General features: G+C 25.8%; 1 protein-coding gene across 1 annotated transcript; it reads left to right on the top strand.

The window, feature by feature from the left end:
• Positions 1–43,761: 43,761 nt before the first annotated feature.
• LOC129611955 (peripheral plasma membrane protein CASK-like) lies at positions 43,762–117,845 on the top strand. The gene is made up of 11 exons (XM_055525384.1): positions 43,762–43,876; positions 45,007–45,112; positions 58,651–58,728; positions 60,238–60,419; positions 66,139–66,207; positions 80,780–80,955; positions 81,171–81,293; positions 81,365–81,512; positions 85,037–85,215; positions 86,340–86,507; positions 117,642–117,845. Exons 2-11 carry the CDS (start codon positions 45,036–45,038, stop codon positions 117,666–117,668), a joined length of 1,227 nt encoding a protein of 408 aa, XP_055381359.1. The 5' UTR covers positions 43,762–43,876; positions 45,007–45,035; the 3' UTR covers positions 117,669–117,845.
• Positions 117,846–144,179: the final 26,334 nt, after the last annotated feature.

Genomic DNA, 144,179 nt, shown 5'->3' with positions numbered 1-144,179 from the left:
AGACATGGTATGAAATAAAATTTAAAAAAAACGTTTTATAATATTGTAAGAAATTAAAAAAAAATTTGTTCTTTCCATAATAATTAATCTCAGATTGCATCTCAAATTTCCAAGAGGAAAATGTAGTAGTATAAAATTTTTACAGTGGTAGTATAACACTTACGCAAAATAAGTATAACAGTTAACAGTATAACAGTTGATAAGTAAATGAGTTCTGAAAATTGACATTATAATTACTTACAAATTTTTGATATGTTGCAGAAAAATAAAATTTTGGATTAGAAACAGTAGCTTATAGATGGCAGATTGTAGAATCTTTTTTAAGAAAATTGTCTTGTCGGGTTATTGTAGACTTAGGGGGCACCTCTGCAGGCTAGGCCTGGAAAGTGAAGATACTTGCAGGATCTGTGAGGAAAATAGAGAGACTTCAGTACACCTTCTAAGAGAGTGAGTTGCACTCGTTCGCGCGAGAAGGGAAATAACGGGGAAATTTACTTTAACGATGGCGGGGAGGGCGGTGAATTTTGAGCAGATACTGTAAGGCCACGCCTTGCTGGTTTACAATCTACAATTGGAAGGATTACTAAATTAAATTAATAAATTGGCAATTAAAATGGAATATAGGATTTCCATTCGAATCTTAATTTCATTTCAGAATTCAATTTTTAGAGAATTTATAATTAAAAATTTTAAAATATTTATTTAAAAATGAATTGTGGGAGTAAAATGATTTATTTTTATATTATTTTAATCTATTATTCAAATATTCTTTCTCTTATATTCTAACTTTAGTATTAATTATATACACTATTCCAGAATGGAAAGAGATTTGTCTTTTGTTCAATTCAATATTGTTATTTTTAATTTTATTATAAAAATAATCTTAATATACAAATCCATGACAGTAACTTTAATGAAGAATCCATTTTGTTCTTATTTTTTAATTTTTATTCTGGAATGTTTTGTTTTTTTTGCATTATCTTTAGATTCACATATCCGGTTGAATTTTATATTTATTATTATAAAAAAATAAAAGATATTCTTTACTAAATTTATTATTTATGTTTTCCTTTAATTTTTATTTTAATTTTTGGTTTTTTTTACGACAAGGACAATTTTATTGTTTTAGTTTAATGAAAGTAATAAAATCAAATATTACAACTGTACATAAATATTTTGTTTTTCAATAATATACCAGAATAATAAATAAAATGTACAAATAAGATATAAATAGATGCATTTAAATTAAGGAAATTAAAAAAAATTTTAAAGAAATATTAAACTAGAGTAAATGCAGAAAAAAGGTAATTAATAATAAAAACAAAAAAATAAGTAAATAAATTATTACTTTGAATATTAAAATGCACTTATTTTACGCAAAAAAAAAAATATCTTTTCGGCTCATTAAAGCCAATGTCAATTGTAAAATTTTATTAAATGGCGAAATAAAAATCAAAATGAAAATTTAAATGAGATTTTAATGGCAAGAAATATTTATAAGTGAAATTCATTACCAAAATATAATAAAATTTCTAGGTTCTGAGTAAGCTTTAATAAAAAAATAATTGGAAACGAGAAAAAAATAGAGTTGACCTTGTCAACTCTGTGATACCCGTACGAATTTGTTATCCTATGCGCGATGCCATAACTGACTATGGAGTTGCCGTATATTGATTTATGAAAAATTTCAGTACAATGTGTTTTTCAAAACACTGTGTGTTCCAAAATACTGTTGAAGTTGTATGGCAGCTACCAGAAAGAGCCAAGAAATTTTAACGAATTTTATCAAGCACATCGGCCATACTAATATATTTGTTTGTGTGAAATTTCAATACCATAACTTTTATAGTTTCTGAGACATAGCCAAATAAATTTTGAAGTTGTATGGCAGCTACCCGAACCGGTACCCCGATCTTGTCCAATTTAAATAGGGTTCTGGCACTTAGTACAATAAATGATTTGTGAAAATTTGGTGAACTTAGCTCAATTAGTTTTTGAGTTATTGTTCGGACGGACGGACGGACAGACAATGCTAAATCAACCCAAAACTTGACGCTGATCAAAAACATACACTTGAGTCTATATCTAAGACCGTTATTTCTTAGCGTTACAAACGGTAAGGCAAATTTAGTATACCCTTCGAACATACGTTCGTACGGGTAAAAAATAGCAAAACAAATCCAAATCAGAATTAAGAAATTTCTAAATAGAAGAAGAGCACCACGTGCGAAACAAATACGTTTATAAAATTCAAAATTTCAATTAATGTTCAAAACGGTGTGGTCAAACGTAAGATACTTTGAAAATTTTGTCATTATCAATGGATCACATTATTTGGTTCGGTTGGAACCAAACAATTTTGGTAAACAATCTATAAGTGTTATATTTAAATGCTAGAAGTTTTTGGTAAATGACTATAATTTTTAAAAATAATTGCAAATTTAAAGTAAATGAAAAACAAATTGTATTGTAATTAAAATTTAATTTATTGAAAAAAAAAACATTTTATCGTAAATTTGCTTGTTATGCAAAATATAGTTTGATAGCAAAGAATTTCTCATTACATAAATCGTGATTTAAAAAACTAATCTATAAAATTAATGGTAAAAAAACCCTAATTTTGTAGTTGTTTACCGACAATGTCCTATTACACAGTCATTATGTCATTTAAAAATACTTAATTAAATATTTAATTAAACAATATCATGGTTGATTTTCAGCAGCAACAATTAAGTTTGGAACTTTTTGAATAAGGTTGATATAATTAATATACTTATAGGGCACAATATGAGCATACAAAAAAAATGTTTACTGCCATACATTCTGACTTTCATGAAAGTTCGTTAAAGCTTATACTGTTAAAGAAATGCAGGATCAAAAGATTCAGGATATTCTGCAAAGTTTAAAGAATAATTACTTAAGGTAATTCAGAAGAGGTGCGGGACAAAAAATATTTTAGTTCCAATAAGTTATAATCACCCATATTCGAAAATTGTTATGAATGCCACGTAGAATGTAGATGATTGTAAATGTTAAAGAGAATTTCATTTTATAGGTAATAGTTAATTTGTAGGGATTCATTCAATTTCACAACATTAATTTGCATATGATTTTGTGAGAATTTTTCATTGTCTTGCGTTGGCCGAATTGGTATGGATGTCGAAAACATACATTTATTAACTTTAGATAGCTTTAGAGGAGGGATACAAAAAAGATTATTCTACAACAATAACTTTTCTTGTTGAAGATGTATTTGCCGCAAAATTTTGGACTTTCTGCATCGTTGAAACAATTTGAAGTACACACTGCCCAAAATTAAGCATGTGCCAAATATTTTGTATGAAACTGTTTTTCTATACAAAATTTTATTGATTACAATATACTAAAATATTTTATTTTTAATTACAAAAAATTTGTATTTAGTAAAAAATTATGCTGCAATTTTTTTGAGCATAAATAAAATTGCTGACAGAACAGAATCCTTTTTTATAATTTTCATATAAATTTAAAATACCTTCATTAAATTTTCAATTGAATTACTTATTAATTGTAAATTTTTTTTTGTTAGTTTCAGGTATGTATTTGTCCCAGAGGAATTTTTTACAAAAAAAAAAAATATTATTTAAAATAATATTTAATACATGTTCCAGAAATTTAATCATACATATGTAGATATGTGTAAAAGAAAATTCAATTAATATTTTACGATATTGTTATTCATCATTACAAAAATTTACAAGCTTCTGATGAATAATATTTTTTTTTACAAAAATAATTTGTACCTTACATTTTGGTTTCCTTTTATGAATATCGAGAAAAAAAAATAATGTTTTTTTACCTCATTAACAATTAACAAAGTCCGACCCGAATTCGGAGTAACTGCAAAAACAAAAACGAAAATAAATTATTTATAAAAATTCAACGTTAGTTTTGATAAAAATTCATAAAGCGGAAATTGTAAATTGTAAAAATAATTGTCCGATAACAAACGCACAAAAAGAAGGAATGTCATTAACCCCATTGATATTAATTTTTTTATAGATTTTTACATAAGTACACTTGTATTTGAACGTATAATATAAATTTGAATGTAAAGGCGCATAAATTTGAATTATTGCATTCTTTCTCCTATAAAATCAACACAAATAACATGAGAATTACAAAATTTTAATAAGGTTTCTCGATTTAAAATACTTAACAGTTCAACAATTAAAAATTTTTCAAAAATAAATGTACCTACCATTGAGTAGGAGTTTTTGTTTTGTGCTTGTTTTATTTCTAGAATAATAATTATTGTTCCATTTGTTTTTTTGTTCGTTTTTTTTCATTGTATTAACAGTGCTGCCAAATAGATTAGCCCAAATATCATCATTATTCCTTAAATAAAATCTTCGTTATGAAGATTGGATAACAAGGAAATTTTCACGTAAATCTCGACGATACTTAATTGGAGTTCAACTAAAGCAATAGTAAGCAAAAATATCACTATTGCAATTTGAACCAAATCAGACACCTTGAGGAAAAACCAATGACATGCACATTTAGACAATGCCAATTAATATAGAATTTATTGCAGCGGAGTATATCAAAAAGTTTCTGTCATTGAATTAGCACTGCTATGCGTTGCCTATTAAATTGACTTTTTGGTTAAAATATTTTTTATGAAATTGAAGAATATGGAAAAATGTGTAAAAATTTCTAATTCTGAAAAGCTTCAGTAACATTAAAAAATCTTAATTTTGAAGATAAATGCTCACTTTTGGTAGCGCTGCGTATGAATATGAACACTATAAAAATTCAATAAACTTTACCGCCCAATATAATATTATGCATATCCTTAGGTAATGTTGTAATTTGAATGGGAAAAATACAAAATTTTTTTGAATATTCCACAAAGGTTTAAAGGATTTCCAGATTTAAAATGAGTTTTTATAAAATTTTTCTCCTTTATTTTTACCGACCGTATTGTGTAGACAATAGGTAGGTCATGTAATGGCAACAAATTTTGCATATCGAGTTTTCGGTGAGAACGTACTTCTCCATAGTAGGGAAGTGTAAATAAACTATTTTTAGCAACCTGTCGGTCGGTCGGTCTGTGTGTGCACGCGTGTACCTCAAGTTCGGCTGAACCGATTTTGATGAAATTTTATATGCAAGTTTATTTCCACCATGGCACGGATTGATCAACTTTTGGTATATATCAGGCCTCGGGAACTGCACTTTTTAGCGGGCCTGTTTTACATTTTTGAAAATTTTGAAGAAAATATTCAGCAGATTTACTTCAAATTTTATATAGAAGCTCAGCTCGACCGTCCGCGAAAATTCCTAGCTTTTGGAAGAAATCAGGCATCAGCAACTGGACGTTTACTACGGGCCAAATATACATTTTTGTGTATATAAAGAGATAATCAACGGACTTCATTGAAATTTAATATTTAAACTCCTCGTATTAAAACAATGAACATGTAAATTTTTTGGAAAGATCAGGGCTCGAAAACTGATCTGCGGGCCGATTTTACATTTTTCACCATATCTACGGAACGAATTGATGGAATTTCTTGAAATTTGATATTTGTGTTCTGGTTGTTACCGAAACTAACTGGCGAGCATTTCGGGTAGCACAAATCGAAACTCTACTAAGAGCCAAATTTACATTTTTCTAGGTATGTTAACTATAAGCTTACTAATGTCCTAAAAATTGTAAAGAAGTATTTAAAAGACATTTTTATAATAATCTGTAACACTTTCATTTAACTAGACAATACACAATGCGGTCGGTTATGTGCTGGCCACATCAGATTTTTTTTGTTCATATTTATCAAATCAAATAGAAATTATATTGACTTTTTGTAAAGTCTAGAAGTGGAAAGAAAAATATTATTTCTGATTCACCTGTATGAAAAGGAATAAAATTTTTATATTATAGTTCCAGAACGTATGTACGTTAATATATTAAAACACAACTTTATACTCACATAATGGTGTTAATTGCTATTTTGCTGCTATGAGTTTTGTAATAAATTGCGAAAGGATATTTAAATAATTGCATTTTACTAAAATGGCAAAATAACATCATTTTATAAAAAGTTTATACCGTAAAAATCCTAAAATACTGAAAATAGTAAATAAATATGGGTTGTTGTAGAAAATTATGATATATAGGTTAGCGTTTGTTACCCGTTTAACTTAATATATTATATGAGGCGCTCAGCATATTAGTGGCGTACCTGCAAAAATGAAATTTCGAGTAAATTGCAATTGAAATATTTAATTTTTAAGAAAATTCTTTAAAGGCAAATACGAACTTATCAAAAGTTCGTACATTTTTCTTTTGAATTCTAGTGAAGTTATTTTGTCAATATTATTTTGTCAATATAAAGTATTGACAAAAATTAATTATGTGGCCATAAACACAAACAGGCTTACTAAGACAAAAATTAATATGTGTGGTATTATACTCTCTATATATCACCTTCCATATTCCAACAAAATTTGATAATTCTACGATTGGTATATAGCCGAAGCTATTGCCAAATTTACAAATTGTCCAAGTTGAAATTGTTGCAATGTGCACTTGCATCAATAGCCTAAACCTAAGTAGAGTACAATCCCTTAGTATTTCCCTTCTCGCGCGAGCGAGAGAAACACACTTCCCCAGTAGGTCTACAGTGACAAGAGTCACTGTCTATGTCTAAGTCTACAGTGACAAGACCACGGTGAGAATTGTCGAATAACTTAAAAGTTGGTAAAAAATTTTGTGATTTCTTGATTTTATTGATTACGTAATTTTAAAAATGAAATAATCCGTTTATATTTTGCAATCATATACTTACGAGTAATACAACAATATTGAAAATTCATACATATATAACATGTAGAAAAATATTTAGAAAATTCAATTGGTTTATTTATTTTTTAATCTTTGATAAGATTAAATTACAAATAATTTATTCTTCTTAATAATATTCAATGTTTATTTTTGAAAATGAAAAATAAATTTAAAATCCATTAAGGACAAAAAAAAAATAATATGTACGTATGTATGTATGTATGTATGTATTTACAAATATTTGAATTTAACAAGAAAATATTATCGATTGATATTGTAATTTTTAACTTAATTTTTATTCAAATAAAATTTTTTTTATTATCATTTCATTTGTAATCAAATAATAATGTACTCCCTATAATATGAGTTCAACATTTTAAATGAATTTTTTTATTTGTTTTATTTAGTAGCTATATGTATAAATATTTAATATGATTGTATTTCAAAAGTATAATATAAATATTTTGAAGTAAAATAAAAATTATAATTGTTAAGTAATTGAAATTCTGTATATAATGGAGTGCACAATAACATAACAATAAAGATAAGATATTGTATAAGAGTTTGAAATTATTAAAAATTATTTTATAAATTATTATCTGATTAGTATGTAAGTATTATGTATATGGCAGGTGCAATAATAAATTTTCCAACATTTTATAAGCAAAGTACGTATATGGCAATAAACCTTTAAAATGCTTAAGTAGCTAATATTAACTGTAATTATACGAGTTTGCAATCATAGTTCTGTATAATAAAATACTTAGGAACCCATAAATCATATCATTTTTTTTTATTAGAGGGTTTATTTTTTATATTCATAAAAATTCAGATTTATTTATTAATTTATATTCCTAATTTTATGCTAGTGGTCAAATATTTCATCGGCTCTTCTGACCAATAAAATTTCAATAATTATATAACAATAAATTGCAAATACAAGAAATCACATCGATCGGCTGGTATAAAGAGTTTCACACAAAAGAATTTTACAAATTTTCCATTTCTGTATAAATTAATTTTTATCTGATGATCTTTTATAATTATTCCTTATTGTAGCCACAAAACCCCTTCATAAAGGAAGTCTCGCAGCTTGAGATGACTGGCATACTGCAATTTGTTAGGAGTATAAAGCTAATGTAAGGGGGGATGGTAATTACAAAGATCCTATGCGTCGATGTAAAAAGGGCCTCGGTTCACTAACGGCGAAAAATTGCTTCAAATTAATTTCAAATTCAAGGTTTTATTATTTTCTGCATACGAATTGGAGAAGAGTTCTTCTTTTATGCTATTTTTTATAAGTTGTGGATAAAATACGGATGTGTTTGATTCTGATAACAAATTTTTATTTTTTTTTTCATTTAAGGCATTACATTAATTTAATTGTCAAGATTCAATTTAATTACTTCAAAATACTTTATATAGCATTAAATGGAAATTAAATTTTATTTAGGTAAATGTAGAGACTATAATGATATTGTTTGAGGATTTTTAAAATAATTAAATCTTACTTTGTTTGCTACTAAATGAATTTTTGTTTTTATATTATCAAATTATCCAGATAAATCGGATATGCATTCATAAAATATAAACGTAATAAAATTATTTAATATTGCACTTAATATAAAAATATTTAAATTAAATATTTAAGTAAATTTAAAATATTTTTATACAATCATCCGTACATCTATAACAATATTATAGTTGAATTAGTTCTGATACATTAATATGATTCCAAAAAAAAAAATCGATATTCTTCGCAATATTAAAATTTTCAATTTATATAGATTCATATATATGTTGATACATAATGCATGAAATTCTGCAAAATCAAAATTTAATATTGTTAAAAAGAAGCATTCATACATACATTTATATCATTATATATTGCGGAATGAACCTACATATTATAATCATCATAGCTTCTATAACAATATCCCATATAAATTAATAACATTAGCATTATATTAATTCAAAAAGGAAGCTACAATATGGCGATGAAAATTCAATAAGTTTGATATCAATCAAATTAACACTATATTAAACGTATTTGCTACAATTTTTTTCGGTATATAGAGGAAAAAAAAATCATTTGTGATTTGAAATAATATCATTATTAAAACTAATTTGTATAAAAGCATTTTCTTGTGTTAAATAGAATTTATAATAATAATATACAAGGTGATTCATTAAAGTTCTTTGTTGCGTGAAAAATTTTTTAGAGTACCGAAAATTTATAAAAATTTAATGAAGAATTTTAAATACCTAAATGGTTTCCATAAGAAACAGAGTTTGTTTTTATAACATTGCAAGAAAAATGTTAGCTATTTACTTGCTGAAAAATGTGCAACTAACACTATATAAGCCTGTTATACCGAAATCAGGTGAAAATTTACATTTTGAACCCTCTGCTTTAATGAATTATTTTACTTGGAGTTTCTAAATAAAAATTTTTTCTCATTTTCAATATTCAAAAGATGATCACATGCACTTTTTAAATTAATCACAATAATACATACATATTGTATTCATAAGTTTACAGAGTTAAATACTTTTTTACGGAGTTTACAGACTTCGATAAAAAATCTTATTATAAGTCCCATTTTATAAATTAGAACAACATGTTTCATTAAAGATTATCAATAATAATTTAACATCGTTCTCTGTAAGCGAGCTTCATCCCAGATCTGGAGCTGGATAGAAATCAATATTCAGGTGATGTTTTTTTATCCAGTAAAATATAACTTGAGCAAGTTAGCAAAATCAGATTTTGTTGGAAAAGTCCCATTCGGTATTCCGGAGTAATTTCTGAGCGGAACTTAATACGTACGCTCACAATTACATTTGTTTTTACTATAATGAAATACCTTGTATTTACTCATACAAACGGAACAAATCAATGAGGAACTAAATTTAATTTCAGATATTGTTCAATATTAACAATTACAAAGAATAGGAAAAATGGTTCATAAAATAGTATTTTGGTCCTTTTTTCCCATCTTGATCATATTATATAATAACTGTAAATGATAATATTGAAGAAAAAAATAGAATAAGAAGCGTAAAACTTTACAAAAGTATTGAATAAATCCTAAAGAGAATTGAAAAACTTCTTTAAAAAGGGAAATAGAATTGAAGAAAAAAAATAATAAAATAGGGAAAAATATACGGGATCTAAAAACAATGTTAAAAATACTGTTATAATATTATAATAATTTCCAATTTATTATACCAGTTATTCTTGTTATACTCGTTATACTTATATAACAGAAATTGACATTGCGCAACATTAATTCTGAATTTATGTGTTGCTAGACAGTAAGCAAATAAAATAAAAAACAGATAGAAAAACGTAGAAGAAAATTGAATCGTTCAATTAAATCAAAAAGTTTTTGAACGCTTTTGATTTAATCAAGCATATAGAACAAGTTTAAGGCTTCTTTTAAGTTAAGTTTTTCAGTTCCTCAATGTGCAACTTTTTGGCTATTGAGGGACTCAATTTTGGCCTTTTGTCAAAAGCAGAAAGAAAGCATGATACGGCATCATATAGCATCAACGTTATTAAGATAGATTTTGATTAACCTGTTTCATTAGCAACTTAAGAATGGACAGTTAAATAAAATCTCTTTATTTTTACCATTTTTAGTTGTCATTCTAAGACAGATCTAAAACTGATTGTCCTATGCTTAAAAATTATAAAAATATTAAATGCGAGGAACCAATTTTAATTTTGCTGTTTTCGTGACTAATATAGCCCAAGTACTCGTATACATGCTAGATGCTACAGAATTTCAAACTGCAAGAATCAAGTTGTAAGTTATTTGAAGGTTCTAGTCCGGATGATATAAATTCAAATGTTAGTTCATGCTAGAATAACGAAGTTGGAGCTGATACGGTCAATTCTGCCTGTTCCCGATTTTGTCTTAAAATTTTGTTTTGAACATGACAAGTTCAAAATATTACATATTAGGGACCCATGTCCAAGACAATTGCGGCGCCGAAGAGCCAGTGCTGGACAGTCGCAGAAAATGTGCACGGCGGTCTTATCGCCACCCCCACAAAATCTGCACAGAGGGGAGCCCGACTTCCCCAGCCTGGGCAGTGCCCCGTGAAATAATTCACAATAGTGTGAACCCGGCTCCTGCTCATCACCAGCAACTCTGCGGTGAATCCGCCGGAGCACGCTGAAAGAAACACTTTCGCATGACGGCACCCTTCCGTGTCCCGCGAGCGACGGCCGCATTCCGCCGCTCTCAGAAACAGTGCTCTCAAATTTTCCCCATATGACGAAGATCACATCGTCGGCGTATTCCCAGACACATGCCCCGGAGCCCCTGAAAGCAGCGATTAGATCATCCACTACAATGGACCACAGGAGAGGCGAAAGAACCCTGTCCTGCGGACACCCTTTTGCAGCGGAGATGCAGAGTATATCGTCAGCTATGTTGTACTTAATAATCCTATCCTGTAGCATCCGATTAACCCATCTGCTAGTCGTCGCATCAATCCCTCGTTTGTGCAACGACTCACAGATGACATGATATGGGGTGTTGTCAAAAGCTCCCTCTATATCAAGGAAGCAGCCAACTGCCACCTCCCCAACCTCCAGTGAGTTTTCAAGGACCCCCACCAGACTCTGCAGAGCGAGTACAGTAAACCTTCCCGACTAATAGGCGTACTGAGATTCATGCAAGGGATTGCTTCCCAGTGCATCGTCCCGTATGAATCTATCAATCACTTTTTCCATTGCTTTCAATAGAAAAGAAGTAAGGCTGATTGGACGGAAAGACCTTGGGTGGTTGCTTGGTCGCTTACGCTCCTGGGCCAGGATGCCCTCGGTTCAATGATCGCATTTGAGTGATTCCGAAGAGTCTCCGAGTCAGGAAAGTGCGTTGACGCCATAAGCTCCAACGTCTGCTTTTCGTTCTCAGTCATGGAGCCATCAGGCCGTTCCATTAGGCCCAACCCCCTAGCATACGTTTTGGAAAGCACCCTCTGAATACGCGCACTACTGGAGAGTTCATCAATGCCCTTGCAGAACGCCCTCCACAAAATTCTCTTCGTTTTCCTAATTTCTTTATTGTATTTCTTGAGTGAGTTTTTATACTCTTCCCACGAACCCGACGCCTTGACTTTATTGAAAAGCTTTCTGGTCTTTAGTCTAAGCCTTGAAAGCTCTTCATTCCACCACGGGCACTTCTGCCTATGATCGGACATGGATGTCTCATTTGAGACATGCCATTCCCTATCCCTACTGCCGATAAACTCAGTGCAAGGGGTGATGTCAAGGACCTCTTCCGTAATTGCATTTATGAATGTCGGCCTATTGCCCTCATTCAAAACCATTAATTTATTGCTATATAATATATGTATATAAATTCAAGTAGGCACTCACTTCTTTTGTTTATATTACTGCTTCCGGTAGGCATTGGCATCACTTCCTATTATTAGTTGGAAGTTCCTCCTTCCACAAAAGTCCACTATATCTTTCAGTAGTTCGTCTGGGTGGGCACAGTCTCCCACGAGGTAGAATGAGCACACAATGAACTCTGCCCAACCCCCGGAAGACTTCACCTTCACCAACGCAGCTACCTGATCCTTAGAACAGTAATCTAGAATGGTAAAATACGTTAGCCTTTTACTAAACAAAATGCAAGCCCTAGGCCTGCCCCCAATTGTATTATCATACAATAGCTCACCTGTTAGGCCCTTAACCTGATCCTTCACTATGTAAGGCTCTTGGATAAGGGCGATATCGAGGTGATCCTTCATAAATCTATGAGTAGAACATCAGTAGATGTCCTAGCATGCTGTAGTTTATTTGGATACACCTGACATCCATATTATTTCCTCCAGCTCTTGTCTATATGCTTTGGCCCTTTAGACAAAGGCCTTACATGAGCATTGCTTCCCATTGCCGCATGCATTGGTCTTACTGAAAAGTAAAAGATTAATGGTCATACCGATAACCTTATAAATAAATTAATTAATTTTAGTCAATTTTTTGCATACCTACATATTTCAAATAGATAAATACTTATACGTAAGTAATAAGAGGCACAGTTTATTTATAGTATACTCTAAATGAAGTTCACGCAACTAGCATTGCAAATTTACTAAGACTGTGAAATCGTATGAGTTTAATAAATCTAACTTTATACAGTTGAAGATATGTTATGTCAAAATATTGCCATTTTGAAATTAAATATTGATTAAATTGTTGAAAAATTTAAAGAAGATCGTATTTTCCTGATATTGTTTATTAAACTACTGTTTAATTAAAAATAATAATGCATAAGTATGATATGTAATTGGAAATCGATATGTAACACTGAAATTTTATGTATGCAAATGTGAAATCATTGTTGACGTTCTTTGTCTCTTTAAAATTTCATAAAGCGATTAGATCGAAAATCAATTTCATTAAGAAAAACAAAGAAAGAGGATAAAATCCAAAGAAATTATAAACTTGAAAAAAAAAGGATTTGAAGAGTGTTCTTCTTTTTCATCACCTGCTTTACATTTAAAATTTTTAGAGCCCGCAAGCTATTAAGATAATAACAAAAACCAATAATTTTTTTTTTATAGGAAGTGATTATCTACATCACTTTTGTGATAAACTTTTGTAATTTTAAAAAAAAAAAACTTGTAAAAAAATTGAACTATATAGGGCGATTAAATATTTTAATGCACAACACACGTCGTTCAAATTGATAACGATTAAAATTGTTTTTCAACTGGCGGCAATGAATTTACATTTGAATAATTTGGCACGGGAATAAGCGGAAATTCTCAAAGTTTTGCATTGACCCTAAAAGTAATAATTTTTTAATACCCCTATATAGCTCATAATTGCCAAAGAAGTGGTAATTTTAAGGAAAACGACTTAAAAGAGATAATTTATCTTAAACAATTGAATGCAAATCAACGTGTGTAAAATGAAAAACTTGCAAAATTATTGATGTCAGAAGTATGCCTCTCTGAAAAACCTCAAGGAAAATGCTAAAAACCTTCTTTAGTGCGTTTATTTAAGCATATTTAGTACATTAAAAGAATCTCGTCGGCTACGGTAAATTTTACTCTAAATGCCCGTAATTAAAATGATGATTCAAAAAATTACGGTTGCGCAAGATCGTTAGCATTGCCGACTGCAGTTGCTGAAATGACTTCGCTTATGGTTTACGAATGAAAACTTAAAGCTAAAACAAAGACTAAAAAAAAAATTATCGGCATTTTCATTATTTTTAAGAGACCAGCTAAAAACAATCACTAAATTTAAGTTATAAGTTCTGCAAAACTTGCGGGATTATTTTAATATTTTATTCAATTATGAAATTATTAATAATATTCACAATATTGTCTCATAAAATTATGTTGGCAGATAAAATTTTTTTAATAATAAAGTTGGGTCAAACCAATGGTTTGTATTGTTGCACTTTTCCCTTCAACAAGTGAAAATTCTGCTTTTAAATACAGTCTATGTATACCTATCACACTATAAAAATTATTTTCATTCATATACGAAACTATTTTTAGGATTGCATATATTTAGGATGCATGATTTATGTAGTCTTTGAAATAAAGCAAAAATTAATAAAAAGTGGGTTTAACATAATGCTCGATTTTAAGGGTTAATTGTGTGAGTTAAGAAAAATAATTATATTTTTTAATGTCATGGAATTTACCGTTAGCTTTTTGCGTTTATAGAAATTTGAAAAAGCTTCCGGTTTCGGAAATATAAGGTGTCAAAAATTCAAATTTTACAAATTTCAAGAGGCGATAACTTGAGAGGGGGTGAAGATGGAAAAAAATTTTCTTCTAACGAAATGAACTACTTGTTATTGTCTAAAAGCCCTTAAATTTCAAGCTTTTACAGGCTGGGGTCTAGAAGAAAAACGACATCAAAAATTTGGGAAAAAAGGACTGTAGATAACGGTAAATTTGAACGGCCATTTTGTTTTTCTAAAGTTTAGCTATAGTATACCGCGCTAGAGGAAGGAAGCCACTGCCTTTCTGCGTTTGCAAAATTTCAAAAATGCTTATGGTTTCATTGCAACAAATATTGAAAAAAGGCCATTTTTAGGGTTTTGGGGGGGTATAACTTCTATAGGGGGGGAGATAGGTAAAAATTTTGTTCTACGAAAATAAGTTTCTAGTAAAGATCTATGTACGTATTAAATTTCAACTCTCTATCTTGAATAATGTAGAAGTTTTGTAAACAGACACACGGACAGACGGACGGACGGACGGACAGAGTGAAACTAATAAGCACTTTTTTTCAAAAATTTTTTTGGAAAAGTGCTAAAAAATAATATACGATGAAAAAACTGTATTTGGAAATAAAGTCAATATTGAATGTCTAGTCTATTATTTTATTTAAATAGATAAAGGTTAAACAACACACTTAACATCCTTGAAAATTTAAGAATAAATCCAATAAGGATTAGAAAAATTTTAAAGACTTCAATATAAGAAATATATTATAATCAAATATCAAGAAGATAAAGAACATTATTTTATACGTTCAACAATCAACACTTAATAAAAATCAATCATTTATAACTTTTAATATAGCTTTTGTTATATTCATTGAACAAAATCTAGAAGTTTCTAATAAATCAAAGTTAAAATTAAAGCATGAAAATAATAAATTATCGGTGTTTTAGTTTTCTTTTTTTTAGAAAAATTTTCGAGAAGAAATCGTAAGTGGGTCTATTTAGATATTCTTGAATGTGACTGAAGGTTCTATGAGTTAGTTGAATGAACAAAGTGCCCACATTCAAAATGAATAAAAGAAATAAAATTTTTGTTTATTCTCTCATTTTTTCTTTTACTTGCAAGCTAATGTCCTGTAAATTATTTTTTTTTTCCTTTGTATTTGTTTTTTCTTTCTTCAATGGCCTTTATTTATAAATTTGTTTTCTTTTTATTCAAAATGAAAACGAGGACGATGCCAAAGTGTATATATGTAATAAATAATTGGACGTCAGTGTGTAATGAATGATTTGAACTTTAAAAGCTAAAGAAGAAAATTTAAAGAAGGAGGAGGATAAAGAAAAGCAAAAGCTAAATGAAAGAAAAATCTGATGCGATCAGCACGTATCCGACCGCAAAGTGTGTTGTTTAGTTTAGCAAAAGTGTTTCATAAGATTATGAAAGTGACTTTTCAAATCTCCTTTCAAATTTTAAAGATGCTGGTAAACTTTTAGCTAAGGATTTTAGCTAAAGAAAAAATTGTTAATTAGAAAAGTGTAAATTTGACCATCTGAATTCATTTTGTGCCATCCTAATCCTCTGTAAGGTCAGCAAGTTAGTTTTGATAACAGTTAGAATTCAAACATTAAACTACAATAAATTCTGTCAATAAAGCTTGTGGTATTCTAAAAGAATTTTAAATTCCATTATTTTAACACCCTGAATTTATGTAATAAATTGCAAGAAAATTGAAATTGAATATTTCTTTTTATATGCGAAAAATGATATTTTCGGCTCCCTATTTCCTTACATCAGCTTTCCTCCAAAAGTTGGGTTGTTTCTCTTAGACATCTCGCTAGAAAATAGTTGTTTACGCTTCCCTACCATACAGGAAAGTATTTTCATCTAAAGCTCGTTATGTAAAATTTGATTCTATCACGCTACCTCCTTTATTGTATGTGTGCAATGCTGTCGAGAATTCTGAAATATTTTGAGAAAAAATTTTCAAAAAAAAAAATATTCTTACCAATTTGATTTTGTCTGACTTTTCGAATGCAATACTCCTGTTTACAATATTCTTTCATTTTTAAAAATGTTAAATGAAACGTGAATAAGTCCACAACTTGAAAAAGATCTCATTAGCTATAGAATTATATTTTATAGTTTCAATTTAAAAATTTGTGTATATGTATATTTTTTATTTGTGTGTAAAAATGTGTATGCATATTTTAAGTTTTGATTGAAATTGTTTCTATTAATCTGCAAATGTGCTTCTTTCAAACTTTCCATTTGTTCTCAATTTATTTAAGTTTTTATTCATGAAAACCTATATCGTTCCTATTAACTTCAACTACGTATGCTGCACGTACGTTTTTATAAATGCTTTAAAATAGAAATTCTATTCTGATTTCAATATTATTTTTAACATTCTTACACTATTTAAGAGCCTTAAATGTAATTTTTCAATATAATTTTATTATAAACTAGTATAATATAATATAGACTTACTAGTAGTTGCATTTATTACAGAATATGTCAAATATATAACAAGAAAAGTTTCATTCATTCAAATTTTTACAAATGAAAAGCAGAATTTGCTCGCAGAAGACAAATAAAAATCGTATTTTAAGTTTTTTATAACAGAGCTAGACCGTCGGATTGTTTCATATTCTACTGAATATTGTATAATTTTTATCCACAATAACAGTTCATATCTCATACAGGTGCTGTTGAGAATCATAAAAAATTTAATTTATTAGCTCTGTTTTTTTCATTTTCATATATTGGGAGAAAATAATATTCGCACTTCCCATATTTTCCCTATATATAGGATAAAAATTGTATAATTTATTTAAGGGTTTTATTATTTTAAATAAAGTGTCTTTTCCTTTCTACTAGAATAACATTCTCCATTTTTTAAGCTTCATTCTTATTCAATTATTATGTAAGTTTTATTTTATATAGTTTCTTTATACATACATGTGCATCCCTTCTACGCTCTAGCCATACTCTTTTAAAAACTTTCAATGTATTTTCAGTAGTATAGAACATTACTCGAGGCGTTTGTTTTCTTCAACATTATGGGAGCTATGAATTTTTCAGTAAGGGAATTAAATCGACATATTGTTATATTAGAATTTTTATTGTTAAATCGGGAGTTATTGAAAAAAGATGCTGTTCCGCTTTTTTTTTTTGAGCGAGTGTATGGAAACAGAATGTGATATTTTAAACTCTTATTATAATATTTTATGTTGGAGCCCTTTGACTTATTGTTTTTATAGAAAACAAAAGAAGAATGGGTAGAATTGAAGGTGTCACTTTGGTTTTACATTTTTGAAGAGGTATTACAGCTACATCATAAACTCATATAATTTCAATGAATTTCAGCGAAAATAATGGTTAACATATTCGCCTATGCTCATTTACTAAATCGTGGTGTGTGAAATTTTCAGTTTTTATGTAAAGCTTTTTGGTTTTATGTGGTGTGTTGGTTATAATATGTTTTTGTGCGAAATTTTCAATTATTTCTAAGATACGAAGTTTCCTGAAGAAATGTCTCGATTACATCCATTTAAAGTAAAATTTTCAATATTTACAACATACAATTTTTGAAAAATTTGTGACCTTAACTCAATTAGTTACGTTCATAAAAATGGGTAAACAGACAAGGCTAAACTCAGAGTCTAACGTTATGTCTTGGACCGTTATTTCACACGGAGTAATTAATTTATAATACCCTTCGAATATTCGTTCGTACGGTCTTTCCGCCTAAAGTCTAGATTTTTGTCAAGTAACTAGTTTTTCGCTTCTGATAAAGAAAATCTTATTCAAGAAAATTTTTTTCAAAATTTATTAAAAGAAAAAGCAAAAAGGTTTCCCATTCCTGACGATAAGGTTAATTCGTAAAGTACAAAAAAAAAGGAAGAAAATTGCGTATAAAGGAATTAAAAAAATAATGAAAAAAATCTCATATAAAATATTGGTTTTTTTTTTTGTTCCAGTAAAGTTCAAACTTAAAAAATCCTATTAAAGGATATTTTTATGTTGTTCTTCCTTTTTTTGACAAGATAAGGATTTTAATGGTTATAAAATTGGAAAATAACGGTATTTCGTATTTTTTATGGTTCAATTTGCACATATTTTTTTTTTTGTTCTATCCGATAATTTTTTGTTTTATGCTTTTCTTTTGTTGTGCCTATGTACGAAACATGATTTTTACTTGTGTTAACGCTCTAATTTTTTTACCTACGCCTCTTATTGCTTTTCTTTTTTTGTTTGTAGATGGAGCAAGTGGGAGCTTTGTATGTGTTTTTTGTTTTGTTATACTGCTTACCTTTTTTTTATGGATTTTAAGGGATAAATTTTCAAACTTTTTACGACAATTTTCCTACCGTTTTTTTTTTATTATTTTTATTTTGTTTTTTTTTTTTTTATTGTGAGCCTCAGTATCCACAATAAAAAAAAGGAAATTGCTAAAATACGGTTGATTTAGATTTTCAATTTCGGATTTTTGTTTTTGTTTTCTTCTATTTATGCGTTGGTTTGAACTTTTCAGTTCCGTTTTTGGAAATAATTTTTAATGTATGACTTTCTCGCTTTTATGATAAAGAAATTTCTATTCTTGTTTCTATTTGATGCATGGTTAGAATTCCTAATGATTCGAATATTTGTAAAGTTTTATGTTTAGCAAGGAAAAAATTTGAAGTAGATTATATAGTAGATTATAGTGGCCTGAACAATGTTTTTTGTGTATAAGTTTATTAAGAATAAGTATTTTGTCGTCAGTACCTTATATAATGTAGACTTTAAATTGTTAAGTGTAGTGAAAACTAACACAATTTTGGATATTATACTTGATATTTATAATGTATACAAAAATTCTTTGAAATGTGTGGGTATATGGTCAGTGTAATTGCTAAAAAATAAAATTTCTTAATTAAAAATATTTAAATTTTGTGACGTTCTCGTTGTAAATTATTAGATTTTTTATAATTTGCAAAAATGCAATTGTTTCTTAAATAAAATTTTCAAACTTAAGATTTTCTAATTAGCAATATAGTTGCTTATAATTCTTAATATACAAGTATTACTCATTGTTTAGTATTACTTATTCGTACGGGTATCACAGAATTAACACGATCAACTCTATTTTTTCTCGTATTTACTTCTTGTTCTTGTATTATGGCAATATAAATTACAAATTTAGGTTGCATATGTTTGGTGTAGAGTTTGTATAACACCAATTTTACAAAATCTTTGCACATTTTGATGTCTTGATTTTGGATGTCATGCAACATTTTAAATTATTTTCCTATACGCTTGACGGATCATGATAAGATACAATTTTTTCTTCCTTACTCCTACTTGGGAGCATTGGGACTTTAGAGTCAAGTATCAGTTTTATAGATCATTGAAATTAACTAGGCTAGGTGACCTAGCCTACCGTAGTTTTTTCTTTATACTACATAAATATTGAAGGTTATTGATATTATTTACTTATTGCTTATTTTTTTGATGGTGTATAATATCGAATATTATTAAATATTATATGGGCAATTAATTTTATATTAATATTTATAATACTAACTATAATTATTATAGCGAACAGAGGCCCTTCGATTAGAGGACTGATACCATAACGACTGCACCAATGGTCAGATTTATAAAGCACTATATTAACTATAAAATGAAATTCATTGCATTTTATTAAAAAACTTGGATGGTTACAGTAACTTATCGTAACCACTGTAAAGTTAAAGACTAATTTTATGTCCCAAAAACATAGAAATATAAAACTGTAAGAACAAATACAAAGTTCATTGTCTTAAACGATAAACTAAATTTCTGATCAATATTATTTTCATCCAAAAACATTTTAAAAATTTCCCAAACTTTTTATCATGAATCTATAATAAAAAAAAATGAAAAAACAAAAATATATTTTGTATTTACATAAAATTTTTTTTGTTTTAAAGTTCTGGTGTCTACGAATAAGCCTCGTCTATTTCTATTTTTATACAGGCACACATACATGTGTACATTGAATAACTTAAATACTGTTCATATTTTTTTTTGTTTCGCGACACCACCCTAATTTTATGCTTTTCTTAAGAAATTTTCTCATCTGTGATAATGATATTTATCGCTACAGTGTTAAAAAGAAAACAAGTTTAAAAAAAAAAATTAATTTAATTTTTAGACTCCAACTGAAATGAATACAAAAACAGAACAAAAAATTCAAATAATTTTTTTTTTATATTGAAGAAATGGGAACGAAAAACGCTAAAATCAGTAGCAACTCATACGAAAACTAAATTTTGAAAAATTTAAAGTTTTTATTTCTGGTATACCACTTTAATCATTTTAAATATCCTTTTTTTTTTTTGCTATAGAAAACTTTTTTTTTTTATTTTCCGTTCCTTGTCTTTCATCTTAGAGAAGCGAAATTTGTCTTGCGACAAATGCGTAAAGTGTTCATAAACATTTTATCTTTGAAATTTCAACTCAATGCTGCTGTATAGTGTCGCAAAAAGAATGAAAAAAAAGAGCAAAAGTTATGAAAACTCAATGAAATAAAAGTAGAATTGAAAGAAACAAAAAAGAAAAAAGAGATGAAAAAGGATAACTTTAAAAAATTGCGAACCTTTATTTTAAAATAATATTTTGTTGCTTAATTTTACTTTTCTTATATACACGCACATACATATGTGTTATATAAGTATTCGGTAAGTGTTTTTTATTGTAGTTTTGTTGGGTTGTAGAGGAAATTTTGATAAATTCAAAGTTTTTATGCTGACAAGTTAAAAAAAAATTTTTTTTTCTTAATTTTTAATAATTATTCAAGAAAATATTTAAGGTTCTTTTTTAAGGCTTTTTATGTTGAGGACAGTGAATTTAGTGTTATTGTTCAAAAATTTTGAATATCCTTCAGATTTAAATGAATTTGCACGAACCATCCGATTATTTTTACTTTAATAATTAAAAAAAGCGATTTTCTTAAATTTCTTTATATTAAAATTGAACTTTATCACATAGAAGATCATTAATAACGAGAGAAGTAGAAATGAGTATTAAGTAGAGTTGAGTAAAACAAAAAGTAATTACGATCACTTCAAATAAATTTCACAGAATCATGAAAAATAAAAAGGTACTTAACATGTATTTAAGTATGAAAAACCATAATAGCACAAAATTACGAGGCATTTACATATTTGCAAAAAGCATGTAGACCTAAAGTAAGATTCATGCTTATTTGAGCATGGTTTAATAACAATTTCTTCTTTATTTAATAAAAATTTCTATGATTTCATAAAAAAACTCAAAATTTAAATATTTTAATCTATAATGATCAAATAATTTATTAAGAAATAAAAGAAAAATTATAATATTCTTTTTCTGAAAATAAAATTCATTTGTAAATCAAAACTCTTTTTAATTTTATAAATTGCTCAAATAAAAAACAAAAAAAAAAAATCTGATGTGGTCAGCACATAACCGACCGCAATGTGTATTGTCTAGTTAAGTGAAAGTGTTACAGAATATTATAAAAATGTCTGTTAAATACTTCTTTCCAATTTTTAGGACATTAGTAAGCTTATAGTTAACATACCTAGAAAAATGTAAATTTGGCTCTTAGTAGAGTTTCGCTTTGTGCTACTCGAATTCCCTGAAATGCTCGCCAGTTAGTTTCGGTAACAACCAGAACTCAAATATCAAATTTCAAGAAACTCCATCAATTCGTTCCGTAGATATGGTGAAAAATGTAAAATCGGCCCGCAAATCAGTTTTCGAGCCCTGATCTTTCCAAAAAATTTATATGTTCATAGTTTTCATACGAGGAATTTATATATTAAATTTCAATGAAATCGGTTGATTATTTCTCTTTATATACACAAAAATGTATATTTGGCCCGTAGTAAACGTCCAGTTGCTGACGCCTGATTTCTTCCAAAAGTTAGGAGGTTTCATCGCCGGTAGAGCAAAACTTATATATGAAATTTCAAGTAAATCGGTTGAATATGTTCTTTAATATGCTCAAAAATGTAAAACAGGCCCGCTAAAAAGTGGAGTTCTCGAGGCCTGATATATACCAAAAGTTGATCGATCCGTGCCATGGTGGAAATAAACTTACATATAAAATTTCATCAAAATCGGTTCAGCCGAACTTGAGATACACGCGTGCACACACAGACCGACAGACGGACAGACCGACAGACCGACAGACCGACAGACCGACAGACCGACAGACCGACAGACCGACAGGTTGCTAAAAATAGTTTATTTACACTTCCCAACTATGGAGAAGTACGTTCCCACCGAAAACTCGATATGCAAAATTTGTTGCCATCACATAACCTACCTATTGTTTACACAATACGGTCGGTAAAAAACAAGAAGAAAAAATCTGAATAAATGTGTAAAATTAAAATATCTCAAATTTTTTTTATTTTCAATTCCTAAATTTATGTTAAAATAACTTGGATATTGTTTCTTACAACGAATAATATAAGAGAATACATAAAATATTTTATATATGTATATACATATAGTGTCTTATGGTATGTATGCATTTAAATATAATATAAATATTAAAATTAGAATAATTCTTCAGCAATTTCTACGTAGCAAGAAGAAGTGCAAAAGAGAATGAAAAATTTACACCATACTAACGATATAATACAAAAGTACTTCATCCTTCAGGGATGATCTATATAAGTGAAGGGAGTCCTTAATAAAAAAACAAAAAATAAAGAATCAAATACACAGCTGAACCAAAAAAAAATAACTCAAAATTTAAATTAATAAAATGCGGTAGCAAGAACGTTATGAAAAATGAACAAATAATAATAGCAAGGATATGTAATTTCGGTGTATGGAATGAAGTTATACGTATAATATGGCTGCATAATAAGGCTAGAGCTTATAAGTACTCATAATGTGAGAAAAATATGATAGAAATTATATAAAATTTGTTTTGGAATTAATCTTTCTCCATCATAATTATATTCTGTATATGGATTTGAATAAAAATATTGTGCTAGCTTTAAAATTCATTATTTTTGCCGTGTTAAGATTATATGAATTTTCTTTTAATTTCAACATTAGCAGCTGATTAATATTATTAAGGAATGAAAATTTGAAAATAAATTTTATAATTTTAATAAGAAATCAAAAAATTTCTTTTAAGTTTTCAGTCATTAATTTTGATTTTTAAAATATTTAGTTGCCTTAGCATATTTGCCATACTTGTATATTTATTTTAAATTATTGTATTCAAAATACCCCATATTAATTAAAACAATTAATCAATTTTGGAATATTTTTAAACTCTTAAGCTTTATTGTTGAAAATGTAGATTAACAATAATCATATAACACTGAAACGACATCTACCATCAAAATATTTAATGTCTTTATAAAACATGTGTTATTGTAAAACAATTTTTATACCCGTACGAACGTATGTTCGAAGGGAAATAATGGTCTAAGATGTACACTCAAGTGTATGTTTTTGATTAGCGTCGAATTTTAAGACGATTTAGCTTTGTCTGTCTTTGTCCGTACCAACGATAACTCTAAAACTGAAACACCAAATTTTCGCAAATGATTAATTGTAGTAAGTACCAGAACCCTATTTAAACTATGATCGGGGTACCGGTTCTGGTAGCTGCCATACAACTTCAATAGTAGTTTGGCACACACGATATTTTGAAAAACACAGTACTGAAATTTTGTATAAATTAATATGGTAATATACGGCAACTTAAAGTCATAGTCTGTCCCTTAGTCAGTTATGGCATATTTATTCGTGCCGGTATCACAGAGGTCAATATTTAACTAGTGTATTTGGTCTTACTATATCACATGTTTGTTTTTTGTGAATATTAGAATGGACAATATAAATATTATGTACTTAGTGTGACATAATTTAGAAAAAATTAACTAATTTAGTATACTATTTTCAAAATAAATCTATATTCGATGGTGCAGTGGTTAAGGTATTGACCCTTTAATGAAAGTGTCCCTGGTTCAAACCCTGGGTAGGTAATACAAATATAACCAATAATTTATAAATTAGTATCCAATATTAAAATATAAAACAATCTATACCCAGTGAAAATACAAAATGATTCAAGAAACTGAAACAGAGTCTCGGATATCGAGTGATCGACCATTGGAATGGAACACTCATGAGGACTAGAACACTATAACATTTGAGAAGTAGAGAGAAAAAAATTTCAAAATAGTATTTTTTATGATTAAATGACAAATTAAACGTCATTCAAGAGTTCAATAAGATATTTCTATAATGAACAGTCTATGCTGTATACAGAAAAGAGAGTTTTTCAATAAACTTAACTTCGATTAGGGATAAAATAACGTGTTTTACATATATACAGGGCGATTCAGAAAGTTATACAAAAACATATACCATTGTTTGAAGGGTTTTAAATGGGTAAAACTTACTTTCGACTATGTGCTAAAAACTTAAAAAAATAAAAAAAGAAATATTTGATTTTTCCTAAAGTTCGGTTGCTTAGTATTCCGAAAGTACATGAAATATAAAATTAAGTAACATGTTAATTTTAATCTTTTTACTAGACCTTTCAAAAACTCTTTCGGAACGGCAGTTATAAGAAAAAAAAAAACTTGTACAAGCAGAAATTTCATGAAAATTTGTTAAAATCACTGTAACACCGAAACCTTTGAGACTTAGCACCTAGTCCTGATTGCAATAGTCATACTTATATAAAAATTGTATGAAATTTTATTAATATTCGTAAATAAAAAAGTTAAAGTTCCCGTTCTAATGATATATAGTTTTCGTTAAATTCACACAATATTACAGAAATCGCTAACATATAATGAATATTTGCCTATAATATTATTTGTGTGTAATAACTATGTATGTATGTGTTAAAAAATAATTAAATTGACTTGTTATTATTGTACTATAAAAAATTAAATTGGAAAAAGAATTTCCGTGTTAACAAGAACTTTAAAATTTTTTTTATGAGAAATAGAGAATCCTCTACATAAATATAACTAACTGACTATTTATCCAAATTTTATGTCCTTTTTTAAGAACCTTTTTGTATATTTTTTTTTCAATAAAAAAAAAAATGAAAATATTTAAAATTCATTTTATAACATTTTAACAAAAATTTTTCTCTCTTTTTATTTTTGTTTTTACTAAAAAGAAAAACTTTTCTGTTTTATTCATTCATTTTAATAATAATCCTAAATATTTCGAATCCTTTTTGAATATTTTTTAACTGTCAAAGAAAAAAAAAGAGAATAAAATCATCCAAATCCTTAATTTTTTTTAACTGCTAAAAAAGTAATGAAGACAAAAGTATGGATGTAAAGCGATGAATAATTTTTAGATGATTTTCTTTCTATCTTCCCTTCTATATTTTACAGTCATGTATTTTATGAGAACAATGATCATTTTTTATGCTATCATAAAACAAGTAACAACAAACTTTTCTCAAGGTCCCAAAGTTAATTAAAAATGCTAATTAGAAAATGTTATTCTCTTCATCTCTTATTTTTGTCTTGCTCTTCTTCTGTGTTATTTTTTTGTTTTTCTGTTTTTTTTTTTTTTTTGGGAATAATTTTCTCTTTTGTTGTTTCAAAGACATTATTATTACTGTTATGATAATATTGTGATGAAACTATTCATCAGAATTCTCTCCGTACATAAATAATAAAATATACCTTGTGTATAAAGGTAACAGGGAAATTACAAAGTTATAGTTTTGTTTTTTTCGTTTTTTTGTTTCTTGTTTTCTTCTGTTAGGCATGATATTTAACATATCCAATGTTATTCTTTATAGTTAAAAACTCTTGATCTATTGTTTGTTTTTTTTTTTCTTAAATGTATTTTATTTATGAAAAATTAAAAACGGAAACTACATATTATGAGGCACATACACTGTAAAAAATTTATTTTAAATTTTTAATCAAAAAGTTTTTATAATTTGGCTAAACCAAAAATATTTGAATACCAACCAGAAAAGTTAAAAAATTTTTGGTTAAAGGAGTCTTTAATCTAAAAAGTTTACATTTTGAAATTTTGTAGTTTAAAATTTAAACTTTGGAAATTAGAAAACCATTTTTGCTCTATAGGCGAAACAATTTCAGTTTAAAATATTAATCGAGACTTAAACATAGAAGTTTAAAATTTGATTTGAGTATGATAGCAACTAATGGAAATTCCTCTATACAACTGCAGAACGAAATTTATCTCCTCGAACTTGACCCGAATTATCAGGAAATTGTTCTTCACATTGCTTTACGGTAATCTTCACGATTACCAAGTATTTTTGCATTTGCTTATATAATACCTATTTATATGTTCTTGTGATTGTGTGTTTCAAATAGAATAACAGTCGGCAAACTTACGTGGGTTATGGGCAAACATATACTATGTAAAGTATGAGTATGGGCTACTCGAGATTCTTACATTTCCTACTTACAATAAGAAATGACATTTTCAACTGACTTATCGATTGTTTTGTTTTGGAAAATAAACTTGCTTGTGACTTTAGGTACCTATTTTATCTACATATTTTCTATATTAATTTTCTTAAAATTTTTTATTTTAAATAAATTTTTCAAATTTTAATAATCGCAATCGAATATTTTTCTTTCTTGCAAGCAGAATGATTAGCCACATTTTGAAACTGAGCGAGCTGCGTTCTGCCCAAGGGCTTCGCTTTGCCAACGGTTGGAATAGATTTTTGCAATCTCATAGAAACAAAACATTAGGTTATTCTTCTTTTAAACAAAAAAATTTTGAAATTAAAGTTTACATTTTTAATAGTGTATTCAAATATATAAGATAAATTTATTTGTAGTTATAAATTGTAGTCAGGTAAATAGAAGCTTTGCTGCGGATTCTTTTCGTAATATACTGGGATTTTAACTTACATAATTTTTTTTTTCTAAATAATTTATTCATTTAACTTTTTAATTTTATAAACGAAATTAAAATATCAAATTTTATCATTATCTTATAAATTAAATGATTATTTAAAATTTTATAACATCTTTTACATAATTTATCGAATATCTTTGAGTAAAATCAAATTTTCTAAAATGAGGGAAAAAAAATTTTTTAATTATTTATATGTAATTATAATATAACAGTAGAATTTTAATGGAATTTTAGCTCAAATATAATTGACAATATTTTGGAAATTAAGTATAATTAAAAAGTAAAACTGGAGCATGGTACAGTTAAACACTATAGGGATGTGCAATCCAGTTATTTTGTGGTATTCATGAATACTCGTTACTTTACTAATCCATATCCGTTATTTTTTACTCGTTACTAGGCACTCCTAAAAAAATCTTTTTTTAAGGTTCGGTAATGAAGCTCTCTATCTTAAGAACCAGAAGTCGGACAGACATGATTTAAAAAAAACCTATTTCAGGATTTTAATAAAGAACATTATTTAGCAAAAAAAAAATTTGAAAAGTAAAGCCGCTCAATTTTGCTTAAAAAATAGGTTTCAAAAAAATTATGCTACTTTTTGGGGCCTTTTAATTTTTTGTTGTCTTTTCTTTAGCTTCTATCACAGGATCGGGGAGTACGTTTTTTGAATTGAGACGATAAGAGAATAGATCTCAATATCAGAACGTCTTTTAAAGAACATAAGGAGCAGTTAGTATTCGCATATCACTATTGAACATGACAATTTTATATTGTGATAGCCAGTTTAAAGAATCGACTTTTATAGAAAATCTAATTCTGAGTTATAGAATTTGAATTTAAAATGAAGATTGCCAGAATCAACATAATTAAATTCGCCTTATTTTTGAGCAAAAATATGAATGGTTAAAAATTTTTATTCCATTATTTTGAACATTTTGAACATTAGAAGCGAAATTTGAACATTCTTTTACTTATGCTCTACAATTTGCCTAGATTTAAATTTTTCGAACCATGGAAAAAAATTTTATTCTCTTCGAAAAATTGTTGTGGAAGTGTTGAAAATAATTGCAGGTTATTAATTTAAACGTTCATAAAAATTTCTTTTTAAGAAAATCTCGACATTTTTAAAAAATTTGAATTAGTGTTGTTATAAAACTTTATTTTATTAAATGATTTTTAATAGCTGTGCAAAAATCATTGTTTATTTTTATTTCTTGTTCGAAATTCTAAGTATCGTGGCGTCGCAAGATCATCTTAGAAAGAAGGTAAAATTGTAATAATAATAAAAGAGGTGCTTAAATTTAAAGTATTATACATAAAATTTTCTTAAAACTTTATTTAAAAAAAAAACTTTTTTTTTCGTTGCTGTTGTTTCATGTAAACTTCTTCATTGTTAACTTTTATATTCAATAACATATTATGCTTAGATATAACACATTTAAGTATTATACTGAAAGTTATACCAGTTTAAATATTTTTATATATAAAATATAAAAGAGTAAACTTTTTCAAATTTTATTTTTCAAGAAAATATCCTTGTAATTTATCCGGATAATTTTAAACAGCCACCGTCACAAGAAAACTCTCCCAATAAAAAGATTATTGAATAAAAACAATTTTTGTATATTTTTTTTTTTTGGTTTTATCCTTTAAATGAAATCTAATTTTAATATTATACTACTTGTATTGTATACAAAAATTGTTCATCAAAAATTTTAAATCTGCCCCTAACTCCCCATAGTTCTTCACCTATCTTATTGTTTTTTCTGTTTTTCGTCCGAATCTTACAAATTTTGTCAATACGTTTTAGATGTTCTCTTCTTTTCATAGTTCTTTTTTCACTCTCTTTTTTGTGTTATACAAAAAAGAAAGTTAGAAAAAAAATTGTTTTGTTTATCTTTTTGCAAGCTTCCGTTGAGCTCATTCCGCTTAATCTAGTTTTGAAAATGTTCTTTTTAAAAAGAAATAATAAGGGGAAAAATTTTTTCTCTTTTTTGAAGTATGTTGTTACTGGCTATGTACTCTTCTGCTGTCATAGTAAGAATAGATTTCTATAAATGTTTATAGTGGTAATAGTTAATGAAGTTTCTAAAGCATTATTAGGAGAAAAACTGGTAAGAACTCATTGATATTGCCAATTTATACAATAAAATATCGCCAATTTAAAGGATTTATTTTGAAGTTTAAAATATTAATTCATTTCTAAATTGTATGAAGGGCATAATATACAAAGTCTGTTTAAGTGTTGGTCAGAAATTTTCAATTTTTAAAACAATTCATATTATTAACTAAGCTGCCGCAAGATTTTCAACGAAATTCCTATCAGGTTGCAAATCTTCTGTAATGTGGGTTTGAACTTTCGTTATTGATAATATTTTTGAATATTCTGTTTCTGTAAAATTTAAAATTTTCACTTATTGAAGTTATTATACAAAATCATAAGTTAAATGGTGTGAAAGAGTCTATTCTAGAAGATGTGAGTACAAACGTAATTTGTAAATGAACAACTCTATATTATTTTTATCAATTGGACAGAAACTAGCTCTCACACTTTTGTACACTTCAGTAAAGAAATTACATATTTTAAAGCCAGCATAATAAATTTTTTGTTTTTTTGTATACTTCATAAAATAACAATTGGAAGATTTGTAAATAAATTTAAAATGAGCTTCCCACTTTTTAATATTATAAAAAGTTTTTTTTTGTGTTCTTCTTCTTTCCAAATTCGAAGAAAACATATTTTGTTTCTTTTTTTGGTTTGTTTTTTCATTAGGTACTTGAAAAAGTTTTCCAAAATTGTTTTTACCTATTTTTGATAAAATAAATTCTAAAATATAATATCATTACATTTAAAAACAAAAAGAAATGGAAAAGAAGGACAAAAGAACAAAAAATAAACTAGAGAAAAAAATAAAATATTAGAACAAAAAAGAAAAAAAAATCTAAATTGTTGTAACCTTAATTGAATTTTTCTAAAATAATTTTCATTTTAAATAAATTGAAAATTCGATTGAATTGGAAAAGTTTTCATTTGTTTTTTATAACTTTAAAATAAAAGAAAATAATAAAATAATCAACTAATAAATTTTATAATAAATAAATATTAAAAAAAAAATTTAAATGAACAAAAGTGGAAGATATTTATAAAAAACGGCAACACGTTCACAGTGCATGAGAAAAAATTTTGAATAACAAAAGTTAATTTGCTCTCTATTTAAACAAATTTGAATAACCAAACATATTTGCCTTCTTATAAAGTTCTTGCTTAATAAATTTAACATAAATTATTTCCCAAATTTAGTAGTGGAATTTGAACTAAATATGATAGCGTCATATAAGCCACGCTGTAATTCAAATTTTATACTATTTTAGCTACTATTTTATAATCTTGAAAATTTTATTGGTTTCAGTTGTAAAAATTTTATTCCAATTGTACGAATGCAGCTAAAACAGGAAAACTTGCTATTACAATTATTCAGAAAAATATCACCATACCTACAACTATTTTCGGAGGACTACTAACTTGCTTTCTCTTAAATATCTTTTAGTTTTCATCCAGGAATATTTTTTTATTACATTGCGTGCATAAATGGTTTGAAGGTAATGTAAGTATGTCCCTTTAGGGCTTAAGGAGACACGCAATTTTTAGTTTTGCCATTACTGATTCATTGTAAAATCGTTAGGCGTACACCTGAGCAACTAAACGGTTGCATCAATGCAAACCGATTGTGTTAACTAAAAATCAGTTGTTAACTACAATCAGTTTGTGAAAATTTTCAAACTGCCTGATTATACTTTATTGCATGCGATCATACAGCATGTCTGCGCTCTTGAATAAAAACCTATGGAATGCAAATAAGCAATTAAATACTTGCCAAAATAAAAATTAGATGTCTGTGTGTGCCCTTAGTAAGACTAAGAAAAACCAACTACTGGTAAATGCAAGGTGGTTCACCAATAAGTTTGGAGCAATATACCACCGGGTAGAGCGTCGAAAATGAATAAAATTTTTGTTCGGAATATAGTGTTAAATCAGAACCGTTTCCGAGCAACAGAGATTTTAAGAAAATTTGGTGAAATTTTAGCATACTTAAGTTTTTTTTGCTTATAATTGCGTTCCAAAAAAGGTAAAAGTTTTAAACAAATAGTTTTTGAAAGACCTTTGACCGGGTTTTAAATAAACTACAGTTAGATATTTGGTTTTACGTGTTACAAGCATTCGAACTTTATCAAAATTCCAATTTTCCTCATCTCTTATTTTTTTGCTTTTTTTCTGCCGACAATTTCTCATAAATTTTTTCGAAACTTCCAAAATTCTCTTTACAGAATTTTGCCCAGCTGCTTATAATTTTGACCATTAACGGTTAAAATATCTTTTATGATACAGGAGAAATGGCACAAAGACCATTTCTATGTCCAGTTTTTAAAGGCCGTAATAAAATGTGTAAACTCAAAATAATCATAAAAATGATCCAATGGTTTTCTATATCTAATACTCATGTATGTTGTACGCATTGTGTATTTCTTAATTTTCTTGAACATCTTCAGCTCATATAGGTTTTTTAAACATTCTTTTATAAATACGTGCTCAATAAAACAAGAAATTTTTTCGAAAAGCATTTGCATACTCACATACTCTGTCCTTTGATTGAATTATTGGAATTTTACAATTCATCAAAATCGATTTTTTTCACAAATATTTTTAAATTGTTAAAAAGAAAACGCAAAATTTTCGATTAATAGTTTCTTTTTTTTCAAATATTGAATTTTGTATTATGATGTTACTCTTCGTACCAAAGGCATTTCCAAAAAAAAAAAAAACAAGAAATCTAAGTAATCGTTTTATATATTCATAGATCATCGCAAAAAAGGAACGTTCATTGACATAAAATTTTTTTTCTCTTTACTATACAATGTTCTCCATTTGCTCATACACGTAATATATATATATATATTATATATATGTACAGAGTTATTCAGTAATCAGTGATATTTTTTTAGTTTCAACAATTTACTAGAACTTGTAAAATCTTTACATAGAAATGGTTTTTGTGCTTTATCTTCTATACCATAAAAGACTTTTTAACATTTAGTGACTTAAATTAAAGCTTGAGAAAGTAGCCAAAATTCTGTAAAAAAAATTTCAAAGTTTCAAAAAAATTTTATACGAAACAAATACGAATGCCTGGTATTTCGAAAGTACATAAAATGCGAGATCAAGTACGTTGCTTCCAACTCCTGTACTAGCCCTTTTAAAAAAAGCTTATTTGAAGCTTCTATTTTAGCGGAAGAGAAGTTATAAGCAAAAGAGAATGGGCAAAAAGGAATTCCGTGAAAATTGTTTAAAATTCCTGTTGACAGTTAGTTCTGAACAAAAATTTTACTCATTTTTTATACCCCAAATAATGATATTTTTTATGTTACTGATTACTGAATCACCCTGTATATATTATATTCTTTTTTTTTTCATTCCATGTCTAAAAACATTTAAATTAGAATTTTTATATAGCGTAACAAATGTAATACTTTTACCATTTACCTTTACATGAACGTGTATATGTGCACATTTGAATAAATTTATAAAGTTATTTGAGTCACAAATTTTTGAATAAGAGTTTCCTTATTGTGATTTGCGAAAAAGTCGACAAAACCGCGGTTCTAATACAATCCAACTGTATTTTCCAGACGTATTTGCCTTGAAGACAAAAACGTCTAAAGAAAAATATTTAATTTTTTTTTTTCTTAAATTTATTTTTGCTTTTTTTCTGTCTTTCAAAAAAAAATCCAATTTTATAGTTATACGTGACTTTAAATAATAAAATGCAAGAATATTTTGTTTCGCATAGTTGTTCAGAATAATTCTAGGATTTTCCTAAACCCAAGATACATACTATTTTTATAAATTTTCTAAGACCTTATAAAAATGATTTTATTTTTATAAGGTGAATTTAAATGTCATTACCAGCCTAATCGTATCTCGCTTTCCAATTTCTATGAACTTTAATATTTAAATTCGGGGTTTTAAAATAATGAATCTATGATATTTTTAAAAAGACCAGGATTCGGAAAGTGAAATAATGGTCGGATGGTTTGATGGAATTTGATATTTGAGTTCTGGTTGTTATCGAAACTAACTCGAGGACTTTTCAGAGAACTGAGAGCCAAATTTACACTTTTCTAAGTTTGTTACCTAAAAGATTGCTAACTTCCTTAAAATTAAAAGAAAATGTATAAAATGCATTTTCATTATTTTCTGTAACACTTTCGCTTACGCTGAACTTCTCATTCATATTCTAGACTGAACATCCCACTGTTAAAAAAAAAGTGATTAAATTTCGTATACAATACGGAATAAATCTTCTCACTCAAAAATAACATTATACAAACATAATAGGATAGTTACTCCCTTTCTTCCACGGGGCGAGTAAAATAGCAAGATAGACGATTAGGCTCTTAGTCAAAATTAAAATTCAAATACTGCTCACGTCTTTCAACGTCTGGACGGAGTACCTATCGATATACCTCATTAAACTCTTTATTCCTGATGTTGTATAACATTAGATGTACTTAGTTATTTTTTGAAAATTTGAAAACTATTTTGTTAAAATAACTATATGCAAATCCCGTTCCGATATTTGGTGTTATAAATAAAATATAACAATAATGTTATAACACTTACGATGTGCAATGCAAGTTTTGTGATATAGACAGAACATTATAAATAGAAGATGATTTTGTATTAAAGTTTTTTTTGTTTATCTTTGATCCCAGAATAGTTATTTCACCTTCAAATTATCTTATAAATATGTTGTAGTTATTTACTCAGTGAAGATATTTTCTTTAGAAAAACATTGGAATTTAGTATTTAAATGCGTTTGTATATTTTAAAAGTTTCTTGATTTTATACTGTACCGATTTATTAACACACCCATATATTATGTATGAAGGTACATAAAACATTTTAATTTAAAAAGTCGTCATATAAGGGAAAACTTTTCTTTTATTCTGGGGATGAACTTTAAAATGATATTCTTCTTATATTTGTTTATAGTTATTTTTTGTATAACAATGTGCGACATACACACTATTCATTTTTACGAGCTTAATGAAAACAGTGATTATGTGAAATAAATTTAAAATAATAATGTAGTAAGAATTCTTTAATTTTAAAGTTTTACTGTGATTGTGAAGAGTGTATAAAAGATTTTAAATTTTATCTCAGTAGAATTTTATTTATTGAACCTTAAAAAAGTAAAATCATCGTTGAAATCTACCCAGCTTGTGAAAGTCTGAAATTTAAATTTAAGCCCATGCAGGTGGTACTTCGCTGGGCAGTGCCCCGTGAAGAAATTCGCAATAGTGCGAACCCGGCTCCTGCTCATCCCCAGCAACTCTGCGGTGAATCCGCTGGAGCACGCCGAAAGAAACACTTTCGCATGACGGCACCCTTCCGTGCCCCGCCAGTGGCGGCCGCATTCCGCCGCGAGCAGGCAGACAAGCCTGGCCCCCACGGCAGCGGCTGCACAAAGTCAGCCCCAGATCCCCTCCGCGCCAGCTCATCGGCAACTTCGTTGCCCGCATTTGGACCCGTCCGCATACTACACGCTCGAACCCGACCTAAGTACCGGACCACCCCGATCCCACGTCCATCAATCAGGAAACAGAACCCTGTACCTGTGGTCGAAGTTGTACCGCGGCAGACAGGTATCCGACATGGTTATTCTTAGAATCGGATCGCTCTCAATGAAGTCTCTGTGAGTTCTGTGGGCCAACTTTAGCCCTGCCCCGTTTCGCCAGAGAGAAGTCGGTAAGTCACTAGCCGAGCTTCCTTCAATATATGGAGGTGCAGTGGCGGCAACCCGATCATCACCTCCAATGCAGCGGTGTGAGCCGTCCGCATTGCCCCGGTCACTCCCAGGCAGGCCAGCCTCTGTAGCTTTTCCAGCTTGGCCCTCACACCCGCCTGCTGAGCCTTACGGCACCATACAATCGACGCATAGGTGACGATGGGCCTAGCAAGAGCCGTATATAGCCACAGTGCTATTCTGGGACTAATTCCCCAGGTCGCTCCGATGAAGCTCCTACACGTCCACAAGGCCGCCGTAGCTCTCCCGATAACTCTATCTATATGGGTATTCCAAGAGAGACGATCATCCAGGGTTACCCCTAGATACTTCACCTCCCTAGAATAACTAATACGTTCACCAAAGAGAATTGGGCTTGTTAATCTATCCCTGCTTCTGCGTCTGGTGAAGGCGACTAAAGTGCTCTTGATTGGATTTATATTTAACTCAACGCCTTAGCACCACCTTTCCACAACACGTAAATTTTGCTGTAGAAGATCATAAATAGTGCTCTCAAATTTTCCCCGCACGACGAAGGCCACATCGTCGGCGTATCCCCAGACACGCGCTCCGGACCCCTGAGAGCAGCGATTAGATCATCCACTACAATGGACCACAGGAGGGGCGAAAGAACCCCGCCCTGCGGACATCCTTTTGCAGCGGAGATGAAGAGTATATCGTCAGCTATCTTGGACTTAATAATTATATCCTGTAGCATCCGATTAACCCATCTGCTAGTCGTCGCATCAATCCCTCGTTTGTGCAACGACTCACAGATGACATGATATGGGGTGTTGTCAAAAACTCCCTCTATATCAAAGAAGCAGCCAACTGCCACCTCCCGCACCTCCAGTGAGTTTTCGAGGACCCCCACCAGACTCTGCAGAGCGAGTACAGTAGACCTTCACGACTGATAGGCGTACTGAGATTCATGCAAGGGATTGCTTCCCAGTGCATCGTCCCGTATGAATCTATCAATCACTTTTTCCATTGCTTTCAATAAAAGAAGTAACGCTGATTGAACGGAAAGACCTTGGTTGGTTGCTTGGTCACTTACCCACCTTCGGAATATACGTCATTTTAGCCACCCTCCATGCCTGAGGGATGTAATCCCATAGTTGGCACGAAAAATTTCCAACAGTGCTCTGGCGATATGTTGGAAACCCCTCTGCAAAAATGCAGGATATATCCCGTCATCACCTGGAGATTTGAAGGGCCTGAAAGAGAAAACAGCCCATCTAACCCTGCCCATCGTGAAGACTAGACGGGATCGTTGCCAGTCATCCCTCCTGGGTCAGGCTGCCCTCGGTTCAATGACCGCTTTTGAGTGATTCCGAAGAATCTCCGAGTCAGGAAAGTGCGATGACGCCATAAGCTCCAACGTCTGCTTTCCGTTCTCAGTCATGGAGCCATCAGAACGTTTCATTAGGCCCAACCCGCTAGCATACTTTTTGGAAAGCACCCTTGAAAACGCGCACTGCTGGAGAGTTCATCAATGCCCTTGCAGAACGCCCTCCACGAGATTCTCTTCGCTTTCCTAATTTCTTTATTGCATTTTGTGAGTGAGTCTTTATACTCTTCCCACGAACCCGACGCCTTGACCTTATTGAATAGCTTTCTGGTCTTTAGTCTAAGCCTTGAAAGCTCTTCATTCCATCACGAGCACTTCCTATTGCTCCGCCTCGGCTTAGCGCGGCAACTCCCATGATATTATATTTTATTGTATATAAATTTACATAAGTATATATGCATATATATTATATGATATATATTAAAATTGCAATATATAAAGTAATAAAAATCGCACTAGTAATAGCCGCCGTCAGAGCCTCGTTGGCCAGCTCGATATCCATCACCGTTCTGAGAGAAGCAGGAGTGGATCCAATTCCATCCATGGGGAGTGTTTCGAATTGACTCCAATCTGTGGATTGGGGTAACCGAAACATTTCTTCTGCCAGGCTCCCGGAGACCATGATATCAAACCTAATCTGCCTATGATCGGACATGGATGTCTCATTTGAGACATGCCATCCCCTATCCCTAGGGATAGGGTTATGTCAAGGACCTCTTCAGTAATTGCATTTATGAATGTCGGCCTATTGCCCTCATTCAAAACCATTAATTTATTGCTATATAATATATATAAATTCAAGTAGGCACTCACCTCTTTTGTTTATATTACTGCTTCCCCAGACGGTGGGCATTGGCATCACTTCCTATTATTAGTTGGAAGTTCCTCCTTCCACAAAAGTCCACTAGATCCTTCAGTTGGTTATCCGGGTGGGCACAGTCCCCCGGGAGGTAGGATGAGCACACAATGAACTCTGTCCAGCCCCCGCAGGACTTCACCTTCACCTACGCAGCTACTTGATCCTTAGAACAGTAATCTGGGATGGGAAAATACGTGAACCTTTTACTAAACAAAATGCAAGCCCTAGGCCTGCCCCCAATTGCATTATCATACAATACCTCACCTGTTAGGCCCTTAACCTGATCCTTGACTATGTAAGGCTCTGGGATAAGGGCAATATCGAGGTGATCCTCCATAAATCTAAGAGCTAGAACATCAGTAGATGCCCTAGCATGCTGTAGATTTATTTGGATGCACCTCACAGCCATATCATTTCCTCCGGCTCTTGTCTATGGGCTTTGGCCCTTTAGACAAAGGCTTTAAATGAGCCTTACCTCCCATTGCCGCCTTTTTACACATCTTGGTTGGAGTCCCAGGTGCCACGCTAGCCCCTCCAACAGCAAATACCGAAGCAGTTCCGGGCTTTCCATAGGCTTGAGCCCTTTTGGTTCACCCGGGACGCTTGTATTTGGCGTGCTGGTCGATGGTCCTTCTGTTTCCCTTGCCCCCATTTTCGGAGCGACTTTAGACTTTCCAATGAGTTTTGGCTCTTTTGGTTGGCCTGAAGTGCTCGTCGTTGTTGCGGTGGGCATTGGTTTTTTATTTTGTCCTGTCCTGCCGCCAGCACCTTGAGAGGATTTCCTTCCTTTAACCCGAACGGTAACACGGAAGAAATTCAGGAAAAGTCGGACTCCGCTTTCCGTAGATCTTCCAATCCGGAATCATCCACGGAAAAGGTGATGGAGCAGCCCCCGTCCTTTTCCTTATCCATCTTCAGCACCCTCCAGGAACTTATCTTGAAGCCGGGATTTTGCTTCCCTTTCCTACTTAGAAATTTGTCCCTGGAGAGACTGACGGTTGTCTCGTCCTTTGGTATGTAGGTGACCCAGACATGCTGTTTGGGCATGTCCTCGCCATCCAGTACCACGACGTCGCAACCGTCCCAAGGTTTTATCTTCCTGCAGACACTGGTTATCCACTCCCTGGTGTTTTGATTGTTGCATGTTACGGATATCCATCCGTCCCTTTGCAACGCTGCAGTGAATTGTGAGTGAGAGTCCACAACTTTATCCATTTCATCCATGATGGCTACTTTGATTTTCCCCATCTGAACTTCGGATAGCCTTTCCTCTGGATGCAGTCTATGAGTGATAGCCACCTTGACCTGTCCAAGGTTCAAGAGGATCCTGATTATCCGTCTGAATCGGAGGCGCCGCCTTTTCCTTTACTGGCGTGAGAAGGAGTTCCTCCTCTGCGTCAGTCGAGAGAAGCTCTGGTTCCGAAGACCCTTGAGCACTAACTAGGTTTATGTTGTCCTTAGTATTGTTGTTGTTGTTGTAATTGTCACTGTTGTTATTGTTGTTGTTGTTGCAGTTGTTGTGTTTGTCACAGTTGTTGTTCTTGTTGTTGCTGTTTTTGCTGTTATTGTTTAAGTTCTCCATTTTTGGTCCCACGAATAGCGCGGGAAAGTAAAGTCACCCATGGCAGAGCCCGGCATACAATGGGAAGGCTTGTTTAAACTGGAGGGTGCCTGGTATCCAGAGTCCGCATACTAACGACTAAGCTCCCCCTTAGCCACGCAGTCATCGGCATATGCTGTTTCACCTTGACTTGGGACGCCTGTCGTCAGCTGACGTATAGATATAGGGCTGAAACTCAAAAAGTAAGAGGCTCGCCGCGAGACATGACCACGACATGAACGTAACTTTGATGGTTTCAATCACCCCTTTATCCTCCGCCATTACCGGGGCCCACCACTAGGAGGTGACAGTGCGGTTTTGGGCCCCAAATAGACTGCGGTTTTGGTTTATTTAATAGACTACACAAATCGTTCATCCTAAATCTATGCAATCCTTAAAATATTTTCGTATATGAATAAAAGTAATTTTAATGGTGTTACAAACACATAGATTGTTTTTAAAAGCTGTATTTTCGCTTATTAAAGGAAAAAGTGCTACATTACAAACCATTGGTTTGACCCAACCTTACAAGTATATTATAGAACATTACGTTACAGATTCAATAATTTTATAAAATTACTAAGACTTATGTGCATGATCTATTGAAAACTCTATTGGACTAAATTCTATGGGACTAAATATTTTCTTTATCCTAAACCTTTAACTGTATTTTTAGCCGGAACTTGAAGAAGTAGTGGCTCATCAAAACAACTATAAATTGTTTCAATCACGTGAAGTATTCTATGGCAATCAATATAAGAATTTTAAAACGAGAAAATAAGGTTTCACCAAAGAACCCTGTGGCAATTTATTATTTATCTGAAGATGATATTTCGTAATCTCCTTACGAAAAGTTAATTGAACTTTCATGATTACTCGTATATAGTTTTTTTTTGAAAATTACAGTGCTAAAAGTAAAAGTCCTAGAAGTATCGATGATACCGTTTTTTCAAGCCAACAATTTTGAGAACTCTACTATCACATCATAAAGTTTCACAAATTCAAACCGAAATTATTCTCATTTATGGTATTCTCTTCCTTCAGTGGTTTTTGGTTGTTAGTATGTAGATTGTATTTAAAAAAAATTCCATAAATTTAATTTTGTAATAATAATTTTATGAAATTTTAGATCGTAACTGTAAAAAACATCCAATAACAATATTTGAGTGTAATTTATATATCGATTACTTCCAAATTACTTGTGCAATACAGTTTATAGTATGAGTTATACAATACAACAAAACCTCTTAATCCCGTAATATTTTGTCTATAAGAATTTCGATTCTTTGCGGTTTCGTTAGGTGGCAGCTATTTATTCCAATTTCACTTCTTATATTTAAAATTTTCTGGATATCATTAAACATTTTTTCAATTACATAAACCAAACATTTGATTTCGTTAATTATAAGTGTTCCCTTTAATGCCATATAGGGTATAAAAACATACTAGTATGTAATAAATCTTTGAAAATATTTAAAAATATAAAATAAACCCAATTTTTTTATTATTATTTAATTAACTGTGAATAAATTAGAGTTCAGAAATATAGAACGAAAATCGATTATAAATTAAGTATAAATTTATACCAGTGTGGTCTTTATGATTTTCATGTATTCTATGTACATATAAGTACATTCACTACGTGTGTTGATTTATGTACATTAAATTTACAAAATAAAACATCAAACTTTTATTAAAAATAATTTCTAAAATCTTCAATTTGTGTCGAATAATTCAAATCATATAAATTATATTTAAAAATAAAGTGTTTTTTTATTATTTTCTCATTGAATATTATTAAGATCATTAAATTTGGAAATTTAACTAGAAAACATCTGTTTTTAGCAAATCATATTATATTCATGTTTGTATATGAATAAACCATCTGTATTACAACGTATTCACACACACTAGTTAATTAACCGGCATAAATACATAAAATATCAAAAGTTCTTTTTTAAAAAAAGCACTTTCCACTAATAAGATCAAGTATATTGGAAAATAGAAAATAGTCTTGACATGTACCTTATATTGTATACCAAAATTGTACGGAAGCAAGTCAATGGTGTAGAAAGCCGAATTGCCTCGACTATATCTAATTCAAATAGAGTTGTGGCGTTTTTTTAAATAAACCAAGTTTTTAGTTTTTGATTTAAAGCTGAGACAGATGGATGGACTTAAGCGACTTAAAATTCGACACTGAGCAAGAATATTTATATACATGTCTAAATCTTAGCATTACAAACAGAATAGTAAATTTATAATATCTTTCGAACATACATTTGTATGAGTATAAAAAGTAGATGTGTATAAGCATTATTATTGCAAAAATACCTACATATCAAACAAATTAAAAATGTTATAGATTCTTCTTATATCTAAACCTGTTAAATACTTATATACAACCTTTAGCATAGCAATTCATATCAATTTTATTGGCATTGAAAGGAAAATTTAGGAAAAGTATATTAGTTTTTAATATTATTATGTTTTGTATGAAATTAATTGATATTACTTTTCTCTAGCATACACAAGCTTAAATGTATGTAGAATGTATTACAGAAAATAACGTTCACGCAAATTGCTTATGCTGTTTTTAATTATTGGTAATATATAAAAGTATATACGTTCTGTATAAAGAACGCCTTCTATTATATGTATATTAAATAGCGAAGTAGGTACCTCTATACCTATGAATGTATCTGTAATATGAACATATTCTCATTAATAATTTTGGTTTACTATTTGATTTAGTTTTAGAAACAGGAAAAGGATATATGTATATACGTGTAGCAAGTATTATTTAAGTATCATGTTATTGATTTCATATAGTTTGCGGTTTTTATTTTCCTAAAAAGAATATTTATATATTTCAAAATCAACAGAAAATAATATACATGCGTATGTACATATGCGATACAAAATAAATTTTAAATGTATAAGATTTCTACATAATTATTTGCCCACAAAATTTCTAAACTGTATAAGTGAAATTAACATATTAATAATATATAGCTAAGGGAAAATTCCGCAAAATAGTTGTTTAGCTAACATAAGTAGAAATAAGATTCGAATTCGGAGATCCGAATTGTAACTAAATAGCGGATGTTAGTTACATATATTATGTTAGAACATATATTATAATTATTATTTCGATGGTGCAAGGAATTAACGGTCTATATAAGAAACAGAGTTTTAAAACGAAAGTAAACAGGAAAAAAATAATAAAAATATTTTACATTGAATTGAAGAAATTAAATTCAATTTAGACGTATGCCTTATGGTGGGTGATAACTATAAAGAATAACAAATTCTTTATATTTTAAAATGTTATTTCCGAATTACATGTTATGTTTAACTACAAATTTTATATGAAAAAAATCTGTCAAAGTAAAACTGTCAAATTTTTCAGGATAACATGTTTCTCAAATTATGTTTTCCTATTATGAATTGATTATTTTTGGTATTTTTTCTGCAAATCAAAAGAAAATCTGAAAGAAACTTCAAAAAATTTTTAAAAAAATTTAAATCGAAAAATATTTCAAAATACAAAAATTTCATGAATACAAAAAACAAAAATATTTTTTTTTTTAATTTTTAAATAAACAAAATGTTAACCAAAACAATTTTGTATGATACTCGTATGTTAATGTTAATGTTAATATTTGTATGATACTCGCGCAGTGTAATGTTATTATTCTGTAATCTGAGTAAACTACACAAGAAATATAACCCAGCATTTACACGTACAAGTTACTTGCAAGAAAGTTGCAATACATACAAAAATTTTACTAACACATTGAAATATTTCTACTTGCTTGTTTACTTGCAGTTCAACTTGCAAGAAAATTTTGCTGCCAGTAATTTGAGCAAGTAATTTGACATATTGAGAAATTCACAAAAAAAAATTTGTTGTTTTGATTTTTTTTTTTTTTTAATTTAAAATTTTTGAATTTTGTTTTGAAAAAATTAAACTTAGCAAACTTATGGTTTCTAAAATTTATAAACAATTATATATATTGCTAGTTGTTTTCTTCTCAAAGACATTTTCAAAAATTAACTTGCTAAACGCCTACGTCATAATAGCAAGTAATTTGACATTTCGAAAAACTAATTGACAATTAATATTATACAAACTTGCTTGCAAGTAACTTGTATGTGTAAATGCTGGGTAAAAAGAAAAATTCAAGGCAATTTTAATCATTTATTTTTCTTTCTGAAAAAATTAAAATAATAGTAGGAGCCTTTTGAAAATATATTAAAAAAAATGGGAATATTCAAAAATATTTAAATAAGAATACTTCGAAATACATACAAATACGTTTAAAGAATTAGGAATTGTTTTGCAAATCTTGTTACTGCGGAATAATACTTCAGAAAATAATTTCAGCTTGGTGACCTGATAGATACATGTGTATTCGGTAATATTCCACTGGAATAATCTCAATTGTGAATTGCTCGAAATAGGAATGAAATGCATGCATACATACATACATACATATGTAGATAAAATTAATTAAATTTCAAAATTAAAGTCATAAGTATTTTAATAATTAATTAAGTATAATATGCAAATTTATTAAGTGTGTATATGTGTTTACTTTTAGAATATTACTAATTTATTTTTCTTTTTCTAATTTCAGGGGACCATTTTCAATTGTTAGACGTTGTATACATAGAGAATCAAATGTACAATTTGCTGTAAAAATAGTCGATGTAGCAAAATTTACTTCTAGTCCTGGTTTAAGTACGGCAGGTATGTCATTTATATAGAATATTATAATTTTCATATTAAAAAGAGTTTTTAATATTATTTTACAATTTCAATATATGAAAATATGAATGCAGAATTTAACATGAAAATATGTTAATGCAGAATTTAACATGAATGCAGAATTTAACATGAATGCAGAATTTAACATGAAAATATTAAATTCAATGAGACAACTTAAAAGATCGAGTAAACTACATATAATTAATAGTTTTTATTGAAGTTTTTGAATTTTAAAATTTAATCGTAAATGTCGCAAAATAAGATTAATTTTCCAAAAACACAGCTATTATGTTTTAACCCTTTCGACCGGGCTGGTACACGTTTATGTACCAGTAATGTAAAAATATCCCTAAAATTTAAAAATTGCATTGTATTTGGTTCTGTGCTGCATTCATTAGTTTTTACAAGATTCGGCACACTAAATTTTAACACGAGTTTTTTCATCACAGACAGTTTATTTTATATAAAGTATTAGATTTCACACGTGAATCATGTGCTGATTATACTATTCGAAAGCCGGGTCGAAAGGGTTAATTAATATTAACAAATCTACCGACTTGAACATTATTGGAAACCTATTTTTGTTGTAATTAAATTTGTCTTTCATAATGTTTGTTATTAATATTTACGAAAAAGAATTAAAAATCAAAATGATATAACAAAATAAGGGGTTATTAAGTAAATCAAATAATAGAGAATTTTTAATAAAAATGAAATTAAATTTAAATATCAGAATCCTTTAAATTCTTTATTTTGTTGTTTTAGTTTTAGTTTATCCTTTAAAATATCGCATTGCAGTTGTCGCATTCATGCTAAATTCCATTGAATTTCAAAAAAAAAAAATTATATATTTTTTTTTCTACACCAAATGCATATTTTGCGGTTTCCTTTTATTGTTTGTTATCAACTAAATTAACTTGTATATAAAGGATAATAAAGATAAAGAAGAAAATATGTGAAATTTCTTTGACTTTGTGATAACAATTTTAGTATTCAAGTGTAGAGTTTTTAATAAAAAAATACCAAAAAATTTCTTGTTCTAAATGCTAAATTAAAAAAAAAAAATAAAAAATACATATACTAAATAAATTTTTTTTTATTTACACTTCTAGATCTTAAAAGAGAAGCAACAATATGCCATATGTTAAAACATCCACATATAGTTGAACTTTTGGAAACATATAGTTCCGAAGGCATGCTTTATATGGTATTTGAATTGTAAGTATATTTTCAAGAATTTTAAAATATTTTAATAGAAATTCAAATAAATAAATAAAAATTTTGCAAAATTGAGCCGAAGTTCCTATAGAGCAAATATAACCTCACTCTTTAATATTAAATTTGTCATATAGAAATAATAGAGAAATCCATGCTGTTTTGTATTATCAAAAGCATTTTTATTCGAGTATAGAAAAGTCAAGCATGCTTGTAATAGTTTATTTTTATTGATAATTTCAAAAAAATATTTTTTCTAAATTTTACACCTATACTAGAAGGCATTGTCCTGGCCACCGCTTAAAGAGGGCAACTCTCATTTTTTTTTTATGGTTTTTAAAAAAATGTATAGAGTTTATATGAAGAAAAAAAAATTATGGCCATCCTTTTATATTTTAGGTCATTTACATCTAAAAATACCTATTTTCTAGAGCTTTATCTCGATGTTTACAAAAAAAAATTGCCAAAAGAAGGAAATTTGCTTTCGAAATTAATTTTATTAAAAACACACATCCTAATCAAACCTTCCATCAAAATAAATTTTAAATTGAAAAATTTTTATATTTCAAATTCACAAAACTCTACGCGTTATTTTCCTTTTATTACAAAACTTAATTGAAAACATTATTGTATCCAAGAAAATAAAAATATAAAAATAAATTAATACAAAAGTCAAAACTTTGAACGAAATGGACCTACTTCCTCAATAGGTTTTTCAAACTAAAAAATAAATTGACGAAAAACATACGAATTATATCGAAGTTGACCCGATTGAAGCAGTTCGGTAATTTTTTCAATGCGGTTGCCCAGTACTTACTAGGGCAGTGCCAGAAGTAATAAATTTATATGGCGGAATAAATTATTTGACATTCATATTAAGCATGTGTATGCCTTAATTACATATATTATATGGCTTTCAATAATAATCCTTAAACAATTTTTGTGCTAGTTTCATATAATTACTAAAATTTATTCGTTTCCATTACATTATCAATTACAAAACTTCTCATAATTGTTATAAATTTACACTTTTAATTTAAAATTGCAAAAATATTTTTATAAAAAAAAAAAAGTCTTGTACCTATTGTACAATAATTTATTCCGTAAAAGTTCTCTTTAAAATGGAAATACTTACTTATAAATTTCTTTCGCAAAGTTTATTGTTCACTGATCTGTTTATATTGGTACGGCTGTATAACAGAATATTAAAGTAAATTTGCAGTGCCTATGCTACATATAACAAAATATTTAGATAAGATTTTTTTTCGTGTAGGTTGAAAATTTCTTGAATTAACCATTAATAAATTTTGAATTCAATCACAATTCAAAAAATTTCATCTTTTTAAAAAATCACGAAAAATAAACACATATACACTCAATATAATGAAATGATTGTATATACATAGGTTAAATTATTCAAAATTAATCCCGCCATTTTTATTATTTTTTATTTTATTTGTTTGTCTTCTCTTAAAATTTTGATATTGTTATAAAAATTTTTGTTTACATTGTACGCTTGCATACAAACATATACATATTTCTATATAATTACAATGAGTGAGTCCTTAGAAGTTATAAAATAAATTTTTAAATTATTTTCATTTCCTTTCATTAGACAGATTAATTTACAAAGAAGAAAATAAAGAAAATTTTATTTCAAAATTTTTTTGTTTGTATTTTTCAAATTTTGAAGTACTTTACATACATATATAAAAAATATTGTTAGAATGGTTATTTAAGCGAAAAAACGCGTAAATAAAATTTTCCACAATATTATTAAAAAAAATTTTTATTTTCAGTTCTAGGAAACTTTTTCTATTGTTGAATTCACAAATTTCTTGTCTTTTTTTCCATTTCCTTAAAGCTAAATTATAATATTTTTAATAGAAATTGAATCAGAATGTGTTGATTAAAACGTGCTAATGTTTTGTACATGTTTATTTGTATATGGGTATTGTCTACTACTGTCTGGTAGTGTTTACTAAATGGTTAATAATTTTAGTCTTTATTCATTCTCAATCTAAAAGAAAATTTTTTAAAGAAACCTCGTAATTCCATTTCAATAAATTATATTTAATTATATTTAAAATTTGGGGCTCAATTTGTAAAAAATTGAGCCAAAATTGAGCCAAGTAATAATTTTAATTTTTAAAATATTTTTAAAAATTAAAATTTTTACAAATCTGAATAAAAGAATTAGATTTAGATCACTTTTGTGGCTCTTGGATTTCGTGCCTTTGCAAAATTTTGTATTGAATATATTTGGTATACACAGGTTAGATAATTTTTCTAAATGTTTTTCTTAATAAAATTGTCTGAAACCTGTTTTTGGAAGCAAAAGAAATGAAATTTTTGTCTTATTGTTTTTGCAATAGACCGTTTTGTGAATGAATTAATATTAATTTTTTTCTAATAGTTTTATGCAATTTAATTCAAAATTGACCAATTCGTATAGTTGGGCCACTAGTTATTAAAATTTTTGAATTTTTCAAAAGAAGAGTGTTCAATTTTATAATCAGCTAAAATTTTCTATTTCTGAAGAATACGTAAAAATTCCTTTTCAATATAAGCAAAAGAATTCTTACAAGATTTTCCCTTTTTTCTTAGAAATGTTTCAGTTTGTTTTTCTTTAAAATTTTACTTACTAGTTCAAATATAGTTAATATTCGTACTGTTGGTACTATGTATGCAAATTGTATTCCTTAAGGTCCTATTTTTATCATAGAAAAAATCAACATAAAATTTCTTTTTTTTTTTTTTGCTTGTAAATTTTTGACTTTAATTTTTTTGTTGTTCCATCAAAAATTTTCTTTAAGTTTTTTTTGTTTTTTCTTTACTAATATTAACAAGGATATGAAAAAATTGTTTAACAAGTAGCAAAAATGGTTTCACGCTAAAATAGATAATTGAGTCACTTGGTGACTTGGTTTTGTATTTTTCTTATTTTATTTTTTTTTTATTTCTTTTTTAACATCTTTATAAAAGTATGAAGTATTTACCCTTCCATTTATAATTTTTTAGAAATTGTTATTATCTAGAACGGTAGATTTTTCAATAAGTTTTTTCTGAAAAATCATTTCGGAAAATTTATTAATGCTAATATTGTTTTACCTGAAATTTTCAAAAGTTCATAATTTTGATAAATTTCGAAACTGTCTACGTGGATCTTTTATGGATTAATGTTATTATTTAATTTTATTAGGATTAATTTAAATGGTAGATTTTAATCTGGACACCTACATCTGGACACTAAATTGAGAAAATACGTTTTCAGATGCCCTATAGTTTTCAAACTTATTGAAAAATTTTTAAATTTTTTCAATAGTTAAATAAGGAAAATTTTTTACGATATTTGTTTCAATCATGTTTTCTAAGGATATGAAAAAATAAAAGAACACATTTTGTTGTTGTTTTGCATGTCCTTCGATTTGTAAAACCACACTTACAATTATTACAGTAAGTAGCAAAGAAGATAAACAAAAATGTGTATATATTTTCGGCATATTATTGTAAGTGTATATGTGAATGTTTCATAGATTTATGAAATAAATTGACGCTTTATGGTTTTCAGTCCTTATGTTTAAAATAATATCCTTGGGGATACTTTTAAATTTTCTTCTCGACATTTTTCTATTTTTTGTGTTCAGGGTTAAACACAAATTTTAAAAGAAAAAAAAATTATTTTGAAGGTAAAAAAAAAATTTCAATTTTATACAGAAAAGGAAAATGTAAACACAAAATATAAGAATATTTATTTCAAATTATAGGACCTTATGCAAATTATTATTTGCGGTAATAAAAATATTAATTTAAATATGAAATTTTTTTCATTATAAAATGCTTATGTTAATAATACTTATATAATTTAAACAACTCCTCTAAAAATATTCATTGCATTTTCACTTGAATTAAATCAAATATTGTGAATTAATTATGCTATACTTATAGATTTTCAATAATAATTAAAATATTTAAATTGATTAATAAAAATAAAATATTTCAATAATTGAAATAGTAAATGAATAATTACGGAATAATTTTTATTCATTTTTTTTTTAAATTTAAGAATTGAGACTTATAAAATTTGTGATTATTTTAGGCATTTTTGGTATAATAGAAGATGAAGAATAGATTCAGTTAACTCTGTCAAATCTGTATGAAACTCGTACGAATAAATGATTTTAAATGCCGGAGATAATTGACATACAGTTTCATACAACCTCTTGCTATTTATATGTCTAGTGCTATTTTATTCATATATTGTAATTACCATATAAACCCATAAAATCTAAAAGAGTTCTATGAAAAACGATGGCGATATCGTGAAATTTCAACGACTTTTATCAAACTATTTGCTTGTACAAATTTTTAAAACCATTCACTGAATATTTTCTGAGATATGGTCATGAGATCTCAACAACTTTTAATAAATGTAGCTGCAATTTTACCATATTTGATTTGCAAAATTTAAATAATGTAGGTTGAACAGTTTTTAAAATTTTCAAATACACACTACAAAAAATAATTGTTACCTAAGCCGGTATCATGGAAATACCTTCTCGTGCTACCTTCGAGCGAAATTATTGTTCTAAATTTTGTTTTTTGCTATTAGAGAGAATGTAATTAGTGCAAGTGGATTAATGAAATGTTGTCATAAGATGTTAACACTACAATATTTGCTTTTAGTAAAAATCTTACAATATTCTCGAATGAAGATGTAGTTCTATTACATCTACTGTTTATTATGCCAGTAAAGTTTCTGATGCATCTCATAAAATAGCGAAAATGATTTTTGACTGCAAACGTACAAAGTACAGTGTTGATAATTTGTACAAAATGCTGTGTGAGTATAAGTGCAAAAAGTCGATGACCCTTGGCCTTGTTTTTCAATGCATTAGACGTTGCGGTTTAGGCTTCACGTGTATTTCATTTAGAATCAAACTCTAATAATGAAAGAAAAACATTTAACCGCCCTAAAGTTCTTCAAAATCTTGCAGAAAGGTTATTAATACCAGGCAGATTATAGATGTTGAAAAAACAAAGTAAAAAAGTAATTGATGCAATAAAGGCCAGACAATCTATAGCTTTAAAAATTAACTAAGAGTAAACATAAATACAAAATCGTACAATATTAACTATTAACAATGGAATTCAAAAATTATTTATTTTATATTACTAATTTGAGTATTCCTTTGAAATCTATGTAAATCATTGAGTCCTTGAATCTTATTTAAAACTCTATATGATCCAAAATCATATTATATTCTTCATAAATTTTTTTTTTCTGAAATAATCTTTAATTCTTTTTTTTATTTCTCTCATTGTAATAACGTTAATTCGTTTTCTCATTCAACATTTTAAATAAACTTGTAAATTTTAATTGTCTTAATTTAATATAATTTCCCTTTAAAATTCCATTGAGAATTTCTATATTGTTTTTTTTCTCTTATACTATAATATTATACAAAATAAGTATGTATGAATGTAGCTATACAATTATGCATCTATACAGAGTATTTTAGAAAATCTCAAAATCAATAAAACTTAATGAGTAGTAATATTATTTGATAATTTATTTAAATGAAGAAAATTTTTCAATAAAATCAAAATTCAATTCCCCTAACAATTATTTTAAGACTATGAGATTTTAATAATAATATTAGAGCTAGTAATAATTTTGTTGACAGAATATTTTAATTAAATCATTGATTTCATTCAAGAATTTAATTTAATTTATTATATTATCATAAATTATATTGATCACTTATTACCTAATAAACATAGCAAAAAAGAAAAAGTTTTGGAAAATCTGAAGGTGAGGAAAGAAAATAAAAATACAAACAAAACAACAAATTTGGGTCAAATCAATGGTTTGTAGTGTAGAACTTTTCTCTTCAACAAGTGAAAAATATTGCTTTTAAAAACACACTAGTTATGTACTACATTATTAAAATTGTTTTCATTCATATGGGAATATATTTCAGAGATTTAATACATTCAGGATGAACAATATTTCAAAAATTGCATACATTCAGGATGAGCAATATTTCAAAGATTGCATACATTCAGGATGAGCAATATTTCAAACATTGCATAAATTCCGGATGAGAAATGTATGCAATTTTTGAAATAAAACGAAAAAGAAATTTGAAGAGGCGTTAACATAATGCTCGAATTTAACGGTTAATTGCGTGAATTAAGAAAAATAATTATATTTTTTAATAACACGGCATTTCCCGTTAGCTTTCTGCATTTATAAAAATTTAGAAATGTAAGTTTACAGTTTCGGAAATACAAGCTGCCAAAAATTCAAAGATTTACAAATTTCTAGAGGCAATAACTTGAGAGTGAGCGGAGATGAAAAAAACTTTTCTTCTAACGAAATGAACTATTTATTAATTTCTAAAAGATACTAAAATTTCAAACTCCTACAAATTGCGGTCTAGAAGAGCAAACGATATCGAAAATTGGAAAAATGCTTGTGGTTTCATTACAATTAATAACTAAAAAATGCCTTTATTAGGGTTCTAGGGTGCAAGAGATGTATATACATATGAAATTTTAGCTTTCTATCTTCAATGGAGTAGAAGTTTCGTAAACATGTCCACGGACGGAATGGACAGAGTGAAACTAATAACCACCTTTTTTTAAAAATTTTTTTAGAAAAGTGCTAAAAAACGAAAATATTTAAATTTTCTTAATTTGAAACTTAATTAGTGTATAACCGCTACCGTTTTCAATAAGATTTTATTACCATAGTGATTTTATAGCGATTTTATTATTGCTCATTAGCGGGCACATTACTAAAAATAAAAGAATTTTTCATTTCTTTTGCTTGTTTTTCTTTTTTTTTTTTTGTTTCAAAGGATTACTAATTAATTAGAAGCAATGAAATTTTCTGATAATAAGAAATCCTATTGTGAAATTTTCTTTTTTATACCCTGCACTTCGTGAAGGGTATATTCACTTTGGTATGGAGTTTGTAACCACTTGAAGGAATCGTGGAAACTCGGCAGTCGTGTGTCCAATTTCAGGTCAGATATATTTCTGAGGTTTTGATGGAATTGCTTGACACGTTCGCGTAGCTGCCATACAATTCCGAAAGTTAAGTTTAAATATTTGGAAAAATATTAAAACTAAATGAAATATTAATGCTAGATTCATGGAAATCGGCCATCGTGTGTGTCTGACTTATACATAGGTCAGACTTAATATTCGTGAAGTTTCTATTAAGTGGTTTGACAGGTTCAAGTTATTGCCATTTAGCAATTAAAGTTACTTCTAAATATATTAAAAGCAAATTTTTAAACTGAGATTGTCAAAGTGCAGGGTATTATTCAGTCGGTTTATACCGATTGAAACGTTTTTACTTGTTATACCCGTACGAACGTATGTTCGAAGGGTATACTAAATTTGCCTTACCGTTTGTAAAGTTGAGAAATAACGGTCTTAGATATAGACTCAAGTGTATGTTTTTGATCAGCGTCGAATTCTGAGTTGATTTAGCTTTGTCTGTCCGTCCGTCCGTCCGTCCGTCCGTCCGTCCTTCCGTCCTTCCGTCCATCCGTCCGTCCGTCCGTCCGTCCGTCCGTCCATCCATCCGTCCGTCCGTCCGAACGATAACTCAAAAACTAATTGAGCTAAGTTCACCAAATTTTCCCAAATGATTTATTGTAGTAAGTGCCAGAACCCTATTTAAATCGGACATGATCAGGGTACCGGTTCGGGTAGCTGCCATACAACTTCAAAATTTATTTAGCTATATCTCAGAAACTATAAAAGTTGTGGTATTGAAATTTCACACAAACGAATATATTATTAGGGCCAATGTGTCTCATAAAAGTCGTTGACATGGTCAACTCTATTTTTTTTCTCATTTTATTTTTAAATTTCTTTTCATTATGGTTACATTATTCGAATTTTAATGCAAGAAAAAAACTATTCTCATTAGAAACACGATTTTTTTTCCTTTGTAATCTTTAGCAATTTTATTAGAAAAGGATAAAATTATTGAAATTGAACTACGTATAGTAGTGTTAAAATTTTAAATCTGTGATAATTTTTAAATGTTGGGTAGAAATATTACGGAAAAAAAATTTTAATGCTTACAACCGCAAGAAAAATTTTTATAATAAATTTTGAGTGGAAACAGTAATTGAAAAAAAAATTTAATTTTTTTTCGAGATCTTGTGATAAACTTTGCAGTGCAAAAGTTTTTCCAAGTTTTTATTATGATAAATATTTTTGTGTTGTTTAAAAAATAATTCTAATTTTCCAAATAATGTTGCAAAATAAATGTTTGTAGCAAATTTAACTATTATATGGATAAGCTTAAACAGCGACTGATCTATTATAATTCGTTTGTGAAGCTATACAACTTTAGTATAACAAAATCCGCAAATTGATTCCATTTATTACAAAATGTTGACGATATAGTCTATTATTTACGTCCTAGTAATAAATTAAAAATGCTGGAAATTAAATCATGCTTTATTTTCCGAGGAAACCGCTCAAATAGCTCGAACTGTGTTTAAATTGTTATGCGTTAAAAATATTATCTGTTGTAATATGTAGAATAATTCAAGTATTAAAATTACTTTTTCTAAACCTAGAAATTGGTACTAACCGTATTTAGTGCAAAAATAGGCTTTAATTATTACAAGAACCATTTATAACAAATTGAAATTTTTCCCAGAATTAGCTATACATTTGCTTATATAATATATATTCTCTTTAAATTTCGAGGGGGCTCTAAAAATAGTTTCATTTTTTTAGTTTCAGGCTGCTTTAATAATTTATTTTTGCTTACCTACTTCTTTAACTATCCTAAAATTTCATTTTTAAATATTTGTTACCTAAAAATTCATTTGTAATAATCTTAATTTCTAAAATATTCCAATTAACTGGTACATTCTTTTATTATTCATATATTACAAACTAAAATATTAAATTATTTAGAAATTTTTGCCGATAGTATTAATAATGAAAATTTTGACGAAGGCCAGTTGTAAAAAGAAAATTATGAAAATTATTTATTTTCCGTTATATTGAACATAAAAGACGTTTCTTTTATAAAGAATTCATTTCGTATTTTGTTCGTGTCTATTTTTTACTTATTTTTCAAAACATTGCGAAAAGGACATTATAAAAATGTAATAAATTATGGTATTATGCCCATTTGTCTGTTTAAAGGTGTTAAAAGGTATTCTGATTTTTCTGCTACGGGAATATTTTAAACTAAAAGTTCATAAAAAAGTGATTCTGATTTTTCTAATATACTCGTACAAAAATTTTCCAATATCGGTACCATTAAGGCTTGACCTGATTTTTGTTTAAAATATTCCAACTCAAGAAAGGACTATTGATTATTGTAAATATTTAAATCCTCTAACACTTACCCAAAACGCTTTGAAGTGGGCTTATATAATAAATATTATATTATTAAAATTATTTAATTACGAAACGAACGATCTGAAATATGAACGATCTGATAGAAATCCAAATAATCTGAAATTCAATTTATTCCGATCCCGGGATTCCGAATTTTATAAAAATGAATGAATTTCGTAATTTCTGGTTTGGATTCCCTGAGTAAAATCACTAAATTAATGTATTTTGATTTTTGTGTTACCGTAAAATATAGCTATTGAAAACAGAAGCAAAAAACAGTAAAAGATATAGTTTGTATTTTGGACTTTTGCAATATCTTGCTTGTAGTTTCCGTCAGTTAATATTACCTTACCTTATCTAAAATATTTCTTTATATTATAAAGATAAGCCATTGGTAAAATCTCCCTGTGCTATTTACTATGTGTTGCCTTTTATTATCTTGCTAGGAGTTCAAATTTAAAGTCGTATCTCTTCGCAATTAGTGCGCTTTTTTAATAATATTAGAAATACTCGTATTGCTAGAGATATTTTTAAAATTTTCATTTTTCAAATTGACTTTTTACAAATGATTAAAAAAAATTCTAACTTATTGCTTTTTACTTTGTCATTCCAAATTTTCTTTTAATAAATTAGTTCGCTGTTAAACATATTCCCTAAAATAATAATTTATTATTTAGTGTAAGTCTACAATTTGTAACTTCTTACAATATACATGTACATACATACATAAATAAATTGAAAGACATAATACTACACGTAATATGTCTGTATGTACACGTATACATACATATAAAGAAAAAATTGTATTAATTTACCAGTTGATAAGTTCTTGGTTATTTTTTTTTTAAATTGGGGAAAAGAAAATATTTTTCCATTTCAAAGAGATTAAAGGAAAAAAATTATTTCCTTTTAATTTTGTTTTTTTTTTTTTCGAAAGTTATTATTTTTTGTGAGTTTTTTCAAATATTTGTATGTAATGTAGCTGTTATACATTATAACAATTTAATTTCGAAATTACATGAATTCTAAATTTTAACTTATAACGTACAAGGTGTACATAAATGAATTTTCTTAGAGCTATTGTGTGAGTATTGTATGAGTTATTGTATATAGAGAGTTGAATTTGAATCAAGGCGAACTATTATCTAATTAAAAATTAGAGTATTAAATTACAGAATTGTGAAAATTTACGGAATTTTGAAATGGCGTAAATTAATAAGTTTATGATAATTACAGTGAGTAATTAATTTATTCCACAAAGACAGGAGCGACTTCCTTTTAAAACCTTGCGAACTAAATTAACATAATTTGTATTTTTTGTTTGTGGTCAAGCCAGGGTTTGTGGAATGGTACAGTTATGGAATGTTATAAATATATTATATTTCAATAGTTTATTATACAAGCATTTCAAGATTTCTATTCTCATTTAGTACAGTTGTTAAAGCAATTAAACCACCCTGAATATTCAAATTTATTAAATATTTAATTAAGTCTTCGAATGCACACAATATTTTCCATGGAAATTTTTTGTTACTTTAAGAATACTCTTTAAATTATTAATCTATTATACTACATATAAGTGTAATAATTTACAGCTACATAAAAAATTTGAAACATCAACCAGGAATATTATTGAACTACGTTAAATTTAAGGATAGTTAGGAATCAATTCGGAATAAAACTTGATTTGAAACCATCCGCATGTAAATAGAAAATTTATTATATACATATACCATATAACACTTTGTAAACTACATTATACTAACATATTATTATATTAAAGTTCAACAAAAAGAATTTGTAATTTGTACATTTTTGTCAATGATATCGAGATGGCGAGAATCAAAATCAAAAAATAATTATTTTTACTTTTCTTTTCTTTTGCAATCATTTACATTATTTTAACATCCTTTATCCTGAATATTAGGGCTACATTTTCTTTTTCATTTTATTTCTTATTAATATAGCTATTATTATAATTGTTTCGTTCGTATGTATTGACAATAATAAGATTGAAGATTAACAAGTTATTTTTCTCTATATATTTTTTTTTTCATGCTCTTATGGTCTGTGTAATTTTTATAATCATAATATCCTTTTATAATACATAAATTATAAGAAATGAAAAAGGAAGTGTAATAAGAAAATTTTGTAAATTAGACTTCCCTTTGAATAGTACATGAAAGAATAGCACAAAAAAAAATATAAAAATAATAGGAAACCAAAATAGATTAGGAATTCCATTTTTTTTTGCTTTTCTAACATAATTTCTAGTACAATTGGACAAAAAATCATTATTGATTTTGAAATTAACATTATTGCTTACTTATGATAAAAATATTTCATTTAGATTTAATATTAAATTTAAGATTTTTTTTTTTATTAAATTTACGGAAAAATTTTATTGTTTCAGATTACATTAATATTTTTATCTATAACATTAATTTCTGTTAAAATTGACTTTAAATTTGTCCTATCTATGTACTCTTTTTCTGATTTTTGGGCTCATATAGCCTTAAGAGAGTATACCGACATAATTTTTATATTATGTAAGTCAGATTGAAATGTGAAATATAAAGTAAGTTTTAATTTGTTTTATTTTTAACTTGGACACAGTACGTTAGATTTTCAAGAGAAATTTGGAAATTTAAAGGGAAGAATTATATAAATTTATGAAATTTTCTATTAGATGATCAATTATATTATAAATGTGTATACAGGGTGTGTCACATAAGGTGGCATATAATTTCAGTAATGATTCTTTGAACAATTTCCAGCAAAACATTGTATGAGTAGGGGGTGGTGCAGATATAATTGTCTTCGGTCTACAGCCAGTTGAAAAAAAAAGTTCCAGATTTTTCCAGCATACAAATAAATGCTTTTAACTATTGAGCGATGCGACATAGAGTAACCATCGGGGGCTTATTTTCAAGGCATTTAATTGTTCCTTATTTTTGTCTTACAATAAATTTAATTTGTGTCATAGTTTTCCAGATAGAGGATCGTCAAAATCAGAATTTTTGTTTTTATTTTGATATTTTTTTTTTTTTAAATCTCGAAATTTTCTCGAAAATTTGTGTTAAAAATTTTTTTTATTATTTTTTTCGATGCGCCACAATGAGATCTAAAAGTTAACCCGTATAACATTTTCCCCTTACCTCATAGTTTTGTATAACGTGTTAAATGTGCTTAAATCCATGAGAAAAATGCATATTTCATACTATATTCACACAAACTTAACATTCACATGAATTTGTTTAGTAAATTTTTTGGAATTTATAAATGCGAAACACGCTGTATAAAATTCTGTATATATAGAAATGTACATGAAAATGTATATATACAAAAAGGAGTAATTACTTTTCCAAAATTTCTTACACTTTGTATATTATAATAATGTTGCCAAAGTTTTAAATAAATTAATAATTTGGAAAGTTATTTTACTGGAGCATGATTTACAACTAAAACAAAGTAAACTTTTCAATTAAAATATGAAAAATCAAGAAGTTTTTCAAAAAACAACTTTTTTTGTGCTCAATATAAACAAGATTTTTTCTCTATTCTTTTATAATAAATACAGTCGAGAATTACTATGGTCAAAACACAGAATTTTTATTTTAAATTTTCAATAAACACACGCATACATAAAAATATTTACTTGTTATACATGTATAACAAAAAAAAAAAATTCAAAGAGCTCATGCCAAATACAAAAAAGTTTTACTTAATGTTGATTGCAAGAATTTTTTGGAAAATTTATGCGCTTAACTTTTACAAAAACAAAAAGTGTTTGAAAAATAAGAACTTTTCAATTTTTTTTTTGCAATTAGGATCAAAATTGAAAAGCAAGTTTTACCGAAAAGTGCGTTTATATAAAAATATTAATTTAAAAAATTAATTTTACTGTGTTTGTCTACATTGGGAGAGGCTGTCTTCTCAATATACTTGTAATCGGAAATGAAAAAGTTAAAATTTTTTTTAGGTTTGGTTATCGAATCCAAGTTCTTCTATTAATCTTTTTGGACTAAAACGAATGAAAGTCATTGATTTTCAAATTCTACTAATTTTAGCCTATAAATTTGAATATTAAAATTAATTTAATTTTTAAATTTGAAAATTATTAATGGCATTTAAAAATTTATTTTTTGCAGTATGGAAGGATCAGATTTATGTTTTGAAGTTGTACGCAGAGCAGTAGCTGGATTTGTATATAGTGAAGCGGTTGCATGGTAAGTATTTTGTATCCTTATAAATTTTTGTTACCTTATCATTTCTCTACGAAAATCATAATCCAGTTTAATATTAACTGTACCCATTTCCAAAACATATGTATTTATTTTGTGTCTGAATGTTTAACTCATATTTAAAATAATATCAAAGTGATTGTTATATGGATTTTTCTTGCCGCAATTTCGTTTATTAAAAAATTTATTAAAGCAAAAATGAGCTTCATTGTTAAACACGATTTTACTATAAAACCTCCGTGTTTCCTATTAATTTGCATGTGCTATCAAATTTGAAAATTTCTGTCTACTTTGTTTAAATATGAGTTTACTGGGTGTGTCAGTAACAAGTTTAGACCCATCTACCATCGGGTAGAGAGTCGAAAATGAGTAAAATTTTTGTTCGGAACATAGTGTTAAATCCGGCTCGTTTTCGACCTGACTAAAACTTGTTGCTGTTTATGATAAAACCTGTAAGTTTAAGATAACTTAAAATAGATATAACTGGCATGACATTATTGGTGAAAGAAATGTGGTAGCTTTATTGGCTGCTGAAGATTTCAAAAAACATCCTATATACATACTTGTATGTTTCCGATTAGAGCAAAATACTGGGAAAATACTTGTAAAACAAAATGTTATTGTAAGATTAAAATTCGCAAAAGTTTGTATTCTTTAATTTCTGTTCATATAAAGATTTCATAAAATTTCCAGAAAAAAAATGTTTAATAAAAGAATTAAACTAAAATGCTTCCATGTATAAAGTGTTTTCAACAAGCGAAAAATCCTACGAGCTCTCAAAATATGAAACAGATTTTAATTTATTATCTCTTGCTTATTTCTGTGATTTATCGTTACTATTCAATATAACACATAAAAAAAGAAAAAATTTCTTCTATCTACAAATTGCTTCCTTGTATCCTTGTTTAAATTAGGGTTGAAAAATAAATATGTGGGTACCTTCTTGAAAAAATTTTTATTCTCCTTTTCTTTCAACTGAATTTTTTCCAATCATGGGAAAAGAGAAAAAGTTAAAGATTCATATATTAGTTTCTCTTTAATACTGTGGCATAAAGAAAAAAGCATAATATAATAGATGTAAGAAATTGAATTCTGGATTCACTAGTCTGAAAAGAATTTAGAAATGAACTTTGAAAAAAAAAGGATATTTCAAGATTTACTTGGGCATTTATTACTATTTTCATATAGAATTATAGAAGATCAAAATAGAATGAAGTTAACCTTATGTTGCCATAAAAAAATAATTCAAATTATTTTGAAATTCCACTATAAGATGTGTTTTTTGACTTAAAGCGTTTTAAAAAATAATAAATTGGACATGTGACGGCATTTGATATAACTGAATGTAAGAAAATGATATTGTACTCAATTGTGATCTGTATAACAATTATAAATTGTACAAAATTATAATTCTTTTCCAATTAAAGAAATTATATTTTTTTCCCCGTATCCTTAAATTTTTTATCAAAATATTTTTCAATTCAATATTTTTAGTCATTACATGCGGCAAATATTAGAAGCATTAAGATATTGTCATGAAAATGATATTTTACATCGTGATGTTCGACCAGCGTGCGCTCTCTTAGCAACAGCAGATAATTCAGCGCCAGTTAAACTTGGTGGATTCGGATCAGCTATACAATTACCGGGTGGCCGTGAATCAATTGAAACTAATGGTATGTTTTTGTTTTTTATAGTTTTTATATTTTAGTTAAAATTATTTTTTTTGTAAATTAAATCATTGTATATAAAAAAAACTGTTATATTAATTATAATTCATAACTGTTCCCATTTTAAATATATCTTTATAATATTTTTTTTTGTGTGTATGATTGTTAATTGTGTATTGTAAATTTCTAAAATATTTTCAATTAATTTTTACTTGTTATTTATGTGAATAATTTTTAATTTTAATTTTTTCTTAATTTTTACTGCTTCTTTTCTTTGTCCGCTCATAAAATAATATTAATTTTTAAATATTTTACTCTAAAATTTTTCAACGTGTTGACAAAATTGAATGTTAGGAGAAACCAGCCAACCAGTTAAACAGAAATATTAGGATATTTTTGTTAAATCTTAATGATATCAAAATTATGTTAGTAAAAAGTCTTTGAAAGTAAGTCATGTCTTTGATATACCACAAGTTTTGAATGAAAACTATTAAAACACAAAAATCTTTAAAATTTCAATTTACATAACCTCTAAGTTTTACTCTTTGTAAATCTTCATTACAATTCTTTAACACGGTCAATTTAATATTCTTTTTTGAGGACAAAATCTGCAAACAAATTATTAAGCACTTAAACCACTTTTGAGATTTCAAAAACAAAAAAAAAATTCATTATAATCCCAAAAGAACTGTCCAAAAGGATTTAAAATTATTTTGTCTTACCTTTTAGAATTCACAAAAACAAAAAAAATAAACTTGAATCTTTCGTGAATTTTTTTTTTCTAACATAAATCACTTTAGATTTGCTTTGGTAGCGGATTAAATATGCAAGTTTTCGTGAAGAAACAACACACACATAATCCGCTTTTTAAACTTATTTGAAATGCAAACTAAAATTTTATCCTTTGTGATATTAGAACTGTTTAATGTATCTACTACTATAAAGAGAAAAGAATATAGAAAATAAAGAAAATGAAAACAACTACTTTTCGAAAGATTTAAATGTAAAATTGTTGACAACACCAAAGTTATAAAAATTTTATTCTATGGCGAGGCTTTTTAGAGTTTTAGGTGTTTCTCAATATTATGAAAGTACTATACCTGTGGAATAAAGATTTTCGAGTATATTTGAACAGTATAAAAAAAAGAATGTTCCGTAAATTAAGGTTTCCGGTATTTAGATAATTAGATTTGGTGTAATATAGGATATGGACATGCTTACGTATTTCATACAAAACAAATTATGGACAATCTTAATGAAAATGCTTAACATATGCCGCATCTTATATAATTTTTACAAAATATATCAAAAGTCTTAACTTAATTGCGAATTTAAAATAAAATTCTTATCTCATTTGGAAAACTTTTTTGAGGAAAAATGTTTATAGATTTCATTTTGTCTGCCTGTTTGTCCGGCTGCTTATCTACTTAAAAAAATTCAAAGTAAAATTGTGAAATTTCGTAACAAATCTTATTAAAACAATTTATTGTTTCTTTTAAAAACAATTTCATGTATTTTCTTCTCTCAATAAGTTGTAGTCCCAAAAATATGTACATAACAGGAGTGTCTATATCAAGCACGAATATTTTTTAATTTTTTTGCCTTTAACTCGTTCTATTGAGTACGTCATCCACCTGTTTTGCAATTGTATGAAAAAATTTCAATCAGTTATTCTTATAAGAATTAGTAAGAAATTTTATAATGTTTATGTTTGAAGATTTTGTATCGTTATAGTGTAGCATGATCTATGCTATAATCTATATACGTGTGTTATTTAATTTTAAGAAGATATTAATAAAATATCAGTTATCTAGTAAATATGTAAATGCATCCATTTTAATACACAAAATAATCCATATTGTGAATATTTTATTTCGTTACTCAATAAGGGAACTGAAAATACAATAGTCTTCCGCCGTTTTTTTGGATTGATATATTCTTATATATAGGTGAGATATGTGACAGCTATAGCATTTTGTATATACTAATCCATACGGTTTAATCCATACGGTTTGTTGCAAAAATAACAATTTAAATGTCGCATAATGAATTTAAAGTCCTACAAGGAGCTTAACAAACCCTACCAATATTTGCTGAAAAAGTGAAAAAAAATTGAATTGTTTTAGTTCGGTTACAAACAAAATTACAAAAGTTGCCATAAATTCCATTTGTTTCTTAATTCACGAAAGTTTGACTACAAATATTTTAATTTAAAATACTTAATTTATTAAAGTTAATTCTACCTTTTTAATTTTAAGCAACCATTTGTAATATACAAAACGTTCTAGACCCAAATAAATTCATGCTTTTTAATCGTAACCCCACTAAACATAAAGCGAGAAAAATCTCATTAGGAATAAAAATTATTGCTTTGCTTTGTGCTTCTTTTTTTTAATTTTAACACTTCATGTCTACATACGTTTTCTAAAATAAATGTAAGAAGTTTGAAAATATTTAAAGGAAATTTATGGAAAAATTAATTTTCGACGTGTAGCGATGAAGACGACAATTTGATAATGTTTCTAAATTTATGTGCCAGCAACGATTTTATTTTTTAATTTAACTGATTAAAAACATTTTTTCTTTAAAGATTTTAATTAAATTTTTTCAAAGTGAAATAAAAATATTTTAAAATTTTTTTAATACTCGTATTGTATTAAAAATGTTTTTCGGAAACAAATTTATTGAATTCACCAAGAATTTTTCGAGAAAATTTTACAAAACAATATAAATTCCTTAACTATAAATTAAAAACAGGTAAAAACGTTTCAGTCGGTATAAAACGATTGAATTATACCCTGCATATCTTTCATTATTGTATAGCAATTACTCGAATCTGTGAAGCCATTCTGTAAAAACTTCGCATATAATTGTAACAAGACTACCAAGTTTCATGTTTCTAACTTTATTATTTTTCCAAATACATATATAAAATTTGCTTTTATAGTTGTATGGCAGCTACCCGAACTTGAAAAAATAGAGTGTCGTTTGCCTTATTCGTTTTCGAGTTACCGTGCGATCGGACGGACGGACTGGCATGTTTAAATTAACGCAGAATTTTACGCTGGGCAAGAATATACTATACATGTCGATACCGCAGACGACTCCTTAAGTGGTTAAAAATTCCATACCAAAGTTAATATACCCTTTTATAATTTTCCAAGAAATTTACTCCTGAATTTCGCTTACGTGAATAAAGTACTGGTCAGGTATTGCTGCCATCGCGTTGTAAATGGCAATTAATATTGTCGTTGTACTTAATGTTCCTTAAAGGCTTTTTAAACACAGGTACAGTTGTTGTAAGTATGTGGAAAGCATATCCGTTTTATACAAGTTGTCTATGTGATAATCATTAATTTACTCTATTTTATAAATCCAGCTTAACTAATTTCCGACTAAGTTTATTGACTTTCATATTTGAGGATGTGTTGATTCATTAAATTTCCTTTGGCATTAATTACACTGCAACAACTGAGTTGCCGATTTTATACGCTTAGTAGCTTCTATAACACAATAACCCTTCTCTTTGAAATAGTGTTGCAAGTCGCATCGATGGGTAGACTTCAAAAAGAATTTCTTTCAATTGTAAAATTCAATGCAAGTTAACAAACTCATTTTCCATTACAAGAAAAATTCTCACCCTTCACGTATGTTTGTTTAACAATCAACGAAACAATGCTTCTGAAACTATAATTTTAATTTTGTTAATGATCGACGGTAGCACTTTTTTTGTATTATAACAAAAAATCTGTAAGTCATTCTTAAAATTTTTAAATCTATGCACATTTACAAATATTTATGTATTTAAGTGCGCTTCAGCACACTTTTTCTAATATATTTCATTGTTTCTATACGAATACCATAGAGTATAATTTATTATCACTTTCATATTTTGTAATTTACTCCCTTGAATTGATTTTCATTCTCTCGTCATAAAATCATTATTGTTACGTTTTAATTTATTCAATCACTTTTTTCACTCGCGTTAAGAACAAATTTTACTTTCTCACTTACACATCATTTTCACTTTTGAAATATATTTTACACATCACTTTAAAATATATTTATAACATTTTGTATATATACTTATATAATTATGTACTTCTATTAATTTTTAAAATTTTATTAATTTTTATTTCTTTTCAATTTTTATCTGCGTATTTAAAAATATTTTTTTACTCATATTATCTACATTATATCTATAATAGATGAATGATACAAGATGACGTGAAATTAATAAAGAAAATTGTACAGATCTCACTAATTTACTAATCAGTTTACAAAATCATATTTTTATAAAACCAATCTGAACATTTCACAGGAAGAATGTGACTAGACGAAAATATGGGCAGTATTATTAAGTTAATCGGCTCAAATATGTTAATTATTACATTACGAAACATTTATTTGAGAACTAATATAAGAAATTACTTCGCATTCTGATTTGGATGAAAGTGATTGACAACAAAGTGTATATTAATCGTCAGCGAAAGTGCTGCAGAATGTTATGAAAATGTTCTTTAAATATTTTGTTCAAAAAGAACACTGCAGAGTTTTAAGTTAATACATCTAGAAAACTGGAAATTTAGCTGTTAGAAGAAGTTCTCAATATGCTATCTGAATTCCCTGAAAAGTTCCACAATTAGTTCCCGTAGCGAACAGATTTTAAATATTAAATTTTAACAAAATCTGTTAATTAATTTCTAAAATATGGTGAAATATGTAAAATCTTCGCCTAGTGAAAGTCCAGCTTCCGACACTCGATATTCCTAAAAAATTTGTAGTTTTTATATTTCTAAAAAATTCATTGTTTTAACACACTGAGTTCAAATATTAAATTTGAATGAAACTTATTTGCGTAAAAATGTAAATTTTCCGTGTAGTAAAAGCTGGTTGCATTTGATTTCCTTGAAGAGCTGTGTCTTGCCTCACTGTCCGAAAAAATTTATATGATAAAATTTTAAATTTATTTGTTCAATATTTTTTTTAAAAATGTTCAAAAATATAAGATTTGTTAGTAGGAAAGGTAAAGTTCACGTGACCTCATATATCCAACAATATGATCAAATCAGGCAAAATTGAGAGGCATGAGACCTCACACAAACCGGCAGACCTTTATTTCTCTAAAAATAGTTTAATATTACGGTTCATCAGTACAGAGAATGTGCAGAGTGCATATCCGCCGAAAACTCGTCTTGCGAAATTTTATGCCATCACATAACCCCTCTTTATTGTATGGTATGTGGTTATTGTTAAAGTAAATCTAATTAAATGAAATAAAAATTTAATATAATTAAAAATTAAAATATCTGTTAAAATTTGTTTGGCTAAGTCCCGATTTTACAATTATTTTTTCGAACAATATTTTAAAGTTTTGCGAACAAAACTCGAAAATTGACTACAATTTTTTCGAATTTTTGGAAAATTCATATAAAATTTGTGATTTTTCAAAATCAGCTGCATTCGAAATAAAATTTTCTTCGAGTCACAAATCTTCCAATTAAAATACTGAAAAAAATTTTACTTGCATTTCTTCATGATTTTATTAAAAAAATAAATTTTCATCATTATATTCCATTAAGAAGATAAACACATCTAAAAAAAATTTTATATTATAAGAGCAAAAAAAAAAAAAATAATTAAAAAATGTTTATTTTATTGAAAGAATGAACAATTTTTTTTTAATTATTTTGTTTTTCTCGTTTCGTTACAATCATATTCACAGACAGGTCCGATGATAAGTCTATGAATTTGACACCACTTGGAAAACTTTATTTAAAATCCGACAATCATGGTAAGCTTAAATATTAGAAAAACAAAAACCTAGAGAGAGAGAAAATTCAGCTGACCATAAAATTTGTTTTTTGTTTGTCTCTTTATTTTTTTTTTATTTTTTTTTTAAATATAATTTTAAAATATAATTTAAATTTTTAATCCCTTTAATAATCACCATTATTTATTAATTATAATAATTTGCAAATTAAAATTTTTTAATAGTTTTTAGCTTTAATTTATTTAATTTTTTATTAAATATATTTTATTTTTCGTTTTTTTATTCACTTACATATTTATTACAATTTACACATTGAGCATTTGCAAAATTTATTCATTATTGTAATAATAACATATTTTTATATTATTATTATTTTATTAATATAAAACATAATCTTTTTTATTTATTATGACTCTTTTATATTTTTAAGTATATAACACTTAGCATCACTTTTAAATAACCTTGTGTAGAATAATTATGTCACTATTATATACATTTAATTATTTTTATGCTTTGGAACTTTCAAGTTTTGAAAAGCAGCCATTTTGTGTTTTAAAATAATTATAATGTATAGAAAAGATCTCGGAACATGAACGTATTTTGAACATTTACACATTTAAAAACAAGTTCATTATCATTCACTTTTTAAATTTTTCTTTTTTATATTTATGCATTTTCACTTTTTCAATAGATTGTTTAAAAAGGTGTAATTAACAATGTTTAAATATTATGAATGTTTTTTGAAAAGGGGTGTCTTTTTAACACTTTTCCAACGAAATTGCAAAAAAAAGTTCCTGTTAGTTTAAGTAGTTATGTGTCTATTTATAAAATTTTTCCACTCCTTACAGTTATTTACTAAAAATTTATTTCGGAAGAAGAATATTTTTACTTTTAACTCCTCTTTAAGTTCTAGCTTTTCAAAATCCTAAAAACGCAATTTTTTGCGGTATTTCTGCATACTTGTTCTACTACGAAATAGTTAAGCTGAACATTAAAATAGCAAAGTGACTATTGAAATTAACCGTTAGCCCAAACCCTCTTTTTTCTCTTAGATAACCTGTAGAAGTCTGAAATTTTATTAGTTTTTGCGGGATTTAGAAATAATTTACTTGAGTAAACCAATAGGTTTTATCTTCCTATGGATTTCTAAATTATCGCTTCCCGAAATTAATAAAATTTTAATTTTTGGCACCTTGTAGCTATTTTTGAAACTATCAAAGCAGACAACCAACATTAAATGTCTTGCCAATAGAATTATTTAATTTAAGTCATTTAGTTAGCCGTCGGATTCATAACTATTATATTAAGGTTTCCTTTAATTACTGTACTTTCAGTTGTTCAAGGGAAAACTGCTGCTTTGTCAATCATTCGAATTTATTTTGTTTTATAGTTTAACAGTGTTTTCATACGAGTAATAAGGGGAAATTTCTTTAAAAAGGGAAACTTTGGTGTTTTATTTTACAATTATAAGTTTGTTAAAAATTTAATTAATGACATTTTATATATATATGCTTGGAGAAAGAAATAGCCCCTGTCCTTTAATACTGGCCGAATATTTTCTAATCATTGAAAATCATTTATTTTCCATATAATTTTGCTTCCTGCTTTAGATTTGTTAAGTAATTTAATTTTGAGTTATAAAAAATTTCGAAAACACTAATTGACACCACTACAAATTTTTAAAGAAACGTTAATATCGTAAATGAAATTTTACAATACATGTAAAAAAAATCGCTTTCAAATCTCTACCCAAAATTGGACATTGATGATGATAAACGGAAGCTCTTTTTGTATACAAAATCACTTTTCTAGAATTTTTTTTTTTTACATTTAGAAAATATAATAATATGATTATTATTATTTAATGAAATTCTGATTTAAATAATAGCGCGTAAAGGCTTCCCTTTAAAATTACCTACATATTATGTATGATAAATATTAAAGTTGAATTGTGTTAGGAAAATATGCATTGTTATAAAATAAAAATTTTTTAGGGCGTAAGCCACATAATATTGCAAATATAATTTTCAAAATTATTTCGAACATCTACAAATAATGAGCAAAAATTCAATTCCTCTTGTCGCTCAGAATATTTAAGAACTTGCTTTCGTTATGCATAATATGATTAAAACGATACACTGCATAAAATTTGCAATTTTATTTTTTGTGCAATTTATTGTTGCTATTTAGATTAGAATGAATATTTCATATTAATTTAGTTCATCTAACAAAATCATAGTGATGGGAAGTTAGAAAATGTTATATAAAATTTATGCTTTTTTTGTAGCATATAAAAATATACAAAAATATTATTGTCAAACCTGTAAAATGAAAATATTTTCTTTTTTTTTTTTTTTTTTTCGTTTTCAAATTAATTAATAATGCAAAACTTTGAATACACACTTATAAAAATAATAAGTATATTTACGCATAACACACACACACAGTCATATGTACCTACATAGAATATTAATGGAAGTTTATGAGTCATATAATATACGAACATATAAAGGATATAAAATGCAAAAACTTTCCTTTTAAAATAAATTCTTATCAAAAGTCACGTACCGTAAAACAACTCTAAAAAGATTCTTTTAAATTAGAAAATGAAATGCCAAAAAGAAAAGTTATTAATAAGAATAAGTCGAATGTATAAGTAGAAAATGGGAGGGAGAGACAGAGAGAGAGAGAGAGAGAGTTAACGTAATGAGAATAGGAAAATGAAGAAACAAACAAGAAAACATTATTATTATTATCATCTTTTCTTTTTTTCTCTCATTTTAAAGACCATAAAATACCATTCTATATAATGAATATTCTCTCATATACTCAAATATATTACAATTTATAACGGTATGTTGTAATACAAAATATGTTATATATGTTATATATATATGTACATATATATATATATATAATATCTATACATAAATATTTAAATACCCTGAAAATTATTATTGTTTTCTTCTGGTTCTCTATTAAGTTTCTTGTCTTCAAAAGTCAACTTAAAAACACATTAGAAAAATTATGTATTTTACAACTTGTAACTTGTTATAAATATAGAAGAGAAAAGAATGAGCTGTTTTCCTGTAGGTTTGTTAGAATATACAACAGGAAAGAAAAGTTTTTTTTAGAAGGGATGGTGTTTGATATTAAATGGAATTTTGTAAGACGTTTCTTAAGTTACTTATAGCTATTAGAAAAATGATGGAATATAATATAGAGAACATAAATAACAAAAAAAAAAACAAAAAAGAAATATTTTAATGGACGGTATAACAATATTCAAAAAGTAAAATAAGAATAAAAAGAAAAAGAAAAATGAAAAAAAGGTTTTTATTTTCGTTTTTTTTTTTACTTAATAATGACAGACAACAATCCAATAAAACAAAGTTATTTTTGAAAACAAAAGAAGTTAAACAAGTAAAAACGTTTCAGTCGGTATAAACCGATTGAATTATACCCTGCACCTTTCGTTATTGTGTAGCAAGTACTCGAACCTGTGAGATCATTCTATAGAAACTTCACGGACATGTCTGACCTAAAATTGGACATCCGACTGCCAAGTTTCATCAATCTGACCTTATAATTTTTCAAAATATTTAAAATTAGCTTTTGGAGTTGTATGGTAAGTACCTAAACCTGTCAAGCAATTCCATCAAAACTTCACAAATATATCTGATCTATAATCGGACACACAACTGCCAAGTTTCATGAATCTGACTTTATTATTTTTCCAAATATTTAAAATTAGCTTTTAGACTTGTATGGGAGCTACTCGAACCTGTCAAGCAATCGCACCAAAACTTTAGAAATATGTCTGACCCATAATTGGACACACGACTGCCAAGTCTCATGAATTTGACTTTATTATTTTTCCAAATATTTAAAATAAGCTTTTGGGGTTGTATAGGAAGTACCCGAACCTGTCAAGCAATTCCACTAAAACTTCACAAATATATCTGATCTATAATCGGACACACAACTGCCAAGTTTCATGAATCTGACTTTATTCTTTTTCCAAATATTTAAAATTAGCTTATGGAGTTGTATGGCAGGTACCCGAACCTGTCAAGAAATTCCTCCAAAACTTCGGAAATATGTCTGACCCATAATTGGACACATGACTGCCAAGTTTCATGAATCGGACTTTATTATTTTTCCAAATATTAAGAATAAGCTTTTAGACTTGTATGGGAGCTACTCGAACCTGTCAAGCAATCGCACCAAAACTTTAGAAATATGTCTGACCCATAATTGGACACACGACTGCCAAGTCTCATGAATTTGACTTTATTATTTTTCCAAATTTTTAAAATAAGCTTTTGGGGTTGTATGGCAAGTACCCGAACCTGTCAAGCAATTCCACTAAAACTTCACAAATATATCTGATCTATAATCGGACACACAACTGCCAAGTTTCATGAATCTGACTTTATTATTTTGCCGAATATAAAAAATTTGCTGTTGGAGTTGTATGGCAGCCACCCGAACCGGTGCAGCTATCCCATTATAATTTTTAGAGCATGTGTAGAATATAATTGGACACATGTATACAAAATTTTATATTTATAGCTTTATTAGTTTTTGAAATATTTAAAATAAACTCTTGGAGTTGTATGGCAGCTACCCGAACCCGTTGTCCGATTTAGTCCAATAACAATAGGGTTCGTCCTTGGCACAAAAGAAAAAACTTGTGAAAGTTTGGTGTCGATTGCATTATTGGTTTTTGAGTTATCGTGCGATCGGACGGACGGACGGACGGACGGACGGACGGACGGACGGACGGACGGACGGACGGACGGACGGACGGACGGACGGACGGACGGACGGACGGACGGACATGTCTAAATCGACGCAGAATTTTACGCTGAGCAAGAATATATATATATGTCCATACCGCAGATGACTCCTTCAAGTAGTTACAAACTCCATACCAAAGTTAATATACCCTTCACGAAGTGCAGGGTATAAAAAGCGAAAAATATAAAGAGAAATGGTGTAATAATCATTATGAAGAAAAATATTAGAGAAGAAATGAAAAATTGACTAGACTTTTCCGAAATTATTATTATTTTTTGTTTTTTTGTTGTTGTTGTTATTGCAACTATAATTTATTTGGCTTATGTGAAAAATTAGTTTATTTTCCAAATTTTACATTTTTGTATTCAATTAGAAGCGTTATACTAGAAATTTAATTTTTTAATAATTAAAATGTTTTTAGTTTTCGATTACTATAAAATTTGGAGGCAATTAAAGTTTTAGTTTTAGTTCTATAGTCAAGTAATTTAACAATATTCAAAACAATTTTTAAACTATAATGTTACAATTTTGCATAAATGAGTTTATTTTCAAATACTGACAAAAAAATGTAACAAGTCTCTTTTTTAAATTAAAACATTCCTCTACCATTATTCATTGTGAATCTATTGGAATTTATTTAGATTTTATATGGCCATACTATAATATAGTCAAAATTGCAAAATTTTCAACAAAAAATAGCATGACCTTCTTCGTATATCAAGTGAATGCCCAATTATTCCAATTTACATAATTCACTTTTTGATTAAATTATATCCGAGCACAATATCTACGAAGTAAAATCGTATCGTATTACAAAAGCCAAATGCCAGAATTATATTTGTGACGGGTATAGAGCTTTGTTGTGCGGTTATTGTGCGATTGTTATGATTAACAGCTAGTGCTCTTCAAATGAAAAGCACTTCACTTTAAAAAATTCTTACACTGATCATGACTGTTATATGTAGAACACTAATGATATCTTGGCAGTTTAAAAAACTTAAGTCATTGGCTGTTAATTAGTAATGATTATTCAAAATAAAAATGATAATAAGATATTCAGTTCAGTGTATTATATCCTACTTTACACTAGTGTTTACTGCAGTCTCATTTCAATCGATTTTTGAATGAATTTGTAAAACACAAACCACAAATACATATTTTATATACATTACAAACTAATCTTTACCCGAAATACCCAAGGGTATTACAATGAATGCGTTTCTGTATTGTATATACAAAATATAGGTACATAATATGAATATTAATACGTCCTGATATCGTGACGTCGTGACATGCTTATTTTTCTGTTTCATTATAACAATTTTAAATGCTATGACCATGGTCTCGTTATTCTTTCATTAATTTATAAAGGTGCAATTTTCCATTTTATTTATTCATCTACAATTTGTTTTTTTTTTTCGCTTGAAATCTCTTGTGATTCTTTCAAAAGAAAAACAAAAAAGGATGTTAAGAAAAAATACAACATATAGAAATGAAATAAAAAAATAAAAAATAAGAAACGAATCCTTATTATTCATTTAATTGTAATGGGAAATGTGATTTGATGTCTTACATTATTATCTACATAATATTATTACGTAATGTATTGTAATATATCTTTACCGTGTACATACATATGTACCTATACGTAATGCAAATGAATTTAAATCGTATATAATGATTATTTGCATATAATGTAATAAAATATATAAGAAATAAGAGAAATAATATAGAAAGGATCTACTTATAGAATGATTGTATTCTACATAAAATAATCTTTAAGATTATTTCGGAAAGTGAGTCTTTTATTTTAAAGCATATACATTACAAAAACCACTTTCGAGCTTCATAAATAGAAAATTGGAAAAACAAAATTTGGATAGGAATTTACGTTAAATACAAATTGTTACAAACAATGTCCATATAAGAATTTAAACAATATTGTGATTGTTTTTCTTTCCCTTCTTCACTTCAAGGAGGAGCATAGGGCTACTGCATGATAATATCATAGTTAGTCATACCCCAATTTCATTGCGTCATAGAATTTTAATTAGGTAGGCGACTAGCCTGCCGTAGTTATTTACAGAAAGTAACCCGCGGTTTAACATTTACGAAAATCGCGAATTGTCTGGTAAAACAAATTTTTTGTTATACAAAGTTGTCAAATATACAAGTACTATTGCTTAATAAAATATACCAAAAGAAAGTTATATTGCACCCGGTTGCAATGAAATTAACCAAGGTTCGAGATAATGATTGCAAAATAAATTGAGAAATTTTAAAAATAATTGCTAAATTCAAAGAATAATTTTCTATTTAGACTAAGATATTTTAAATCTATCACTTACGTGGACATACATCAGCTCAGAATTTATCAGGTAAAATATTGAACAAGATTCATAGAATTTACGAAATTTAGCTTATGACCTTCAAAACAAAAGTATTTCGTTGAATACGTGAAAACTTAAACTAAGTTTAATTGTTTTATATTCTTCATTCTTAATTTATGAAGAGGAAGCTTCAGGGAATAGTTTGATAGAAGGAGTCTGCTGAGCCAAGAACATATTCGTTACATCGGTTTAAATTTTTGAGTGATACCGTTCACAAATAGTTCGTGGTCTGGCAATATCTATATAATATGTGTTAATTAGAATAAAATAAATTCCTCTAAACTGTATTCTTAGTCAAACTTGTTTGTCACCGACATACCATAAAAAATCAGTAATTGCCAAAATACTTGCAATTAGAGACACTAAAATCAGAAAAATAGGATATCTTAGTTCTTAAGTAAAAAGAACAACAAATATTGCAAATGCGTTAAAGAAATAAGTACAACACTCTGAACTAATTTCCGGACTTTATTAGTTGAGAAGAACTTGCAAATGGAATACAAATCAAAATTTCTTATACATGAGCAAGTACTGAATTCAAGCCATCTACTGGAATAACTTAGCGTACGAGTATAACTACTTTTCTCTACTATTTTTAAGTAAAGACTGATGTAGCTAATAGTGTTAAACACCAAGACCGTTATGCAATGAAGTGACCTTTAATTAAAGCAAATTACAAAAATATTTTTCACGGTTGTGTGTTGACTGCGAAGGAAACAATTCCTACAAAAGATGACAAAGTCAGTTTTTCATCTTTTGTTTGGAAGAACAAGTTTGAATTTGGCCGTAAATTCGTTATTAGGAAAAATTTTTCTTTTATCTGCTGAAAACTCTTATAACAACTCGAATTTCACAAGCTACTTTCACAAGAACTATAATACCAAAATTAATCAGAAAACAAAAAAAATACCAATTTTCTTCTACAGTTCTTCTTAACTTTTTCCGCAAAATTAAATTTCAATACTAATATCCCATTTTTTCTCCAAGCAAAAAACGTAGTCGATAGAAGGGAAAAGAGACAGAAGCCGAAAGAGAGGAAGAGAAACAAAAAAACACTTAACAGGAAAAAAAACACATGTTCGATTACTGGAAATATTTTATTTTTTTAGAGAATCATATACTAAAATTCGTTACTGAACTTAAATCTTAAGTTGTTTCTCCACTTCTATAAAGTGGGATCAGGTTAATTGTCACATTGTATCATGTTTTGGCAATAAAGAAATAATAAAAATATATTTCGAGCTTTTTTTTTTTATAATTTTTTTGGACGCGTTGTCGCATTTTATTTCAATTTCATTTCTTTTTAAGAAATCCTTGAAACAATATTGATAGAAAACAAAAATACGGGGTCTATGGTTGATAGAGAAAAAAGGTGGCATATTTAATTCTATTATAATATTATGTATTTGAAATTCTTTGGTATATCCTAAATAAAAATGATGACATTTAAAATTGTATTAGAGTTGTGGAGTGTTATTCTTCCTCCATGTTATACGTAGGCATATACATATTATACATACATATTATAATTTTCAGGGTCATTGATTCTTTTTCCAATAAAAAGATTTCATTTTTTCCAAAAAATATTTTATGAAGTACTAATACATTATAATATACCTACATACATTATTAAATGAAAAAATAAGACTAGCATGTTAAAAACCATAAGTTTGATGTGAACAACACATAACCGGCCGCGTTATTAAAGTTTTGCAAAGTATTATAAAAATTTCCTTTAAATATAATTTATTACAAATTCTGTGAAGGGCAGACATTAAATTTTAGTTAACGTACTTCGAAAAATGTAAATTTCGTAAATTAATTTCCCATGATTTCCCACCTAATTTCTTTGACCAGAACTCAAATATTAAATTTGTTAAAAAATTTATAAAATTAGTTCTTACTAAGTGTTTTGTTTTCGATCCCTGATATTTTCGAGAAACTTACTGGTTCGTTGGAACTTTTAAAATTAAATTTGGTTGGTCTGGTTGGCAGTCAAGCAGACCAACAGGGAGGCACTTCTCTAAAAACAATTTAATAAAATATATTCCCTGAGAAATATATTCCCGTCGAAAATTCGATCTGTTAAAATTTAGTGCCATTATATTACGTTCTTATTGTATGCAAGGCGGTCGGTGCGGAAAAATATTTTCACGGTGCTTTCTTTTAATGTTAGAAAAATAGATTTTTAACAATAATCACGTTTCTTAGAAAATTTATGTTCATTATAGATTTTACTAAAGCAGAAACTATAAAAAAAGGAATAAAATTGAAAATTTTTGGCAAGAAGAGAAAATTTGTTGTAAAATTGTTTGCCATTCAAATACAAAAGGAATTGATGTTAAAATTCTAGTGGGGTGATTTCAGTGATATTTCATTTATGTATTACTTATGCTCTTTTGTAACAGAAAATTTTGTTTACATAAATTGAGAAAAAGAGTTGTTAGGTGCAAATTGTTTTATAGCTTCTAAGATTTCTCTGGTAATGTTTACAGCGTAATCGTACAATTAATCGTAAATAATTATTTTCGCAACTCTCGGAAATTGCGTTGAAGCTGCATTATTCAAATTATGTGGAAAAATTAAATTCAAATTTGCATACAGCTCCTCAAACCCTCGACAATTTTTTTCATCAATATTTTTTTTTTAAAAATCCAAAAAAAGGAAGCTTGAAAGGAAATTAAATTTTCAATGTTAATATTTTCTGAGAATGAAAAATTTTTGTTTTTATAAAATAAAATATTTTTTATTATTAAAGTACTTATTTGACATCAATTAGGTGTTTTTGAAAAGCGATTTGTTTTTCAATATTCAAGCAATACTCTTAAACAGAGAAAAAAAATAAATACAGTGGAATGCCCATAGAAGTTTTGTTCGTAATATGCAGAGTTCATTAAATAGAGATTCCCTATAATACTAGGACTATATTCCCTATGGCAATGGCGTCATATAGAGGTTCATCTGTATACCTTTGATACTCTTGCGTTTCAAAATTTGGTACTTAAATTTTCGTTTTAAATTTTCATATTTAGTTTATTTTTCTCAATTACAAACGTAATGAATCAAAATAATAAAATCAATTTGAATAGGAATTTTTGGACAAAAGCTTAAATTATAATATTTACCTTATATAATAATAAAAAATTTAATAAAAATGTTGCCATTATCCTTATAAATATCAAATCAATTGAAATAACGTGCAAAAATTTCATTCATCCTGAAATTATAAAAATTTAAATCTGATTTTAAAATTTAAATTTAAAAATTTTAAATTTGTGCGGTAAACCTAATTTTATTTAGATCTTGTTCATAACAAATGTTTTTATTGTTTACAAAATATTGATGTAGAATAATAAAAGAAAAGAAACTAAATAAATTACTTTGATATTACATTCTTGATTTGACTATGACCCCTTCTATCTAAAATTTAAAAAACCTTGGGATTGCAATAAAAATAAATTTGAGTAGATGCTCTTAATCTAATATTGATTAATCTACCCTAAGATGAATAAATTAATAATTATTTGTGATAAAGGAATATTAATTAAAGATGTTATAACTTAGTTTTATATTGAGTGCTAAAAGTATTTATAAAACAAAAATATTTCTAGAATGACCTTCTTATCATATTTTATAAATCATGATTTTTAGTGTTTAGATTAATGGTAAATAGCTATTCACAAGTTAATATTAAAATGGGATCTTTCACCATATTCTATACTTTTTTCATTAAAACTGGTATTGCTATAGCAAAACAATTATATTTTTTCATAGAGTTTTCATTTATGCATCCATATTTTCCTCTGACGATGGAGTACAAATGAAGTATGTAAATATTGCAAGATATGGCTATATTTCTCAATCTGTCATTTTATTTGAGCATTCGTCTATGTGCTATAATTTCGGAACGAAGATTTGTATATGCAACTTAGATTTGTAGAAGATTTGTAGAAATTTGGAACAATTCCGGGCGATCTTATATATTTTTAGTAATCTTGAAATTTACATACTATCCTGTTTGAGAATATGATGAAACTGGCAGGTTTTTCAATAGTATTATAGCCCATTCCCTTGAACTACATAAGAGATTAAATTTACACTTTTGTATTTATTTAAACGAATATTATATGAACAGGGTGTTTCGAGTAAGAAGGCAAATAATTTCAGGAATGATTCTTTAATCAATATCCAGCAAAAAATTGTATGGCTGCGTGTAAAAATTGTATGGGTTGTGTATGCGTTATGTGTTGATAAAAAATATTTTTTGGAATATCATTATTTAAGTATTTTTTGTCAACGAAATTAATTACAATATTGTTCAGGAAATGGAATTCTAGAAATTTGAATTTTCCGAGATCCTAGATTTACTTTCTTTTAAGTGAAGAAATTTGAAATTAGTGATTCTTTTGCTAACCCAGTGTAAAATTAGATTTATTGGAATTTGTAAATATTGTTGAGAAAGTATACACGACGCGATCGATTATGTGCTGATCACATATTATACGTACTTATGTACATATTTTTTTTTTTATTTTAATTCTTGATATTTTGTTCATGTTTGTTCGGTTTTTATTTGAATTGCAGAAATTCTAAATGGCATCAAAAATTGTCAGCAGTAAATTTTAGTAGCATATGATATATATAGTAAATTATGTGTATATATATATCACAAAAGTGTCCTTATTGTACTTACTTACGTCGTTAAAATTGTTATCTTTTATATCCTTTTTTGTTTATTTTTTATAGCATAGAGAAAAAAATGTACGTACTTAGGTAAAAAATAAAGAAAAAGGATAAAAAGGATGTCCTCTTTTATGTAAACTATAATAAATTATTTACATATATTATGTATGTACACATGTATGTATATAGTGCAATATTTTATGTGTATTGTGTAAATTACGATATGTGTATTTTTTGTGCTTTCCATTCTTTTTTTATTATGTGCTTTTTTTTTACTGTATGTGCATATAAATGCTTTAATAATATTAAATATTTACCTTAATAACCTAGAATTTTCTTCTTTCATTTTTATTTAAATTATCATTATTATTATTCGTTATTATTTTGTTTTTGTTATTGTCATTTATTTTGTTTATTTCTTTGTTCGTCCTTTTCATTGTTTTGTTACTGTACTTTATATTGCTTTTGTTATGAGTTTTTTTCAAATTTCCTGTCTATTTCTGTTTCCGTTTTCTTAAATGTTTCTTTATATGTAATGCATACATGTTAATATTTTAACTTAATAATGATAAAATTATGTTATACATATGACATATAATGTCTATAATATAACAACGTCCATCTATATAACAAGTACCTATATACAATTTCGATAAATTTTCTTTGCAGCGTAATGCAAGGATAATAATTTTATACATAAAAATTTTCTTCTTCTTCTTCTTGTTATTATGTGCATATGGATATTTTTCGAAAATTAATATTTATGTATACGGGATGTTCGATACTTGAAGGTATTTTCGGAGTTGTAAGAAATTTTATAATAGACGATTCTCAAAAACAGACCAACTTTGAGACTTCTTCTCGAAAACGCTCTTTGAAAACGAAAATGTCTTCTATTAGTTTGTCCTTCGTTTGCACTTATTCTATTGCCCGACCTTTGGGAGTACCGTTTGAAAAAATTTTAGAAAAAAAGTGCTTATTAGTTTCACTTTGTCCGTCCCTCTATCCGTCCGTGAATATGTCTACAAAACTTCTACACCCTTCAAGATAGAAAGTTATACCCTCCCAAAACCCTAAAAATGCCATTTTCTTAACTATTTATTGCAGTGAAACCATAAGCATTTTTCAAATTTTGCAAACGCAGAAAAGCAGTGGCTTGCTCCTGCTATTGCGGCATACTACAGTTAAACTTCAAAAAAAATACATAGAGCAGTATTTTCACTTGTTGAAGGGAAAAGTGCTACAATACAAACCATTGGTTTGACCCAACTTTATTATTGTATATATTTTTGCACACAAATTATTCATATTTTTTTTACCCAGTATAACTGTATGTAACATTCTTATACATAATTATGTATATATATATATATAATATGTATGCGCAAATGTTTAATGTTTACTGGACGTCAAAACTAAATGAATAATTTTATGCAACTCTACACATAATATTTGTCTTTCTTTAACATTTTATACTGTTATATACAAAAGAGAATGTGAAGACTACTTTTGTTATATCGTATAACGAAATATCTTTAAGCAAACAGAAAAGAGTACATAAAAATATTATATTATGTATGATATGTATGTATGTATATATTTCTGTGACAACAGTACAGTGTAAAACATTAAAAACAAATTATTTTCTTATTGCATAAGTTATTATTGAAGTATATGGGAATTCTATAGAAATTTGTATTAATTCTCTTAAGTATTGGCTTTTATTAAATTAATTAAACGTTTATGAGCTTTGGAATTGAAGAAAGTATATAATATTTTTGAAAATTTTGTTGAGATATTATGGCAACAATGAATTAATTATTTTAAGAGAACAATAACACTGTGGCGTAATATTCTTAGCACTATATATGCTCATATTATTCATGTTTCATACCATTAAATCAACTTATCTGAACAAATCGGTTTGATTTAGATTTAAAAACCGATTTCGGTCACCGTATTGTTTCGGTCACCGTATTGTAACAGTTACTGTATTGTGGCTCACACTGATATTGTGTATTAGTGACTGATTTCAGTCACTGTATTGTAAATATCACTTTTTTGACGAGACCACATTTCGTTCGATTGAATGTCATATACACTTTTAAATAAAAAATGTGTTGACAGCGTTCTTTACTAAGCGTAATGCAAACTACGGCCTCTTTTTAGAAAAATAAGGTTCGGTATCTTAATTTCGGCTGAGCTGATTTTGATGAAAATTCATATCTAAGTTCAATTTCTGCATTTTGTAGAGATTTATATAGAGAAAATAGTTTATTTTATTCTAAAAAGAGTATTCCTTCCAAATATTTTACACAGTACTGTACTGTGTTAAAAACTTATGTTGTTTTATCTTTATATTAATTGTCCAACAACGGACTAAGAAATGAAAAATTAAATAAAAATCCTTATTATCCTTATTCCTTGATGACAATCACAAATAGAATTCATATTTCCTTTATTCCTAGCTTGTTTTTATATAAATACATAGAAATAAACAAATTTATTATAACAGAATTGTTTAAAATGAAATCTCGTAATAAATGTGACATAACCCATTTTGTAAATAGGCAACAAAATTTTTCATTTTCTTTTAAGTCAATTTTGCTTATTTTATAAATAAAAAGTCTGTTTTCTTTCTCTGTTTTTCATTATGTTTTTTTCCCCATTTTCTTTTTACACAATTTTCATAAATTTTTACTTGAATATATTTACAGGACGTGTTGGTTGTCCTCATTATATGTCACCAGAAGTAGTTTCTAGACGACTTTATGCTAAAGCATGTGATGTATGGGGTGCTGGTGTTATGTTACATGTATTATTATCAGGACGTTTGCCTTTTCTTGGTTCTGGAAAAAGATTACAAGATTCGATAGTGAGAGGGAGACTAGCGGTACGTATTTTGTATTAATTTATTATATAATAATTATGAAAAGTATTATACGAATAATATCATTTTGTAATAATTATATAGATGAAAGTGTTTTTTAATTGTTGGTTCATAAGAACCTGTAGAATTTATTATATTAGAAGAAACAAATATTTACTATAATTTTTATACACTTATATGGATTTAGTATTTTACGATAATCTAATTGTTTATTGTAGCTTGATGCACCCGAATGGAAACCAATTTCAACTTCGGCCAAAGATTTAGTATCAAAAATGTTATCAACTAGCCCTAGTCATAGATTGACGATATCAGAAGTATTAGATCATCCATGGATGAGGGTAAGATATTAATATTAACCAAGTTATAATGATATCGATTGAATTAATTTGAAAAATTAAAAAAATTATAGGATAGAGACAAATTACAAAGAATACATTTAGCTGAAACGGTGGAAGAATTAAAACGATATAATGCTAGAAGAAAATTGAAAGGTGCTGTACAAGCTGTTGCGGGAGGTGTCGCTTTAGATCCATTATATGGTACAGATACTGATACAAGTAAGTAAATTTTTTTTTGTTAAAATACGGCAACATGTTAATGTAAATTGTCCACCACGTTGTTTTATGACATTATCAGTTTACGTGCTTTTATATTAAATGTTCATTTATCGTAAATTTTTTTTTATTTATCGTAAAATTTTTAAAGTTACTTTAAGATTTTAATTTTAATAAATTATCTTAAATTTAAGTGCTTAATTAAATTCCATTTATAATAAGAGTTTAATTTTATTGTTAATAAAATTATAGGTCGGTGGAAATGTAAGAAACGATATTAATCACTTCACCATTTTTAAATAATAACATAGATGTAAATATTTTTTATATTCTTTATGCCATTTATGTTGTTTTGCGCAACATGTCTCTTAATTTATATTATTGCATTGGAATTTTTATTCCAAGCGTGGAATCCATTTTTTTTTTCTAAAAGCTTGGTATAAAGAAAGTTACAATTAAGAAGTAAGACGTTATAATTATTTAAGAAATTTATTATACTTATTTTTGTTGCATCGATAAATATGACACTTGTTTATGAATAAATGTATCCGTCGGGTCGGGCGTAAATTTTTTACGTTAGCAACAGTAAGAGTGCTTACGTTTTTCTCTTAGTGTTTTATTTCATGAATGACTGACAGTTAATGAACAACTAATTTATTTTCGTTACAAATGTTGGTTTAGAGTTTACATACATTCAGGATGAACAATAGTTGCAATCTGCGAAATAAAACAAAAAAACTTGAAAGAGACATTAACATAATGCAGAAATTTAAGGGTTAATTGCGTGAGTTAAGAAAAGCTTACAGTTTCGGAATTACATATAAGACGCCGCAAAAAATTAAATTTCACAAATTTTGATTGTATTTTCAAAATTCATTTATGATATTATGTCGCTGTAGAAAAAGCCAGCCACCACTTTTCTGCGTTTGGAAAAGTTCAAAAAGGCTTATGGTTTCACTGCAATGAATTGCTAAAAAGTAGAATTTTAAGAGTTTTAAGGAGCTATAATTTTTAAAGCAGTGGAGATATGGAAAACGTTTTCTTCTCAAAAATAAGTTTCTAGTTTCTTCAAGGGTGTAGAAATTTTGTAAACATGTCCACGGATGGACGGTCCGACAGTGTGAAACTAATAAGCACAAAATATTTTCAAAATTTTTTTGGGAAAGTGCTAAAATTAAAATAGCTATTTTAAAACTATTTCTTATACGTTAAGTTATTTAAACCTTAATTGACTTTTTTTTTCATTTTTATTTTGCTTACAAACAGCCAAACATCTCTCGCATATATGAACCCAATTTAACATAATTTTTAAATTAGCAAAATTAAGGTATTAAATCTTTATTTATTCAGTTTCTGTTCCAAAAAAAATCATTCAACTTTAAGGATACGACAAAAATTTGCAAAAGAAAAACAAAACAAAAAATTAATCCATCACATTTATAAGCATAAGCATCTAACTGAAAGCTCATCAAAAATTCAAGGATCATCACCTTTTTACATACAAATTTATTTAATTATGCCAATTAACCAATAATATAGAGAAAATGTTTGAGAGGGGAAAAACAAAACAGGTTATGTTGAACTAAACGAAAAATATTTAAGAAAATATAGGAGAAAAGCAATTAAAGCATAAAAATTAAAATATGAGTTTTTCTTCCTTAAAAGATTTTCATCAAAAGATCAACTATACAATGTCCTTTCGCTTGAAAAAATTTTACTCATTTGTTATTTTTTGTTTTTTAACTTTCTTCTCTTTGAATAACACCACTTAAATACAAGGTCGTTGCAACCTTAATGTTAGAAAAAAAAATAGAAATAACAAAAAAAAAAAAAATTGGAGAGGAGAAGAGAAGAAACAAACACGAAAATAAATTTATTAGCTTGCTTTACGCCTTCTTTGCAAATTTAAATTTATTTATTTAGGCTCTATTTAATCTATAGTTTCCTTACCTTTATCCCCTAAGATCGCCTAAACTTTCATTAATTTTCTTTTCTTTTTTGGTACGTTCAGTTTTCTTTCAGTTCTGTTTTACTACTCATTACCTCAAATTTATAATGGAGAGAAAAAATTTTTGTTTTTGTTATTCCTTTATAATAATATAAGGATTATAAATATATAAAAGTGCAGTAACATACACATACATATACGAGTATATACTCGTTAAAACTGAGAGCATTATTAAATCCTTAAGAAAATTTTATTTAATCAGGTTAAGTGGTACTCTTAGTTTCAGAACAACAGTATACTATTTGCTTTATTATGTAGTTGTACAGAAGACAATTCATTTATAAAGCATCATTCGAAATATCAAATTTTTGTTGGTTGCTTAGACAAAAAGGTATCAGCATATTATTATTTATGTATACTTATGTATATGTGTATATGTGTATGCATTTATGTTTTGCATAGATTTTTGTCATATAACAATGCTTTAGTTTTAAAATGATTCGACTATGTATATATTTCAAATTCCTCATAATATATTCATAATTATGAAATTTTTTACGCTTATAATAAGAATAATATGATGTAAATGTTAAACGAAGATATCCAAGGGATATTGACGAATCGCATATTTTAAAATTAAGTTGGAATTCGGTATATTTTGTCTTGCTTTTAGTTTATTTCATCCTAAATTTAACGAATTTTAAATACATAACAAAAAACATATAATTTACTTTGGTTGGTCTCTAAACGTGGCCGACGGAGCAAGTCCACCACATCGCAACTAGCACATTTGTGCCATTTTTCTACCATTACTCCGTGATCACCAGGTTATCATTGAGCGTTCTCTTGAGGAATCTATGCTAATCTTCGATATCTTGTTCGACCCAGTTACACTTACTTAATTTACTATAGTAGATTAATTTTTTAAACGGTAATAGGTATCTAACGGTACTTTAAAGTTTTTATTACTTTGTTTTCAAAAACACTTTGGAAAGAGTATGTTTGCCATAATTTTTCACTCTTGCAGGGCAGTTCAAATTTCTTAGGATAAATAAATTTTAGAGAAAAAATAATTTTTCCAGATCAAAATAAAAAAATTTATTCCTTTACACGACAAGAAATATTTTTCAGTTTGTATAGAATCTAGTATAATACTTTATTGAAAAAGAATAAAATTTATCTTTACCAAGTTGTCATCTGAACGTTGTCACTTGTATTGTCACCTCATTGTCACTTGTATCTTTCAAATATTGCAAAATATCGACATTCAATCAATTATTAGTTTAAAAGTTTGGATTATGACAATAATGGCCTCCTTGTCCAAAAATTTACTAAATGAACTTTGTTATTTAACGCTTTTAAAGTGAAAATGTGCCATTTTCAAACAAAAATTAGTTTAGAAGTCCAAATTTGTACGTTCTCATAATTAATTTATATTGCAATTTAAAATTTTCTAGAAACTCATGTCATGTACATTAAAATTATTTTATAATGCATTACTAATTGTACTCAAATTTTTACGGTAATATACATTTCAAATATAATATTGATCGTTTTTATAATATATTAATAATTCCAGTGCCAATAGGAACTGCATCAGAAAGTTTAAATGAATGGGCTGATGAAGAAGCTGGTCTTGAAGCCGTACAAAAAGTTTTAGATTCATTGGATGATATATATGCTTTGCAAGATGCCTTTATTGATCCAGAAGTTTTACGTGATATGTTACGAGATACAAAATTACATCAACTACTACAGGTAAGTTCATTTTTTATTCAAAATTTATTATTTTAGAATTATTTTCATAAAACATGAATAATAAATTTTAAAATTACATCATACAACAATTTTTCCCTCATTTTACGTGTACAGAACCTTAAATTTCATTATTATTTCTCAACAATAAAATAATTTTTAATTGTACATTTAGAATAGTTAAAAGAAAAATTTTAAATAAGTTTTCTCTTTTCAAATAAAATATTTATTTTAATTATCAAAGTAGAAGGATAATATTAAGTTTCTATTGCAACAGCAATAAAATGCTTTTAATGAGTTTTCTTAAGTTTAAATTAGAAATATCCATGAGTATTTTCTTTAAGAACTTTTTTAATATAGAATGTAGTGTCTTCATGTTTTTCTACAAGAAATAAATTTGTAATTTTGCAAAGTTTACGTTGCTGTGTATAAGAAGTTTAACTCTTAATTTTGTGTTATTAAAGTCTAAAAATTACACTTAGTTTATTTTTCAATTGAGAGTTGATTGATTTAATGTTATTAATTTCTTACCGACAGAATCGCATACAATAACGTATAGGGTATTGCGATCGTGTTGAATTTTACTTTTCAATGCATATGCGGTATCCAGTAGCATTCTAGTAACGATGACTAGGTATGCAATCGATTTCCTTTTAGCCATGTGCCACCCTTATTAATTATTTTTATTTTAAAGCAATTGTGAAATATAATTATTTTGAAATAAAATAATAAAGAGAAACTTTATTAACACTTTTTAACTGAGTTTAGATGACATATAATAGTTAGCTGTCGTCAAAGAGCGGCCCATCATTTTGCTTTTAATAAAAAAAAATTTAGGAAATTAGGTACATAAAATTTTGTACAAATTTATTATTTGTCAAAACAACACAATCGATTTAAGATTAAAAATTTCTTCTCGTAAGTAGGTACTGTAAGAAACTCGAATGGCCCATACTCATACTCACATAGTATATATTTGCTCATAACCCACAAAAGTTTGCTGACGGTTGGCTTAGATAATTTTTACTAACAAAATTTTTCTTATATTTTTCAAAGTTATGAAAGCTAGTATAATTTCGAAAGTTACAATTTTCTATACTAATTTTTTTTTTTATTAAATTTAACAGTTATTCGATCGTATTAGTTGTACAGTAATGTCACCAGCTAGAGCACCACCGGGTGATGCTGTTTCAAGATGTCGTGATGCAATTGATGCTGTTTCATCTTCTTCTGGTCATAAATTTGCTAGGGATAAAGGAGAATTAATTCAATTATTATCTCTGCCACATTTACAGGTAAATTATATTTTTTGTTTTTTGTATATTAAAATGGCGTAAAAACAAATTATGAAAATTATACACAAAAAAAAAGAAATGGTTATAACAAAAAATTAAATTGAAACTAAAAGAAAATTATTTTGAATTTGTGGTGTTGCTGAGTGCTCTTTATACATATACACTTATATTGCATATTGTTGAAAATCTCTGTGGTGTATTGGAATTTTGATATAGAATGTTTGCTTTTTTTCTTTTCTGGTTTTTTACAGGAAAATCTAAGGCATAAATAAAGATAGAATTAATTTATGATTTAACTTACTTAAATTTGTTTATAAATAATATTTTGTTGGTAGCCAAAATATTATTTTTAACAATCTATATAGAATAGATTGTTATACTCTGTATCGGTAAATAAAGTTATATACTCTGTAAATACCTAGTGTTGTTGCCAAACATATTATCTATCCATTCACCAATGAAGTCCAAGCTTATACAAAAATCAAATGAGGTGGTGGAAATTATTTGTGTGAAATTTAAAATCTTCTAATTCTCCGTGCATATTTTTGAATATCTAGTATTAAAATTAAAAAAAAATTGGTTGATAAATTGGCGAGAAAAATAAATTTGAAAAACCATTTTGGTTTGAAAACTAGGCATTTCCCGTCTTCAAGAGAAAAGATGCTGAATTACAGAGAAAAATTATTGGATTTTAAAATTAACTCAAAGAAACTTCGTTCAGCTTTTTCTCAAAATATAATACTTTTTATATACAAATAAATAAAATCATAATATGTGTATATAAATTATTAGATAATATGAATATAGGTCTTGTAACCAGAAGACTACTTTACTTGTGAACAGTTGTAATATGTCAGAAATTAGTTGGGCACGTTTGAGTTAGTACCTATACGTGTACGTACATTTAACACAATAATTTTTTAAAAATAAAAAATTTAAAATGTAGGTTTGTAAATCCTCAGCCAACATTCCTATCTACATATCGTTTTCTAGATCTTTCTTAATAAACTAACTAATAAAATTTTAATCCATAAAACAACACGAGTACAATGGTGCATGCCTTCATAGGTGCATGAACACTCAACACGTACTTGATAGACTTTAACATTTTTGTATTTTTTATCAATTTAAAGCAAAAAAATTTATCTAGAAGAGCATGCTTAACTCTGGTTAGAAACAAAAATTGAAAATTTTATTCTGACCAGAGTTAAGAATCCAGAGGATGAAAATGAAAATTCATTTTTCGTCCATTGGTAGGAGAACTCGTCCTATATATATAAATTTTGAATTTAATTGAGTTGAGTATAAAAATATTTTAATAATATGTTGATGTATTGAAATCCCAAATGGTTATTGGCTCATAAAAATTCACAAGCTTATCAATTAATTCGCTTGTATTTTATTCAATTTAAGATATTGGAAGCGTTTAATTATTATTATAAACGTTTGTATATCATATACGAGAATATTTATACTTAGCTATCTAGATTCTTACAGACTTCATTGTACATTGCTTGTTATTTATATTTTTCTTTCTTGTTATTTTTTTAAGTGCAACATCCTTTAGATCATAGCAAATTTGTTGCTTTTCAAGTCATTTTTCAAGGCAATGTCACATTTTAATCCTGTAAAATATGTTATTGATTTTGTTGTACAGAAATGAAGATAAAGAGAGTTAGAGACAATTTGTATACTCGTATATATATATAAAGTTATGTGTTTATCTTTATCTCATGTATTTATTAGCTGAGAAAACAATAAAAATGTGAAAAATAAAAAAAAATATACATACTCATTATATACGCATACATAAATATATCACATTATTTGTGATATAATGAAAGCATAAGACAGGATCATTAAAGACTTCCTTGTTGATGATGGAACGTTTTCGTTTTTTTTTTTTGCTATTTTTGCGCTCTTACGTGACGAGAAATAATTTAAAATCATACTTAGAAGTATTTTAATATTAGTGTATATGTATGTATGCGTGTATTGTTATTTATTATTATCAATGAAAAGAGTTGTTCTCTTTCTTTGTTAACAGAAAAGTGAACATAAAATGTCATAAGTTAAAAAAAAAACAACAACATGCTGTGTAAAAATATTGAAAGATTTTTGATATTCATCATTTCCACAAAATTATTATGTTGAAAAGTTATTGGTAACTAAGTAAGAGGTAACATTAGATATCTTTATTATCAATTTAAAAGAAATCTGTCGGATTTTTACAAAAAAAAATCTTCAAGTCAATTTCTTTTGGGAGTTTTTTTGAAACGTCACTGTTTGTTTACGGAAAATATTAAATTGAATAGAATTAATAACTTTGTTTTAAAATCGAAGAAAATTAATTTTTTTTTTACTTGATATTGATTTGGATCAATAAAAAATTTACAAAATTTCATAAAGGAAAAAACAAGAGAAATTTTTTTTTCATGATAAAACTCTGAACGCTACTCGAGTCAAACAAATTTCTCGATTTTGAAATCTCGCATTAACATCATGTCACTATAAATTTCTATCATCACTTGACTATCCAAGACTATGTTAGGGGTTCTATATTTACATATCCCCTAAGATATTTTACATTTATGCAGCAGTCAAGGTCAAAAACCTAGCTTAAAAATTGTTGAAGAGGTGTTCCATAATTCTGGAAAGTTCAAGGGGGCGGGCTCAATTTAATGACCCCGAATCCAACAATAGTGGGCCTATTTGCGAGTTCACCAGATTTTTTACCATCAAAGCCAGCAATAGTTTGCTCAATTACAATGTCATAATATGACTGCCACGTAAGGGCGTTATCGGCCGGGAATCTTAAACTTCACATTGTTTGAGACACCATGATTTCTTGTTCAAAACATGAAACTGGCTACGGCTCTATTAGTTTCTCCCACCTAATGAAAGAATTTAATTATTATTACCCCTTGCCCCAATATACTATCATTGAATTATATTGCAAGGAGTCTATGTTGACATAAAAAGTCCGGCAAGATTACCATTAGGTATACCATTAATACCAAAACCGACGAATCGACATGACAGCTGTACAGCAGTGCTAATTAATATCTCTTCTCATCAAAGAAGGCGCGATCTAGTCGTATGAGGTATTGTTGAGAACACCCTTTATGTCAATAAAGTCAGCCTTAATAACTTTCCAAAGAAGTTATTAAGAGAATAATATATTTGAAGATTTAGAAAGTGCATAAAATGTAAGCAACTTCCGAGTGATTTGGTCCAAGTTCGTTGCAGCGTAATTTAACTATTAAAAGACAAAACCAATACTTTCATATTATAAATATTTCCTGAGAAATTGTAGGCGCGCTCTACTACAAATGTTTTTTCTTTCTATATGCAAGTAAATTTTAAAAATTCAAGAGCACTTTTTTTTTGTTATTTTCAGTGACTCCTTTTAAAGTTTGTTCAAAAGCATATTAGATATAAAATTTTAATGTAGGAAGAACAAAATTCGCTTTGTTTTCTTAAAATAAAATATGAAATTTTTTATTTACATACAAATAATACATACATATGTAATGTATATGAAGTTTAAACAAAAAAACAAGAATTGTTTGCCATGCCATTTGGAAAAATTATCGCATTATCATGAAAAACTCAAGTGCCAATTTGAGCAAAAAACAGAAATGAATAAAATAAAAATCTAATTTATTATTCAACAAGCAATATAAAATTATTGAAAAATATTTTTTCAATTTTTTCCTTTTTTCCTATATTATTGTAAAATTATGTATGTGTACATATATTTTTCTTTTATCTTTATTGAAAAATAAATCCTGTAAACCATAAGAATCAGAATTCTATCAAATGTATAGGTAACAATGAAAATTTTAAATACAAAAACTTACTATTTGCACGAAAAATAAAAGGGAAAAGTTGATAAAAAGGCTATTAGCAAAAAAGCAAGGTAAAGTAATAGAAAAAAATAAAAAATAGCAACTACAAATATACAAAATATTATAAAAAATTTAAATGTATTGTGAATAAACAAAAGAGATTCTACGAAAATGTCCTTTTCGTATGAATAATGAATTGCAACAAACAAAAATATTTTTTCTTATTTTATTTTTTTAGTATGTAACTTTCTAAATCTGTATGTAAAAACTATTCACAATAGTTCTTTTACATGCACACATACATACATACTATATTATTTGTCCCCTATGCATTATCCCCTATTACACAGTTGTGTATAAAATTAAATAAATTTTTAATTTCGAAACTAAAAAATTCGAAATTGCAACATTGTATTAATTAATTTTAAAATTTAAAAAATTACTAAAAAAACAAAAACCTACGTATAGCTTACCTATAAGGATTCTTTTTCATATTGTATTATTCATTTAAAATTAAATAAGACATGCGTGAGAAATTTTCCTTTTATGTTTTTTTTTTGTTTGAATTTATTTTTTTGTAAAACTACCTAGTTATTTTCGCTTTTATATATTTTTTTATTTAGATATTTTAGTTAGTCTACTTTCCGCTATAAAAATTTGTGGCGCTGATAACATTAAATAGAATTTATTTTTGTTTATTTTAAAAATTCCCTTAGGTACGTAATATTCATTATCGTTATACAGATTCCCGTAAATAGTGTACTCTTTTTACGATCTCCACTAAAAATGTGCTAATGTAATAAAATTGTTATGAAAATAAGAAATTATTTTCACAGTCATCGTAAAATTGAAATGTAATTAAGTATGTACTTGCGAAAGCTATTAAGGACATTGTTTTAAAAAAGGTTAATATTCCTTTTCTACAAGAATTCGTTTATATTATCAGATGATACTATCAATATAGCTGGGATTCTTAAATTGGACGGTCAAGTAGCCGATTTAACACGTTTTACTGGAAAAACTATAAGAAATTAAGGAAAATGTTATTTTTCCTGGATTAACTTTCAGAAAATAATATCAAAAATTTTCGAGTTTTTCAAAAAAAAAATTTCAAAAAAAAAACAAAAATTCTGATATTGACGACCTTTATCTCGATAACCAAACGTGTATATTTGCACCCCCCATGCTCCCCCTCCCACGACAAAGAATCACTCTTAAAATTATTTGCCACCTTATGCGAAACACCCTGTTAATTATAGCGGTTTTTAATATACAGATATCAATTTAAGGTTTCAGAAGCTGTTTATTAATACCATAAGCCGTATAATAAATCAGAAACTATATTTAAAATAAGTAGAAGGCAGTGTTTCCATATTTACAATTTTTGGGATTTTTATCAAACTTTTTCAGAGCCTTACTATCTATATTTTTCACAATTTATTATTGTTTATGCTATGAAAACAATATTTACATATTTCTTTTTTGTATTAATATAAATTTTTCAAATTTCCATGGTTACCTTTGAGATTTGAGAGTAAATTTCCAAGAAAAAAAAATTCCCTAAATAAAAGAAAATTCCCTTTATTTATTTTCCACTTCCCCTACTTTTTTCATTCTATTATAAAATGATACATGCATTTATTGGAATTTTATTTTGTTTTTATTTCGAAATTCTATATAGGATTTTGGAATTTATGTAAATTTATCATTTTTCCACTAAACCTTAATAAAAAGGGAAACAAAAACAAAAAAAAAAAAAACGATATACAAAAAAAAGAAAAATGAAAATATTTTCACATTTCATAAAAAAAAATTTTTGTATAAATTTTTTTATATCTATACATTACATAAATAGGTTGTACATAAGAATGATAACAAAAAATAAAAACAAAAAAAAACAGTTATAATGTTTACTCACAATTTGTTTTTTTTTTTTGTTCTGTTTCCTCTTTTCATTTTTGTTTTGATTTTTTGTTAACGTTTGAATGCACGTTCACTTGAAATTGTTTTTGGTGCTAGGAGTAGTTCACCCTGATTTCACAAGACGGTAAAACGTTAAAATGTATTGTTATCCTTAAAAAAAAAAAAATTCATATTAATTTTTTTTTTTTGCTTTCATTTCGATAAAAAAAAATGTAGTGTATAGTTAGTTTTATTTTTATTTTTTTTATTACCACTGAAATCAGTGCCCGTAGTGTGTTTATATATGTATACATTATGTATAAATAAGCAACTTGCATATTATATACACACATAAATATTTTTACTTATTTTTAAAAATTCATTTAATCATTTCAATTTCAATTATTCTTTAATTATACAGAGTGAATAAATTAAAAAAAAACAACAAAAAATTTTATAAAAAAGGGTGAATAAAAATTTGGTGTTCATTTTTTATTTTCAATTTTACGGTGATAAAATTTTGACCGCCTTTTTCTTGAAAATATGAAAACAAAAAAAAAAAAAAAAAACAAATTGTGAAAAATTTTAGTTTTTATTTTCAGCCAAAATTTAATTTTATTAAAATATTAAAATAATATTGAAAATTAAAAAAATAAAAAATAAATTTAATTTTAGTGAAAATTTAATAAAAAGTGATTAGAATAAAAAATTAATTAAAATATTATTAAAATAATATAAAGAAAATATTTTTATTTACAATAATAATGGCAAAATATAGAAAAAATTATTTATTCAAAATTAGATTAAAATATTATTTAAATTTATATAATTTAGATATAGAAGAAAAAATAAAAATTGTTTTATAAATGGTGTACAAAAATTATTTTAAATGGCGATTAAATCGTGATAGGTAGTCATAATTCTTTCTTAATAGAATTTAAATTCCATATTATAATTAAATAAATTATAAAAATTAAAAAAAATTCTTAGACAAATGTAAAAATATCATATTTAACATTAAAATTGTATAAAATTTATTTTTTTGAAAATTTTTCAATTATTTAATTAAATAATTATAAAAACTCACAACTTAATTATATTATATTTTATTTTTATTGAACGTGTTAATATTTAAATTAAATATATATAAATAATAAAAATTAAATTTGAAAATTATTAATTTACGAGTATTAAAATCTTAATAATGACCAATAATGTAAAATCATTTTGGTTCTGTGTGTGTATGAACATGTAAGAATTTATAAACAACTGAAATGAAACAACAGAAAGGAAATTTGTGTATATTGCTTTATATATTATTATGTGTATAATAATATTAGATTATGTGATCCTTGATTGTTGAAAAACTCTTATGAAAAGTTCAATTTTTACTAAATGCTGGTTTGTTTTCCTTTTTTTTTCATTTTATTTTTGTTAGTATTTCTTATTTCTCTTTTTAGTTTATATTTTTGTTTGAATTTTTCCATCAGTTTTTACTATACATAAATGTACTTACATAATATATGAATTATATATATACATATAAGCATTTATGTAGTATATATAGTTAGAATTATAATAGTGTTATATATAGAGTGTGCACTATAGAAATTTTAAAATCACATAATATACAATGCTTCCTTTAATTTTAATATTCTAAAATTAAAATTTAAAGAAGTATTAATAATGAAATGTCAAAATTGTACAGTTAATTAAAATATATATAATATGCAATCACATTATTCAAGATATATATATATATATATATATATATATATATATATATATAATATATATATAATATATATATATATATATATTATATATATATATATATATATATATAATATATATATATAATATATATATATATATATTATATATATATATATATATATATATATATATAATATATATATAATATATATATATATATTGAATAATGTGATTGCATTTTCCAACCGGATATATTATTTAACAGAGTGTTTGAAAATTGAAATATTTCTTTCCTTCTTTCCCATCTTGTTGTTTTTATATATATTATGTACTACAGGTGTTATATAGAATTGCCAAATGAATAATTAAATAATTATTAAGATAAACAAAAAATACAGGACGAATATTAAAATTTTGTAAAATTCGTGAACTTATATAGTGATTTTTACCAATCCTATTTTATGCGGTAAAAAGAAGAAGCTGACCAGGAAATTCTTTTCTTATATAGTTTTTAAATTGGTAAGAAGAGCATTTCTGTTGAGCAAAACATATTTCAAGAGTAAACTAGTGAATTTTAATATTACTGTCAATTTTCTTATTAAAATATTTCTCAGTCTAATTACTCATTTTTGAAAATTTGAAGTAAGAAATAAAATATTCTATAGATAATATTTTCTAACGAATTTTAAAATTCAATGCAAAACATATAAAATCGATATATATTAAATCTTTGTATGTTGTTCTTGAAATGAATGTGTATATCACTCCATTTCAAGAACAAATATATTATACAAAATATTTTTGTTATACCCTGTACACTTATCGCTTATTAATACAATTAATCACTTTCTATATGTTGTCAATTAAGTGTAACTTTAGCATAGTAAAAATTTTTGTATTAAGGATATACGAACACTTATATATACAACAAATACAATGTGTCTGATTAAATAGATGAATATATAATCGTATTTAACGGAACAGTTACATTCTATAATTAATTTTGATTGATATTGTTTACATTTTCTCTTATAATTTTTCCCCTTTCTTTTAATTTTGTTTCTTTCAATCTTCTTTTTCGCTACGTTCATATTATATTAGTATACCTACATTTAAAAATTAGATGTGGTCAGCGCATAATCGATTGCAAAATTTCATCAATTAGTTTTATTGACAAACACAACCGAAATATCCAATTTTAAGTAGTTTCCCTTGTTTCGAATAAGTTTTCTTATGGTTGTTTTTATTTTGCTCATGCTCGGAGGATCTTAGGAGAAATTCCTAAGTTTTATGTTATGTGTTATATTGCTTATGGTTTCAAAGTGTTCTTTCCGCCTTACCAGTTGGGCTTCTTTATTCGTCACTAGATTGACATTTTCGTTCTCTAATTGGGCGTATTGTGCTCTCTTTTTGTCCAGTAAGTTGATTAATTATTCGGTGCAAATTGTGGTTACGGTGTTGCTCCGCCAGGAATGCCATATGTTCGAAGAAATTTCGCTATTTTGGAGAGTTTTTGATATTTCCAACGGTCGCTAATTGCTTAGTTTCTCTTCTCTTTTTAATGAAATCCCTAAGCTTCTTCATATATCATACAGATACTTTCGATGTGTTTCTTCTGTATCAAGTGTTTTTTCGTCAGTTTTTTGATCTTTAATCCAAGGCGCCAATCTGATATTGGTAGTTGTGCGCAATTCGGGATTGCGAAGTATCTGAGTACAGTAGCATTTTGTTTCTGGTGTTATAATGTCTCTTCATTTCTATTTTAATCTTAGTATAGCTTGTAAGCAGCTCGTGATTACTGTCAATGTCTGCTACCCTTCTATTTCTCTCATCTATTATGCAGTTCCTCTAACTGCTGCTGATACATATATGATTAATCTGGTTTATAGTTTAACCATTGGGCAATAACCATGTACGTTTGTGTATATCTTTGTGGGGTAAATTGGTAGCGCCGATGCTGAGTTCAAAGGTACTTTTTCTGTTGTTGTTTCTGACTTCTATGCCATATTTCCTTATAATTTTCTGAAGACCGCTGTTATTACTATCGAATTTCGCATTTATATCACCCATTAATGTGACTATATCGCTCCTGTGAATTCCAAGCAAAGTAAACTGTAAAAATATATCTGTACGTTTATAAAAAATCAAGAATCTTGTATAATATCTAGGAAATATAAATTGAATGCTTTTTTAATTTTTCATTTCTCTGACTCAATTTTTTTTTTTTCCTTTCTTTTTTGTACTCTTATTTTTTATTCAGTCTTGCTTATCCAGAAAAAAAAATCACTTTGTTATTGTTATTATTTTATTTTTTTCATTTTTATAAATATTATTAGTGAAATTCTTAAAATATCCTTCAAAAGAGAAAGCAGAAAACAATTTATACTGTTTTTTATTTTTTAATCTGTTCTTTCGTTATTTCTAAATCTGTTTCTATTTTTTTTTTACTTTTTTTTCTATTTTTGTTTTTGTATTATCCTAGTCATGAAATATTTATTGATCAAACATCACGTGAAAAAAAAAAAAAACAAAAAAAATACATAGCTAGTAAAAGAAGAATAATAAAATTGAAGTTTTTTTTTCCCGCCTATTTTTATGCAATATAAATTTAATATTTTATTTATAGTAAATAAAGAGGAAATGAAACAAATGGACTTTATTTTTTGTTTATAATATTCTTTAGAAATAGAGAATTTAAAAAGGAAAAATATTGGAAAAAAAGGTAGAATTTATTTTCGTTTTATTTTCTTTTTTTTTATTTATTTTATGTAAATAAAAAATCAAAAAGACTAGACATTGATAAATGTCTCATGATATGAAATTTTTTTTTTTTTTTTGATTTTTGTAAATTAAATTTCGATTTTAAATTTTAAAATAGAGAAGGCTTTAAGGGAGGTTCTCATGAGATCCATTGTTTACCAATGTAAATATTAGTATAGTTTAGTAATAAGTATATGTCTATATACATGAGTATACTGGAAATAAAAGCTTATATAAGGATACTATTGTATTGCATATTAAAAGTTAATAGAAATTTTGATATTTTAAGATCAAAGAAAAGTTTATTAGAGCAAATATTTTAAGAAAGAATTTACTTTGTTGCTTAGATACAAATATTAAAATTCATTACCTTATTTAATTTATAATTATATTATGCAGTTTAATACTTGAGATATAATATAGACCATATATGGAAATTGATTTTTACAGATTTGTTAATATTTATAGGAATTGATCTTATTCTTCGTTTTAGTTGTGTTTTTATTCAAACTTATTTGCTGTCTTAGGTGATAAACCAGGGAAACAAGTCTAAGAAATACTATTGCATTAAATTTATATGTAAATAATGGTTCCATAGATATAAAATCATAGTTTGGGGTTATTATACATTTTCAGCAAGCTATCCACTTCGAATTGGTTCTCTATATGCTCCATGCATATAAGATTTTTGTACACTACACAAAATTGTTATTTGATTTTTCTATAATTTTATGTAAATTTTAGAAAAATTTGTTTGAAAATTTTTTATAACTATAAAAATATTTTAATTCACAAAATCTTACGACATTTTTTGGTTTCATTTCTAAAATATGCCTATACGAGATTACTCTCATCTTAGGCTTTGTGTGAGGTATAAGAATTATAATTATTTAAAGAGCAATGATTTGTGATTTTATTAGCTGTTGCCTTATTAAATTTAGTACAAGGATGTTTTATTCTTTTTTATATCATTCTTACGTTTGGTTGAGTAACCAATCATATGGTATATTTATAAGAGGAAGATAGATATAGTAGTGATTATTATTTTAGGTCTTACTGATATACGTACATATGTCACGTTTTTTTTGAAATATTTTAATTCAAAGTATACTACTATTATAAACATTACTAAGAATTAAATGTATATAAAATTTATAAATTCATTTCAGAACAGTAATTATTAGACAGTTAGATAAATAAAATGTATTAATTCAATAATTAGTTGGAATGAAATAGGAAAAATATAATTAAAAATAAAACGATTATAAAAGGAAAGTTAAAAAAAAATTAATAATAATAATAAAGATCGGACTTTTGGAAATAATTAACGTGTGTAGGTATCAAATTGGGTGGCTATAGTTTTTTAGTGGCGCTTCTTGGTTATTATATAGTTTTATAGCTCTATATATTGCTGTTTGTAACCCAAATTTCCAGCAGGAAGATGAATATTATCCTTGCACCTTGTATTGACATTATGTTTTCGTTTTACTAGACTTATGTTTGTCTGTATCTGAAAGTTTTCAATGTCGTTTCAATCAATACTTTACAAATGGTATAGATTGATATTCTCGGTTCTAACTACAACCTGTTGAAAAAAAAATATACCAGATTTTTTCTGCATATAAATAAAATGCTTATAACTTCGGAATCATTAACGGACATGAAAGTAACCATCGGGGCTGGTTTAACAGGTGATTGACTGCTCCTTATTTTCAGACTTACAATAAATTTGATTTGAGCCACAGTTTTGGAGATAAAGCTCGTCAGAGTCAGAATTTTTGGTTTTTTTTTTTTAATTTTTTTTTTTAACTCGAAATTTCTCGAGAACTATGTGTTAATTTTTTTTGTGGTTTTTTCGATGTGTTAAAATGTTGTCTAAAATTTAACCTATATAAAATTTTTCTCAATATTATATTTTTCACTTTTGTATTAATATACTTACATAATTTTCTATATAAAATACAAAATTTAATAACAAACAAAATAATCATGGAAAACGTGTATAAGAGAGGAAATTGTTCAAATAATATTAGATTTTCACCTAAATAAAATTTTAATATAATAAACTATTTTACATAATATTTACATATATTTGTAATAAAATTTCTTCTTTTAATAAAAAGTAAATTTCTTTGGGTCTCTTTTTGTTTTCATTACTTTTGATATTTTATTCTTACCTATACATATTATTATAATAAATATATATATATATATGTATATATATATGCATACATATACATAAAATGAAATTCTATATCATTATTTAAATTGAAAATAATAAAAAAATATTATAATAAGTGTGATTATATTACATGAAATATAGATATATTATACATTTATAATAATAGGTACACAAAGATTGTTCGTATAATAGTTATGTATACTATGTATGACAGAGTAGATTTAAGGATATACATACTATAAAAGCAACAATATACATATAGAATGTTTAAGGTCCAATGAAATTTTACTGAATTTCTGAGAAGTATTAACAAAACAAATCGATTTTAATTTTTGGTCTCTATTAGTATAACAGTTTTATATTGAAATTTTTCTAAAAATTTCTAGAAAAAAATTATTTACCTTTATAGGAGTTGCGATTTTTTTTCCTTTTAATATGTTATTATTTTAAAAATAATAACATATTATGAATACAAGGTGAAACTGTGACGTACAGGGTGTGTAGGGTAACAAATACAGGGTTGTAAATTTTTAGGTGTGTAGAGTAATAAATTTGTAATTGAAAATTTTTAGTTTCGAAAAAAAGTTGTTATCACTTCTATAATTATTAACTGATTTCAAAAAATTAATATGCAATGAAGAACTAAGAAGTTCTTCTCACACTGTATATTATACCTAGCTTACCTAAACAAACATTTCAATAAAATAATAATAATGTACAATATTCAATGAAAATATGTAAAACATTGTGTATGTATGTATTCAAAATTTTTCGATATTATTGCTGCAACAAAATATATTTACGGACATACATCATGATGTCTATATAGTATAATAGAAATGTGTATAGTATATATGTACATATGTACATATATATATAATACAATAATCAGTATACAGTATACATACATAAATAAGCATATGTCATTCTAATACGATATATTGCATTTTTTAATCGGAAATATCAGAGTGCTAAATATTTTACTAAAAATATACCCTTTACGAATATAAAAATATCCCTATACGAAATCAATTTTTACGAGTGAAAGAAAAGTTAATGTGATGTTTGTCGTATGTAAGTCATATATTGTAGAATAAGTCTTCGAGAGCATATAGAGAAAATTACTTGATTTACATATTGTTCTCAACAGATATTTTTATATTGCTTTTAACTCATCTTTTCTCTGTCATTTGATTATCTCTCTCTTTCTCTCTCTGTCTGTAATAAAGGTGAATTTTATAGTAATTTAAATATGCCTTTTCGTATTTTCATAACTGCAGAAATGCATATTCACACATACGTACTTACATTTCTTTGGTAAGTATATGTGCATGAGACAAGGTTTTTATAATTTTTGTTTATGAATTTCATCTACAGTTTTTCATCTTATTTGTATTTTTGATATAAAACGCAAATCAAGTATGGAAAACTAAACAAATTTTTTTCTTCGCAAAAAAAAATCGAATTTCAATAAATGGTATTTGAAACCTAAAATCATGGTACCACTGGTACATGGTACCTTTTAATTCAACTAAATTTTATCTTTAAAAATGCAATTAAAAAAATCTGATGTGAGCAACAAACAGCCGACCGAGAAAATTATGAAAATGTCTTTTAAGCCATTCTTTCCAATTTTAAGGAAATTAGTGAACTCTTAGTTAATACACCTCAAAAAATGTAAATTTGATTCTTAGTAGTGTTTCGCTTTTATTTAAATTCCTTGAAAAGTTCGCGAGTTAGTTTTGGAAACAGCCAGAACTCAAATAACAAATTTCAAGAAATTTCATCAATTAGTTCCGTAGACATTGCAAAAAATATAAAATGGGTCTTGAGTTCGAAATTCGAACGTCTCGAATTCGAATGAAAATGGTACATTTAACAGCCCTGTTTTCATTTTTTTGTTTAAATTTTCTAATTTTGATTTTATTCTCCTTCTCACACAGTCTTTACTTTTATGTAATGAGATATAGAGAACGTAAACGGTTAGTTTAGAAAAAGAAGATAAGAAGGAAAAACAAGAAAATCTATATCATAATTTGACCCATACGGTACGCATACATACATATACATATAAATGCATATTAAGAATATTTTAATAACGAGGATTCGAACAGAAGATAATGAAATAACTATAGTTGCATTTTTTTCCGAAAGGAATTGAAATTACTTTGACACTTATATGATAATTGTAATTTATTATAAAAGCATCATAATATTATATAATTTTTTGTATGGAGTTTGTAACTACTTGAAGGAGTCATCTGCGGTATGGACATATATATATATTCTTGCTCAGCGTAAAATTCTGCGTTGATTTAGACATGTCCGTCCGTCCGTCCGATCGCACGATAACTCAAAAACGAATAATGCAATCGACACCAAACTTTCACAAGTTGCTTCTTTTGTGCCAAGGACGAACCCTATTTTTATTGGACCAATTCGGACAACGGATTCGGGTAGCTGCCATACAACTCAAAGAGTTTATTTTAATTATTTCAAAAACTAATAAAGGTACAAATATAAAATTTTGTATACATGTATCCAATTATATTCTACATATGTTCTAAAAATTTTAATGAGATAACTGCACCGGTTCGGGTGGCTGCCATACAACTCTAAAAGCAAATTTTTTATATTCGGCAAAATAATAAAGTCAGATTCATGAAACTTGGCAGTCGTGTGTCCAATTACAGGTCAAAGATATTTCTGAAGTTTTGGTGGAATTGCTTGACAGGTTCGAGTAGCTCCCATACAAGTCCAAAAGCTAATTTTAAATATCTGGAAAAATAAGAAAGTCAGATTCATGAAACTTGGTAGTTGTGTGTTCTGAATATGTCAGACATATCCGTGAAGTTTCTATAGAATGGTTTCACAGGTTTGAGTAATTGCTATACAACAATGAAAGGTGAAGGGTATAATTCAATCGGTTCATACCGACTGAAACGTTTTTACTTGTTTTTTAATTTTTTTCTTCCTGTACGTATCCTCGTTCCTATTTTTCTCATTTTCTGCTTTTTTTTTGTTTCTATATTTTTTTTTCTCTAGATTTCAGTACTTCTCAATTAAGCCAAGGATATACATAAGTATAGGTATTATACGAATATAGAGTACCGTTTTTATTTTAATGTTAAAAATGGTCGTAACATATTGCAGCTGTGAGCTGTAAAGATTAAGCTCTTGAAATATGAATATTTAAAAGTTGTTCTCAGATTTATATTTTGTTTTTCTTTTTCTTTTTATTATGATGCCATGCTTTTCTTTTTTATTTTATTTTTGTTTCATTTGTTTTTCTTTACATAGTGTGTACGTGTATTACTTATAATTATTATATTTTTCTTTCTATATTTTTTAAAATCAGAGGATAATGATGATGCCACTGTACGTTCACATATACATACGTAAATTAACGTGTATAAATTTATTTTAATTTGTATACATATTCATAGATTCATATAATAATGTAATTTACCTTTTATATGCATACAGATACTTGCAGTATATTAAGATGGTAATGGGCGTATATTATGAATACCATTATAGATTTTTATTTCCGCGTTCAAACAAAAATATTATAGGTAATATAAAATTGTTATTCCATTTTTAGTTAATATTTTAGAAGAATGTTTCATATTATACAAAAAAAAAATTATCTGTATCTCAAAAAAGTATATCTCAAGTTCGGCTGAACCGATTTGAATAAAATTTTATATGTGAGTTTATTTCAGCTTTTGGGATATATCTTAACTTAATGGAAATTTCTTCATGCAACTGCAGAACAGATGAATAACGTAATCAAAGGAATGAGTTAAAGGCAAAAAAATTAATTAAAAAATTTTTCTCCTCGAATCTGTGATCTACCGCTTTCTAGGCGGACGCTCTACCAACTGAGCTACAGAGGCATGAAGAATTGTTCTCTACATTGCTTTATACTGTAATCCACATGATTACTAGATGAGTATTTGTTTACATTGACTGCTACATACAATCTACTATTGAAACACACAATAACAAGAGATATCAGTTCCTCGTAAACTGGACCTTTTGCGGACCGATTTTATATATTTATAATGAGAAACAATCAAACAATATCCTTAAAATTTAATATATAAATTTTTGGTGTTAAACAATGAGCCTATAAAGTTTTTGTTAAGATCAGGGCTCAGAAACTAAAATTAAACTAATTGAAGAAATTATTTGAAATTAAATATTTAAGTTCAGGGTATTACCGGAAGGTACTGACGAACTTTACGACGTACTGACGGACTGCACAAAATGAAACTCTACTTCTTAGTTTTCACATTTTTCTAGGCATGTTAACTAAAAGCTAACTAGTGTCCATAAAATTGTAAAGAAATGTTTAAAATGCATTTTCTTGATCCTTACTAATTTAGACAATATACATTGCGGTCGGTTATGTGCTGACCACATTAGATTTTTTTTTTATTTTAGAAATTCGTGAGGAAGAAAACATTTTAAGAAAATTTTCGTAATTAATTTTTATAAAAAAAATTATTAAAAATTCATTTGTTTTAGATTAGTTGTTGTTTGGATCTGAAGTAATTTTTAAAAACAGGTCATTTCGCAACATTATCTCATTTAGTTCAAATATACACTGACATCCTATAGCGAGTTGATCAAACAAGTTTCTTGTCTTGTTTTCCTTTAATGATTTTCTATTTTATTTTCTCTTACATTCAAAATAATTATTTTTTGCTATAAGTACTTAGAATATTATAAATAAAAAAACAAGAGATCTGTTTCTTTTGATATACTTACATACATGTGTTACATAATTTGTACTAACACATCTATATAAATGCACTGTTTATATACTTACATATTTTCTTTTTAAGAGCATAAAAGCGCAAAAAACAAAATTCTAGTCCTTTAAATAAATTTTTTTAACTGATTTTTTTTTTTATTTTAACGAAGAATTTTTACTTTATGTATTGTACTCATAACTTTAGTTTCCACTGGATGAAATTTTTTTTTCCTTTCTTGTTTTTTTTTGTGTTTTTGTTTTTTGTTGGTTTCTTATTTATTTGGGTTGGGATTTGTTTTCATTGCATCTCATTAATTACGTATTGTACCTTGTTGGCTCAATTTTAATATGAAAATATTGAAATATAGGTGAAAATTAGGTTCATATTATTTTGTATATTATTTGTATGTGTGTGTGTATGTTTATGTAATATCGATGGTGAAGTGCAAGGATATGCTAAGTAAGAAATTTTTCAAAATTGGTTTTTTTTATACTAATATTAATGTTGAACGATCCTGTCTGCCATTAAGGTTAAATGCAAGATCGAAGTAGCAAAAAAAAGGCTAAATCTTTTCTTACAAAGTTTCTATTATATAGAAACTAATATAAAGATAAAACAAAAATATGATAAGTTTATGAATAGTAATTTTAACCCTATTAGCCATTTTATGCTAAGTGCACGACCCCTTGTACATTAACAACTCGAATTTTATTAAAAAAAACTTATTTGAAATTTAAATAAAAATTAAATTATATAAAGTTATTGCAGTTAGTTACCCGACCATTGGCTATGGCACCTAACCTTTAACCGAAGCGTCTCGTGTTTGAACCGAAATAAACGATAAATATCAACAACCTTAAATATTTAATATAAAGAATAAATAACAATGGAAGGCTAGTCACCTAACTAGTCAAAACTCCAAGACATATTGAAACTGTGGCATGAGGATCTATGAAATCAAGCGCTAGCCCTCCTAGAAGTGAAAAAGGAAAGAAAAATGTAGTTAATTGGCTTTCTTTCGCAAATTCACAAACTTTGTAAACACTCCCCGGTATAATTTTAAAATTCTTATACTTACCATAGCTTTGCACTTCACCATCGATATGCTCATACCAAAATGTATAAAAAGAGAAACATTTAAAGAAAGGGTTGTTATACATAAATAAAACTGTTCTATTTTTAAATAGGGCCAAATTTCATTTTACCATTTTTTGTGTTTTTTCTTTTTGTTTCATTTTCCAAAAAGAAAGTGAAAGTGTTGAATATTTTTAATAGTTTTATAGGAGTTTTTGTTTTCTTTTCTCATAGAAAATTTTTTTAGGCGTTTAGGTAATTATAATTTCTAAAATTTAGTTTGAATAAATTAATTTTTAAATAGACTCCTTTTCAAAATGTAGGTACCTATAAATTATTATTGGTAGTAGAAGAGAAAGAGGGTTATTTAAATATATTGCGTATACTAAAACAAAATATTGATAACTTACTAATTTTGTTTTCTTATCCAATAATCCTTAACATTAAAATCTCTGAAATACTCAATGATTTCAAATAATTTTTTTTTTTAATTATTGTTAAGAAAACTTTTAATAAATTAATTGTTAAAGAAATTTTTGAGTTTAGGGTTTTACGAGTATGTACTCGAATAATAAAATTAAATAATAAAGGAAAAGAAATATTTTCATACCTAATACAGGGTGATTCCGTAAATAACACAACTATTGTTATTATACCATCGCTCAGTAATCTTGTTTTCAAATCTCAAATGATTTGCATGTTATAAGAAGTTTTAGAAAATTTCACTAAATTTTATATTGTTTATTGACTTCTTTTCTATATAGGTATAATTTTCGTTTCAAGAAAACCATTCAGAACCTTGAAACGCATAGTTAGTTCTGGAAATACTTATTAATTCGGTTTAAGTTCAAAAAATTTTTTTTCTTGATAATATTAATAGCGTTTCTTTTACATCCTTTCTCCTGTAAAAATACTTTTCTTCTACCTTTCGGTTTGTTTTTTATAGTTTATGAGGCTTTGTGTGAATGATAATGTAAAGTATATAAAGTGTAAAACTTTCAACATGGGAAAACAATATACTAATATACTGCAAGTTTGCTGTATAACTTTTCAATTATAAAATATTCAATGTATGATTATTTATTATAATACTCATATAATGTATACTCGCATAAATATACATATGTTTATATGTCATAACTCTGAGTATACTCGCATAACCATACAAATACATAATTATTGCTCATGTTATATAAGAAATATATAATAATATGTGTATACATAAACACTATTTGAATTTGATTTTCTATAAATGCATTCCTATATTATAATACACGTACATATACATATGTGTATATACACATTTATAATAAACATATTATATACCAAACTGATTTCACGCTTCAAAAATCTAGGGTACAAACATATTACAGACATACATTCATATTACGTTATTATAATAAAAATTAATTTTAAATCACATGTTATCTTAAATTCATTTCCTATATAACGTATAACAGAATTTATATTGTGTGTCTTATATTTATTTATTTACTTATATTTCTTACATTGTGAAAATGTTTGTATATTTATTTATTATGTTTTGCCCCAAAAAAAAAATAAATATCATTTTATAAAGATAATATAAATTAATATTTGCAATATAATAGATAATTTTATTGTAGAAATTATTTTGGTTGAAAAATTTTATAGTTTTGTTTTGTTATAATAAAGATTTCCGAAAGTAAATTTTAAAACATTTCCATATCAGCAGCTCTTTGATATACTCATCAATTTTTTACGTCTTAAAAACTAATTTTATATCATTAATATTAAAAAAACTTCAGAAGATCAGTCAGAATATGGCTGAATTCTAAAAAATATATAACAAAATAAAAATCTGTTTTAATTCTTGGTCCTCATTATCATTTTGAAATTAGGTTTTTTGAAAAAAAAAAAAAAATATGTTCTAAGGAAATTACTTTAGTATTACCTTCATCCTAATGGGTACTGTACTAGGCCTACTACAACTGAAGAGTCTCGGGCTCAAAGCCCGGCCAGGTCACTATGAAAATTAAATTTAATTCAAATAAAAAAAACTTAATATTAACGAATTTTCATATTTCGATAATATCCAATATTAAAAATACCAGCAAGATAAAACAATAAATATCATAGTAGAACCTTAAATATTTAATACAAAAGAAAAAACTACAGTAGGCTCATCACCTATCTATTAAAACCCTGGGGTATCATATCATGCACCAGCCCTATGCTCTTCCCAGGAGCGAAGTAGAATAAAAAAAAATTTTTACCTTATACACGAAAAGAATTTATTAAAATATCTTATTGTTGTCAATATTAAAATATTTTCACATTATAGAATCACAATTCATACTATCAAATCAACTGCAAATAATCTTTTTAGAGAGAACAAAAAAATCCTTACAAAAACTTTAAAAGTTGCCTTCTTAAAAAATCTTAAAATTTTTTTTTTTTTTCGTCTCTTTGTTTTGTTTTTATCTTAAATTTTCTCTTAAAAATAAGAAAACTTTCTCTAACAAACGACGATGTAATTTCGGAAAATTGTAGAATTTAATAATGTTAAAATTCTCCAGAAAATTTCCCAGAATTCGAAAAATATAGAAGAAAAGAAAAATCTCTCTTCGAGAAAATGAAATTGAATTAATTTTTGTCGAATTAATTCCACCTGTTGGCAAGTAGAAGAATCATTTTAATACAAAAATTTTCGTTTTGAAAGTGCCACGCATATCAAAAATATTTTGGTTGATTTTCTTGCCCTTTTTTTCGAACGAAAATGAAATAAAACAAAAAAAAAAAAATAAAATAAGATGAAAATCTCACGGGAAATATTTTGTAAAGTTTTGAGTTAAATAGAAATTTACAAAAACTTTAAAATTAAAAATTATACAATGTTATTTTTTTTTGTTTTTTTTTTTTTTAATTCAATTAAAAGTTTTAATGCCCTATAAAAGATTTAAGATAAAAAGCGAATTGACTTAAAGCAATTTTTTTGAAATGTCTTCAAGAAATGCGATGATGATTTGAATACATTACAACATTAATTTGGGAACATTATTTCACTTTTGGGGATTCAAAAAAAAACAGAGCAACTTTCAAGCATTTTTGTATACCCGAAGCCAATGTTACTTATCTATATGATATTATGGATATGTATTTTCCTACATATGTAGATATTTTAAAATTTCATGCCATCTTATTGATCATCTAAATTGATACCTCCATTTTTATCTGTTTATTTGAAGAATTATGTTTCTGTAAGCCCCGAAGCTCACAGAGTACGCACATTATATTATTATAATAGATGGTAACTAGAAAATTTTATTAAATTTTAAAAAAGAAAGAAAAGTCAAATCTATTTGAAAATACCTGATTTATTGTGAATTTTTCTTATTTTAGTATAGAATCAGTTTTACCCAAATCATATGAAAGAACGTGGTAAATTAAAATTCTGGCTAGAAATTTATATATCTAGGAGGACCCAATTTAAATATTCACAGAACCAACTCCCATATATATATTTGTTTTTTTTTTTGTTTTCCTTCTTCACTCCTTTAAGGAGCATAGGGCTAGTGCATGATATCTATCATGCCCTAGTTTCTATAGTCATAGAGAGTTAGCTAGGTAGGTGACTAGCCTACCGTAGTTTTTTTTTTTTTTTTATATTAAATATTTCAGTTTATTAATATTTTACTGTTTATTTTTCTTTAGTCTTTAGTATCGAATATTATGAATATTTGAAAATTACTTGTATAATATTTATTAGTATTGCATATTAAGTTATATAATATTGAATATAATTTTTATAGTGACCTGACCGGGGTTTGAACCCGAGATCCTTCGTTTAAAGGGCCGGTGCCATAACCACTGCACCAATGGTCAGATCCCATGTATTGTATCCCATGTAATGTATTAAATATATATACATTTGATTCTATGAATTTTCCAGTTACACAGACCGACAACTGCAATTGGATTTTTTTGTTTGTTTTCACTTTCCTAGCACAAAGAAGTGTGTGACCAGTTTAAATTAATTTGTGCCTGTAATAATTTTATCCTCCTATATCCATTTTGTCTATAAAATATTTATTGTAAACTACACACTTTGAATAATTATTGTTGCAAGAATGTATTTGGAATACATACATCCACTTGATTTATAAAGTAAATGGAACGCAAAAAAAAAAAAGTAAATAAATAAAACTCTAATCCTTAAATACTTTTAATAATTTAGTGCGAAATTTATGCAAGTAGATAAAAATATTTTCTTTTTGTTTTTATATAAACTGCACAATAAATTATATGTGTTATAAAAAACATAAAACCAGATTTATTTCCTTGTACGTATAAGTTAGTATATGTATAGGTGAAAGTTTGCGGAAACATCGTAAACATACACGCCATCGTATAGAATTCTAGCTATAAAATAACTTGGAAATAACTTGGAATATGTCGAAAAGTTCATTACATACTTATAACCTTTTAAGTTACTTGTTATTAATTTTAAAGTAACAAGACGAAACATCTTAAATGACTTAAGATATTTTTGATTAGAGACATTTTTAAATTCCTGAATAAGAGATCTACATTTGTATATGACTCCAATATCTCCATCTCCTACCATTTCACATTTATGGATATGGTAAAATTATATTACCTCAATATTAAACTTCAATTCTGCACAAGATAGAAAAGGAGAGATCCGGTGGTACCACAACATGCTTAGGTGGCCTTTGTGTACACTTCGAAGGGCCACTTTAACTTAACCTAACCCAACCTTAATTGCAAATAATCTTAAGTTAACATAAGATATTATGCTTAGTACGAAGTATTAACATAAGATAAATGCACTTATAAGAGTTTTTAAAATACACCGAAAGCTCGAAAGGCAAATCATTTTTAGTCTATTTAGAATGATTTATTTGAAATTTAAGAGTTCTTTGAAAATGTTGGTCAAGGCGGTTAAACTTAAGATGATTTGTTACAAATGTTTCGCTATAATTATTTTTTTTTTTTATGTGCACTCCTAGGAGGAGCAAAGGGCTAGTGCATGATATAAGCACTAGTTTCATAGCGTTATGGAGTTTTCACTAGGTAGATGACTAGCCTGCCGTAGTTTTTTCTTTATATTAAGTATTTAAGTTTATTAATAATTATACTGTTTATTTTTCTTAGTTTTTAATATCGAATACTATGAATAAATGAAAATTACTTGTTTAATATTCATAAGTACTGCATATTCAATTACGAATGATTGTAGTTTTTGATGGTGACCTGACCGGGGTTTGAACCCGAAACTCTTGGGTTAAAGTATCGCTATAATAACAATGTAGTTGAAAACCTATTTTTATAGTAGTCATTGTCATGAAATTTTTTGTTGTCAGATTTGCTTTAAACTTTGCTAAAGAAAATAAACGTCAAATAGTAAATATTTTATAAATTTTTTATAGAGGAAAAGGCTTCTCCGTACATATTAAAAATTGTTCACTCTTGTATTCGAATATGCTATTTACGGAAAAGCTAGTATGTAAAATTTAGTATTAAAATAGTGAAAATAACGAGTTTTCAGTGCTTTAGCTAAGCTGTTATAACTGACTGAATATAAAAAGAAAAGAAATTATTTTTGGTATGATTTCTGATTTTCAATTTCATGTAATCACCAAGCTACTATTGAATATCCAAAACTGAAGACAAGCACATTATCTCGAACAAATGAGCAGATGATCTGTGCATTTACGAAACTTTTTTTATGTTTATGAAAATAGAATTTTTGGTGGTGGGCAGCAAGTGAATCTTATGTGTTTTTTTAAAAAAATTTCAAATTTAAACTTTTAAAATTTCAACTTTTATTTTATGTTTTAAAAGGCTATTAAAATGAGCTGTCGGCTTGTTCACTTATAAATACTACGCATACTTTAACTCATGAGTAGTTTGAACACATACATGCGACATTTGCATCAAATTGAGTTTTAAGAAAGGAATGTTTAAAGAAAACTTTAAAAAGGAATCTGCCAATTGCAATAAAATAAATATAAAATAAATAAATAGATAAAATCATTGTATTATTAAAAGAGGAAAGAAAAAAAAATATTCACAATCTTATTCGAAAACCATGTTATTGCATTTTGTATATTCAAATAGTTTTCTGATGGCTTAAAGATATTCAAATAATAATATAGCAATTGCAGTTACACTTCCGTTTCTAAATAAAAAAAAAAGTATGATTCTCTCAAACACAATGTATGTGTGTAAAATTGTAAGGACAATTGCATTTCCTATCATAATAATTCCCTTTTTTTTATTATTGTTCTTCTTCTGTATTTTGTTTAATTTTTTTGTGTTATAACTTTAATGTACATAATGTTGTTTGTTTTTTTTTTCCTATATTACTTTTAAAAAAAGGAGACCACATATGCATAAAGACTATAAAAATAACTTTTCCTAACATTTTTATATACAAACACATAAAAAGTGAACAAAAATAGAAAATATTTAGAAAACTATGCCAAATTTAGTATCTAGTTTTTTTTTTATTTTGTAGTTGATCGATGTATGTAAATAAAATTTTAAATATAATATGTGTACATGTATATAACAATATAAATGAAAGAACAGGATAACAAAATAACGTTTTATAATAATAATAAAAATAACAGTAAAAAAGAAAAAATCAACAACAATAACACATACAAGAAATAACAAACTAAAATTGAATATAAAAAAAAGTGAAATAACAATAATAATAAAATAAAATAGAGAAAAAATAAAAAATAAAAAATAAAAAAATGAAAAAGAAAAAATATATTAAAGTCGTTGAAACGTAAAAGGATTCGAATGGAAAATCCTTTCAATGCATCAATAGTTCAACAATGGATTGGCTTGGAAACATTACAATACATTCCACCTTATGTTTTTCGTTACTACAATAATTTGCATTTACAGGTATGATACCAAATCTATATATACATAATATAAGGATATTATAAGGATATTTAAAAAAAACAACGGTATAACTATACCTATTTCAGTTATTTGCTTCTTTTTTTTCTCTTGTATTACCTTTATTTTTTAAAAGTTACGAGTATAATGTTATAAAGAAAATTTACCACTTCGTTTTGAATACAATGAAAAGTAATCACTTTATATTTTCAGGTATATTCTCCTTTGCACAGTGTGATTATCATCAAATTTTTATTACTTAATTGAAATTAGTTTTCTCTATGTGCCTTACTATTTTAGTCACCAAATTTTAATTTTTTGTAATAATAAAACTTTATTCAAATATAAGGCAATGAATATAATGAGTGATTCGAGCAACTGTTCAATTTTCAAAATTAATATTGCAAAATATACTGTTGGCGGAATTTATGAGTTCCTAGTGATCACAAGAAAACGCTTAGAATCGCTCTATCTTATAGTTTAGCCAGAGCACGCGTGACGCAGAAATTTTTCCACAATCAAGTTTATAGTAATTTAGTAAATGTTTATTAATAATAATAATTTATAAAAAATAATGTTGCTATTTAGGAAAATACTCAACATGGCAATTCTTAAGAAATTCATAGAAATAATATAGGTTTGTACGGGATGGATCATGGAGTTGATAGGGTTAACTTAAGCGGTTCTTATTTATTGTTTTTTTTTTTGAAGCGTGCGTAGAATGTTCGAAGGATATTGTGAATTTGGTAATATTTGGTAATATGGTATATTCTTTGCCAAATTTTGAATGACATTTTTAAATTGTTAAATTATAATGTAACCGATTTGCCGAATTTTGGAAGATGATTTATAATTGTTAATACCAGAACCGTATTTGAACTTAATTTGATTGATGCAGTGATTGCGGTAGCTGGCATATAATTCAAAAGTCATTGAGCTATAATATGAACATTGTCGTAGCTGTTATATAATTTCGAAAGGCATTTGATCATATATTACGGAAAACTATTGAAACCTTTTTGTTTGAATTTTACATGAACGACTATGGTAATATGTTCATTACTTTCGGTAAAAGTATTTGAAATTGTATCAGTTTGTGTGAGAATCGCCATATATGTGTATAAAAGCCACTAAGATACGATTGTATGAAGCAGTATAGCAATCATTCCTTATTAAACGGGTATTGCAAAGTTGACACGGTCAACGCTATCTATTCTCGTTTTTTCCTAAGAAATCATTTTATTTTTTCCATATTAATACAAATATATGTGTTATACACATTTTTATCATTTTACGTCATTGTTATTGGCTGGATTATTATTATTGTTGAAAAAAAATCAAACTATTTATATATTGTACATCCATTGATATGATGGAAATGGAGTATATAGGAGCTGTTACGAATATTAGTATAATTATGCAAATAACTACCTTTGTGTATATAAATATTAATAATAAACAAAAACTGTTATACATATGGATATAGTAATGATGACAGTCAAATTATATGAGAATCTGTGTATGTATATAATACAAATATTATAACGTATGGCATAGGAATAGAGCAATAATAATATACCTATTATGTAACACACATATTAAATTGATATTCGGTTGGGAATATTTGAAATAAAAATCATTTTAATAATAACAGTAATTATTACTCATATATAGTACATTAATCTATTAAACCATGTTTTTTATCTGTAATAATAATAAAATCCATGCTAATTTACAAATGAAAGCGATTATTTTGAATTAAGTGCAAGGATACAATTCCTGTGAAATCACCTTTACTTTATTGGAAAATAATTTAAAAAAAATAAAGATGATAATGAGTTCAACATTATCATTATTAATACAAAACTATTAATTGCTCAATAATTATTACGTATGTAGTGTAAATAGTACACGAATCAGCTTATTGTTGGGAATAGATCGACAGCAAATCTTAAAACTACTTAATTATCTGAATTTTTAAGGTAAAATCATAGTTAAAAGAAAAATTTTAATAATGAATTGAAAAAATATGAGTTTTTTTTTTATTGAAGAGTCAGTAGCTTTACAACTTAAAGAAACGTAGGAGGTTCTGCATTAAATAAAAATTATTTTATTTCCTAATTTCTAAGCTACAAAAAATAGATTCACGTATTTTCAATGAAAAACTGAAAAAAATTTCTATGAAAACTGAATTTTGAAATCAAAATTATTCTTGCTATCGCTTTCACATTGAATACTTAGATAACACTTTACCATAAACGTGAACCTAGAATGTCTTGTTCTTATATTCGTAATAGAATAGTAAAATACTTAAGAAGTACACACTCAGTGAGGTGGAATTTCGATTTATCGAGACGAACGGAATAGTTTTTTAGAGAGAGTTTATTATATAGTTGCGTGATTAACATAGTTCAAGGACAAGCATTCCATTAAAACAATTTTGAGCATTAAATCAATAATCTTCTTCAACGAATTTAATTAAATAAAAAAAATTCCTTCACTCAATGACGTCTTAATTGTGAACCAAAATTTTTTAAATTTCTTTTATGATCAAAAAACTTGTGATTATTCCAAACGTACACCATCTTGCTATTAAATTCTAAAATAACATCAGCTACATATTTACATAATAAAAATTTTTAATAAAAAATCAAAAACTTTGTATTCTAATTAAGAAGTATTAAATTTCAAAGTTTCATGCATATTTACATATACTTAGGTATAAATAATTATAACCATATTGCATACACTGTTTAGGCACACATCTACGATAATTATTACCGTGCTATACATATATAATATGTTATTTTCGTTGGTATTTATATTCAAATGCATATATTCTAATATGTTTGTGAAAGTGTTTGAAATTTTAATGAAATGAAATTTCAAAGTCATATTGCTTTGCTTCTAAAAATTTTTCATTTTTGTAAAGAACATAAGCATATTATGATATACAAATATATAAAATACCTATATATGTATATGGTGATACTATTGTTAATATCATCCAATGTAACATCTATTATAATAAAGGGCTTATTGCAGTAATGTTTCAAGTATAGTGCATCATTTTATTCATTCGTTATAATAGACAAAGTTTCGAGTGTTTTTTTTTTCTTCTGTACAATATAGTAATATAAACATAAGTCGCTCATGTGTGCATAATCATATGAGTTTTACATGATTTTAAAAGTAATATACATATAGAAAAATTCCAAAAAAAATTTTTTATATTTTATTTTTGAAATAAAATGTAATTCATGTATGTAAAGGTGCCTTTCACTATTATTATTAAACATTCGCACTTAAAAATAATATAGAAGGAAAAAAGAAAATTAAAAGTAATGTACCCCAAAAATATGTATAGGGTGACCTCGTAATAATATTATAATTATTACATTATTAGTGCATATCATATACATACACGTGTATTTATATGTCTACATTTATAGATCACACACATATTTGCTGCAATGTGATATTCTTTTATAATTTTTAACGCGACCTTACACTGAAATAAAAATTTTTAACATGAAATTCTATGTGTATATTATTACTGAGTATTATGTAAATATTTTGAAAACATATTAATGAAATTACTCACACGCATATATAAATAATAATTATATATCCAGAACCCATGGAGAATAACTATAATGTCGATATATAAGGTTAAAATTTTAATTTGTTTTCAATTTTCTGTAATTATAAGAATTTTATGAATGTACTTACATACTTACACAATAATGTTATACAGTTTAATAATGTTTGAATTGGAATAACCCTTGATGTGTACGAATATAAAAGAAATATAAACAAAAATAAATTATGAATATTAATATATGTATGTATATATAAAAAAATATTAAGGAAGAACGTGTAAATGTACTTTTAGGACACACATGCACTCATACAAATTTGTTTTATTGGTAATATTGAGAAATAAAAATTTAATGTAAAATGTATATAATATTATGTTCTAATAGAATATATATATACATAATAGACATAATATTTAATTAGTGTCGATTTTTAACTCGATTTAGTCATGCTGCGATTAACCAATAAAAAAACTGATTCAGTTCACCAAATTCACCAAATTTTCAAAAATAATTTCCCAATTTATTACATTTACGATGTCAAGACCTTTTGCAATGAAATAATATTAAGATTAATATACTTGATCAGTCTGCAAAATATATTTACAAAATCTATTATCTATACATTATGATTATACTATCTATAATCTGTTCTACTAGTACATTGTAAGAAGTCTGTTACAATTACATAATTTTGCATAAATTTAGGAGGATTAAAGGTTTTCGAAAAATTTGTTTGTACCGATATTAAAAGTTGAAATTGTATTCCAAACTAATTGGATTAAAGCAAAATGGCATAGTTTTTGGTACAACGACGTTCGCATTTACATATTTACCTTTTGTAGAAGTTCAGTAAAAGTTACGGTATCGAAGAAAAAGGGGCTTTAAATTGAACGTTTGTGTGTTTTAAGAGGTAATGACTTGAAAAGAGGAGGAGTTTTATTCTAGTTAATAACTAAAATAATGAACTCTTCAAATTTTAAATACATCCGGATCCGAATAGAAGAAATAATGATTTCTGTTCATTCTACAAAACGGCTTTCAATTTGTAGTATTAAAAATTGGCAAATTTATGTGGGTTATGGACAAATCTGAACTATGTGAGTGTGAAAATATGCACTATTTGAGTGTGTGCCACTCGAGTTTCCTACATTACCTTTACTTACAGAAAGAAATGACATTTTCAACTGACTTTATTGACAAATTTGTTTGGAATTTTATGTACCTATATCTAATAATGTATGATAAACTTAAACTCTTAAACTTTTTCTGAATAATTTTAGTCGCACATTTTTTTTTGTTTTGGAGTTGCATTTTTAAGTTGAATGGGTCGCACTTTGCCGGCATCAGGGCCACTCTAAGAAAGTTTTTCCCTACAAATTTTTCTTTAAATTTTAACAGTTCAGTCGAAATTGTTAAAAATAATTTATTTACGATTCCCTAAGACGTAGGGACGAACTTCAGTGGGAAACTCGAAACTCGAAATTTAGTGTCATGAGAATAATTTCCATTTATATACAAATGCGGACAGTAAAAATGATGTAATTGAACGAAAATAAAAATTCTTTTCTAAATTAATAAAAAATTTATTTAAATTCATTTTTAATGCCTGTATCCGGTTAGATTTCTTTTTTTAAAATTTGCAATTTTATCTATTGGCTATTTTGGTTTCCTTTTTTTTTTGTATTTGATAGCTTTCATCTAAAAATAATCAAAAATTTTACTTTAATTTACAATTTTCTTTTTGTTACTTTATAGTATAACAGTTTATCAATAATCCTGCGTTATAATAGAAAAATTGAAAAATAATGACCGTATATAATAAATTGAGAGAAGAAAACAAATTCAAAATAGAAAACAAAAAAGTATTGGTACCTAATCTATTTAAAAAAAAGAATATATATATATAATATGTATATGTGTTCGCTTCTCCTTTTCTTAAGAACCAGAAATCCTTTTATCTTTTATATTTTAAAGCTAAATATATTTAGTAAATTATCATTGAGATAAGAGCACTCATTTCGTACAAATTGAAAATTTTCTCTTTTCTTATGTTTCATTAAAATAAAATTTAAATTGTTCTTTGTATTATATAGTTCTGTATAATAATAATGTATACAGAAAATGTTATACATGTAATAGCCATTCTATAAATATAAGAATACAAAGCTTATATAATATTATGTTATATGTATATAAGTATAAGTTTATAGTTTAATATTTTACTTACATAAAAATAAATTTTATTTACTGTGTTGATCACTTTTTATTTTCATAATTTGTTTTTATTTTTGTATCTCCCTCTCTCCCTCTCTCTCTTGTATAAAAAAAAAAAATTTATTATATTTTTTTTTCTCTCTTTTCAGGTAAGTTTGTGTGATTTCAAATTTTAATTTTCTTCAGACAGAACAACTGTTCTATGATTTTGTGAGAAAATGTCAAGTAACAATTTACTCGTATAAATGTATGTATGCATTTGAAAAAAAAATATTATCATCAGAAGCATAAGTATGTAAGGAACCTTAATTTTGTTATACATTTACAACGTATGTTGCAGTAAGTTGATTTTCTTTATATGATAACTTTTATTAATTATACTTATTATGTGTAAGACTACATATTTTGTAACATAAATAATTTATGCATTATTCACATACCTACTTACATATTATTCAATTTTTTAAAAGCACCAAAATAAAAAAGAAAAGCAAAATAATATTATATAGGAAATGTTATACAATGGTGCCTGCCATGTTTAACACGATATAATTGTTTTTTTTTTCTCTCTTTTGTTTTAACTATTTTTCGTATAATTGTTATTTCAGTTTGACGATAAAAGCTTATGGTAAACAATTTTTGTAATAGCATTTTTTAAGTTTATCTTATTCAAATTTAATTCATATACATATTCGAACAATTAAAGAAATATACTTATTTTATTTTATTTTTACTACTTAGTAGGTACATTATAAAACATCCGGTTTATTATTATACAGATGTTTCAAAGTTTTACTTCTTCCGTACGCCGCCGCACCTAAGGAAAGGCAGTTTGTAACCATTTGAAGAATTCGTCTTGCGGTATATATGGTCCGGATTCGGGCAGCTGCCCGAACAACTTCAAAAGCTATCTTTGAATATTCGAAAAAATAACAAAGTTCGATCCATGAAGCTTGGCATTCATTTTGTCCACTTGTTGCTCAGATTGTCAGATAGTCAACAATTTTTAGTTGAGTTTTATTTCATATTAGAGCATCTTAAGTTTTTGATAAAATGAACTCTTGAAATGAAATAAACCATATTTTTAAAGAGATGTCTGTTTAGTGTATCCGGCAATGCGGTCGATTATGTGCTCTATACGTCATATTGGCTATGATTTGAGATTACACGCAAGTTATGTTTACATCTTCAAACATACACACATTATTTTCTTTAATTTCTTGTTTACAAACAGGATTATTCTGCAAAGTCTGCATTGTACTATCCCTGTACTGTACACATCGTTAAATGTACATATTGATTAAATAAATTAAACTCATAAACTGAAATATTTGAGTAAATCAAAAATATGAATAATTAAACAGGAACGACTCTTTGAAACTTTTGTGAATAAATTATTTTTATTCAAAAATTTTAAGAAAGTATGCAAAGTTTCAGGATATTCTAATAAAAATGGGACACAACATGTAAGAGGATAGTAAAGTTGCTTGTGTTCTTATTTAATAGGGAGAAAGGAAGAAATGTAGCATTAAAAAAATAAAAAAAAAAATTAATGTGGCCGTCACATAACCGACAGCTTTGTTAATTTAAAATTGCTTTAAATATTAATTTCAAATTCTATAAAAGAAATATATTAGACTTTAGTTAATATACTTAGAAAAATATAAATTTGGATATTAGTAAAAGTTCATTTTCCGTTGCAAAGAAATTCTGGCAATTAGTTTTGGAGATACGGTCAAATATGTAAAATCGAACTTTACAATTTGCATAAATATGCAAATTTCGGTTTTTGAGCTCTGATATTCGCCAAATATTCTGGGTTATTGTTTTAATAGGCAGATTTTGAATATGATTTTTACCACGAAATTTCAAGTATATTAGTTGAATATTTCTCTATATATTTACAAAAACGTTTATTCGGCTGGTAGTGAAACTCCACTTACTGATATTTTATTTGCTCAAATAGTCAAGTAACTTCACCTCAATTCGCAGGCGAAGCTTATATGAAAAGGTTAGGAAAATTCACTGAATATATTCTTAAAAATAGTCAAAAACATAAAATCGGCCCCAAATCAGACAAAATCGGATCTCACCCGTATAGTTAATTCAGATATGAATTTTCGTGAGAATCGGTATAGCCAAACTTGAGATACTGATCTGCACAAACAGACTAGTATACAGACGGAACGACAGATATTTCTTTAAAAATTATTTATTTACGCTTGACTAGCATGTAGAAGTGCTTTTCCACTGAAAACTAAACGTGTGAAATTTGGTTCAATTACATAACTTTCCTTATTGTATGCAATGCGGTCCGTAAAAAAAAAAACAAATATTATAAACAGAAATGAAAATGAAACTGAAAATTTTATATAGTTCAAGTAAACAATCAAAGAAATAAAAGTAAAGAAAAAAATAAACAAAAAGAGAAAAAACAATAATAATAGTTTTGCCTTAAGTTACCATGGGAAGGACTTCGCCCAAGAGAAAATTCATAATGTCCTTGCAGAACAGAGTGTTGTAAAAGAAAATTATTTTCACTTACGATTATTATTATTCATTTTATATGAATATTTTTTTTTAGCTTATACTTTAAATTATTTTATTTTTGTATGCTGTGTAAGATAAAATTAGATTGACGAGATACATGAAATTAAAGATAGTCAGATCTAATGAAATGTGTTTAATAGGACCTATGCATATTATGCATTTCATTATGGATTTAAATTTTCCAAAAGTGTTTAAAATGATTCAAAATAAATCAATTGAATTGGTATTGAATTTTTAATGGTTAATTAAATAATTGTAGCAAATGTAATGTAGCAAATAATTGTAGCAAATGTTATGTTGCTTCAAAAAGTGTTAATAATTTAAAACTTTCAATGTAGGCTAGAATGCTTCTAGATTAACTGTATAATAGGATATTGTAAAATTAGAGAAAACTGTTAATATAAGGGAGTTAACAGTTGGGTTACACAACTTGGGCTAAGTTGGTAATAATAAAAAATATGTAATTATATACGATAAATATTTGTTATGTTAAGAAATTTTTAGATAATATTGAAATATCCGCAAATAATAAGTTTGAAATTTTCACAATTTTTTAAAAATACCATTAAGATGCTCTTAATTTAGAGTTAAAATTGTTTGGCAACCTTAAAATTTAAAAATTAATATAAGAATAAAAAAAAATTTTTAGTACACAATATTTTTGTTTTATCATAGTCTCTTGCAAATATTTTTTACATGAATATATTGCAAAGTAGTACATATATGTACATATTTTTCTGTTATTTGTAGATCGAGATATGGAAATCGGTTTCACCATGGTTTTAATACAGTCATTTGAAACTTTAGGAAAAATTTTAAAGACTTAACGAACTGTAGACTTAACAAGCTCAATCAATGAAATGAGAAGGCAGGTTTTCTGTTATTTGAAAATTATTTTTTATATTTCAAATCTAAAAAAAAGCGTTTTATGTGTTTAAACTTAAATTTTTACTCAATTAATTTTAATGATTAAGAAATATTGTATATAAAATTAATTTAAAGGCAATTTAGTACATATTTCGGGAGATTGCAATGCCGGGAATTTCCAGCATCGATCTAGTATTTCAGTTCCGTATATTCTGCCAGATGAAATAGACTAAATGGTCTCAATATATACTTTCTAATTGAAATTTCGTAATTGTGAAACATTGTGATTGTAATATCGATATTTTATATCACATTGAAACACTTTGGTCAAATCATCTCTGATTTCACTAGTTGTCTATACGCAATAAATGTATAGATGTATATAGTGCACACCGACCCATTTTATAATATACTAATGTGCAAATATATGAGTGAATTATAATTTTATAAATATATATATGTACATATACATTTATGCACATAATTTTTTTTTTTAGAATTATAGAACAATAAATAAAAAATTGCTTACATTAAACATTTCGTTTACCTATACGAATAGTAGATAATATAATAATAATATGCGTAGGTATGTAAAAACCAATGAAGTTTTATGAATATGTACCTACCTATATACAAGAATGCACGTATTTTAAATTAAATTTTGTAAATAAATTTACTTGATGCTTTGTTTTTATATTAATTCTTAAAAATGTATGTACATATATGTATTGTATAATGTATTGTAATAATAATTGTAATACAGAAAATAAACTTTTATATTTTATAATGTTGAAATTATCGGAATACTTTATCTAGATCAGAATATTTTATTAAAAAAATATTTTAAAAGGGCGTAAAATAGCAATGAATATTATTTTTAATATTGTTTAAAATATTTTTTACATTTCTGCATGTAATTTGTTATATACCTGTATGCGTTTGTGGGGATTTGTATTGAAATAGACTTACTTGTATACATAGACGCATTTTTATTTTCCGTTTAAAATAATTAGATGACATTGCAAAAAGGGGAATCCGATTAAGTTCATATAAATTAATCTGTATATTATTATTTCATATACAATGTATGATTAAAAATGAACAACGTGTTCGTATATGCTGATAATTATTATGTATAGCTACATATATTTAGGGGCATATGAAAATAATTCAATAATAACTTTTATCGGAATAATATAGGTAAAATTTGTAAAGTGTTATATCACAGAAGAAATATTTTATAAATATTGTATAACAGATTTGAGGCATATCTTAAATGATAAAAAAAATAATGTATGTGCGTATATATATATTATTGAATAGTTATATCGAAAAACTCAATGTATGTAAATTACAATTTGCACAAGATATTTTATATTAAACGCTTATTTTTGTTATATTATTCAAGGCAAACTAAAATTAAAAAAAAGTAGAACTAAAACTTAGAAACTTTATTACGTATAATGTTAATACCTTCATACATGCCTATAATATGACATTATATACAGCTATAAGTGTATGAATATTGATGCGTACTTAAATTCATAAATACTTAATATTTTTATTATTATATTATATTTTTGTTATACATAATATGAATATATAAAAAAGGACAATAAAAAATTTATGAATTATAATTTCTGTTCCTCTTCTCTTTTTGTTGAATTTTATGCTTGTTTCTTTCTTTATTGTAATTTTAATGTTAAAGTTTAAGATGAAAGGTGTAAAGAGAGACTGAAAAACAAAAGAGATAGAATTTAATATAGAAATAACTGTAAATATATCAAAAATATATTTTTTATATATATATTTTTTTTATTTTAAAAAAAAAAAACAAAAGTTTGCTGTTGTCAGAAAAAAATTGAATTTTATAAAATTTATAAAATTTAAAGGTTTTTATTCGACTGCATTGCTTTTCAACATCATAAGAATTAAATTAGAAATTATTAACTCTGTTAAGTACAAATTAAATTTTAATTAGCTGGAAGTAGCTTTTTCAAGAATTAATAGCAAATATCTATTGTCAGTATTATGATCATGTTCCTTTTATTTTAGTTTGTACTTTCAAAGAGGTCTAATTTTTACAACGTCTTCTAAGTAATTTCACATAGGCCGTTTAGTAATGATATCTAGTAAAATTCAAGGGACAAGTATAAGTTAATTTATTAGATATATCTCCCATATCTCCCATATGATTGGAATCTTTGTTGATTTATTATCAAAAATATTTCTCTTTGTATAAATTATTATCAACTTATTGAATACATATTTGAAAATTATCTGTTTACCTTGAAAACTGTTATATTATTTACCGCAATTAAGTTGATTTATAAACCTAAATAATTGAAATTATCATTAATTTTACAAAATGAAAGGCATTGCAAGGTTTTTTATGATATCTTATTAAATTTTATTTGGTAATAGCAATATTATAGGATTCACTAAAATAAAGTTGATTTTATATAACAGTTTTTGAGCATAATGAATTTGGAAAATAAAGAATACTATCGGCAACAAAAATTTGTACGTTATATAGAAAAGAATATTTTTAACAAAGTTTTTGTATTCAATATTATTATAGTAGAACAAAATAGAATAATAATTATTATACATATTATTAATTATGGTATTTTTTGTTTCAACTAATTTTAAGTGTATGGTAACACAAGTGCAATTTATTATATTTTAATTATGCGAACTGAAATTATTTGTGCATTTTAATATTATATATCTGCTCTATCTATATATATATATACTGCTGCATTAGATATATGTATAAAAAATAATATGATATACATACTTTAAACACTTCTATATAACTAATAAATCAGTTAATAAACGATATTTATCATATTTCCTGTTCTTTATACTCTCGTGGTGTTGTTTACGTATTGTATAATGTGTGAGCAATATTATGAATGAATATAATGTATATTCACTGAGGCAATATGTGATGCAATATTCAATACAATTTTATAATATTATCGAATTTCTTTACCACAAAATTCAATTTCATCTAAAATTTAATAAAATTATTTACCTACTTCTTGCGTATTAAATTAAATCAAACATGTGCGTGTATTAAATATAAATAATAAATTATATGTATATAATATTATAATGTATTTATGTTAAAACCGCAAGGTTAAAAATAAATTTTTAAATTTATTGAAAATTTATTTGAATAATTCACCATGATATTTTTTATATACTATCTTGTAGAAAAATGTCATGATATTGAAAGTAATGATGAATATATAATATATATAGATAATAATGAATATAATGATAACTATTATACATTATTATATAACATAAATCTGGACACTTTCATAATAGACATTCGAATTTTCTATTTTAATTATTATAGAAATTATTATTCTTTAAAGTTTATTTCGAAATTATTAGTTTTAATAAATAGAGGGTTCTGATATTTACAAACATACATTCATAGGGATATAAAAATTATCGACAAAATAATAATTAAGAGTCTATTTTAAATAACTATCGTTTATATACTCTATTTATACATTCTATAGCTAGCAATTCTATAATTACAATATATAACAAATATTACGAGTATGTACACAAAACTTTTTAAAATTTCCAAAATAGTGTGAGGAAACTTACATGTATACATACATACATATGTATGTAAATAACGTCATTCAAAAACACAATTTTACTAAAATTTTTCGTGCGCTTACAATGCATTTTAATAAAATTACCAAATTTAAATAATTATATAATTATAAAACATTAGTAATTATGTATAGTAAATTAAATAATATAACAACATTTTGTTATATGTATAATAAAATAAATAATATTCGATTAAATAATATCACTATTTCTACAAAAAACCGTGTTGTATATTAAATGTACACACGAAATAAAAGCACATAATAGTATTTGTATAATTATAATTATAATATTAAATAAATTGTGTGCAGGTATTACAGAAATTACACTTAAAAATAAAGTACACACATGAATTAATCAGGGTACACGTTAAGCTTAAAACTGTACACAATCGAGAAACCAAGTGCTATATGATTTCTCGATTGTGTATAATTCAGTGGCCTCAAACACAAACCGCTTAACTCGAGTTAAGACAAAAATGAGATATGTTTACCAAAGAATTCTCCGTTTTGAGCTCAATTTTCTATTAACACAAATATACTATAGCTAGGTTAGCGATTAATATTAAAGCTATGAATACCATTGCTATGAATTTACTTTTTTTTTGCAATTGCAATTTTTTGTGTTAAAATGCAAAAAGTTCCTACTATTAAACAAAATTGTTAACGACAATAAAATCAAAGTTTTATTGTTTTTTTAAATTGCCAGATAATCGTATTAAAACTTTAATTTTGGAACCTAATTTTTTTGGTTAAATTATCAACCACAACATTTAGTATATCCATACATATACACGATATTACATTACATATTATAAAATAAACATATTATTATTATGAATAGAGAATTGTGTATGTTTGTATATTTTAGATATTATGTAGGCATTTTCAATTTACCTCAATATTGCTTATATGGAAATATTTACAAAATTAAAATGTAGGTATTTTGTAATTATGATGACATTAAATTTTTAATTCTAATTTTGATATTTGCAATACAAACTCCGTAATAGTTTGTGCATATAGTTTTTTGTGTTTCAATATTATTTGTGTAATATATGGGAGAAAAATTAATGTTATACAATTTAAAATAAAATAAAATTTATTTGTATGATTTTTCAATATTAAGAATCATTATATTATAAAATGTATATTTAGCACTATAATTTCCAGCATATTGACAATAGTCAATTGCAGTCCAACCTATTCACAGTAGTCTAGTTCCAGCATTCATATCTTTTATATGAAAATAATTATTATTGATTACTACAGAATTATTATTGATCAATCAGTATAATAATTATAATTATTATTGATTATAATCAGAAATAATTATTACTGATTACGAATATTTAATAAAATTTTAAAGAATTTCATAGTATTTCCAAATTTATTTTTAAGATGTCCCTATTACTCGTATTATTGAAAAGTTGTTGTTTTAGGAAAAAAACTCAATTGATTTCTGTAAAAGCTTTGCCAAAATAAGATGAAAACTTTTATAGTGATTTGCTAGAGCCATAATTTAAAATTCAGGCAAATTTTCATGAAAAAGCTATAGTATAAGAATTCAAGTTCATGAAATACACCTTTTTCACCTATACTGAGAATTTGTAAGTTTTTTGTTTACAAGAGTTGTAATATTACAACTTACAGTGTGAATTTAAGTCAATTACTACTAGTTATTTATTTACTTAAACCTTACCAATGCTGTAAATTCGATCGCAAGAATGTTATCTATTTACTCAAGGACTCACACGTTATACCTCGCAAGTTGATCAATTAAATTACATAATAATATCTCTAAAGTAAATTAAAATATAATTTTTTAAGAAATTTTATAATAGCATGTTATTGTATGTTTATGTCAGTGACAATAGTATTATGTTCTTGACATAAACTTAAAATTCATAATAAAAATTTACATATTAAAGAACATACTCTGTTTTTACAAAATAAAAATTTCAAAAAGAAAAAAATTATAATTGAAATTTAAAAAATTGACTTAAAGACCCTAGGGTAATCATTGTATCGTTTTTTTTTAAAGAGGTTTTTCCTTTTTGTGAATAGGGTAATAGTATTTTCAAGGTGAATAAATTTTTTATTTGTTTTCCGTATCAAAAAAAAAAAATTGCTTTAAGAGTTAAAAGAAAATAAGAGATTTTTAATTTTTAATTAATTTAATTTTTAATCTCTTCCTTTTTTTGATAGTTTATAAAATGAAGATAATGTAATGTAAATAATTCGTACCGAGAATGGTAGACTATCAAATTGCCAGTGGTAAAATTTTAGATTTTCAATTTATTCCCTATTATTTTTAGCGTCATTTCAATATCGTTCTCTATTGTTTGTTTTGCATTAAATTGAAATCTACATTATCTTTTTAAATTGTTATATAATTAAACTGGAATATTGTCAATAGATCATATTGTATGCTAAAATGCTTTGCTGTAGGAGTGCTCACTATTATATATAGGTTTGTCGTTTCATACCAAAAATTGTTATATTTTGAATAGGGACTCACATGTTATATAATTTTATTATTCTAATTTTTTTGATTTCTATTCAAATTTCAATTATATTTATGTTTCAAAATTAATTCCACGCATAATAAATTTATGAATTTTTGTTTTCGCAATAAATTACAAATAAAATCCATTTAAATTTTTAGATTTTCATTTCCACGTAAAACTGTTAAAAGTAATAAAATTGTGCACTAGTTTTTCTATATTATAAGTTATAATATTATATTATTGTTTATAGTGTTATACAGATGAAAAATTTTTGTGCAATTGCTCATTTCACAATAGTACTACTAATTTTTGGGTGACGCTATTTTCAATGAAAAAAACTTAATACTCATTAGGGCTACTTAAAAAAGTTGCTTGTTGTATAAATATAAAAATTGTCTCCTGTATAGCACCATAAATTTAGTTTAACATACAAATTTTTAAAATATTTTGAGCCCTCAATGTTATACAAATTATGTATAACAGCTGTTATGATTAGGCAATCAACCGTAATATTATTATAAAGGTTTCGATGATAGAAATTTTTTGATTTTAAAAGATTCAAAAAATATTCAGGACTTCTCATGTCAATATTAATATTGAATTATTATTAACAGAAATTACGCCATGACGTCTACATTATTTTGTCAAGGTCTATTGTTCATATATGGCATTGATATAGCATATTGTGCAAAAATATTTTTTTTTTTCTTTATGTAGATAATTTATAAAATTTTTATAATTAAAAATGAATATTTGATTATTCGAATATATGAATATGAATATTAATAAATAAGATTAAGATAATAAAATTATTTGTTGAAGAAAGCTAAATAATATAAAACAAAAACTATTGAATTAAAAAGAAAAAACAATTTATTATTGAAAATTATAATTGAATCATTGAAAAAGTTTTCTTTTTTCTAGAATTTAATTAAACTTTTTGATAATTATTTAGTTCTAATTTTATTTTACAAATAAATTTTCAATTCAACTATATGACAAGACTTGAAATTTTTTAAGCCACAAATTGTTGGTTTCTTCATTTAATTGTTGATTTTTAATAAAATTTATTCTTTCATGAATATTGAACCTGTACGAGTATACGGTTTCTGTATACGAAATTTGATTGATTTCAAATAAAGTGTAAGTGTAAAATAAAGTGATACACGGTATATTACGATATTATATTGTTGTATGCAGCACCCAATTTTCGTTAATGTAATATTGAAGTTTTTCTTAATTATTTTAAGAAAATAATCGAAATAAATTTGTTTAATTTTTGAAAATCTCTTTCTTTACGGTTGTGTGCGGTTTCTGCTTCTGATATCTGACTTGATACCGTGTTGATTATGAATATTTAATCGTACGTGCAAGTACGATTAAACGTACGTGCATACTGGAACGGCAATTAAGTGCTTTTTCTTGTAAAATAGTAATTCTACTGTGAAGCTTTTCCATAAACGTAATATATCGCGATATATTATGGTGACAACTGTGCAATATTTTTGTTCATATACAAAATTTTTCAATTCTAGTTTAAAAACATTACTAAATTTTCGAAATACCGCGAAATTATAGTAAATATGAACTGTAGTTGAATTTTTATAGTGGTTTCATTGGAATAATGAGTTGATTGAACATTAAAATTGTGTAATAATTCATGAACGCAATATTTATGAAAATCTCTTCTATTCTCATTTTAAATTTCATAATTTCAATATGAAATTTACTATTCCATTTTTGTTTTTAAATATGGTATAGATAGATGGTAAAAATTTTAATTTAAACGAAATATGAAAAATAAGGAACAATTGTTCAAATGTTTATATTTTTAAATTTGTTTGAATTTTATTTTAGCGAATACCCAAACCCAAGTTTATAATTTCATAAAAAAATTTTTTATATCAATAATTTGTTATTAAAATCCTGTTCCTTTCTTTCATGTTAAAAAAATTTGAAAAATATCAAAATCAAAAAAATAGTAGCTGTGCCTCTAATAGAGAAACGGAAATATTTACAAGACAACTTGTTATGTTTTGGAAATTTTCCCTAATTTTTCTGTTATACTTAAAAAAAAAATTTTTTGGAGAAAAAGTTCAAATTTCAATTTTTTCAATATAATTATACGAAGAATGTAAACGTTAAAAAACAGTTATTAATTTAAAATATAAAGCTCTTTATTAGTTTGAGAAAGCTTAGCTTTTAAAAATTTTTTTATTTAAACTTAAGCTTTTTATTTAAAATTATTTTTGCTCAATTTGTTTTATTAAGAAATTTCCACATTTTCAATCTAAAATTCATTTTATCCATATTCCTGTGCAAGGATTCATTTTGTCCATATTGTTTCCATATTACCATAAAAACTGGATTCCACAAAATATTTAAGGCGAAAAATAAAAAAGTTCTAATATTTCAGGAAAAAAAACAAAAAAAGCAAACAAAAATCCAAAAAGTGTCAGAAAGATTATTGCGCAGCATCCAAAAATTTAAATGTATCCCAAAAAACTGTCATCATATTTTTTTTATTTTCTCTATTCTGTGGGCGTAAAATTTTCTGTTTTTAAAAATAATAATGTTTTTTTTTTTTTCTTAAAATTAAACTGTTTTTTTTAAAAAATTATTTAGAAGTTTTTTATTTGTTTTACTAATTTTTATGCCACAATAAAAAATAAAAGCTTTGTGTTCTTTTTTTTAAATATTTTAAAACATTTAAGAATTTCTCTCTCTCTCTCTTGAATTTCTTTTATACGGTTTGGTTTTCTCTTGTTTTTAATACAAAATATTTGAGATGAGTATAATAAAAAAATATTTAATAATATTTTTATGGTTGCTCTCAAAATCTCACTGGAAAATTGAAAAGTTTTTGCTGAAAATGAATGAATTTAATGATTTGGCATCCAATAAAATTTCCTTTGGCTCTCTTTTTTCATAAAGGTATATGAGAAATTTTTGATTTGTGAGTGAGTATGTACAGTGTTGTAAATTAAGGATGCTTTAAAAATATTTATTTATACTTAATTTTATTTTCTATTTTTCTTTTTTTTTTATTTTACTTTCACAAGAGGAATATTTACTTTTTTTGTTTTTGTTGTTTTTTTAAAGGATATAATATGGGATTGTACTGCAACAAATAAGCTTTTAACTTGTTGTTAAAAAAATTTTTTATTTTTTTTTTCGGTTTTTTTTTCTTTTTGTCAATAAAGTTATTTTTATTTGAGTATTTTTTTTTTCTTCTTGTATGCATGTGCAAATTTATTTTCAGCAAATTCTCAAGAAAACAATTGCGGTAAATTCAATATTATTTATACATATTATTATGTGTATATGCGTATGTAAATAAAACATGCACATACTTACATATAGGAGTAAATTAAAAGTAATATTACATTTTATATATTTACATGAATTTTTATAACATTTTATTAAAAGAATTTTTTTTTTGCCTTATTTTTAAATATCGTAAAATTTGATCATTAATTTCCAATGTAAAATGAAGATGAAATATTAAAATAAATTTGTAGCTCTTTCTAAATTATTCAAACTTATTACAAAAAATTACAAACTTATGGAAATTTCTACAAAATATATTCTACAATATTTTTTTATCTTTCATTTCTATGAAGATCTTTTGGATACCATATTAAATAAAATAAAAAAAAAAAGAATTGTAAATTTTAATTAAATATATTCAGTAACTTAATAATACAAGAATTTATTTTCCATGAGATTATTCCAATTTCGTTTATAAATGTTTCTTTTATACAAAAAACAATATATACTTAATAAATAACTGTATATATATATATATATATATATATATATACGTCATTAGTATTGAATGTGTATCCAAGTCATACTGTAAATGAAAACAATAAAATCCAAAAAAAAAAAATTTGTTTTTTTTTTTTGTCATTTTGGAAGTTTTACATGGAAAGCATTTGCTTTATTACTTGGAAATTCAATTCATATATATATATATATATATATGTATATGCAAATAGGTATACATACAATTGTTTAATATACATCCTTATACATTATCCTTACTTATACACTTAAAATTTCTTATACATTCTATTGTTATATTTTGTTATCTACACATATATATGCATATATATATATATTTAATTATATATTTTTCTGAATTTGACTATACAATATCTATATAAAAATAAAAATGTTACACAAATACGAAAAGTAAAGCAACAAAAACAAGAAAAACAAAAGTATAATATTATATTCATTTTTCTCAAATTTATATATGTACATATATGCATCCAGATATATGTACATATATATATACAAAAGATTTTTTTTTTCCATCTGTAGCTCATCGTGTCTGAATATGAACTTGAGATAATTTAGCACCTAAAAGATTTTATTTTTGCCAGTACATCGCGAGCCCTTGAATCGAAAGGGTAAACAATTTTCAAAAAAATAAAAAAAAAAAATAAAAAAAAAAAAAAACAGAAACACAAAAATTTTAATATAAAACATAACATTAAAAAAAAGGCAAAAATTAAAAGTAAAAATTTCTATAAATTCGAACTCAAATTCAACAAAAACCAAAAAAAAAAGTATAAAAAATTTAATCAAAAATTAAAAATTATAAAAAATTTAAAAATATTCTTAATTAATCCGAAAAATTTCAATATAAAAATAAATACTTATTTTAAAATTATTGTGATTAGCTGTATACAAAAAAAAAAAAAAAAATAGCAGAAAAAATTTTTATTTTTTTTTTACCTCTAAATAAATAAAAATTTTTTTTTTAAAAAAAAAATAAAACAAAAATTTTAAATTTACAAATAATTTCAAATTTATTTTTAATAAAAATAATATTGTGAAAGGAAAAGAGAAAAAAAATATAAAATAGCTATCCTTTTTTTTTCCAATTTTTTGTTCTCTTTATTTATTACAAAATTTTCGAATTATTTGATAACTTTGTTATAGATTCGCAATTAATTATTATTAGATACTTTGAGGAATTTAATATTATGAATTCAAATAATTTTAACAATACATTCATTTTACAAAATTGTGAAAATATGAAATGATCAAAATTAAAACAAAAATTATTATTCTTACTAAATATTAATTTATTAAGAAATTTACAAATATAAAATATATATAAATAAAATATTAAAAATATAAAATTAAATTAAAAAATTTTTAAAAAAGAAAATAAATAAATATAATAATTAAATCAATATAAGAGATTTAAAAGCAAGAAATTGTGTATATTAATAAATTATAGTGAAATCAACAATATATATATATATATATATAAATATATAATATATGCGTATATTTACATTATATTATATTATACAGATATTAATAAAAAATAATGAGAACTTATACATTAAAATTCACATTTATATAAAAGTAAAGAAATTAATATATAATTATAAATCTATATATAATTATATTGATATATATATATATATATCAATATAATTATAGATATATTTATTATAGATGTATATTGCAAAAAAATATAGAATAAAAATTCATGCAAAATACAAATGTATATTTAGCAATAATGTTTTTTAATATATCATATAATATATATATATGTATATATATATATATATATATATATATATATATAAATTAACAATACTATTATATACGTACATATATATAATATAATATTATAAAAAATATAAATAAAACATGTATATATTAAAATAATTCCAAAATAAAAAAAAATAACATATATAAATATATAAAATACATACATGTATATAAAGTAAATTTATATATACATGTTATATATATATATATATATATATATTTATGTATATATATACATTTATGTTTATATGTATGAACATTGATATATATAAAAATGTGTATTTAATATAATATGAGAGTACTATTGAAAAATAAATATTTTTTTCTGAATATAATTTTAAGTATACCTATAAAAAAAATAAAACAAAAAAAAAGGAAGAAAGAAAAAAATTATGAAAGAAAGTGGAATTACGAAAAGAAGTGTAGATATACAAAAGTGGAATTTTTTTTTTTTATAACCTCAATATTTTAGGCGTTATTATTTTTTACGCCTCTCATTTGTTTCTTAATTCTCTTTTGTTTTTATTATTTCTAGTTGTATATGTATATACTTTTGTTTTTTGTTTTTTTTTTTCTTATATATTCTATGCAATAATTTCTTAAAACAATAACAAAAATATTATATGTATACAAAATATAGAAATTTTTTAGAAAAAAAAATGTTACATTTTTTTATTTGTTGTTTTTTCCTTTGTTTTTTTCTCTCTCTCTCTCATTTTAATTGATATAAAATTGATATATTGTTATAATTACTGTAAAAATTTAAATTTTCTTATATATTATTTTTTTTGTTTTCATTTTTATTGATAAATATGCATACCTCAATTTTTTTACATTCATACATCAAAATATTAAGAAATTTAATTTTTTATATTTTATTTTTAATTTTCAAATACTGTTATTTAGTTAATATATACGTAATATTATTACAATAATGAAAACAAGAAATAATTTCTAATTTTGGAATTTTGAAGGCATTCAAACAATCAAGAATGGCAAGATTAATTTTTGATAATTAAATTATTTTAATGAATGCGAGTATATGAAAAAACAAAAATATAAATAACATGATCTCAAAACGTACATACATACACACATAATAGTATAAAAATAAATTTTTTAATATTTTAAAATATAATTAAAAAAATGTATGGCAAACATATAATATGATTTTTTTTAGGAATAACTATAATATAATTATAAGTAATCGAAATATTATAAAAAAAAAAACTAATTAAAATGATAGCATTGAGTATGTAATTTTTTTATAAGTGCTATTAGAAGCAAAATGCAAATAATTTTTTTTTTAAATATAAAATATAAATTTTTAAATATTTTAAAACAATATTTTTATATATATAAAAATATGCACTAGAACTATTTAAAAATATATAGTCATTAAAAATTTTAATAACAATGAATTACTAAAAATTATTCTGTAATAATTTAATATACAAAATTCGTGTATAACATTTTTAATACATAAAATTCGAAAATGATTTGAAAATATTAAAACCCAGAGAAATATAATAATTTGAAATGAGAATTTTAAATGTAACTAAATAACATGTACATATATGTACATAGTTTAATATTAATAGCGCCAAAAACTAAAATTTAATGTGAAATAATATTACATTTTTGGTTTTATTTTTATAAATTTTTGTTTGAAACACAATTAATACAAATAAATAAAATTATATTTGAAAAAATTGAAATTTTATAATATTAAATCATTTTTTTTCTAAATAAATTTCAAATCTTTGCTAAATAAATTAAGTAAAAAATTAAAAACAAAACAAAAAATTTAGATAATTTGAATTCGAAATTTTACTCCAAAAAAGTTTTTAAAATAATAGTTTTTGAAAATGATTCATTTTAATAAAATCATCAAAATTTTAGGCCAGTAAAATTACTTATTAATTTAAATAAATTTTTAATTACTATCTAAATTATTAAAAAAATTTTTATTTTCCTTAAAATTTTAAATTTAATATTTTTGATATTAATTAGATTTCTTCTTACCAATTTGAAACTAAATTATAAACATACTAAACTTTTTTCTAATTACTTAATTGTTTAATGAAAATTCTCAATTTTTAATTATTATTTTAAATTTTTATATTTTAATCACAAAAGGCGAAACATTAATTTGATTATTATAAAATAAAATATTTTAATTATTGAGTTTTAAAATATTCTGTAATCAAAATAAAAATTATTTAAAATTAACATTCACCTAACATAACATACGAACATGTGTGAAATTTATTATAGAGTTTGCTTTCTGCCTATTTAAATTAAATTATTTAAAAATTAATAAATAAATTCAAGCAAGAAAAGAAAGAGAATTGAATAAATTTTAGTTGCAAATATAAAAATAATTGTATTAATATTAACAAATAATATTAAGTGAATAAAAATTATTTAATTAATAATGACTTACCCAATAAATACGAATTCATATGATATAACAATTAAACAAGTAATGATAATGGACCCAAAGAAAACTATTAAAAATTAAATGAATAATAATATATATATATATATATATACAAATTCATTTAAAATTTATATCATGAACAGAATTTAAATATATATATATATATATTTTAGCTTGATAAACAAAAATGGATTAGTACCAATCTCAAAATAATAATAATTTGAATTTGCAAATAACATCACTAAATATAATATATAATACTTTGTATATATACAAATATAAAATATAACAATTTATAATGAGTATATAATTACGTGTATAAGTTGTTAATATGAAAACTCTTGATTTTCAAATTAGTATAATATTATGAATTATAATTTAAATGAAATTTAATTACACTTAAAATATAATTATAATTTTAAATATTTAAATATTTCAATTTTCATATTATATATAAAAACAAAATTAAAAGAGAGTAAAAAAAAAAAAATTTTTTTTTTATTTTTTTTAATGAGAATTTAATTCTAATTATGTACATACATATATACATAATATGAATAAATACAAGAATTTATAATGGAAATTTATTTTTTTTTTAATTAATTGTATATCACTTTGTATTTATTATAAAATGTAAGCATATAATCAGTTCGTTTAATTCAGTTAATTAGTTCAATTTTTTGGTTTTTTTTTTTTATATTTTTTTATAAAATTATATAATATGGAATATTATTTGTATGTATACAATGTTGTTTGCACAAAAACAAAATTAAAATAAAATTTTTTGTTTTAAGATCAAAAAATTGAAAAGTAAAAATTTTAGTTATAATTTTATTTTTTTTTTTTATATAAATAATTACATATTTGAGTAAATAGTAATTATTATAATTTTTATCAAAAATTATTAAAGCATTTAATTGAATTTTAAAGTTATATATACTTATATACATGTTGGAAATATTATATTGAAAAATTTATTATACTGGATATTTTATATGAAATGTTTGAAATCGTGTTGCATATCAAGCACGTTATGAAATTGGACGAGAAATTCTGATTGAAATTTAATTTTATTTATCCACATCGAAGTATATCCATATATAGTATATAGCAAAGTGAGAGTGATATATTTGAGAAATATGTGAAAAGTAAAAAATTTAAGAAAAAGTAAATACATAATTTAAAATCAAAGTGACAATAATTTTCTATATTACACTCTATCTCTCTGATTTTTCAAAAGATTTAATAAATTCAATTAAATTGTCACCCATAATCAATTTTTTTGAGCCATTTTCGATAATTTTAAATTATATAAATGAAAACTTTACAAAAGCAATAAACAGTTGATCACTGAGCTCTTAACGAGTAAAATTTATCCTCGTTATTTTATTTTTTTATTTCTGTCCAAAACTTTAATAAGAATTGGACAAGACTCTTTCATTTTTCTCATATGATTTTGTTTTATTTTGATAGAATTCAAATTTTCATTAAATTTCTATCCAATCAAGCAAAATCTTTAAACTTTGGTTGATGAGTAAACACTGTGTTATATTTTGTGTAAAACAAAATTAAATATGGTGTCTTAAATTTTGAAGACATATCAAATTAGAGTTAATAATTGAAAACTACATATTTATATAATTACAATACTTAGGTGAAGCTATTGTGGCAATTTTCAATTATTTGAAAATTTGAAGGGAAATTATTCGAATAATATAAAATAAATAGAATTATATACCGTAATCATAAAGGAAACGAAGAAAAACCCAGAGACACGAAGAACAAAAATTACCAGCAATCTACTGCTCTAACTTCAATGACTTCTAAATTATATTATGGATATTTGTCAGACACATTTTTTTTCAGTATGATTTTCTTTGAATCTCCAAAACTAACACAAGATGTCCGATTTTACAACTCCAGTGCAAACAATTTTTTTCCTAAAAAAACACGCAGAAATCACATTCCGAACACTTTATTCTTAAATGATTATATTCAGAATTAATGAATTGAAATTGGTTATGATTTGAAAATTTTTTAAAGTAGTTTCGTAAAAGCTCTTGAGGGTCCTATATACTCATAATTTTTCATTAAATCAACAATATCAAGAATTAATCAAGATTAATTTTTAGTAGAAAAATTTTCAGAACCTTAAAGAAAATTAAAATATTTTATAGAATTTTCCTTTATATACTTAAATAAATAAATTAAATAAATAATTAACATTTATGTATGTTGCATAAAAAAAATCTCTTTCAATAAAAATAAATTTAGTTTTTTTTTTTTGTGTTCCTCCTGACATTCTCTTATAAATTTGTGTTTCTCTTTAAATATCAAAATCAATAAAAATAACATAAAAGTAAATTTATATTAAAGTAAAATTTTAATAAAAATAAATTTTTATAACTTAAAAATAAAACTAAATTATTAAGAATATTGTACAAAAAATAAAATGTATACAGTTGAATCTGGACAAGTGGAATTTCGAGGGATCGAACATTTTGTTCTATTTATGGAGGTCTCTCGCTTATCCAGGTTGTTTTTTCAAAAATTTTCTGCTTTAAAGAGTTTTTTTTTTGAAATCCAATGGAATTTCACACAAATAGATTCTATTGTATTAGAATTTTATTCGATTTGATTAGAATTATTAGAACTAAACGTCACGAGTACTTTTTTTTTTTTTTTTTTTATTGTTTTGACATTTTTTATGTAGCGCGTGAGTCAAACCACCCATTTAAATTAACCCCAAATTTTAAGTTAGAAAAATTTATATTTACTTTTGCATTTCTTCATCTCTTTTTAGCATTTGGTGTAATTCTGGTGTTATTTTTTCTGTCAACATTTTCCAAATTTTTTATTTTATTTGCTGAATAAAACAAAACTCACACAAATACTCAAGAACATTTTTCGAGCGCAATTTGTAGCCAAATAAGAATAAACCAAAAATTTTACTTAAAGAGGTAACCATGAAAATATTCCTTTTATGGAGGATAAAAATGTGTTGAAACTGTATGCGAAATTCATAATGTATTTATTGCACTTATAGAGTATATAAGTGGAATAAATAGGAATACACATAGGAATTCCTCATATAGAAGTAGATTTTGTAAAAAAATTCAAGAGACTTGAAAAATAATATCATTTAAAGAGGGTTTTCCTTTTATTCAGGTTCTACTGTTTGTATATTTTTTTTTATATATTTAAATTAAAAATTAGTTCAACCTTCTGAAATTAAAATTACATTTACAATATAAATTTTTACGATAAATTTATTTTTTATTAAATCTGCAGAGAATTTCCATAAAAAGTAAAATTTATTTACAAAAATATTATAATGTAAAAAAATAAAAATTTTTTTAACTCATCCTATGGTTATTACAATATTTATAATAACCAATTTTATACTGTGCACCATCTGCATAATATTTTGTTTAATTCTTAAATTACCTAGCCCTATTTTACTATAGCTTAAAAAATATTAACATGCATAATATTGTATGTAAAAATTAAAAAAAATTTTATGTGTACATAATATACTTGTACATAATATCTGAGTATAATGTGAATATTATATTATAAAATAAAATTTTTTTAAAACAAATTATTTTAAATCTCAATTTGATTTTGTGTTTTTCCACTTTAAATAAAGTAAAAATGAAAAATTTCCTTTACAATATCTTTATCTTCATTAAGTAAGAACTTAGTTAAATTTCATTACTATGATATTGTTCAACCAAAAATTTGTGAAATTAACAAAACTTTTAAATATTGAAAGACTTTTTGCCAGTAAGTTGTTATTTTTCAATGACTCTGAAATCAACTATGAAAGTGTCTTTTTTTGTACGATTTACTTAAGGCTCCAAAATAAAAACCCAATAATATTATAGTATTATTATACATTACAAGCCCTAACCATTATTAGTTGGGACAACACTTGTTATTTAAAAGTTACGGCAAAAATCAGTTTATGATTGAACTGAAGTGTTGTTCAATTGTTTTAAGCAAAATCCATATTTAAATTCACTGATTTTAGTCATGTTTATACTATTCTGTTGCGTGAATGATCTCTTTCGTAAAAATATTAGGAAATTATTAAAAAGCGTATATCTAGTCATTTTTATTGAATCATGAAATCAAAATTTGGATATATCAGGGTATTCTGGTAATATTACAGAATAATTTATACTTCTTAACCTCTTTTCAACTTATGATTACTTTCCGAAATTTTAAAAGAGTATCATTGTAATATGTGCCTGCCCCAATTAATGATGGTTATAATCGTATATGTATGCATATATCCAGTATTACATAGTATAGCTTATTAAATTTAAGCTCCTGATTTCAATTGCTCTTTCACTTAATTGCCGTTTTAAAAGAAAACTCAACTTTTATTAGGAGAATTAAATTCATTTTCATAAATTAAGATTTTAAACATACAGCTGTTATACTATTGCTGGTATTGATTATTTGGCCCCAGATAAAATTCTATGAATTTTAAATAAAAGCTTAAAGAGTATAGAATTATCCTCGATTTTACATAAGTTTTACGTATTACGCATAAGACCGCATATTTTTTTTGTCTCTGTGTACTTTATATTTCAATAATATTTTGTATGTAACAAAGGTCTTTTTTTTCTATTTCAAAAAAACTTTTTAAATTTTAACAAAATAAATATTTGACCTTGGCCTTTCTATTTCATTTTGTTTTCATATTTTTTTTTCTTATCCTTTTGTTTGTTTGTGCTTTTTTTCTCTATTCGGTTTTTTTTTTATGTGTTTTGTGTCCTCATTATATCTAGAATATATAAAACTTATGACTTTTCTTTGAATGAATAATAAAAGGACATCATAATTTCCAGTAATTTTTTTTCTTTTTCTATTTTTTGCTTTTGTTCTTCTCCATTATATTAAATTTCAACACAGCAACAAAATAAAAAAACATTACAGATTGTGTAATGTGAACGAGAATTATTGTCATAGCCAATGTTTCATTATTTTCATGTGATTTTACATACACATATAATATAATATCTCTGGATTTTGTTGTGCGAAGGATAACGAAGAGGATATAAGAAAATTTTTTTTTACATACTAAATTTGATTTTACATTTGAAGAGATTCATTGCGTTTAATTTCCTTATTTTCTCTCTATTATCATTTTTAAATATTAGAAAAACTAAAACGCCTGATTATTTTCTCTCCATTATTCATAATTGAATTAGTTTGAGTCTACATTATGTGTACTTTTGCATTATTGTACAATGAAGGCTTTATTTTTAATATTTTTCTATTATTAATATATTTCGCTTATTTAAAATTCAATAGGTATTATTTAATTATAAAAATATCACATATAGGGTGAATAAAAAAATAGAATTAGTATGATTGTATATGACATTGAAAATGAAGAATATTAACAATACCAACTTTTATGGTGAAAATGAGAGTAATCTTCAGCAAAATCATAGCTGGTTAAAAGATTTAAAAAATGGTATTAAATACTTAGATATATTAATTTTTAATTTTTCATCACGTGAATAATTTTGGAATTATTTATATGAAATGAAACAGAAGCATTTACTTAATACTGAGTATGTATTTTAATGTGTAAAATGCTATTACAAGACAATAGACCTTATAGTTAGTAATAATAAAATTAAAATTGTAATATATTTGGATAACCTTTGTATTGTGTTGAATATACTACCGATTTTATTATGTATTTCGAGTAAAAGCCTTTAATTGTGTTGTTATAATCAAAAATGTAGAACTTATACTCCAAAATTTTGGTCAATGCATCATACTTGAACAAGAAAACTTAAATGCAAATTAAAATAAATTATATGAATCATTGTTTAGCTAAAATTAAAACATAAAATTAGATAGATAGGAAAAAATAATTCAAGGAAAATCGTGTATTTTCGATTTTTATTTATTTATTTTATTTATTTGTTTATTAATCAATTATAAAGCACTACTTCATACTTTCGGGAAAAATAGAAAACTGGTTGGATTATATGTTCTTACTTTGCTATTTTTAATTGATTAAATGATCTTGCATTACTCACTCACAACATTGTAACACACAGCTACTTGTGCAGTTAAAAAGCTCGCTATACCAAAAATTCAACTAAATGTTTCAAAAATATCAATTGAAATCTTATTAACGTGGTAATTGAATTTTTTTTAAATATATTCTCAAAATGAATATTAAAGTATTTTAAAATATTTAAAAATTTGTTTTTGTTTGGCCCCCAGAAATATGCAATTTTTAATTGAAATCAAGAACATTAATATTTAAGTGCATAAAACTAAAATACAAAATTTCTTATCGCTAATTGTAAAATTTAAATTAAATTTGAATTGAAAGTTCCGAATACAACAATATTAATAATTAATGTAATAAAAGTTTTGTAATCTTGATAATTTGAAGGAAACTGGAAATTTTCAAATATTCAATATTGCATCATAAAATATTGAAAATATTAAATTATTAGTTGCTTTAAATGAAAAACAAAATAGGAATATTGCATTACTTAAACTTCCTTATGATGTAATTAATATTTAAAATATAAAAAGAATTATTCTTCAATATCGTTCTGATATTTCGAACAACATAAATTATTAATCTCGTATATAATTGAGTTTCATTAAAGTTGAATCTATCAAAAATATTCAATGATGGAAAAAAGCATATGCAACAAGTGTAGAATATAAAAATTACGTGTAATTTATGCAAATCGATTTAAAAAAAATTTTTTTAATCATTTTTAATGTGTCACGTAATATTGAATCTCAAGGGAAGATTATTTTCAATAATAAAGAATCATATAGTTGGAAAAAATTTTATTATTATATCTGAATTGCTTTAATATAAAGTTTTTGTTAATGGTATTATACGAGACAGAAAGAAGTCGCTCATCATGTTCAAATGGAGTCATGTACATTTTTGTTATTTTTGGCACCGATTTTTTTCGTCGTTGTTAAAATGTTCAAAATTTTCAATAGTTCAAGAAAGCTAAGAAGCTGAAATTTTTTCAACAAGATTATTCTAAGCAAAAATTTTGAAAAATCTCGATTTTTACAATGTTTTCCATTAAAATTCAAATTACAATAAATTGAAAATTTTTTTTATTTCACTAAATGTTTGTGTTTTGAAGAAGACTAAGTTGAAATTATTGTTTTGCTTGCGGGATTAAAATTTTTAACAAAATCATTTGAAAGAAATTGATTTTTCATTGGCTTAATAATTGGAATATTATAAAGCAATTTTTTTTAAGAATATTATACACAAGAGGTGACTGTAGAATATCTGCAGCGTATAAAGAGCACAATTTTAAACTTGTTAAGTTTATAAACTACATTTTCAAATCAGATTACACGAAAAGAAAAGAAAACTCCAAACTAATTTAATTTATAGATTAAAAAACTGTAGATTATTAGGGTCTTCTGAAATTCCTGTTTTATAATTGCATTAAAACAACTTCAGATTTCATACATTAATAATTTAATTTCAGATTCTTCAGTTATGAACTAAGTAATTTAAATAAAATTGTTTAAAAAAAATGCTTAATCCTGAATTTCATTAACATTTCGGAATAATGCATTTATTTTATTTTCATCTTTAACATTTGAAAGTTTATTTCAGAATTTATTATTTTCATCGTCAATAAAAAATTTTAATTATATTTTACGAAATTTATTGAATTATAATGTAAAATTTTTTGGTATCAAAGTACAATTTTCCTGAGTTCTTGGTTTGTTGAGGAATGAAAGCAGCTCATTTCAACATTTTAATTATTACTGCAAGCAATGAAAGCGAAATTATTATTAATAATATTAAAATAAAAAATAAAATGTAGGTGGTTTGATTATACAGATTTCTGAGTTTAAATACATAATATTATTATACTCTATGTAATTTTCAATTTCTTAGAATAATTTTGTTGCTTGTAGGTTTATCTTAATATTCTATCATTCTAAAATGCAAAAAAACGTACTTAAAATTAGAAGAAAAAAAAATCTTTTCTCACTAGCAAATTTTCTATTAGGACTCCAAACATTTGGACCACATGACGATTGCTAAGGTCATAAAAATTTCACATTTAGTCTAATTCGGCGAACAAAATTCTGTAACTCAATTAAAAAATACTCACACATAATACATATGCACGTCTATAAATGTGAAACCCTTAAATTTCTCCTTGATTTCGAAAAATCCAAATTCACATCATGGGGTGTATGTGTGTTTATGTATATATATTAAATTATAGAATTTCTTATTATAATATTGTAAATTATTGTAGATAAATATGAGTTTAACAAATAATGAAAAAAAAATATTAGAAATTCAAATAGGTACTTGAAATTTAAAAGAAATAACTAAAATTTCGAATTTTAAAATTAAATTGCAATTAAATGTAAAAATTATTAATATTTTAATTAATATTTCCTAATTTGAGTATGATAGTATAACAGTTTAGATTTTATATAACATAAAGTTTTTTCAAAACTCAAAATTTTTCAAACTCATTTTGTTATCAAATTTGAAAATTTTTCTTTTTTTTTCAATGTTTCAATACGAGACGTGCAAATAAATTTCTTAGACATTAAAAACAAATGCACAAAAAAATTTTAATGTGAAAAATTTCTTATAAAATTTTTCCAATTTTTTCTTTTATCTATATACCAAAAAAGAACCTGTGAATTACAAATTGGAGAATGTGTACATAAAAAATCATTTTGATTTTATATTCGTAGACTAAATAGCCTTGAACCTTACAAAGGAAAAAAACCAAAAAGCAAAAAAAAAATATGCAAAAATAAAAAATTAAAATGAAAACATTTGACTCGTGCGTGTTTTGTACCGTCAAAAAAGGGAAAACAATTTTTTAATTTTAAGGTTGTGTAGAAAGACAGAAAACACAAATTCTAGATAGAATGGAAAATAATTCTTTTTTTTTCGGGGATTTTAAAATAATTTGCCTTGATTTTATACTCATTAATGACTACCACAAAATTTTAATTTTATATTAATTATTTGAAAGGTCAGATATGAAATACTTAAGGTGCTGCAAATCTAAACAAAATGAAGTT

This window comes from Condylostylus longicornis, unplaced genomic scaffold (assembly GCF_029603195.1).
Source record: "Condylostylus longicornis isolate FDR11 unplaced genomic scaffold, ASM2960319v2 ptg000055l, whole genome shotgun sequence".
NCBI classification, from domain to species: domain Eukaryota; kingdom Metazoa; phylum Arthropoda; class Insecta; order Diptera; family Dolichopodidae; genus Condylostylus; species Condylostylus longicornis.
The sequence above is the reverse complement of the archived record's forward strand: the minus strand, read 5'-3'. Positions and strand labels throughout refer to the sequence as shown.

Excerpts from the sequence above, each read along its gene's own strand:
- LOC129611955 (XM_055525384.1), top strand. The coding sequence starts at position 45,036 with ATGTTAAAACATCCACATATAGTTGAACTTTTGGAAACATATAGTTCC. Across the intron at positions 58,729-60,237 it reads TATAGTGAAGCGGTTGCATG|TCATTACATGCGGCAAATAT; the intron begins GTAAGTATTTTG and ends CAATATTTTTAG. Across the intron at positions 80,956-81,170 it reads TAGTGAGAGGGAGACTAGCG|CTTGATGCACCCGAATGGAA; the intron begins GTACGTATTTTG and ends TGTTTATTGTAG.